This window comes from Carya illinoinensis, chromosome 7, assembly GCF_018687715.1.
Source record: "Carya illinoinensis cultivar Pawnee chromosome 7, C.illinoinensisPawnee_v1, whole genome shotgun sequence".
Classification (NCBI taxonomy): domain Eukaryota; kingdom Viridiplantae; phylum Streptophyta; class Magnoliopsida; order Fagales; family Juglandaceae; genus Carya; species Carya illinoinensis.
The window spans coordinates 31616678-31744544 of NC_056758.1; the positions used below are offsets into that span (position 1 = coordinate 31616678).

A 127867-nucleotide genomic window follows, 5' to 3' on the forward strand; every position below is an offset into this window, starting at 1 on the left:
ATTTATAACAATCAGTGATCATATTAATTCCCTTCCAGGTGCGGTCAGATTACATATTATAATAATAATAATTCTATGTCGGTGATTCATGCGCTCGGATCGGTCAGTCTCCCCTTTTGTGTTTGCCTCAATGGTATTATTACTATTGACTCATCTATATCTCTGTTGATGATGTTGTGGAAGAGGCGGCTAAGCTCACGAAGACCGAACGTGGAAAACACAACAGTAGCAGCGAAAGAGATGAGCAACAACGGCTTGATGGGATTGTTCCGTGTAAGGACCCCAAAAATGGAATGAAAGAAAAAGACTTGACGAGAAATTTTGTTGCAGCAGAGACTAGGTTCAGTGGCACCTCGAGTCAGGCCCACACGCCCTAACTATTCTCTTGTTTTTCTGTGTTTACTTTCTTGCTCTTATGTCATCCAACTTAGGGGTCAACGTGTCTTTATGAATGTACGGACTATAAATATAGAAATGATATTTACCGTCGAAATTATGCAAGTGCATTTAATTATTTAAAAAAAAATAAATTAATATAAAATTTATATAAAAAAATTAATTTTTTTATCGTGAACTTTATTTTTTTCAAAATAATTATACAATATTTATAATTTTACGATTGTACGTAATATTATTTATATATATATATTTATACGTATATTATACATCAAAAAACTGTTATTTTTAACTTTCTTTCTGGCAACTCTTTTAAAGATTTTAGCTAGCTTGAGTCTTATCTTTCTTGAGAAAAAATGGACGTGCAACAGATCATCTCCCAAATGCCATGTGTACGTATATTGTCTATTTCATCAAAATTATGCAGGCTCCTCTTTTTGAAGCAGCTTCTCTCTCCGCATTTCACTGCTCTATTTCTCTGTTGCTGAAAAATCGATCACAATTTAGAAATATCATTCGCAGAAAGAACATAAAGTTCAAGCAAAGTTCATGAGTTACGTGACGTACGTAGAGCCTTTTATATCGACTATCATAAAAACGGTGGCACTATAACCACAGTTGGAAGTCACAGCTAGTTATTTTGATTTGTTATTTTGACTTTTTTTACCTGTATTTTTTAACATTTTTAAATATATTTTTTTAAAAAAATTACAACATTATTAAAAAAAAACATTTGCTTAATCATGAAATAAAATAAAAAAAATTGCCAACGGTACGTAGCTCCAGCTAGGAGTGGTGGGTTTAGCATTATTCTTATAAAAATATCTATTATTATTTTAATTATTTTATTCTTTTAATAGATTTTACAATAAATATTAAGAAATATTAAGAATTATTAAAAGTTATTCTTCTCATCAGTTCTTAATTTATTTTACACCCTACATCTTACATGGCAATCAGACCCAACCATTGACAAAAAATTAAAGGAAAGATCGATCTATAATTTGAGGAGGAAGGAGATGGAGGAGAGGAGAGAGATATTAAGTACAATAATTTTGAACGAGAGGGATGTCGAAGAGAGAGAGCTTGAGGAGAGCGACAGGAGTTCAAAAGGAGTTTCCCCTTCCTACTATTGATTAGGTGAGTTTCCTATTATAAATTTTATCAATTATTATTTTAATATAGGATGTACTCTTTCATCTTTCATCTTGATTGCTTTCTAGGCCGACTTGGAAAAACTCCCTTTAGTTTTGATTACTAAACAAAGCAATGGTACAAGATTCTTGTAGCAATATGGCTTTCATAATTGTTTATTAATGTTAGTATTATATTATTATATACTACTTTTATTCTTAAAAAATACCTATATTTCTGCATATTTTCGTATAAAAAAAATACTCTATTAAAATAACTATTCAATATTGCCTAATCAGTTTGACAAAGCTCCATAGAATATACATTTTAAATTCAATTACACAAAGTCCTTAAAATCTATTTTAAAAGGTTGTGAAAAATCCAAACATGCCCTTGCAGAGAAAGAGGGAAAAAAAACACGTAAATACTAAAAAGCAGTAGACCCTCTTAGAATTTTGTGGCTTTGTTTGGACTGGAAGGACGTACTCTTCCAAGTAGTTGCCTACTTTTTCCACTTCAAACACGGATTTAAAAACGCAATTGTGCGTTGAAGCAAGTCCATGACGCCGTACGTGATCCTTTCATACGCACGCATCTTTCTAGCTGACGACTGAATAAATTTCCAAGTCAGAGTGGAAGCTTCTCCCACTACATAATTTTCTATCATCTGCCCTTATTTATAATTTAATCACCCTTTTTTCAAGTTGATCACAGAATAAAAAATGGGATGTTGTTTATATTAATGTTGTTAATTTTGACACTAGAGTTAGTCGCACGATTCTCAGCTAGCTTTTTTTTTTATACCATGGTGCAGCTAGCATATCAAATGTTGTAGACAACTCCACCCAAAAGCATGCCTGCCAGCCATATGATATGATGCCCCACAGACAAGAATCAGCTCTGCATATATATCTTTATGCAAAAAGTGATCGAAATAAAGAATTAAACTAAAGGTTAAAGCAGGATAGATGACAAAGTCAACTTGCATGCAAGGATTTACATTTTTGTAAAGAATGCAGCTGGGTTCGGATTATCATGAAGTAAAAGGCTGGGGCATTCTAGAAACTATTCAAAATGGATTCAGAATGGAACATGGAATATTATTATTCACTCTCTTTCTTGCCGACTTTGCACATAATGGAACTCCGAATTACATGTAGAAGAAGGGGAGCTAGACGTACAGCTACTTTTTTATTTTTTATGCTATAGAAATTTCAAGTTGGTTTCCTACCCCCACATCACATGCACAGCCAAAAGTAATGACAACGCCATTTAAGGTCTCATTTTAATAAATAGTTTAGATAAGGTGAGATAAGATATTTTTAATAATAATAAAATTTTTGAGTTAAAATAAAATGAAATAATTTGTTAAAAAAAATATGTATTTGAATAATGAGAAGAGATGAAATAATTTTTAATTTTTAAAATTTGAAAAAGATGTGAGTCTTACTATTTAAATTTTCAAACAAATTGTGCACTATTTTTTGTCAGATTTCACTGTTCACAAACTATTTATGCATTGTTAACATACTGTTTGCTATCAGATTTTACCATTTACATACTGTTCATAACTATTTATTTAAGTGAATATTTTGAAAATTTAAAGACAAAATATAGTTTATTTGAATAGAGAAAATTAATGTATGGTACAGATAAGATGACAATTATCTGTACCGTGTATCCAAACCGGGTCTAAAAGTTTACCATGAAATGGTGATTAACTTTCATTACAGTTCGGATGATATTTTTATAGTAATTTAGAGGTTCATGCAACTCGTTCACTTCTTGATTAAGTCTGGCTCTGTTCTTAACGGACTACTTATACCACACTAAATGCGGACTGCATGAGCAATCTAGCTCGATGTTAGGACATCTGAATCTACTAATTGGCATCTGAAAGTAGAAAAAAAAGCAATCACAAAGACCACAAGAAGATAAACAAGTTATGGTGAAGCTAGAATATTAATGGCGAAGAAAAATATGAATTAATTGCATTTTCATATACTAAAGAATGGTTCAGATATTTAGAGTTTCGATAATTAAAATCGAGAGTGAGACAAAAATAGACATGTGATACGGATCTTACAATATTTATGATATATACTTGATTAATTTCTCAATACTCAATAATAAATGTTTTAGGGCTTACTTTATATGTTTATATCTCTACTATAACCTCTACTAACTATAAGAAATTTAAATTCATTAATAACCATATAAAATGAGGGAAATATGTCCTTTTATATTTTCAAACTAACTAGAAACAAGTTATAGTGAGAAATAAACTCTTTTGTACGTATACTTAATAGTGTTATACTGTTATTGTTTTATTGATAATGGGTTTTTTTAACCTTGGTTTTGGGCTTAGATGTAGCTTAATTGTAGCCTCGATGGAAGGTTGGTTTTGGGCTTTCAATCCACGGGTTACCTATCTTTTTATTTTTTATTTTTCAAAAAAGGCAGCTATGCCAAGACATGCATGTTTTCTCTGGGAGGAACCAGGCTGAGTTAAAATTGGCCAACAATTGTAATATACATATATATATATATATATATTCAGTTTGGATTAAGAAATCTCTAAACTCATTTTAATTAATTATTATAATTTTTTTAAAATTTTTACATAAAATATAATAAATAATTCAATATTTTCAAATCTTAAAATAATAATAATATTAAAAAGTAATATTTTTAAAAATATTTTATTCAACTCATCTCATCTTAACTCACCATCCAAACCTAATTAACACCTCTCCCTCACATTTTTCCTTTTCTTTTAAACGGGAAAACACATGGAAGTAACAACACAGGGTTACAAAGATATTGTAAGGGAGGCACTAAAAAATTCCAGTCTCCCCGTGGCCTACTCTTTTTTTTTTTTTTTTTTCTCTCCTTTTTATTGACAGCGGGCATCTAGGAACAACGTTCAGATTAATCTCATGGATACACAAGCCTTTAGCAAAAAGTTTTTCTCAAGTACATCTTGAGTAATTTTAGAAAAAAATCATTCAATCCGATAACTTATGGAGATTATTTGCCCTCAATAAAATTTAAACCTTAGACTTGAAGGGCCATACCAAGTCTATTAGGTTTAGATAGTAAGTTAAGATGAAAGTTAAAAATTAAATAAAATATTATTTTTTACTATTATTATTATTTTAAAATTTGAAAATGTGGAATTATTTATTAAATTTTATATGAAAATTTGTAAAAATTATAATAATGAGATAAGATGAATTGAGATAGTTTTAGACTGTACAACAAGAAGCATGCAAAGATATGTTGAAAAAATAGTTTTATCTTTTAAATTAAATTATGTTATCATATGAGTGAAACATGACAATAAAAAATTTAAAATAGCTAATTTGATATTGAAATGTGAATGGAGAGGTAAGATGTATCGATCGGATAGCTATCATGATGTGAAGTTGTCTCTCTTATGTATTATTGATTCATGTTATTTTGGCACCGATCATTACAATTTGTGTGGAGTTTTGATCAAATTAATTACTTCATTATTGATCGATCCCCACGGCAAGCCGTGATTCCATTTTTTTTCCTTCACACCAAAGGAAGTAATTAAGAATAAATCCTTCCAAATTAACAACAAATATAAATAGTCAAGAGCCTAATGATCTCATAACATATGATCCAGTTCTTTAAATTGAAAACTTATGTTCGAAATCACTACCTTGTAAAATAAAAAATAAAAAATAATAATAATAATTAATTAAATGATGATAGACTTACTAGATATTGGCAGTGTGGGTAGAACTGTAGAAGAGAGGGAATTTGTAAGTTAAAAAACACGTATTCATTTCTAAGCACGCATTATAAACAGACCCAACAGCTAACTGATGCCCACTTACAATTACTTGGAAAGGACTTCTACGCCAACCCAAAATTATATTTAAAAAAAAAAAAAAAAAAAAAAAAAAAAAGGACAAAAAACTCTCGAAAGCTTGTTCCCCTTTCCCAAACAGCAACCCATCTTCTTCACATGATGCATCCTTAATTTTGGACAAAGGAATATGGTCATGATGTTGATTCTCGCTTCCACGTCTCTCATGACTTCAGGTTGATTCTCGCTTCCAAATGATCATCTCTTGACTCTCAGTTGATTATACAACGTACGTACGTACACACTTCATCCCCAGAAACATGCAGGATCTAAGCCGCTGATGGTGCTGTCATAAACTGAACAGCGCTGGCCTCCGAAAGAGCAGCCAAGAACGGCTGCATGTTGACTGCCTCTGCCTCACCACCCGTAGCTGTAGCTGCCGCTGGAGGCGTCGGCGGCTTCTTGTAGTCCAATGATTCATCATTGTATACATCCCACCACTTCTTCACTAGCACCTTAATGTCCTCTCTCTGCATGTTATCTTCTTTCCCTGTATACCTCCACGGCTTTGATCCCTGTCAATATATTTTCCCACAAATCAGGCTACAATTAATAACCAATCCAGATAACTAAAAATATCCATTAATCAGTGAGAAACACACACCGCTGCACAGTAGTGAACAACTTTCACTTTGTCAAGCTCCACATTTTCCGGGTGTCTCCACAACATAGCAAGTACGAGATTGTATACGAGTGGGATAGGCTTGTAAATATCTCTGAAGTATATGTTTAAGAAGTCCTGTAGAATATCAGTACCCATCAAATATGAGAACTAGCTAATTAAAGGACCATTAATAATCAAACCCAGAAATTATTATATAAGTTACTTAAAAAATAAATAAATCTGCTAGGCACAAGCAAATTTGAATACCAATTTAAGTACAACTAAATTTGAGTATCAATTTACCTAAAAAATAAATTTGAGTATCAATCTGCGTGCTTGATATCTTTATATTCAAAATTTAAATTCATATTAATTTTAATAAAATTTATTTTTTATCAATCAGATAGGTGCCCGTATTGGGATACAGAAACTCTTACAACTAAATTTTTTTTTTTAAAAAAAATAGTCAAATATTCCTCGAACCTGTTCAGCAAATGGAGTGGAGGGTGTGATTTTTAGGGTCTTCAAGAGGTCCTCGTAGATGGATAAACTGGGTTCGTAAACGAACATGCCGGCGTTGAAGTAGAGCGACGGTGGCCGGCCGAATCCGGCTGGCCACTTGACCTTTTCAGGGCACTGCTGGCAGTACCCGATCTTGTATTGCGGGGTGTGACTCCATGTTTTCTCGCAAAAGCAGTCCATCACCGCGTACAAATACCCATCCGGCAAATCAAAGAGGTGGTCGATGTTCTCAAACACCTGGATGTCCCCGTCCAAGTATATCATTTTACTGTATTCCACAAACTGCACCCAGATCAAAATATTCAGCATCCATAACGACCCAAAGAAAATTTATTTAAATTAATAAAAAATCATCATAAAAAAAAATAAAGCTGTTAATTTACTAATCGGGCACAAGTCATCAGAAGCCGAATGAAGTCAGCGTATGACATGACGAAAATAGTTGAATACAGAGGCCAGATCAGAATATTTTAATCATTTATAAAATATTAATTAATCTGTAATTATGTATATATATTATAAAGTTTGAACTTTAGAGTGAATATTACTCTGATATAAAAGATATTTACAATCTTAAAATTGTGCAACCATTCTTTTTAAAAAATAAAAATAAAATATGAGATTTATATAATTAAAAATTAATTAATTTTTTAATAATAAATTTTAATTTTTTTAAAATACTTACACAACATTTATCTACATGATTATGAGTAAAATAACTCATTAAATTGATAATATCATTTCTCATATATATATATATACAAATTAAATTACTGTAAATATATTAAGTAAAATTACTCATTAAATTACTGTAAATATATTCTCGTATATATATATATTCGTGTAACCAAAACTACGTAGTCATAAAACAAGAAGCCCGTCAAGATCCGCGCACAAAAGTGTCCATGACAGATAGCCACGTGTAAGCACGGGAGCATCAACCAAAACACCACGCGTAAAAGAGACAGCTGAAACAGCACCACATTATTGTATTCTAGTATTTTAGGTACCTCCCAGATACGGAGCTTGGAGTAGTTGATGACGTAGTAGGCCATGGCGAACTGGGTCTGGTTATCCGGCGGGTAAACGGGGTCGATCTCGCGGACTATGCAGCCCTGGGAGAGCAGGATCCGACGGTGCTCCTCCGGCACGTCTGGAAGCACCGCGACGACCAAAGGATACGGTGTTTTGACCTTCCTCAGCCCTTTGGCAAGCCCCACGACTCCCTTCACGTAGTCTCCGTTACCGGCCAGGAAAGTCACGTAGGCCCTGCTCGGCACAGTCACGGGTCTCGTGCAGTACCCGGCGGGTTTCATAGCCGACAGAACGAGCTCAGGAGCCATGTCAATATTATATTATAGTAGAAAAAATGAGGCCGGAGAGGCTCGAGATTAATGCTAACAATATAGGGATGGCTGGCTGTGGGCTTTCTGGGTTTTGGGGCGGTGCTTAATCTATACTAATATAGACATACATATAGCGGCGAAATGAAACGGAGATGAGGCCGAAATTCGGGTAAATTGGTCATACAATTCGAGATGGAGACACGTGTCTCTATCAGAGACCCGACGGTTGTTGAGTGGTTGCGGGAAAGTTCTGGACAAACTGTAGCTATCGGAAGAGACCCGAAGCTCTTTTTACTTATAAATAATGTTACGAAATGTCTAACTATCGTACAGTGGTTAAAAAATATATATATTTTATTAAAAAATTAATATTTTGAATAAATTTTATAATTATTTATTTTTATCAAAATAATTACGTTATGCTTAGATATTTACAACTGTAGCCCAACAGTCATGTTAAATATCCATTTTTTAATTTTCTTCTTTTTTCTTTTTCATATTTTTTAAACATATTTGAAAAATTTTAAAAAATAAAAAAAATACACTAATATACTAATTCTTACTTTCTTAACTATTAAAATAATAATAAAAAATTAAAATTCATGAAAAATTAAAATAAATAAATAAATACATGAGACATAATTTGGTAATATTTTTGGCGTTACTTTTATGTTCAATGTTTTCTGAAATTTCGGGCCCCAAAGTAAGCAAAACGTCTTGAAACTTGTTCAAGTTTTTGGCGTTACTTTTATGTTCCACGTATTTTTTTGGAGTTACATTTATGTTTGATATTCTATTTATTATTCATACATTACATTTTTATTATAAAAAAATAAAATAAACATAATGGGTAATATATAAAAATAATAAATAAAATTATTCATCAATTATATAAAACGTGATTTAATGTGTTATTATAAAATAAATTTAATAAAATCACGGGAAATTACTTTTCTGCAAGATCCGGCAATGCTATGATGCAGATGCCGTTTATAGACTTGTATATTTAGGACGCGTGGATTCTAACAGGTTCCACACATCAAATTCGTGGCTGAGTCTTGCCATGTCACGGAATCAAATTCAAGCACCAGAGGTTTCAGTCTAAGATCACGACACTTGTCCGTCATAACTGGACCCATGCCAGTGCCAGCTGGAACTTAACTGTTGTCCATCATCAACTTGAATTTTTTTTCTTATAAATGGGGTGGGTTTGCGGATTAAAATTTTTTATTTAGAGAATTAGATTTTACGTTATAAGATTATCAATTCTTAATAATTTTGAAGAATTATTTTAATTTTAAAAATTTTAATAAAAATAAATATATAATTTTATTATAATATAAAGTATTATATGAAATAAATTTATAAATTTATTTTTATAAAATATTTCTATAACTATAACACTGATCTTCTATAAATATTAGATCGGATCAAGTAGTGTCCTCATAGAATTAAACAAAAAAAGTTGATGGGTTTATTAATGAAATTTTTGTCAATGCATTATTATGAATATAATTTTGATCAGTTTCACGTGTGTTTATCTACTTTTGAGATCGAATGAGTGAGTGATATCGTGGCTCGAATTTGGCCAATCATAAGATAAATGAAAGCAACGATAAACTGTTAAAATGTCTTAGAGTTAAGAAGAATCAGAAGTCGATCGTCTGCAGCCTGCAAGGCCAAACTGTTAGGTCTAAGACCAACATATATACTCTTATGCTAATTTTAATTCGGACATATAAGACTTGTTTGATTATATAGTTAAGATGAAATGAAATGTGATTTTTGTTAAAATTTAAATAACATATTATTATAATATAATTTTTTTAATATTAATTTTGTTTTAAAATTTAAAAAAATTATAATGATTAGATGAGATAATTTAGTATTTAGTAATCAAATTAGGCCTTAAAGATCAAGTATGATGGTTGGCACGAGATACTGGACTTTAGCCACGTTCTTAATAAAATTAAATTAATTAATCTTTCTTAGCCCAACGAAAAAATTAATCATGGTTCTCAACAATCATGTGTCAATCTGCCTCAATTTAAAAACCTACACAATTCTTAGCACATTTTATATGTTACATGTGGGTACAGTGAGGAAAAGAGTGCTTTTAACTTTTAGTTGTGGAGTGCCGTCGATGGAGCAGTGCGACCAACCTTAACTATCTCAAGAAACCTTCTTCCTAATTTCTTATAATAATAATAATAATAATAATAATAATAATAATAATCATAATAATAATAATAAGAGAAGTATTATTTATATCTGTGAATGTCTGGGCCAACTTGCGCGCACCTTAACTAATTTCACGATATCCTGAAGTTAACAGTCAGGTAAACTTTTAGTGGTCTTGAAGGGACTCGAACTGGTGATCATTAATTTTATATGATTATATAAGCAAACTCGATATTTAACCAACTGAGCTACCCCTCAAAGTTATAAGAACAGTGTTATAACCACAAAAAGATTCTTCAAAAGTAAATTTATAATAAACTTACATGATTTTATATGAGACATTAGTTCTAATTTACAATAAAAATAACTTTACAATCTATCATACCAAATCAAGCAATGTTAATTTGTAAATTTATTTTTATAAATTTTTTTATGATGAAAACATTTCTCTAATAATAAAGAAAGACGTCTTTCCTCACACATTTCCTTTATATATATATATATATATATATATAATATATATATATATATATTAAAAATGGAAGACTTGCGATAAAATATGATGGTGGAGGTCAGGGTCGATGACTAGTACTTGGTGGCCTATGAGTATCACAAAAATTTAAGCTTATGATTGTTTAATTGTAGGTCGTATAAATATATATATATATATATATATTATATTGGCGTGACTTTGTACATTCCAAATTGACTGCTAAAAATACTGTTCAATTTTGTTTCCTCATACAATAATCGTGTTCAAAGTTTCAAATTGGAGTCGTGGGACGTGGGGGATGGCTATTTCTATTAATTATTGAGCTCATAGTTTTTGAAGCGTATATTTGCGGCCACAATACCCATGTGACTCGCATTTTATAAGCCTCTGTGAAATTATCAACGCGTTGGACTCACTTTATTGAAGGAGAGTGAAGTAAGTTTTAAAGGATATAAATAATTAAATTTATTTTTATCAATTTAAAATTTTGAGATAAATAGTAATTTTATGTATCCATAATATTTTTCTCAATTTGTGAATTTATTGTAACTACTTAATAGAATAAAATAAAAATATAACAATAAATATTATAAAACTCATCTTAGATGCGTATTCTTTTTTAATAATATAGGTCTTAGAGTTCCCATACTTCTTCTGTAGCATGGCGTGTTTACTGGCTTAGGAATTTTGCAAATATGGATCTTAATTCTCTAAATGAAAAATAATATTTACAGTTATTGGATTCATAAGTACCGTATAATTTTTTAAAAAATTAAGTAAATACAAGATTCAAATTAAAAAAAAAAAAAAACTAAATTTTTAATAATAAACTTTATTTTTTTTCAAAATAATTATGTGACGCTTGTACGCTTCACGACTATATATAATATTACTCATTTTAAATATATATCCCAAAGACAAGAATTAGATGGCAAGAGAAAATATATCATGACATAAAACTTGAATATAGAATAATATTAGATACAAACTCTAAATAGGAAAGTTTGACATAAATCTTTTTATAAAAAAAACAAAGGATCTTATTAAAAAAGAAAGATTTTTTTTTTTTTTTTTTTACATTTTTTACAATGAATTTGCCCCTTTTCATAAAAAAATTGTGCAGAATTGATCTATATAAAACTTTAATGATGAATCTTCTAATATATAGAGAGTGCTGCAAAACTGTCAACCAAAAGCTACCTTTTAGGCTTTGATTACGTAGTATCAACCACAATTAGGTGTGTTGTTTCTATGGGATGTGGATTTTCCATCACGAATGCAAATTCCAAGATATCAACACTGCAACTCCTAATAGTTGTTGACTTTGCCGCTGTAAAATCTTGCAACAGCTTTGACTTTCTACTTCCTTTCAACGATACCATCCTAACAAATATCTATTTTTGGGGTTAGGTGGCAGAATGAAATGAAGGAGGAGGCCGGGGGAGTTTTAGGGGTTTGCTCTAACGGGGTAAAAGCCTTAAGGCTCAGTTTGGATACTGCACCGTGCACATCTTATGTAGGAGGCCGTAGGTACTGCCTTGCTGTAGAGACGGTCGTGCTGTCGATGATGTTGGTTGTATCGCAGGTTGAGCTTTGACGAGTAGTACTTCAGTTTAGACCTTATATAGATAAGAGTTTTGTTACATATAAGTACAGTCGTACACTAATCTGCGTACTAATATTGATTTATTTATATTTAAAATTTAAATTAATACTGTTTTCACTAAAATCTATTTTTTGACCAATCACATTATATTAATGTACAGATTAGTACACAATTTACTTACAATTATACTTTCCCTATAGATAACGTTATACGTTGATGATGCGGTTGGTGGTGTTGAAATATATAAAATATTGATGGAGAATTTCCGTTTTGTATATAATTTGGAATATTTTGATAATTGTTTCTAAAGATAATTAAATTGATAAAAGAAATAATTAAAAGTTAGAAAAATAAATTAAAAAACTGACATGTAATTTTTATGTATTATAATCAATCATGCTACTTTAAACCATATCAATTTATTAAATAAATTTTATATTAACCTTAAATTGAGAAAACACTATTTTCGAAGTGGTATAAATGTATTTTTAACAATTATTTTTAACTACTTGTGTTGATAACGTAAAAAAGGCTCAACGGGCTGGAGGGAAAGAAAAAGTCATTCTCGACTCAGTAATGCTATCCAAGCCTCTATCGATATTGTTTGGAGCCCCCAACGATGTTCCGACGGGGTCATACAATGTCTGCGCGTACGTCCATGATAGTGAATAGAAGATTAGTGCAAGGGAGATAAAGAGAGATGAGCAACACATATTTATGTGATTCAGAATTGCATTTACGTCCACGGGTATTTGAGAAATTTATTATAATATTCTTATTTATAATGTCTCATGACCTCTCATTTCTCATTATATAATAGTGGTCTCAGATGTGTTCACTGGAGATGGAGACTTGCGTTGGAGCTCTCTTTCTGAGGATTCGATGAGGAGATGAAGCGAAAATTGGGAAAGAAGTGGAAACTGAGAAAAAAGAAGAAGTCGAGGCCCCCGTTTTCCTTCTGGCTGGAAGCTTTTTATATATCCTCTTATTACATGCATTGACCTGTAGTGATGAAACCCTATCCCTTAGCGTGCGCCAGTTTTATTTCTTTTCTCACTTTCTCTCTCATTTATTTTGAGACCTTCTACCATTTGCTCCCTATCCCATATTTTTCATTGTCATCCTTTGTCCTCTAGCACCCAAATAGGTTGAGTAGGCCTAGGATTTTACTCCCCTCCCAACTTGTTTATGTTTGTCAACTATTCATTTCAAATATATCTCCTCTCTCTCTCTCTCTCTAATGTAGTTTGAAGATTAGGGATAATTACGAAAAGGTAACATCATTAAAAAAAAATCTTAATTTTATATAATTACGTGGAATTGTAAAATAGTTATAAAAAAATTTATATTTTCAGACCCAAAAAATATATAAAAATATTTTATTTTTTAAAAAATATTTAAATGTATTTAAAAAAGTATGAAAAGAAAATTAAAAAAAAAAAAAGTTGAACTGGACGTCACGGCCACAGTAAGGCCTAGTGGTACAGTAACCCGGTCCTTATAAAAGTATCTAGCCCTTGGCCCAACTTCAGGGTGATGCATAAAACGCCGTCGTTAGATAGAGGTGCCTGGGCCCCAAACTTACTCCCAAACCTAGGTCCAACGGTACCTTTCTGATCAGTGCGAGCGAGCGAGCGTGCAAGTCTGGCGTCTGCGTCTTGCTCACCGTGAATCGAGCTTCTGAGTGAGTTTTGCTTAGTTCGCGAAATCCACTTCTGGGCCTCTCTTATTTGTACGGAATCCCTCTTATATCTCACCCAAATCAGAGAATAATACAAAGAAAAGGAAAGCAAATTTATTTATTGGCACAGCTGAGGATGATAATGATTATTCCTAGGTGCCTCTCCTTTCAACTGCAATTCAGGTATGCTCCCACACACCCATTACTCTCTCGGCTGTTTTGCTCCGAAAACCAATCCCTTAACGACGACGTTGAGAGGGTCTTTCGTGTGATCAATAGCTCTACCTCTTCAAAAAACTTGCAGCAGTCGTTGAAATCTTGTGGGGTTTTCCTCTCTAACGATTTGATTGATAAGGTCCTGAAAAGGGTCAGGTTCAGCCATGGAAGCCCAATCCATGCCTTGGAATTTTTCAATTATACTGGTAATAGAAGAGGGTTTTATCACAGTGCTTTTTCGTTGGATACAATGCTTTATATACTGGGTAGAAGCCGAATGTTTGATAAAATTTGGGATGTTTTAATTGAAATGCGGCAAAAGGATCGATCTTTGATATCCCCGCGTACTGTCATGGTGGTTTTAGCCAGAGTTGCTAAGGTATGTTCCGTTAGGCAGACTGTGGAGTCTTTTAGAAGGTTCAAGAAGCTCGTACCCGAATTTGATACTGGTTGCTTTAATGCGCTTTTAAGGACTTTGTGTCAAGAGAAGAGTATGGCGGATGCGAGGAATGTTTATCATAGTTTGAAGCACGAGTTTAGACCAAATGTGCAGACTTTTAATATATTGTTGTCAGGGTGGAAGTCCACGGAGGAGGCGGAAGGGTTCTTTGGAGAGATGAGGGAAATTGGTGTGATACCAGATGTTGTTTCGTATAATTGTTTGGTTGATGTGTATTGCAAGGGGAGAGAAGTGGACAAGGCTTATAATGTGGTTGAGAAGATGCGAAGTGAGGATATAACACCGGATGTGATCACATACACAAGTCTTATTGGAGGATTGGGGTTGATTGGTCAGCCCGATAAGGCTAAAGAGGTTTTGAAGGAAATGAAGGAATATGGGTGTTACCCGGATGTTGCAGCCTATAATGCTGCTATAAGGAATTATTGTATTGCAAAGAGGCTTGGCGAAGCCTATAAATTAATGGATGAGATGATATATAAGGGTTTAAATCCAAATTCAACTACATACAATTTGTTCTTCAGAGTTTTCTACTGGTCAAATGATTTGCCAAGTTCATGGAAATTGTACCAGAGGATGATGGATACCGGATGTTTGCCAAATACGCAGTCTTGCATGTTCCTAATTAGGTTGTTTAAGAGGCAGGAAAAGGTCGAGATGGCACTACGGTTGTGGGATGACATGGTGGAGAAGGGTTTTGGGTCATATATCTTGGTATCTGATGTATTGTTTGATTTGCTATGTGATATGGGAAAGTTGGTGGAAGCAGAAAGGTGTTTTATGCAGATGGTAGAGAAGGGGCACAAGCCAAGCCTGGTTTCTTTCAAAAGGATCAAGGTGCTCATGGAACTTGCAAACAAGCATGAAGCCCTGCAGAATTTGTCAGAGAAAATGGCCATTTTTGGGCGTTTGATCCATGTTCCTAAATGTGTAGACAGCGCAACAGAGACATTAGATTCGGACTTACTTCCAGTGAACCGTATACTTAAAAACTGACGCAGCAGAAGTTGTTGTCCTGAGCCCTATTAACCATTTTGAATTCTGAATTATGCAAAACCAAATGTAAAGTTTCTGCAATTTATCTGACTTTGGGATCGTGGACCTCTTCTGTGTCTCTTTGGATCACTGACTCGAAGCATTCCCATGCAGAGGTAGTTTTTGACATGATCGTGTAACTTAAAAACTGATTTATTTGTTTGTACTTGTATTCTTTGTTCATTCTCTAAATAAATTCTTTATTCCAACAGAACAAAGCACATGCCAAAAGGCAGCAAACATCCCTTAAACTTATCAGATTCAGAAAACAGGGATCCTGGCCTGAGATTAACTCGTAATATTTTCATGAGTAGGGTTTAAACACAGGACACTTCACCGGAGGCAAGGGAGTTTCATGTGGAGACCATGTTTGGGGAGTTGGCTTGTAAAAATCCGTGTCAAGAAGTGCGCAGCTCTACAACCTTCAGCGTATACCTGATTTAATGGGAGACCTGCCTCTCGCGTATGAGTAATCTACAAATGGGAGTAGACATCAAGGAATTTTCTGGTTTAAGCGTTCAGCTGTTGAAAGCTTGTCCTAATTTCTATTCAAAACAGCAGTTTTCTTAAGTGAGATGATCACCTTACCTCGTTTGTATATTTTTGATGCCGAAGCTCCCATTAGTCTGTTAAATGTATTGCTGTGTTTTCTATTATCATGAACTTAGAAGGTGTAGTAGTGCCCAATTTTCTTCCTATCTGCGCGCACACATGTTCTTGACGAGATTTCAGAACTGGTTGTAAATTTGTAACCCATGATAGATATCCAACTTTGCAAATGAATTCTCCCCTATGTCTAATAAAGACACGAGGAATAATTGTTCAGGCAAAGAAAATTAGGGAGGGGAAGCTATAACAATTAGGTAGTTATGATCTATCCCTAAAACAACTGAAAGCTCATCTGTGGGGAAATAGCTTGGATAATGTAGGTTCAGAATGACCCGATGGAAGAGTTCGAAAGTGACTTTGAGAAAATGAATGCCACCAGAATTTTGTCAGCCCTCATTCTGATGCAGATTCTACGCTCCTGATAAATTCTTCCAAAGCTTATGTTGGGTTCTAGTATCGTTTTCTTCTACTAGTTTGACATCAAACACAGCAGAGATGATTGCTCTTCAGTTTCCAACAAAAGGTAAATGCCATTACATTCACATGACAACTGTAAATACAATCCTGTCCAGAATGTCGAGGTGATAATATCGAGAAAATTTTTAAGAATTCTTCTGAAACTACAAGCAATAAAGATGTGTCTGCAAGGGTAACTATAATCCGGTAGAAAAGGTCACTAAACAGGATAGCGAGTCCAGAACATTAAAGAAAGAAATGCAACTTATATTCCAGCAGTCGTTGCAACCTAAAACTTAGAATCATGCCATCTATGCCTGCAATTACGTAGATAAACAAATAAAATTAACCAAGAAGGAAGAAAAACAAAATCCAGGTATTTACAAAAGCTGAAAAGTGCCAAGGTAAATGTAATATTATAAGAGCATGACTAACCTTATTTGCAATATTGTTCGAGAGCCAGTCAAGTCCCTCATAGAGCCCTTCACCAGAAGTGGCACATGTGCTCTGGATATACCTGCAATGAATTTTGGACATGGTTACAGAAGGGCTGAAGAGAGAGAGAGAGAGAGAAGCCAAAATTTTTCTCACCAGTGACGTTGACGGAGGGAGTGAAGGCCAAGCTTATCAGTTATCTCAGCAGCATTCATGGCATTAGGGAGATCTTGCTTGTTTGCAAACACTAGCAGCACTGCATCCCTCAACTCATCCTGACAAAGCAACAAACAATAACAATATCAGACATATGAAGCAACATTTGAAGTCTTCTAAATGGTGCAGCTTCTTGTACCTCATTTAACATTCTGTGCAGCTCATCCCTAGCTTCAACTACACGGTCTCGGTCGTTGCTATCAACCACAAATATAAGTCCTTGGGTGTTTTGGAAGTAATGTCTCCACAAAGGACGGATCTAGAAGGAAAAGATTCAAAATCACCCACTAATGTCATTGAGAAGCACAAGATTGTACAGTACCTTAATCCATTATGACAGATAATATGCCATCTGAATATTCAGGTGATGTGATCTAGAGAGGTCTGATTTCAATTATTGTGCCTCGGCATTATGATTAATAATATCGGATGAATAAAAAAATATAAGGAAAGCAAACACCCTGCATCTTATCGGATGGCTTGCAAAGATGCATTTGGGCGTAAGCCAAATCAAGAGAATACGCCTAGTTGTAGGTTTTGCATAATTCCACGTGCAAAAGTGTAACAAATAGTAAGAAACTTTTTATACATACCTTGTCCTGACCACCAACATCCCAAACGGTGAAGCTGATGTTCTTATATTCCACAGTCTCCACATTAAATCCTGATCAAATAACATTTGTGTTTGATACATAACAAAATTTCAGTAAAAAGCACAAAAGGCACAGACCATTGTACTGTCAAGACAAGCAAATTGTTTCCACATAATAAAATTAATTTTTCGGACAAACACAAGATCTCTTAAGCAGACAAAAAAAAAAAAAAAATCATCTTGAATCTTGATTGCTAAATCTACTTCAGCAAGAGTTAATTGTTAATATGGATATGCTAACATCATTCACAAAAACGATTTCCACCTCAAATGGCTTTTTGAAAATCCTATAACCAATATCACTTTTTAAAAAACTCGCCATAAACAGTTTAAACAAAGAAAAAGAAGCAGAAATAAGTTTATCTACATTAATCAATAAAACCCATTTATTTATCGACGTTGGACTTACCAATGGTAGGAATGGTGGTGACAATTTCTCCCAGCTTGAGCTTATAGAGAATGGTGGTCTTACCAGCGGCATCAAGACCCACCATGAGTATACGCATCTCCCTCTTAGCAAACAGACGACTGAAAAGCTTTGTGAAAGACAGCCCCATCTTTTTCCCTTAATGGTATTCTATATCCAGACATCCCAATTTCATGTCATTAACTTCGCCCAGACCCCCAGAAGTACATTTCTTAGAAAATGCAATAGCTACCACAACTCTTAAACAAACAGTGAACAAGTTGAAATATACACGTGAAGTACAGATTATAAAACGCATATTAAGCAACATAGAATATAATATAACTAGAATTAGCATTAGAATTTAGATCCAATATTAAGTTTTCGGTTAAGCTGATGTCTCAGATCTCCCTAACAGTTTCAGAGTATCTGGTCGTGTGCGCTCCCCTTGCAGTCGGAGCAGGAAGGCCTCGTAATAGAAACACGATCACGAGTGGGGCCACACGACCCAAAAAACGTCACCAAACCGGTTCCAGGCTTCATCTAGTCAGTATCAGAACAGGAAGGAAAGGCCAAATTTATTCGGGAAAGAACCCTGATCCAACGGGACCCGATCCAACAGCGGAGAACCTGAATTCTGAGGTAAACGAAATCTAGAACCTAGATCAAAGCTAATGATTTCAAAATAAAAAGAAAAGCATAAAAGGATTATATAAATAGAAGCATACGGCAAGAGATCCAAAGGGAATTCGAAAGTTAATAGAGGAATTAACGATGTAGATCGAAAATTTATTTTGACCAAAATAATAATCACAGAATGATATATATATCGCAAGGCAGTCACACCACATGAATAGGAAGATATGAAAAGTGGTCAGGTAAACTAATCGAGGGAGAGATAGAAAGGAAAGGACTTGCCTGAGACCTGAGAATGAAAACAGAGGGAGATCTACCCCTCTCGCTCCCTCGCAATCCCTCCAATGAAAATAGAGAGAGATGTTCTTCGCAAATCGCAACGATGCTTTCCACTTTCTACGGCAAATGAGGGACGTCTTTATTTATACAGCAGAAGTCACGGCGATACAGATATTTAAATTTTTTTTCACGCTTTCCTTTTTTAATTTTTATTAAGAGTAATTTTATTCATAATCTCAATTTTTATTAATTTCTATTATTCTTATTAGATAATTAGAAATTATTTATTCTATTTTATTTATAAATCCATTAATTATCTATAAAAAAAATAATAAAATGTCATGATTTTATCTCTTTATTTTGATCGCTCATATATTTATTTATTTATTTAAATTTTTTTATTTAATAGTTAAAAAAGTGAATATTAATATATATACAAAATACTAAACATGTTATTCTGCATTCTCAAAGTTGTCATCCCAGTCAATTATTAACGTAGAACATTTAAAATTATTATCAAGTTTAAGCAGTAAACAGTTTAAGCAGTAAACATAAAAAGCCATGTAAACTATGATATATCAGTAAATGTGATTAAAGATCTCTAAATCTAAGATGACAAGTAACATTGCTCATAAAACAATAGGATAAAATAACGAATTATTAATATGGTCTCACAATCATGAAATTATATGATTTGAGTAGTGTTATTTGTACTTATAATTTTACGTACAAACTCATTTTATTAATTTTCTCTTTAAATTTAAATTTAAATTTCAAATTTTATAATTTTAAGCATATTAATAATTGACACATCAATATGTATTATTACGTAAGAAGTAAGTACAAATAACATTTTCCTATGATTTAAGTAGGTTTCTTCAATATCAACTACAGAAAAATAATAGGAGGATTGGTGACAATGCTAATTGTCCCATCTGCAATTTAGAAAGTGAAACTATAATGCATACTCTTTAGCAATGTCCAGCTGTGAATGATGTGTGGACTGAGAATGGAACTGCAGTGCACAAATGGCCAGCTGTTGGGGAGGACTTCGTGGATCTGTGGGACAAACTGAGTGCAAATCTTAGGATTGTAAAAGTAGAGGAAATGGCAGTTATTCTAGGGGGAATTTGGCACAGAAGAAATAAAGTAGTTTTTGATAACCTGTTTGATAGTACATCTCAGGTAATCAACATTTCTTTAGCAATACATAAAGAGTATAAAGAGGAACAGGAGAAGAAAGATGATATGATGAGAAGAGAGGTACAAATAACAGAACTTGGAAGAAACCTGTAGCAGATTGGGTTAAGGTCAATTTTGATGCTGCAATCGATGGGGAGCAGCAGAGAGTGGGACTAGTAGTCATAATCAGAAATTGTGAAGGGGAGATAATGGCTTCTTGTTGTGAGCTTCTTAATATGGTGTCTCAGTCAGTGGAAGCTGAAGCTTTAGCCTTGAGGAAAGCTGTCGAACTGTGCATAGATATGGGTTTTAGCAAAGTTATATTTGAAGGGGATGTTCAAGTGGTAATAAAAGCAGTGGAAAGTGCAGAAGAAAATTAGACCTGGTGTGGACAGATAATAGAAGATGTGAAGAAGACTTTGCAGGGCATATACAGCTGGAAGATTAATTTCTTAATGAGAGAGGGCAATGAGGTAGCACATCATTGGGCCAAACTGACTTTGTCATTGGAAGAGATGCAGATTTGGGTAGAAGAGGGACCTGAAGTAATAGTCAACTTGATTAGTGATGAAAAGCAATGTAGTGACTGATTATTTATGAATGAAATTTATCATTTTATCCCAAAAAAAAAAAAAAAAAAAAAACTAAAACTAAAGAAAAATACACATTCGCTAAAATTATTCCTTTTTTCCCTTCTTGGTTTTGTTTTTTTTTTTAAGTTTTCATTTATAATACGTTCTAGTAATCATAAGATCATAGTTAGTATATCTAAAAAAAATAAAAAAAGGATCATAATTGGGTAGCTTTAAATCAGTAGAACCCTCCATAGAGTGCTCAACGATTCAAGGAGCATTATGCTGTTCTCTTTCATTATGCTGTTCTCTTTTCTGGCATTCATCACAGAATCATGTTATTCTCTGATGCTGGAGAGATATCCCGAATCAACTTATAACAAAGAGAGAGAAATTGACGATGCAAGGCTGCTAGATTCGATACTGATATACTTTTGTGTATGGAGAATGTCAAAATTGTGCACAAGACCCTAATTTCAATCAACTATTTCCCCACTTTGAATAATCGATTTAAATTTTTGTTTATTGGGTCATCTAGAGCATTTTCTGCTCCATTCATAATTTTCTTTTCTTGCATGCATTTCCTTTATAGGTTTCAATTTCATAAGTTTTCTGTTCTTAACAGCCGCTAGAATAATTCCATCTCTACAAGGCGTTAGAAATAGCTTATGTATTATGGTTCTTCAGGTCTCATTGGGCTTTCGGTTCTCAAATGCTACTGTTGTTTAGAGAGAAGACTGGTCTTTCCTTTTATTTCCATTATTCGCAAGAGAACTCTAGGAAAACAAAGTAGCACGAGCTTCTAAGCTCTAAAGGAGGAGCAGGGAACTGAGCTGGGGTTGTCTAGACCAGGTTGCAGAAAAGAAAAGGAACAGTCTTTAGATGCTAATCTCGACTGCTCAATTCAACCCTTCAACAGGTCGTGCAGTAGCAGACATGTCAGCTCGCCCTCCTGTCATTCTCTCTGCCTTCTCCCCGCGCTCCCCTGGAAATCAAACATTGAAGATAAGTTTGGAACATTTTGAGGCGGTAATTCAGACAAGGAAATGAAATATCACAATTATGAGCATTCAAAAGTGCAACGAGTTACCCGTGCGAATTCTTATCACGTCTGACACAGGCACCACTGCACAATCAATGAAAACACATTCCAAGTCTTTTATTAGAATAACTTAAGCCATCAAGATAAACAAATAACTCAATTATAATGGGAAACCCCATTACAAGTACATGGGTTTCTCTCTGTAATACTGGCCAGCCTGAAACAACTTGGCTCACCTACCATCCCACACTTCAAATACTAGTCACTTCGGTTGGACTTTGACTAAGTAATTTGATGCAAAATGTTTCACATGTTGAGATGGTACTAATGCAGCCATACAATCTGATAAGTAGGAATGTTAAAGTTGGAATTATCTTTCAATAAATGTATGATCAAATCACTTCTGTTCTTTTTTTGCCAGGCAATTTTTGTAGGGGCATAGAGCCCCGGCTGTGGGTTGCATCCCATATCAGAAAACCTTACCTTAAAGGACAGAGGGATTTATCCCCCCCACCCACGCCCCGCCCCACCCCAAAAAAAACAAAGCACCTATCACTGTTTATTTTAAAAGCATATCTATCCAAGTTTTCCCTCATTGAGAGGAAAAAAGAACTGTTTCCCTGAGTATCATATTAAAGTAGGTTATGCAACTACCATGAGTATGTTCTCAATGGTACTTTTCCCATATTCACTCCTACTTTCTCTGTGGCTAGTGTAAGCAGCATCATTTCAGATTTCTGAACAAAGATGTCTTCCAAAGAACTGCAGAAATTTCATCAACCAATAGAGCAAGGAAAAGAAGAACAATTGAGCTTTTACTTGTGTTTGTCGGTCTGACATTTCTTTCCCCAAATGACCTTACCTGGGCTTCAAATTCAGTAAAAATGAGAGGTGTCTCTAAGAAATGCAACTTTAATTCATTTCAAAATTAGTGCCCGAAATATAACAAACTCTCGGAAGCTGCAAACATGATCTAACATAATGCATTTGGTTATTACTAAAACCAAAGAGAAGGCAATGGATAACTCCATGAAAACATAGTAAAAAATACAATAGATATAGAAACAAGCAAATCACTCAGATAACTTTACATAAGTAGCCTACCAAGAAAGAAAAAATAAAATTAAAGCTGCTAATAGAACAAAAGTTCAAACATTAGCTTTAAGGTTGAAAAAAAAAAAGGAAATTTAAGGCTTCCAAGTCTACTCATCAAAACTAACAAAGAAACTTACCAAAAATTTTGCCATCACCAATCTCACCAGTCCTTGCCTCCTTAATTATCTCTTCCATTACTGCCTCAACCTAAGAGAGGACGGCATGTAGGTATCAATTAGTAATAGTATAGTGACAAAATATATCACAATTTTTTTCCTTAGCAGAAATGTGATGAATAGTCAACTTAGTTGCTAGGGAATTAAAGGTTTAGTTTCTAGTCCATAGAACAAAGTTAGAGTCTTAATACCTGATCTTTGCTCACTACAATTTCCATTTTAACTTTAGCAACAAAGTTGTCTTCAGAAAATTCAGACCCTACAGAATACAGATTAATAAACAAAACATTTTAAAAAAGAGCTTAGTGATGATATAAGAAAGAGCAGAAATAAAAGTAAGTGAGACCAAACAAAAGAATTCTTTGTTTAGTACCAAAATAGACGAACAAGCAAACAAAACAACCAACAAAAGTGATATTCAAAGTGAATGAAAAATGCGAGTATAAGTCACCAGTTAATGAAACACTTGATCATTTCAGATCTAACAGATTGGATTCATGCAGTGTGAATACAGGAGAGGGTGCAAAATTGAGAAAATGAATTATCTTCATTAGAGATAAGTCAAAATTCACCAATCTAATCAGTAAATCTCCAACCATAATCAGTCAAGTTAACACCTATAAAAGATAGACTTACCACCCTGCCTTTCTGGTGAACCACCTTGAGCACCAAAGCCCCGAACATCAGATACCGTAACACCGCGAATGCCCATTTTCAGCAGAGCCTTTATTTTTCAGAAAAGAAACACAAGTTACTTGCACATCAACCAATTAAGTAGATTAGTCAAAATCATGGTAGAAAGAAAGTCAATAATTAAAGAAGAAATGTGAAGCCAAATATTGCCTAATACTATGGTGTACAAGGATAAAGGTGTGTTGCTATTTGACTTTAGCACTGTGTCTATACAAAAGTTTGAAGAAGTTCAAAAATCTATGAAAAAAGCATATGGCCAAATGGTGACCAAAGGCATCGTTATGTAGCAGTAGGGTTAAGTTATGGTTTTGTTGATAAATATGACATGTATATAGACATATGGTGGAAAGTCACTAATAGTTTCCTTTAATACTATTATAATAATTGCCATGTGCGGATGTTATAGTTGACTACCAAATAATTCTTGTCTAGTAGTAACCACCCCACCATTTAACCTCTTCCACAGATAGAGGTTACGTGTTACAATCTCAGGACAAGTTTCTGGAGTGTCATGTGCGGTTACTGGTCTGAAACTTTTAAGGAACTTCTAGAAATGATCAACTAATTCTGTTACAAGAAAGCAATCATTTATATGTGTGGAAAATGGGATCAGATAGAGCTTGTCGTGACGCATATTGGCATTCTACTTTGTTCAGTTGACCCAGAACATTTGGCAAGATCCAGATTTCTGCTCGGTAAAGTATTACACAGTTCCCATAAACAGTTAAGAAATCCAAGGAAAGCAATCTGTGGCCCAAAAGCTTAAATGATTTTGTCGCTTCACCAGGTGGTGGTAATTACTTAAGTGAACTAACCGAATTTGCATGGAATATTTAAGAGCCACCTTCCAGCTGCTACAGATTGCAATGCCAAATAATGGCACTAAACCAACCCCCCCCCCCGGCGGCAAAAGAGTACCTGGGCTGATCCTTGACCTAACTAGGATCTTGCCCCCAGTCTAAAGCAGTGGTCACCAGAGGAAGGACATAACTTAATCTAGAACTTCATATGGGACTTAGGTAACAGCCTATATTTGGTTCTTTTGACAAGCTGGTACACGACCTCAAAATTCAGAGCGCCAAGAAAATGAGGGCTCTGCTTGATATGAAACATGTCTTGATTAACAAAGTTATCTAAATGTTATTTTATCTGATTTGGCATCCTTCATCTTATCATCTCAAACTGAAAACCTCAACTTTGCAGCACTCCATTCACCGCTTATCACATAGCGTCATGTGATAGTACCATTCTGTGTCCTGTGAAACCTCCCATCACCATCTACATGTAATTTGTGTAGCTTGCAAACTACTTTTCCAAAGTATCTTTACCACGAAGTACCACTGACCTTCACAGCATGAGATTTTGGAGCCTTTAAAGGTTATAACGCATGGAAAATGCATCCATGAAAACATTGAGGGATATCGACTGATTTGATCGTGACAGGAATGCATGTAAGAAATTGAAGGCATATTGAGAAAAGAGTGCTTGAAATTACTAGTAATCAGTTAAACATATCTCAGCTATGAATTTATCGAATACCTTAATTGCATCATTTTATAAATTTTGCAACAGAAAACCAAAAAGTCAACTTAAAGGCCATTGATGCTTACCGAAGAGACCAACGGGACTCGCCAGGACCTATTTCGTCCCAAATTCAGCAGCAAGACAAAAAAAAAAAAAAAAAAAACGAAAACAAAGTTAGACATGGCCAACTCAATAAGATCATTCAACGACAAATATAAAATATCATAACCACGAATTCAGAAAAATAGCTACAAATGCATGCACGCTTCACAAGTCATAAACGCCCCCAAAAAGGAACATAATACATCACATGCACGAAACGGAAAACAAATCGGGTTTCCGAGAAACAGAAAGCACCTCACAATAGCTTCCACTTTGTAAAACTTCGAGTCTGGGACATAATCTAAAAGCAAAGCAAAAAAGTAAGTATCAATACTTTGACAACCAAGAAATGATCTGCAACATTGATCCGAAACCCATGAATATATTATATCATAGTATTGCTAGATTGTGTGTGCTAGACAAACCAGGAGAGCTCTGGGCTCTGATTATGGGCATAATTGAGGTATTCCTCGAGAGTTTCAGAGTCACATTGAGCCGAGAAGGAAGGCCGGAGTCTCCGAACTTGGGGCGCAGGAGCGAGGAGGAAAAGTCCATGAGTGGGAGTTCCTTGACGTGGGAATGGAGGAGGCCAATCGCGCCCGGTTTTGCCATCGTAGCCATGGCTGACTTCTGACTGGCTGTTGTTGGAGCTGGAGCAGAGAGTCGGGGGCACTGTCCCTATTGTCTCGCAGTTAACGCTGAAGGCCCTTCGGAGGAAATTAGAGTTAAATAAATGCTTTGGGTTCGGCTTTGAACTAACGCATGGACTAGAAGTTGACGCTATTTGTCTTTGTCGTTCTCACGGATTCTGATCGTACTTTTAATTTTAGCAATTCTTACTTCAATGTTCGAGGAAACCATACAAGTTAAATTCTACACGCTGGATTCGCATTCCACTTTTATCTCAGGTGAGTTTGTACATTGATTACATAAATTGACATAAAAGTTATAAATTAAATAAAATATTATTATATTATTATTTTTTAATATTATTATTATTTTGAAATTTAAAAAAATTAAATTATTTATTATATTTTATATATAAATTTAGAAAAAATATAATAATTAGATAAAACGAGATAAGTTGAGATTAATTCTAAGGACAGGTTTGGATAATGATATGAAAATTTTTTAGTTTTAGGTGAAAGTTTAAAAATGTTATTTTTTTAGATTATTATTGTTTTGAGATTTGAAAAAATTGAATTGAAATTTAAAAAAGTTGAATTGTTTATTATATTTTATGTGAAAATTAGAAAAATAGTATTTCTATAGTTACCGAACAATTCATCCAAAAAGTGTTCTGAATAGTCTATTTCATTTTTTTTATTTTTTTTCTTTTTTATGCATTTTTTTAATCATTGTAAATATTTAAAAAAATAAAAAACCCATAACATTATTTAAAAACACTTTCTTTATCATTAAATAAAACAAAAAAAATATATATTCGAGCCACTGATTCAGGACAAATAGCATTTTTATTTAAAAAAAATTATAATAATAAAATAAAATAAAAATTTTATATCTCATTCCATTTACTATACCTGACCTCTATAGGGAGCCTTATTATTATTTTGTGTTCTTATCGTTCACAATCTTTATATATCTATTGTATTTTATTTTAATTTTATTATTATATTGAGGTGATTATCAATCTTCGTATACTTACTATTTGAATAAATAATTATGTAAAACATATTATATCAAATGCTGTAATATTTTTATAATCTTTCTTATTATTTATTTAATTTTCTTGAAAAGTATTAAATATTGTTCCATCTTTCCTCCGTTATATACTAGAATTCGGATAACTATTTTTAAAAAATATTTGGCCCATAGCATTTTTTTAAAATTTCTAACGTTAATTTGGCACAGCATTATTATGGGCAGTTTAGAGTTGTGTTATGAGTCTTAAAAATGATTTAAATATTAAAATTTTTTAATAAAAAAATTAAATTATTTAGATATTACGTATTAAAGTATTTTTTAATTTCAAATAAAGACCTATTTAGGATTATGGTAGGTGTCTTAAAAAATGCTTAAATAATCTTAAATGTTCTTTAATGATAAAATTATATCGTTTAGGTGTTACATATTAGAGTATTAGTAGTGGGCTAGCTAAAGTTGAATTTTAGTTAAATAATAACTAAAGTGTCAAATAAAGTGCAATAATTGGCTCAATAAATGAATAATATTTTTAACTTCAAATCATATGGGTGGCCAAATTTGTTGAACTAAAGGGACTGGTAAAATATTATTTTTAGACTAAAAAATGATCTTCCCAAACACCAGGATTCAGTTTGATTCTTCTCTATTTGATTCTTCTATGCTTAGATGAGGCAATTTTATTTTCTTTTACTACTTCTTTGTTTGGTTGCTGGGTAAGATATCGGTGTGATTTTTTTTTTTTAAGTGGGCTGCGATTTTTTTTCTTTCTATGGGTTGCGATTTTTTTTCTTGATTCAGAGTGATTTTGTTTACAATTTGTTTATTGGTATTTTTCCTATTAGATATCATTTGATTTTGTCATTTTCTAATTTGAAAGTTAAAACTCAATATGTTAATATAATATTGAAATATTTGTTGAGTCTATTATTTAGTATAATAAAAAGTGACTAGTTAAAATTTATAAAAGTAAATTTTCTAATCAAATTTTAGATAAAGTTTATTAAGGCAACTACTAGCGATTTTAAAGCACTTTTAACTTCAAATAAACTAAAAAATACATTTGAAGAAAACTCTGGATAATGCAGAAAGTAATTCAAATTTTTAAAAAAATTATCAATAGACGAAAATACCCATACAATTTTAAGATAATTATAACTTTTAAACTTTTAATAATATGATCATAATTTTTAAAATTCAAATAATTGTAATTTCTATCTCAGAAAACATTTTTTTTTAATTTTTTTTTCTAAACAAACGTAATATATTTGAAAGTGTTTTAAATATATAATTACTAAACGGTAAATAAATTTTTAATAGTAAAACTTATTACTTAAGTTATAAGTTATAAGTTCTACAATTATAAACTATATTTCCTACTGTAATACCAAATATGTAGTAAGTTAAAAAATACATTTGAAGTAAATATTTATTTTAATATTTTTTCAAATGTATTTTTTTAATAATGCGAAACATAATTCAAATTTTAAAAAAATTATCAAACAAAAATACTTATACAACTTTTATACTTTTAAAAATATAATCACAATGTTTAAAAAATAAATATTGGTCGTTTCTATATTATAAAATATTTTTTTAATTTATTTTCAAACAAATATAATATTTTTAAAGTGTTTTAAATACATGATAAGAATTTCTAATTTTCTAAGCAGTGTGAGCCTGACAATTTCTCCCGGCCTTCCGAAACCCAATCGGCAATCGTATGCACAGTAAAAAACATGGCCTCGAAGGATGGAGTGAGTGAAGCGGAAGAGTTTGTGTACAGGATTAGCACCATTAAGGAATGGGAAGAGTTGCAGAAAACTGGTTCTCTGTACGGCGGAGAACTTGACAAGTCTTCTGGTTTCATCCATCTCAGCAAACGCCATCAGGTACTCAATTTTGATGCCAGATTTTCTCTTTGAGAAGTCGCCTTTTCTCAAACTATACTTTTCCTATTAAAGTGTTGAATAAAAGTAGATGATAAACATTTCATGAAATGAGTTTGAATTTTACTTTTGTTAATAATCTTCCCATTTAAACCAAAACGCTTATTTTGAATCAGAGGAAAATACATATTCTTTTCCTAGGAGAAGGGCTTCACGCTGTCTATATATCTGTACCCTAGTCTCACGGTTTGGCTATGAAAGATCAGAGGAAAATGAAAGAAAATTCTTTAATTAGTCCGTGGCTGGTTTATTTGTAATGTGCAGGTACAGTCAACATTGCAGAATTTTTTCTTGAACACTAAGGAGGAGTTGTACTTGCTTCAAATTGATGCTAAGACGGTACGTGCATAAACTTCAGTGTATACAAATGGAAATGAACCATAGAGGCAATATAGAGTCCTTGTTTTCTTTGAGTGATGCATAGTCTGTGTGCTCATGTTATGCGGATGTCATGCCATCGGAAGTGTAGAAAGTAAAGAAGCTATTATTAACCAGTTTGGTTTTAGAAATGTGAGACTGTAATTACACACATCAGATCAGATTGTAGTCACAAGATGGATAGTTAATAATAACATTATCGGGTCCAAAACCCCTTTTGCGATTTAAGATGATGTCCCAACAGGTTATATGTCCGACTTAGACACCCTCTGGGTATACCTCTCCCCAACACCCAATCATGAGAGGTAGTGGCAAACCAAATGGTTTGCCCATAGGCCCAAATGAGGGTTTTAATTTAACCTGTTGGGCTAGTTGGTTTGTTTTTCATTTAGCCTCTGCATTGTTGAATGCAGATAATTTAAATAGTTAGATGGTTTGGAGTGTGCTTTGAAGGCACGAGCTGGAAGGGATTGGGTCTAGGTTCCTTTCTCAATAAATTTTCAATTTCAAATTTTGATCAACTATGTGTCATCAGTTTATGGAATCTCTAAGTAATCTGAGCTATGGTCATGTTATTGTATGCTTGAAGTGGAACGTGTAATTAGGCTATCGGAGGACATTTTTATGTCCCTGGAAGTATGTATCCTACCTGTAGTAGACCTTAAAAAGAGGAAGACATAACATGGAATTTGAAGAATTGGATAATGATCAAGATTTGTGGAACTCAACGACTCTATGGTGGAGACCATAAATGTTCTATGGAAGCTAATTTTATCCTTTGTTGGGATTGGTTTGGATTTTGTAATTGGTTAGATTTTTTTTTCTTTCTTCTGAAAGCCTAATCCCAATGTCTGACGATCTATGGCGGCCTTTTTTATGTGCACATTGTTGTAGCTTGGTGATGGATTGGTATATGAAGTTGTGGATGGTTCCAATAGCTTCCCTCATTTTTATGGCCCATCCCGAAGTTTCAGTCCTCTCCCCTCACATGCGGTCATGAAAGCAGAGAAGCTGTCTCTGTCAGGTGGCCAGTTCATATGTAGTTTGCTGGAGTAAGCAGTTCTGCTAACTTCCTACCATCATTTATTTATGTTTTGTGCCGAGTATAGAGGCTTCGAGTTCAGGGATTCATGTTAAAACTGTTGTGTATTTCTGCGACTGGTTACCGAATGTAATAGTTGGTGAGACTTCAAGTAGCAGTTGAACTCGAAGTTCCACTATTGTGCCACATCGTGTAACGACTCTTGATACACTATTATTTAACAAGGATAAATTAATATGTATTAAATTTCTTCCCTATTTCTTTCCATCTTCCTATCATAATTTGAATCTCTCTCTTTCAGTTTTCTTCCTTTGATGGTTTTTGCTTTAATTACTCTATAGGTGGCTGAACCATTTATTGTGTGGACCTTACAATTAAACTTCCAAATTTGCTTAATCTCTTTCTGAATTCCATCAGGGAATATCCGACAGAATCCTTCACAAATTTCTGTGCTGCTCGCACAATTTATCCCATGATAGAATAGTTCTTACTCATTATGTAAATTATTCTCATTAGAGACTGATAAAAAGAGATGTCAATTACCAGTTTGTGACTGATATCGAAAACTCCCTTAAATGATACCTTGCAGGAAAGAGATCTCTCTCTTCCAAGATCTACACCAATAACTTTACTTGGATTTAAGAAATTGGACCGTTTATAAACTCAAAGAACAGTCATTTATTTACCCAGATGGCTGCGTTTTCACTCTCTGCAACAAGATGTAGGTTCAATCTTCTGCATAAAGCAAGTGCCTTGGAATGATTTGAAGTAACCGAGTTGTATCTGCTTCTCTCAGTTAGTGATGAGTGTTATTATTTGAAACAATTATCGATAGCATGATTTTGGATAATCATCTTCTCATTGGTCTTGTACTGTGCTTGCTTTGTTTTAATTTGTCACCGGGAGATAGCGGTTTGAAATGGTTTAAATGTCTACGAGATGTAATGGGGCCAGCATGTCTGCTCTTGCATATTTGTGCAACTCGTTGACAAAATGAGAGGGAGATGCAATGGGTGGTTGAGAATGGTTATCGGGTCTGTGAATTTGGTGAGGGGTTTTATCAGAAACAGAGACATAAATGTGGACAGCATGTCTGCTCTTGCATTATTGTTATTGGATATGTGAACTCTTGTTGACTGCCGAGTGCTGAGAACAATCTACACACAATTTGTGAAAGTTGCTTTGCTAGCCCTTTCAATGAAATTTTACCACGTCGAGAAGATTCAAAATTTCATTTTTCTTTTTTAGCTAGCTTCTGTTGAAAGTAGTGGGGGTCTGTTGATTAGCCTATACTGTCAGGCAAATGTGTATGGCCACCCGATGTCTAATTCATCTTGTAGCGTGAAGCCTCCTAGGGAAAGCTTTCGTCTTTTGATTATCTGGCTTACAAACAGTGGAAATCTGAGGCCAGACCAACTTGATTTGAATAGTAGATTGAGTTGAGATGAAAATTTAAAATATTATTTTTTAATATTATAATTATTTTGAGATTTAAAAAAATTAAATTGAGATTTGAAAAAATTGAATTGTTTATTATATTTTATGTTAAAAGTTGAGAAAGTTGTAATGAGTAGATGAGATGAATTGAATTGAATTGAGTTGAATTGAGTTGACTTAACTTGACTAAAAACAGCCTAAAGCTAGGACCAAGGGGCATGAAAAAAACAAGAGAGGGGAACAAAGTGAGAGTATCGCTCTAAAGTATCAACTCTCACTTTTTGTCCTCCTGGCAATTATTGTTAAATATAAAACAATTTTTAAAAAGATCTTTAATAATCTATACTCTACAATATTGAATCTGATAAAGTTAGATAAAATAAGTTATTGTAGGGCTATACACAATTATATTGTAGGTAAGAACTTTTAATCCTTTCAATACTCAAATAGATTTATTAGATATTATAAAAATTAGAGATATTCGTGTCACATTATAACTCATTAATTAATTTAATTTAGACAGTATGAACCCATAAGAAGTATGAGTGTGTGAGACATTTCATGGAATTAAATTCTTACATTTATTACTTGAGGCGATGTAAATCTCGATCATTCCTATCTTTTTGATAAAACACTTGCATGTTTGGCCACTACAAGAATTCTCGAAACTTTAAATTTTTATATTTTTCAGCTAATTATTATAATTTTTACAAACTCTAAAATAAGACATGAAAATTAATATAACTTTTATAAATTTCAAAATAAAAATTATATTCTAATAATTTTTTATTTTATAATATTTTTACTCAATTTTTTCTCTTTAAATCACGAGACATTTCAAGTGTCTAAACATGACCTTAGCATCCAGATAATCAACAGCCAAGCCAAGCTGTCCAGCCATGTCAATCTTTCAAGCATCCTAGTTTTGAAACTGTAGCACTAGCTTCATCTTCAAATTCGTAAACATACCGATCTTTAATGACATTTCTATCTACTAGTAAGGGCGCTAAGTGCAAGGCACGTATACCCAGTTGGAAGAATAAAAATGCCCTACTAGAATATAAAACCCTTCATTGAATTTGCTGAAGCCAACAACAAGAGCAATTCGTCCAAAACAGTGCCAAAAGTAATTAAAATCTTCTAAACGGAAGAATACATTGTCGTCCCATAACAACATGCATGAAAACTCGGGGAAGATCTACACTTCTCCAGTGTAACATTAGCGTATTCAAGCTCTGCTCCAGTGTAAAGTTTTGTTCTCGCAGGGAAATTGCCTTTCATAGAGATGCTTCTTCTCCATTTTTTCTCAGTTCTGGTATGATAAACAGGAGGTATCTGCCTTGGACGATGGGGGGAGAGCTCAAAATTACAAGATTATGTTGGTTGATTAGATTTATTTTCTTTTAGATTATGCAAAAATATCATGATATTTTTAATCTAGATTTCAAGAGCAAAAAGAAAAAAAAAATAACTGAATAGTAAAACAATAATAGAGGAAGTGTAAGACTATCATTACCCATCGCGATATAAGAGCATCCACGTCCGGTTCCTTATCCTCATTCCTATAATTTAACTCAAAATCATATTTCTTTAAATTTATCTCTAAATTTCATTCATCTTCTAAAAACCTCATACATCCCATTCCGTATCCCTATCTCTATTCTATTAAATAATATTTCTCTATTTTTTTATTACTTTTTTCTCTCTTCCATTTACAATCTTAACTATGAACTCTTTTGTCTTATTATCTTTTTTTCAAATATCACTTTCTACTAAATATTTATATGATTTTGACTATCCAATACAGTATTTTTTTTTCAAACTAAAATTCGTATTATAAAAATAGTAATTTTTTATTTTTAGTTAGTGCATTTTCTAACGTGATGGGCCATTTTTTTTTATTTAGTACTCTTTTTTATTTAATACAAATCACAATATTATAAACATTGAAAATTCCCATCCGGATTCTAAAATTCCATGGACTAGAGTTGACATAAAATAAGATATTAGAGTTAACATAGGATAGATCTAGATAAAATATCAAAGAAATACAACTGAAAGTCGAAAATGCATAAAAGGAATCAATCAATGAATTATGAATACTACAAGTTGAAACACTCGGAGTACTTGCTAAGATTATGAAGTTCAATGAACTTCATCAAGTTTATTAAAAATAAAGTATCTATAGCACATACCAAAACACATATGCCTAAAAAAGAAGATGTAAATATTGAGATTCACAACAGATGTCTCATGGCCTCAAAAATCATCATGGAAATCATAACATTTCCATCTCTCCAAATAACAAATAACCAACTGAACCAGAATGGCTTTTCGAGCAAACGAACAATAGAAACTAGAAATACTCAGATCCGGGAGAGGCTGAGGGTTGAAAGAAAAAACTAGCAAACTGGACCGTTTGGTCTAGCACTGATTTCAAAATTTTAAAAACTGGTCAAAATGGGACCGTTTCGGTTTTTGGTTTTTTGGCACCGATTGCTTTGTTAATATGTATATAGTTATTTCTTAATATTTATATAAAATACTTTTTTATATATATTGAACCTTAATATAACATTTTAATATAAAAATTATAATTTTATATTTTAAAATTTTAATCTTAACATGAACATTTGTTTGATCATATGTTATTAATATAAACTATATATAATTACATTTTATGGCCTAATATATTATAATATATATTCCTTTTGATCAATACATTACTATACATTTGATCATATATACTTGTATAAAAACGTGTATGTACCATCATATAATATTATATGATTATACTAATAGTATATCACTATATGATATATTTTCTATTAGTAGTGTTTTTTTTATATGATTTTATTAGCATATCACTATTAGTAATCCACTATATAAATAACCATATATAGTATTAAAACTTAGTATAGTATAGTATTTAATATTAGTATTATTGTTACTATTGGTATAGTCTATAGTTATTTAGTATTATAATATATATATATATATGGTATCATATCCAGTCACATAAAAAAGTGTGTCTAACCATCATATAATATATTATTAGTAGCATATAGTATTAGTAATTATACTATATTATCACTAACATATAGTATTAGTATAGTTGTATTTAGTAAACTATATGTATAAAAAAAAAAAAAATGGCCCAACAGGCCCAAAACCGAGCAGGCCAGAAAGCACTGTAGATTTAAAAAGCTCAGTTGCTCAAGACACTCAAATGACATCATTTTAGTGAACACCCAATAAAATAGAGACCAACTAATTGGAACGACGTTGTTTTTAAGGTAATAAACAACACTATTTCAACTCTAAAGAGGATGCGGTTTCAATGTTGTAAGGGTAAAAGTCAATAGAAATTCTACAATTGAATTTCTATCGGGCTGTTACACTATTAGCTTTTATATTAGTAAAAAAGTATGTATAACTCTTGTACGTGTAGAAATTGTTCTACACAGGGAATAGTTAAATCACCACGTGTAAGGTAATTACAAGTGTAGAGGGTGTTCTACACGGATCTTTTATAGCGGTGTTGTTCAAAGGTGTAATAGATTTCTATCTCCACCTGAAGGAGGTTGAATAGTAAATTTGGAAATTCTCAAGAGGTAACTTGAGGTGAGGACGTAGGCAGTGGGGTCGAACCTCGTTAACATACTGAGTTTGCTTCTCTCTTATTCTTACTCTTTATATTTATTACTGTTTCGTATTTTATTTATATTTTATATTGTATATTTGATTTATAATTATTATTATTTTTAAATATAACTCAATTCACCCCTTTTTGTGTTAGTCATTTGGGTAACAAATATAATTATTATAGTATTTTTAATTATCTTGTATTTATTTTATTGTACCATTTTTTATTAGATCCTCTATTTTCGGATTAGGCTTATTTTAGCCATTTAAATGTGTTTTTTTCTCAGTTTTGGGCCCATCCCAGTTTGAGAACTCCACTTACGTATACGGTGCGTTTTGTGAAAATTAGGTTTATAGAGGTTTTTTTTTTTTTTCCTTCTCTCCTCATTCAATCCCGTGCCTCTCCCTTCCCTCATCCCTGCTGCCCTGCGCCGATTCCCAGTCTCCTCTCTCTAGTCTCTTCTTCTTCTTCTTGAATCTTCACTCTTTAGACTTCGGTTTCTTCCTCACAGTCACTTCCGTGCCTCATTGCCCTGGTGCATCTTGGTGGGTCTTCCACGCACAGCCCTCGCCGACGCCGTGAACCTCCCCTCATGCAGCCCCTCTCACAGACCCACAGTAATTTTTCTCCATTTTCTCTTTCATTTCACTTATCTAAGTTATTTGAAATTATTTTGAAATAATGAAACTTGCTAGTATTATGAATTCAAAATTTAGGATTTTTGTGTTATTAGGGTTGTTGTCTGTTGAATCCGAAATTTAGGATTTGTGTTATTAGGATTGTTGAATCCAAAATTTAGGATTTTTGTAATTGTGTTTGTATAAAATGGTTTTGATCATTTAAAAAAAATTAATAATAATTATAAATAATGTGGATGCTAGTATTGATAATATTAATATTTTTTATAATATTAATATGTGCGGCTTGAATAATATTAATATGTTTTATAAATTGCTTGGTCTATTATTTTATAAAGTGTGTGATTGCTTTGTCTATTAATATGTTTTTACATAGCAGATTTTTTTTTTATAAAGCAGATTTTTGATAGCAGAATTTTTTTACGTAGCAGTTTTTTTTTTTTTTTTTTTGTAGAATAGATTTTTGTAAATAGTAATAGATTTTTAATAAAACAGAATTTTTAAATCAATTTTTTTTTAAACAGAATTATTTATGACAAATTTGTATGTTAATAAAATCGGAATACCATACCAATCCGGACCGGAAACCGGTAAAACCGGAATACCGGTTTATGAAGGAAATTGGTGCGTAATCGATTTTTAAAAATCAAAATTGGTATCTACCGGTTTGGTCTTAGATTTTATCCAAAACGAGACCGAACCGGACTAGTTACACCCTAACTAAGGTCCCCAACAAATCGATTGAAGGACAAGGTTCCTCACTTCGGCTTGAGGAGAGCGAGAGAAAGGGGGATCGAAAATTAGACCTTCGGATGAGAGAGAGAGAGAGAGAGAGAGAGAGAGAGAGAGAGAGAGAGAGAGAGAGAGAGAGAGAGAGAGAGAGAGAGAGAGAGAGAGAGAGAGAGAGAGAGAGAGAGAGAGAGAGAGAGAGAGAGAGAGAGAGAGAGAGAGAGAGAGAGAGAGAGAAATTCTTGTAATTCGATTTTTTTGCTACAATGAATTCTAGTTTACATTCTATAAAATTCATTTGTGTCAAGCAATGGTTGTGTGGTGTAAAATCTTTATTTACACCGCATCCAATTCCTAGTGGACCCCTTTGTAAATTATTTCGTTACTCTCGGAGTTTCAGGATTGTCCAGTTCAAATTCTAGACAGATAGGATGTTTCGGCCGCTTTTTGGTATTTTGGCCGGCCGAAATTAATGCCTCTGGTACGAGTAAAAGGGTATTATTTGTAAATTTTTTGAACAGCTTTGCTACATGCAACCGAGACGCGAAACCATGGGGAATCGGCTGACACATCAGCCGATGTATTTAAAAAAAACAAACATAACACAGATGAAAATATTAGAAGCTAGATCGCGTTTGGGTTTGGGGAGATGAAAAACACTGTGATTTTGGGTCTGGAAGAAAGATCGCGTATGGGTCTGGGGGGAAAGATTCAGATTTCAGAAATGTTTTTGGACATGTGATTATCATGTCGCATCTGGGGGGAAGAAAAACACTGTGATTTTGGATTTGGAAGAAAGAATAGATCACTGCCGTCATTGTCGGCTTTCCGATCTGGAAGAGCTCTTCGACGTCGTCTTCGTGTGGGTTAATGCCTGCCAGAAGATAGAGTGCATCATCACGCGGGGGTCCTTCAAGGTTGAGAGAAAATGGGGATGAGTATGGGTAACCTGAAAGGCCTAGGAGAACAAGCAACAAAGCTGCAAAGTATTTGATGGGTTTTGCTTGTATTGACATTTGGGTTTCTGGGGGTTTGAGTTTTGGTGGGTGTGTTTGGTTTTTTGGATCTGACATATGGGTTTTGCTGATATTGAGGGAAATTTAATTAATTTTTCTAGTATATCAGTGATAAGAATATATGATCTAAAAGGGTTCGCACAAACGAACATGAAGAAATTACTTGTCCTTCATCTTCATAGCTTAGGGTTCGCGGCTTCTTCTTCTCATCTTCTTCTTCGCATCTTCCAAACAGAGTCCTAAATAGTAATTAATTCTTTTGTTCTCAATTCTAATGTTTTTTTTCCACCTCAAAATCAATCGGAAAATCAGCCCTTTCTTTCACCTGAAGAATGCAAAGTTAAAAAAGTTTGTTTAAAAAAAAAAAAAAAAAACTTAATACTTGCCCGAATTTCATTAATCCAAATTTGGAAACTCAACTTTAAGATGGGAAATGCTATTTCCCAACCAATAATTTTTAAGTTTCACACATAGGAATAGATCTAGATTGAGAATGGTTTATTGGAGTAGCGCAGTGGTATCACATTGATTGGGAGTTCACCTGAAAGAAAGAAAATAGAGTCATTATAAAGCAGCAATCGCATCTACCGCTCACACCTCATGAAGCAACACCTGATCAAAGAGCCAAACTTCTGAAAATCCACGAACCAACTAGTTTAGAGAGGGAAGATGGAAGGGAGGTCTGGAAATGGGGGAAATGGGGCTTTCGAGTGGCAAGGTGGTAGATGGAGGGAAGATGGAGAAAAAAATCTGAAAAGAAATGAAAATGGGAAGGCAGTGAAAAGATTAAACAAGATGGAAAAAAACTTTGAAATAAAATGAAAAGATGAACACGGAGGAAAGAAGAAACAAAAACTCTATTTGCACCCGGCGTGGGGAACCCCCTGCGTACCCGGCCCTCCACGTGGACAAATTGAAAACGGCGCGTTTTATATTTAATGAGTGGGTCTCCTTCTTTATTTGTAAGCTTTCATTTTCACAAGCGGGTCTTCTTCTCATCTTCTTCGAGCAAGACGAACACGGGTACTTCTCATCTCCTTCTTCTCATCTTCTTCTCATATCCTAAAGAGCAGTATGTGGTTGCATGCCCTAAAGAGCAGATTCGGTGATGTTGGGTCTTCTTCTCATCTTCTCAGTGTCCTTTTTCTCATACACAAATTTTGAAGAAAAATGATTAAGTTGGGCTTTGATGATAAAGCAAACTGCAAATGTATCGAAATCACTTCAACCCATTTGAAGAAGCATGTTTGTCATGGCAGCTAAATCCTGTTTAAGATATCATTCCTAATCTGATCGGTTTAGCATGCACAAGAAACTAAATCCAAAAGGAAAATTCTAGTGAGCCTAACAACCAGATTAGATGGAAGATTTGGGGATAGTTGAGGAAAAAAAGAAAGGAGCTTTTAAATTAGTCTGAGAACGGCTGTATTGGTAGAACTAGACAAGTTTCCTCCCATTTTTTCTACACATCCAAACAAGAGAAATAAAGTTGACTTCCCCAACCCTATCCTGTCGTCTCTACTCTTCAACTCCCAATCATAGTGTGAATTGAAAGAGAGAAAACAGGAAGCAAGGTTTCAGAGATTGGATTCGTGTTTTGCGAGCCACAGATCTCTCTTACCGATTTTGAGATTTTGCAAGCGACGATCTCTCTCAAAAGCAAGGTTTTTGACTTCGGTTTTCTCTCATTTGTGTTTTTGTATTTTTTTTTAATATATCGACATGACGTCAGCCAATTCTTCCAAAGGTACCCAACCCCGTGTACCTGTAGCAATTTCCAAGAAGAAAACGGTGTCATTTACATTTTGCCACGTGAGAAGTGGTTTCCCCACGGTTCCCATGGCCGGTTTCCTATAGACTTTTTCTTTTTTAAAACCATCCCAACGTTTTGGAATTTCCCGTCCATCTTTGAAACCCTTCGTTCTTCCTTTTTTTCACACAGCCGCCGCTCCTCGCCAATCACTCTCTTCTCTCTCTCCCTCTCTCCCTCGGTCTCTCGGTCTCTCTTCTTCGTGATCTTTTTTTTTTTTTTTTTCGTTGGACGTCTCACCCTGACGCCCTTAGTCCCCGGTTTCCGTAGCTGACGCCGGTAAGTCTCTCTCTTTCTGTGTCTCCGCCAGTTCCTCTCATTCTCTCTCTTCACTGTGTCCCTCTCTCTCTCTCTCTCTCTCTCTCTCTCTCTCTCTCTCTCTCTCTTTTATATATATATATATCTCATTCAATCTCACTCTCTCTCCCTCTTCGTGTTCTGGCCGCCCCCTCTCCACGTCGCCCAGAACCTTCGCCACTCACGAAGTCGCATGAAGCCGCAGGTAAGCCCCTTAATCCTCGTATCTCTGTCTCGGTCTCCCTCTTTGCGTATACGGTTCTGACTGTCTATCTTTCAATAACTCTTTCGCTCTCTCCGTTCTAAGCCAGCCACCGTGACTAGTGGAGGCCGCTGCACCTTGTCCAGCCACATTGCCTCGCTCCGTCGAACCCTCTTTGCAGCCCCACCTTGCCCCTGAAATCCAGCCGACCATCACTTCGAGTTGGGTAAGATACTCTCTTGGTTTACCCATGTAATTGTCCTTTATTTTCATGGCTCAAAGGGTCATTGTTCTTCTAGAACCGGGGTTGTCTATGATTGTGTTTTTGTTTTGGAGTCGGGTGACTTAATGGCTTGGTTGAGGTATATGAAAATTTTTTAAGGTTGATTATAATGTCATGGTCGGAAGAGGGAATGTGTGTATTCAGTGGGTTGGTGTATTAAAAATGCCGGGATTTGTGAGATTTTTATAATGCTGAATTTGTAATGGGTTTTTATGAAATTCATATGTATGTAAAGATATGTGAGTCAAGGAGATAAAAAGAATCTGTTTGAGGTTATTGGGAATTAATATGAATTTGATATGGTATGTAAAGGAACCAAAGGTCAGAATTTTTCAGATTGTGCTTTTCTGCATAAATTTCCAGAACTTGAGTTGCGATCTGCACATGCTTAGATGAGTCAAATGGCATCAAAATGTTATGACTTTTGGATATAATTTAGTCTTAGATGTTAGGAGTATATCAATATAGATTTCGATATACTAAGGGCTTGTTTGGAAACACAAACCATCTCATAGCAGAATTTATCATATTTCCTTCCCAAACATCCAATCACACAAACACTTTTCAATTTCAAATCTTTAACTTTTTTCATATAATTTTTTTTTTTTTGATGTCGGGGAACCTCTTCAAGGCAAGGCCCTTTGGACCCACTTCTACAGAGTAAACTCTGGTCCCATGCACCGCACCTTCGGAAGTTTCCCTATACGGAACTGGTTTAATCGCTAGCTTTTCACCAGGGGGTGTGGCCCCAAAGGATTGTTTGCACCCATGAGGAGTTGAACCTTGGACCTTGAAGGGAGTGATACCCCAAGACCAAGGCTTTCACCACTTGGGCCAACCCCTTGGGGTTTTTTTATATAGTTATTACCTATTTATTACAAATTTTCCAAAATTTTAAACAAAACATAAAAAATAATACAACTTTTTTAAATTCTAAAAAAAAAAAAAATAATTATATTTTAATTTTATAATATTTTTATTAAACTTTCTTTCTTTTTTCCCAAAACCCAATAAAACATCTTAATTCAAATCATTTCACTACTATTCACAAACCATTTCACATTCACAAAATTCTCATCTCATCTTTTTCCACAAACATCCCCTAAGTATAAAGGGACAAAACTTTGGGAGCGAAGCTGGACAGTAATGTAACTCCAGAACTTGTTAAAAGGGATTATCATATGCTGCCCTTAAGAACTCTTTAAAAGATGAATATGGGACTATTTTTGTGGGAAAGAAGAGTATGACTTCTTCTTCTTTTTTTTTTTTTTTTCCTTTTGTGGAAAAGAAGAATATAGGACTAAATGATGATAAATTAAAGAATTGAGGGCAGATACTTCATATGAGGGTTTCGCTCTTTCTGTAACATGGTAGTGCTATGCTCAGATTATAAGGAGGCTAAGTGAACACTTGAGAACAACTGATGTAAGTGGTTTTGGTTAATCTGGGTGAAAACCTGATTTCATGAAAGTTTTTATATTAGTGTTCTGTGATTGTATTTACTCCATGGCATGTATGTTACTAAATGATGAACTAAGTTACTTTAATGCACATGAAATGTGCGACATGAGCCATTTTACAGAATGATGTTTACATGAATTGATGGTCGATGAATAAATGGATGTAATTGTTACAATAATGAAAACATATGCCATCATGATGAATGAATAAGACACATGCATTTGAATGTTTAAAATGATGAAATGATGAATAAAATGTCAACAAATACGTAAGGGCCTTAATGAATGGATGAATGTGCACCCATAGTGAAGGGTGTTTACATGAAGGTGTGATATTTTAATGAAATGTTGCCTCAATGGTAGTCGGTTGAAGGACATTTACGCGAAGCCATAGTTACTTTAGGAAGTTGAGGTTGCACAGGAGGACATTAATATGATGGTGTGATTAATATATGAATTAAATGATTTGGTTTACTTGGAAGAAGGACGTAATTCCTTTTTAAATGATTACTTGTTAACCCCTAGGGGTTGGCTCAAGTGGAAAACACTTTGGTCTTGGTTGTATGCTCCCTTCAAGGTCCAAGGTTCAAGGTTTGAATCTCACCGAGGGCAAAATAATCTCTAGGGTCCATTGGACTGGGAGATTTATCCCTCGAATTACCCTAGGTGCATTTGCGGGAAACTCCGTGTTAAGGGCCTGTTTCGGATGCTGTTTCGGGCACTTGGTGCCAATAAAAAACATCAAATGATTACTTGTTATTTGAAGTGCAAAAGTATCACCTTTGGCTTTATGAGATCGGGGTGTTACATTTAAATAATTCAATTGAGATTGAGAGAATAAAAAATTATTTTATCTTTTTAGTTGGAACTTTAGGCGGTTCCTTTAAAAGATAGCAAAAAAGATATTCCTAAAGTCAAGACCAGGAGGAATGTTTAAACCAATGCTTCCAAAGATTCAACGGTGGTTTACAATTATAGCTTCCATACCTTTGGTTTGCAATATTTTGCATCATCTCCCTGATAACTATTTAGTGAGAACTGAGAACCCAAATGACCTGCATATCTCTTTTTCATTATTATTCATTTAACTATATTGTTAGGCCAAGTAATGTTCACCTAAAATGAAATACACAATATTATAAATTCAAAGTTTTATTTTAAGTATATAATTTCATGAGGCTTTACTGGTTTTTGCTCTCTCATTATACATGTATGTTACAGGTTGAAAACATGCACTTTTTCCCTTTTCTGCTTAGTAGCTCTGTGATGTACCGAGAATGGTAATTGTAATTTACCTATCAAAATAGATTAAGTGTAATTTATTGTCGCTTCTTTATGTGCATGTCTTTTTTTATATGTACATGAAAAACATTAAATTGTTATACTTTACCAATCATGATATCTGTTTGATCTAGGTTTGATTTTGTTGCACTCTTTTAATTGTTATGATTTTTTTTGGTTTTTTACATGGAGACAGATTTTTTTGGGCTGATATAGTTACTGGGAATGGCAGAAGACAAGTTAGTCGATACATTTAAGGATTTGGGAGTATGTGACCAGTTGGTGGAGGCTTGTGAAAATCTGGGATGGAAAATACCATCGAAGATACAGGCTGAAGCAATTCCTCAGGCGCTTGATGGTTTATTTTCTTACTTTATTAATCATTTTCTATCTTGCTGTGTTTTAATTTCATTGTTACTTTTTTTGACAATAAATATAAAAAAAAACCTTAGTTATGTTGTTTAGGGGCTGGGGAAATTTACGTGAAATACCAAGTATGTGGCGGGTGATGGATTTAGGACAAGATTCTGATACAATGTTTGGTGTGGGCATCAAAGTCTTGAGGTGGCCTTCCCAGAATTATTTAACTCTGCTTGTTATAAGGAAGCTTACTTAAGTTGCATATCATTTGTAGTGTTTGTATGATGCTCTCTTGTGGGATGTGGATTTTATTATAACAACACAACCAGGAGCTGGAGTTACTTACCTTGTTTCTGGATCATTTGAATTTGGTTCACCTTAGAAAGGGTATCGAGGATAAGATCTACTGTGCGCCCTCAAAGCATGGGTTGTTTGATGTAAAATCAATCTACATGACATTAATCCATTCCCTTAGAAGACCATCTGTTGGATCAAGGCATTGGGGAATTTATAGGTCATCTATTTTTGTATTGGGAGGTAGTGGTCTCTGGATTGTTGTTCGTTTTGTTTCAATTAGATTGGGTTATGCCTTGCCTTGTGCAATTTTTGGTGTATTGGAAAGGGAGGTTGTTTGTTATGGTGTATATAGAGAGCAAGAAACCACTAGAGCTTGAAGGACAGGGAGAACATGGGAGGGCATTAAGGATTTATACTTTAGAACCCTTTATCACTAAACGTGTGCTAATTTCAATTTTCATTTTTCAAGCTATCATGACTTCTTTGCTTTATTTCTCGTTTCCTTTCTTCCTTGTTTGGTAAGTAAAAAATCATGGGGATGCCTTGATTGGTGTTTCTCATCAATCTCATATCTTAACCCCAAGGGGTGGTGTAGTGGTCTTGGAGCGAGCCATATAAACTGGGCATCCTAGGTTCGAAACTCCGCATTCACACTCTTGGGGCCATCAAACTGGTAGAATTTTCCCTCGAAATATATGAGATGCACTAGCGAGAAACTCACTGTCGAAGGTTTGTTCAAACCTGGGATTAGTCCGAATTTTGTCCCGGGCACCCGGTGCCAATAAAATCTTATCAAAAACAGATGTTGAATGCTCCTTATGATCATTAATGAAGTTTAATCCATTTAAAACAATAAAGTTGAAGGTTTTTTTTGTTTGTTTCAAATGAGTATGTTTCTTTCTGCCTTGCCAATGAGTTGTTGATTTCATTTTATTCTTTTATACACAACTTATTTATTTCTTGACTTTTTGTACATTTCTTGGCAACCAAGCAGAATAAATTGTACTGTTTGCTTTAATTTTATTTGTGAGTCAGATTTAATTTTCTCTACTATCTTAAAATACTCATTTCTCTCGGAACTTCTCTATTTTAGGAAAAGATTTGATTGGACTTGCTCAAACGGGTTCGGGTAAGACAGGAGCTTTTGCTCTTCCCATTTTGCAAGCACTTTTAAACTCTCCAAAAGCATTCTTTGCTTGTGTGCTATCCCCTACAAGGTTTGATATGTGACCCTTGGTTAATTCTTGTAGGATAGCTTTTTTTTTTTTTTCTCAAAAAAAAATTCTTGTAGGATAGCTTTTTATTTCTAATTCTAGGAAGTGCGTCTGAATTGATAAGAGATTTGGTTTCTATGTTTTGCTATCACTCATACTATGCGATTTCTAGGGAGCTTGCAATTCAGATTCATGAGCAGTTTGAAGCTTTAGGATCAGGCATCGGTGTTAAGTGTGCTGTGGTGAGATTTTGGCCAAAATTGGTATCTAATTACACTGTTACTTTTGATGATTTTATTATTCACATTATATTTCAACTACATGATGGTATGCAAGATGTATTTCCTTCACATAAGTAACTTTTGGCTTCGGGAATATGTAACGTAGTTCCTGCATTGTACAATCAATTTGTACTCTCGTTTTTACACTTTTACAACACGAGTGTTTTTCTGGTAATAAGCATGCAATGATCAATGTTCTATGTTATTTGATGTTATCTTCTATCATGATTAATTAATCAATTAAATATTTATTTATTTTTATATTGTGCTTATATTGAGTTTCTCACTAGTTCATGAAAATTTACTATAAGCCGATTTGGGAATAGGTATCCTTAGTAAGAACTGTCATTCTCAAAAATATAAAATCTTGCCTCATTCTATACTTTTAATACTTAAATATGTGAATTATACACGCCTAAGAAGAGAGTGTGAAATTCTCATGGGATTCCAACAATACCAATGCTTAGTATGATAGTTTGGTGAGTGAGATTCTACATTGTTTGGGAATGAGAAGTTCTTGGCCTTTATAATTAATGAAGTTCCAATTGCAATCTTGATTAGTAATTTTGGAGTATGGGCATAGATGTGACTTGGGTCGTCATTGGGTTGTTGCAAATTGTATAAGAGCCAAACCCAACCAGATTTGTTGGACTTGAGGCATGCTCCTTTGTTAGAATGGTTCGATGAGGACATTGTCGATTTGGGGAGGGGGGGAGGGAGATGCAATAATCTAAGTTTAGTATTGAGGGTGGTGAATGAGATTTTGCATTGCTTGGGAAAGAGGATTGGTTTCTCTCTTCTTTTTTCAAATTCGTCTTGCTTGTCATAGGTTTGGAACCTTATGTTGAGCACGAATTGATTTTTATACGTTATAATGATTTCAAGGAGCTCCAATTGCAACATTGACTAGTCCTTTTAGAACAGGGTCTAGATGTAGTTTGATCATTTGTTGAGTTTGTTACACCTAAATTTAACTTTGTGGAAGAAAGCATTAGTCTTAAACTCAAATGGTGGTGGAAGCAACAATGCTTGAAATGGAGCAACCTCAATATGTGCAGGAGCAATGGTTCTCGCAATGGGACTAGCAGGGTGAGTATCAAAAGACCTATTGTAGGGGGAGACCCCATATTATACTAGCATCTCTTTTAAGTAGCTGAAGGCAGGTTTCTGTCCCTTCACTCCACACTGGGTTAAGGGTTGCACTTCCTATTAGCTGGATGTAAAATCAAAACAACTAGAACCCCCAGGGGTTGCCTTAAGTGGTAAAGGCTGTGGGCTCCTGAAGGTTATCCAACACTGGATATCCTTTTGGCGACCTGGGTTTTTTGCTTTGCCTTTGCCCATCTTTCGCACCAGCGTTCTTGGTGGAGCCATTGGCATCTTTGAGTCTACGTTACCTCATAGAAAAGTGCGACAAGTCCCGATGACTGCTTCCCTGGCCTCCAACGTTGGCCTATCTTTGGCGATTGGCTTTTTTGGGTTGGGCTTCTTTTTTTGAGATCTGTCAGGAACGGTGACCTTGTTGGCTTCCACAAAACTTATCGACAGACACCGGCGACCTCTTGAAGGGCATTTCGTAGTTACTGTTTGTATCTCACAGTCATTGTTTCCTTCTGGTGACTGGTTTGTATATTGCAGTCACTGTTCTCGAAGCCGTTTTCGACGTAATGAAGCCATTCATCTTGGAAAGCCCTTGCATTTGAAGTTGAATCAGTATGGGTCAAATGATGTGTTTTTGGGTGGAATCAAAGGCTTTTGAGTTTTTGCCAGAAACTTGGAGGTCTTCATTAAAAATAGTGGAGGGGCATAAGGGTTTGGAGATTTGTAGTCATGGTTTGGAGTGGTATAGAATGGTTGGTAGCTATGGTGGGAGCAACATTAAAGGCGGGGAGAAATTCAGATTTTACAAAACACTTGCGCGAAGGTAACAGAGAATTCATGGCTCAACGATGCTCCAACAAGCATGGTTGGTATCTAACTGTCACCGAATATGGTGGAGGCCAGCAGAGTGTTGTAGTAATTCTTGAAGGGCATCAAGTATAGGGTTGGGAGAAGTTTGCTGCGGAATTACGCAGAGCCACGGATTTGCTCTTTGATGAGGGGTCAAGGAAGGAAAACTAAAAGAAGAATGAGAACATCAATTTGGAGGTGAATCATAAAGACCCAAGCACATCCATGGTGGCGAGGCGGATCATATGCGGCAGCTTTGAAGATGGGTCATGCTTATGTGGCTCAGAATGAGAGGAATGGTGAAAGTGGTCTGCAGATTACACAAGCTCATAACCAGTTTGAAGCGATGCAAAAGTCTATAAAGGATATGGAAACCCAACTTGTCGAGTTGAAGGCAGCGATAGCTTTCTTGTCTACGAAAATACACACGCTTTCAGCTTGAGGCAATAGGGTTGATAGAAACAAGACTAAGATAGGCCTCAATCCTTTAAATTTAGATAAATGAAAATGGAAGATCAGATTCGACCCTGTCCCTATTACCAGATCCAGGAGAGCGTGGCGGGTCAAAAGGAAATCTAGGTTATTTGAAGTGGGGTCTACGTCGGGTGTTGGTGTAGAGAATGCAATAATGGAATGCCATTCGCCTCAGGTAACATAGGATAAACTGTTAGGAGGTGTTACACCCTTGCTCGAAGAAACTGTGGCTCCCAGGTCTGAGTTAAAGGAAAATGGTAAAAGGAGATGTAGGATCTGTTGAAGTTGCACGTGTAGGGTCGCCAGAGGTGAAGGGACTTGTTGTCACCCCAGAAGCTCCAATAGGGATGGAAAGAAACAATGGAGTTGATGAGGAGGTACGGGACTTCTTGTTGATGCCTTGCATGGAGGAAAGTCTAGAATTGGGAATGGAGTTGGATAATGTGTCTAAGAATAATGTTGCTCCCCTGGTCTCTCTTCCTTCGATAGTGGATTGGATTCTGCCTAAAGTTAACGATATTCTACCTAAAGTTAACGAGATTCTGCATTTCGTGGGGATTTCACATGGAGGATGCAAAGACCAGTTCAATGAACTAATCAATGTGATCGAGACAAGCCACGAGCTTGAAACCAAAAGTTTCAAGAAAAATAGGGAGGTAGCTCAAGTAGAGGGAAGTCTAAAGGGAGGGCAATGTGAAGATGGGAAACACAAGGGATTGGGGTTTGGCTTGGGTATTAGTTCTACGTGAAACAAGGGGTTGAGGTTCAATGTAATTTTTTGGGTATTTTGGGTTGTTTTGGGATTAGTGTATTTTGGGTTGTTTTTCACGGGCTTTTTTGGGTCATTAGGCGCTCTTTAATACGGGCTAGGTGTTTTTTTGTATAGGTTCAATGTACTTGGTTACTCCTTTTGATATATATAATATTTATACTTACAAAAAAAAAAAAAGTATGTAGTTACAAATAATTCAACCAAATAGGAATGTGGCTTCATATAATACCAAGCAGCAAAACTTCAATCATTTCAATTTGTTTGAAAGGACAAAGGGAGATTTGGGATAAGGGGTGCCTCTTTACAATAGGAATTGTAGTGACCAGGCTTGAGCAACTGTTTACCAAAACCCAAGTCTTTACAAATTTGTACGACCATGTGTGGAGGTTGACACCTACCCAGTGTTGAGTGGGCAAGGAAGTTCGTGACTTGATGACATGAGAGTCAACGATCAAAGTCGTGGTGAACAGTAGTTGTAACTATAATGATCCCAAGGGAGCAAAATTGCTTGTTGAGTATGTTCCGACCTGCATGAAAGGAACTTAATTTAGTGCTTACACCCCAAGGGCGTGGTGGTCTTGGGGTGAGCTGTATAAACTGGATGTCTTGGGTTCGAATCTTCGCATTTACTCTTGGGGCTTTTAGACTAAGGTCTTGTTTGGAAAATGTTTCCATCACAAAATTCTCATTTCATCTCTGCCCATCTCATTCCCAAACATTATTCAAACACAAATATTTTCAAACTAATCATTACAACTTTTCTAAACTTTCAAACAATAAATACAAAAAATTTAACCTTTTCAGATCTCTAAACAAAAAGAATATTAAAAAAATAATATTCTAAGTATATTTTAACTTTATAATATTTTTTATTTAACTTTTTATCTCATTTTCCAAAACCCAATAAAGCATTAATTCAAACTATCTTATTATTATTCACAAACTATCTTACTACTATTCACAAAATTCTTATCTCGTCTTACTCTCCGAGCACTTGTGGGAAACTTTTTGCTGAGGGCTTGTGCACCATCGAGATTAGATGAGACTTTATTCCCAAATACTTGGTGCCAATAAAAAAATAGTTTTTGATTAATAACTGCTTATTTTATTTTGATACCTAGTGCCAACAAAAAATGTGCTTATTTTATTCTTTTTATAAGTAATAAGCATTCAAGGAATCGTCAAGAAACTTGATCTCTTTGGAACGAAAAGAATGGCTTTTGATAATAGGGAACGTTGATGGAAGGGTTCAAGGACTTTTTCTTTCATACATTGTTACTCTGGGCTTCTGCTATTGTATTGAATGGGATTAGTTTTAATGACTTTTGTACTGCTTTTCACAGTGCTTAGCTTGTAATTAGGTTCATCTTTTGTATACATCTTGTTTACCTGGGTCATGCCTAATTATGTGGATATATAAATTCTTCTTGTAAAAAAGAAAAGAAACTTGATCTGGTGCCAAGTTTACTAGAAATCCTATATCAAGGAGTCTTTATTTTACTAATAGGGTATATTTATGGTCTTGATGTGGGAGAGAAGTCCTTAACCCATCTTTATATGAATCATAATTTCTTTTTGAGAAGTATGAATCATAAATGGAGTTGGGAGTCTTTACTTTTTTTGTCAGTAAGGTCTAAGCATATAGCCGGGAATGATGTTGCAGTGAAAATATGTTTCATTATATATAAGAGTATTGCAATGACAAGAAAACTCTAGGAAAGGATCTGCTTTTGGTTGCTGAAGGTTTTGATGCTATGATTGTTAGGTTCAATTTGGACGATATTGGGGTTGGATAGAAGTTTCTTTTTATATTTGCATTTTTTTAATAATGATGATTTTTTTTAATATTTAATTAATTAATTAATTTTTTTTATAATTTTTGGGTGAGTAATGTCATCGAATCCTTTTAATAAGCATCTCCATGAATTCTCTGTAGCTTGTTGGGGGAGTGAACATGAAGGAACAGATTAAGAACCTTGAAGCGCAGCCACACATTATTGTAAGTGCTTATATTTTTCTGTTGACAATTTCGATAACTTTTTGCATTATTGATAATATGTGAATTTTTTATATCTTTTTTCTGTATTGTCTATGTTGGATTGCAAAACTGCATGGGAGTCCATTTTGAAAGTATTTTAGAATTTGTGCGCGGTTATAATAGTTTTTTTTATGATGAAAACAAATAATTTTGCATTTGTTGTAATTATAATACTGATTTGTATGATTTACAAAAGGTCGTTGATTATATTATAATTTTTCATCTTTTGGATGAAGATATGGGAGCTTCTCTTAAAGTGATGACCTCCCTTTAGGTGAAACTCAAAAACTTGAAATGTTATTCCAATAAAAAAGATTGTTGCTTCTCAGCCCCATCATTTTGCCCCCTCAAAGTTACCACTAGTTCAAATTGGTTTTTTTTGTTTTTTTTATTTTTATTTTTTTAAATGTTAAAGAAAAAAAATACACAAATGCACTAGTGGTAACATTTTTAACCATTTTTTTAAAAAAAATTCAAATACACTAGTGGTAACTTTGAGGGGGCAAAAAGATGGGGCTAACTAGCATTATTCAATGAACAAAGTCCTCCTATTGAAGGGGTGCTATAGTTATTTCATAAAACGAAGTCACTCTATTGAAGGGTTGTTCTCTTTGCATATAATTACTAGATGATGATTGTTGATGTACATAAGTCGACATGGCTAGAAATTCGGAGTTCAGTGGTTCCAGGAAGGTGATATCATGTTGTTCCACAAAAATTCTGTTGGTCATGCATTGCTTGACTTGGTCTAAGGTTTGTAGGCAAGTTTTGAACTTGAATTGGATTGTTGTGGGTTGTAGTGTGGTGTGCTTTATCTTATTCGAACATCCTTATGGCTGATGTTGATAGGCTTTGTCAAACCCAAATATAATCTCTTACTTAACGTACAAATTATTAACAAGGTCCAATAAAAGGTAAATTACCGAGGATGTTTAGCTTGCTGATAGTTTCCTTGCGTTAGTTTAGGTGGTTAGCGACGGTCCTCACGACGGTTGTACTGGTTTTCTGTAATGGTCATGCATTTGTGTAGGGAGTTAGTTATAGGTTCTAAATGTTTCACTTTGCTTAAGGAGGGGGGCAGGGTGGTTATCACGGAAAGGACGTGGAAGATGGTGGCTAGTGTAGTCCTGGGACCTTCAGCAGTAACATGGCTCGCTAAGGCCATGGATGGGTGCTAAGGAAGAAAAAATTGATTTTTACACCACAATAAGGGAAGGCAGCAGTAACTTTATTGCTCAACGGTGTTCAAATGCGAGAGGACGATATTTGGCAGTGGTGGAATATGGTGTTGGAGGGAGGAGGAAGTTCATCTTCGTCCCTGAGGAAGAGGGTTATGGTTGGAGTAAAATGGGGGAGGTGTTGTGGGAGCTTTCAGATGTAAAGAGACAGAATGTAAGTCTGATGAAGAAGGCTATCAAGGCGAATCCTCAGTCTTACAGGGAGGCACTGATGGTGGTGTAGCCGTAGGTGGCTTAGTCTGAATGTGCAAGTAGGCTCGTACATGATGCGGCTATGGGATAGATCCCTGACAGAGAGGCATGCCTTGTACAGGGGCAGGTTGGCAGCAGACATGTAGGAGGCGTGACTGACGGGGAGACGCTGAACTGCAAATGAAGATAGACCATCTAATAAGGAAAGAGTGGGGGTGGGCACATAATGGATCGAGAGTGGGCCTGGATGGGGGGGCTGGAGTGGCCTTCAAAGAGAGGCCTTCCCATGGGCTGGGACCTTCCCATGAAAATAAGGACCTTCCCCATGGGCCGGGACCTTCCGTTTCAACTCATATTGAAGCCTTACCCAATAAAAATAAGGACCCGAGACCTTCCCATGGGCCGAAAGCCACAAAGGATTGGAAGATCTGGAATATGTGACCCGACCCTTCTACGTTGGAACCAAAGAAGCCGATGATGACCCAGGTCCAGGTTGAACAGATAACGACGGCGAAGCCTTTCCCGGTGTTACAGACAACGCCAGCATCTGTAGAGGAGCAGATTCTGCCGTCGCAGGTGGATGAAAACACTGTGATACAGCCCCCGATGTCTTTTTTTCCGCAGTTTCTCGCACAAAATCAACCGAAATTAAACGTGGTGATGTTATCACCCCAAGTTGAGGTCCCTGGTGCATATTGCGAACATCTGGAATCTTTTTCAGAGTTTGGAACGGAAAGGATTCAGGACCTCGTGATGCTCAATGAAGAAAACAAGCTATCAGGATCATCCGTACCTGTTGTAAGCACACAGAACCCATCCACCACACAAGTAGAGGTAGTGGGGATTGATAGCACTGATTTGTTGTTCGCTCCTGACACTCCAGAGGAAAACCAACCTTCGGATGGGATGGAGATTGTGGAGACAGTGCTAGAATGGGAGGGTCCTAATCTGTCTGAGGCGTATGGGGAGAGGAATCCGTTTCCTCTAGACTGTTTGTTACCCAATGAAGGTGAGATGTCGGATTGGGTGTTTAAAAAGGTAAAGGATATTCAACATATAGTGGGTATGGAGTGTGTGGGTTATGAAGAACAATTTATGGTGCTCCTCACAGCTATTGAGGTGGGTCATTCGCATTTTAAAAATAAGGGTGCTAACAAAAGTAGGGAGCTTAAGAGACTGGATTAGTCTTTGAATGAGGGAAGTTCAAGCCGTGAAAGGGTCAAAGGGAAGGGTACTTGTATTTCTTTATGAAGTCAAAAATCGTGTCTTGGAATGTTCGGGGGTTGAACGAGAGTAATAAGCGAGCTCGAATAAAAAACTTGCTGCGAGATTGGCGGGTGGATATTATTTGTTTACAGGAAACCAAATTGAAATTGGTGACTAGAAATATAGTGAGAAGTGTATGGCATTGTCATTATGTAGATTGGGTCTATCTGGCTTCGAATGGGGCTTCGGGGGGTATCCTTGTGATGTGGGATAAAAGGGTAGTGGTAAAGATGGAGGAGTTCATAGGGGATTATACGGTGGCCTGTTCTTTTAAGATGGTAGAGGATAATTTTTTGTGGGCTTTTGCAGGAATTTATGGACCGAATGTAGACAACAACATGCATCTCCTATGGGAAGAACTTGCTGGTGTACACAGCTGGTGGGACCTTCCTATGTGCATAGGAGGGGATTTTAATGTTATAAGATTCCCCAGTGAAAGATCTGGTGTCAGTCGACTACGACCAGCTATGATAGAGTTTTCCGACTGCATATTTGACTTGAATATGTTGGACCTTCCACTCATGGGTGGTCTTTTTACTTGGTCTAATAGTCAGACGTGGTCTCGACTGGATAGATTTTTAATATCGCCGGAATGGGAATGTCATTATTCGAAGGTATGTCAGAGGCGATTACCGCGCCTATGCTCAGATCATTTTCCAATTTTACTGGATAGAGGAGGCATTCATTGCGGGCGTCGTTATTTCAAGTTTGAAAACATGTGGCTGAAAAGCGAGGGCTTTGTGGACAGGGTAAGGAATTGGTGGTCTTCTTATCAGTTTAATGGTACTCCCTCTCATATTCTCGCAGGCAAATTGAAGGCTCTTAAGGAGGATCTAAAACTTTGGAACACCCAAAGTTTTGGAGATGTAGGGGAACAAAAGAAAAACAAGATGGAGGAATTACAGGTTCTAGAAAGGCTCAATGAAGATAGATCGCTTACCGCAAAGGAAATTTCTAGAAGGGCAGTGTTGATTGCCAAGCTTGAAGGGGTATTATCTCTTGAAGAGATCTCATGGAGGTAGAAGTCAAGAGCATTGTGGCTGAAGGAAGGGGATCGAAATACAAAATTCTTCCACAGAGTGGCAAACTCTCATAGGAGGAATAATACCATCGAGATGCTGAAAATCAATGGTAATGAATGTACGGAGGTTCCTGTGATCTGTGAGAACATGTGCTGAATTTTTTTGAACAGCTATTTATAGAAAGAGAGGGATGGAGGCCAAAATTGGATGGACTTGAATTTGATTCAATTGAGCCACAGACAGCATCGTGGTTGGAAAGAGCTTTCGAGGAAGAGGAGGTTTATGAAGTGATCAGACGAATGGGAAAAGATAAAGCACCAGGACTAGACGGTTTCTCGATGGGTTTCTTCCAATCTTGCTGGGAGGTGGTAAAAGAGGATATTATGAATGTCTTTCAGGAACTTTTCTTGTTTGGGAAATTTAAGAAAAGCTTGAATGCGACTTTTATTGCCTTAATCCCGAAGAAGACCGAGGCTTCGAAAGTGAAGGACTTTAGGCCCATTAGTCTCGTTAATGGGATTTATAAAATCATCTCAAAGGTATTAGCAAACAGGTTGGGTGAAGCCATTGGTAAGATAATTTCAAAACCACAAAATGCTTTTGTTAGAGGTCGTCAAATTCTAGATTCGGTCTTAATAGCCAATGAATGCTTGGATAGTAGATTAAAGTCTGGTATTGCAGGGATCATCTGTAAGCTAGACATGGAAAAGGCATATGACCACATAAATTGGGAATTCCTAATTTATCTAATGAAGAGGTGTGGTTTTGGGGAAAAATGGTGTAGGTGGATTAGATGGTGCACTCAACGACAAGATTTTTAGTGTTGATCAATGGCAGTCCAGAAGGTTTTTTTAATAGTTTGAGGGGGTTAAGACAAGGGGATCCACTATCCCCATTACTCTTTGTCATCGTCATGGAGGCTCTGAGTAGGATGTTAACGGCGTTAGTTACCAATGGTCTGCTGGCTGGATTTTTAGTGGGTGATCTGAAGAGGGGTCTAATCTCGATATCCCACTTACTTTTTGCAGATGACACTTTAGTCTTCTGTGAGGCTGAACAAGAACAACTTAGGACTCTGAAAGCACTTTTGTTATGCTTCGAAGCAGCGTCAGGTTTGAGAGTGAACTTTGATAAATCAGAGCTAGTTCCTGTTGGGAATGTCAGTAGCACTCGGCAGTTGGCTAGTATTTTGGGATGTAAGGTTGCTACTCTCCCTATAACTATCTAGGACTACCGTTGGGGGCTGTTTCACGATTTGTTGCTATCTGGGATCCAGTGATTGAGAAGATAGAACGAAAATTGGCTGGGTGGAAGAGATTGTATTTGTCAAAAGGAGGCCGTGTGACCTTGGTTAAGAGTACTCTTTCTAACTTACCTACATATTTCCTATCTTTATTCCCTATTCCAGCGTCCGTGGCAGCTCAGATAGAAAGGTTGTACCGTGAGTTCCTGTGGAGTGGGATGGGAGATGAATTCAAGTTTCACTTAATCAGTTGGGATAAGGTTTGCAGACCTATTTCCTTAGGTGGGTTGGGAATAAAGAACATAAGAACTTTCAATTGGGCATTGCTCGGGAAATGGTTATGGAGATACAATATCGAACCGGAAGCATTCTGGAAATTAGTTGTTGAGAGCAAACATGGCAACCTATGGGGGGATGGTGCACTAGAGAGGGGACTGGGCCTTGTGGGGTGGGGATTTGGAAGCATATAAGAAGAGGGTGGGGGGTTTTTGCCAACCATACGAAACTTTTGATGGGGGAGGGCACACGTATAAAATTTTGGAGAGATATATGGTGCGGGGAGGAGGCTTTGAAGGATTCTTTTCCGTCGGTATTCCGAGTGGCGTTTGACCTAGAAGCTTCGATGGCGGATCTTCTGGTTCGTTCTGGGGACCAAGTCCATTGGAATATCATTTTCTGTAGAACAACATAGGATTGGGAAGTAAACAGCTTTGCGGATTTTTTCAATCTAGTGTACTCTATGAAGATGAACGGAAGGCATGAAGATAAGCTGTGGTGGAAACCTGTTGGTAAGGGTACTTACTCGGTTCACTCTTTTTATAAGGCCCTTACAACTATACCAAATCCTCTTTTCCCATGGAAAGGCTTGTGGAGGAATAAGGCGCCTCCCAAAGCTCTTTTCTTCACCTGGACAGCAGCATTAGGAAAGATTTTGACTACCAAGAACTTGCATAAGCGTCGGATTATCATTACCGATTGGTGTTGTATGTGTAAGAAATTTGGTGAGTCAGTGAACCATCTCCTGTTACATTGTGAGACAGCGAGAGCTTTGTGGTATGAAGTTTTCAGTCGAGTAGGGCTAAGTTGGGTAATGCCGGAGTCAGTGGTTGAGTTATTGGCCAGTTGGGCGATGCCGGGCAGAGATTCACAAATCAAAGCGGTGTGGAAGATGATCCCTATTTGCATTATGTGGTGCATTTGGCAAGAGCGCAATGAGAGAACGTTCGAAGATAAGGAGCGGACATCAGAGGACCTTCGTTGCTATTTTTTCAGTACTTTATTTTTGTGGACTTTAGCTATAGACTTTAATGGATTAAATGTACATGATTTCCTTGCGACTTCTATAGCGACTTAGATAGGTCTTATCTCTTGTATACCATCTTGTGTACTTGGGCTATGCCTATTATTATTAATACTACCGTTTACTTATCAAAAAAAAGGTAAATTACATTTTGCACCTTTGAACTACCTACCTTTTTCTATATGCACACTAAACTAGGAAACATGGTAATGGGCACTAGTCTTAGTTAAAGTACTAGGCAAACTTAAGCGCATGCGCTGTCCAGAGCTTAGGCGCAGATATGGCGTTTGTGCGAGTGGCACTTATTGAAGTAGAGCTCACATTTTGAACAATGATGTATGATAACAAAAAGAAAAGGAAGGTTTAAAATGAAAGATGGTAATGTATTTAGCCTATGAACTCAATTTATTATAGTATTATACATCATATATATCACATATGACAACTTTTGCTGTCGTGATACATTAATGATAGTCAATTCGATTAAATATTTAAGAATATTTGTTCACATCCGTTTCTAGGTCTTGAATTGATATTTTAGTATTTTGATTTTAAAAAAAATTACAAAGCTTGCTTTTCTGCTATAAGCTTACATAAAAAGTGCCAAAAGTGTGCTTTTTTAAATTCGCTTTGCCTTTGGTAAGTAAAAAGTTTCAACCTTGGTGCTTAAGCACACTTTTATCTACACTGATGCGCTCCCTAAAGTACCAATAGGTTTCAATGTGCACTAGCCATTAAGATACAACTGTTGGGACTTTGTCATATGGCCTACTGTTTTGTTCAACTTGATGAGAAGAACCTAGTTAAAGGTGCACAATAAAACATATTAGCAGTTGGGGTGCACATTGCAACTTTTTGTTGTCGTAGATTGCATATTGCTAATTGGGTGGTAGTTCAGGATGTGATAATATTTCTTATAATTTATTTTGGTGACTCCTGTCTCATGTTAGGTTTTTGCCTTTTGTGCTTCCCTTAGTATGGGGCTGAATGCTCCTGCACATTTGGTTGCACTTCTTCCAGGCACTCATTTAGTTACGTATTATACGTACTGAAGATAATATTATTTGTCCTTTTGCTTTTGCTTTTTACTCCAGAATTTGAGACGTGTTTGCTTGGCCCTTTTACCATATGAACTACAAAGCTTTCATTTCTTAACGTGACAAAAGATTGGATGGTACTAGTTTTGAACTTAATTATGATGACAATTAATAGAAAAGATTATATTTGGTATTTTTTTTTTTTTGTTGCTAATTTAAAGAAACATGATATTTACTTGTGGAATGTAACTTTGTCACTAAAATTGTGTATGCCCACAAATTCCTTCATATTCAAGCGGTGTAATTCTCAATTGCCAAGAGCTCCTTTGAATTTGTCTGGTTTAAATCCGGAAACCAATTTTTCTGCCTATTTTAATTTGATTTTTAATCCACTTCTAATGTTAGTTATATGTCATTCCTTTGTAGGTTGCAACACCTGGTCGCCTTGTGGATCATCTTTGCAATACAAAAGGTTTCTCCCTTCGTACATTGAAGTATTTGGTATGGTTCCTTATTCCATGTCGGCTATTTACTTTTCAGTTACTTTTTAGGAGTTTGGAAACAATTTGATAGGAGATTGATGAATTAATTTATGGATTTGAAATTACGAGATGAATTAGTCTTTACATGAATATTAAGTGCAGACTGCAGTACTTCAGCACTTGAGTTTCAAATGCTTGTATACAAAAATGAAACGAGTACCTGATAGTCTGATAAAATATTCCCAATCATAACCAGGAGTTGCTTGAACAAAATCTTTGAAAAATAAATTACCTTAACAACAAATGAGAAATCAGAATTTGTGTTAAGTAATGCATTTTTATACCATTCAACTGTCCAATTTTGGGGTAAAATTTTACGTTTGTGGTCTCTGTAATGAGTTCGTTTGTTGGTTTTGGTAGTTTTTCCATCCCATATTTTGTGGAGTCTGTTGATTAAATCTAAATTCTGTGGTAATCTAATATGTTTTCCAAAGTATGAGCTTTCCTCTCTGTTTTTAATAACTTTTTATACTTAATGCAAAATAAAAAAGAAAAATCACCTTGCAACAAATTTTTTCCCCTTGAAGAAGAAATTAAAAGCATCTCTATTATGGAACACATGTTTGCTAAGATAAAGATATGATGATACCACAGTACATTTTTTATTTTTTGGATTAGTGATGTAACAACACATTGAAAATCTTCAGATCTCGTTTGTTTCATCTTTTTTAGTTTGCAATAAATGTTAAATATATTTTTTGTCAACTTTTATCTTTTTGAGAGGCACATGTGAAGTATTGAAATATAAACCCATAGGGGTTGACTCAAATGGTAAAGGCTTTGGTCTTGGTGGTATGCTCCCTCCGAGGTCTAAGGTTTGAATCCTCTTGGGTGCATACAATCTCTAGGTGCCATTGGATTGGAGGATTTTCCCCAAGGTGCACTTGTGGGAAATTCCTTGCTGAGGGCCTGTGCACCCCTAAGATTAGTTGGGATGCAGTTCTCGGTGCCAATAAAAAAAAAGTATTGAAATATATTTTGCTCATTTCATGATTTGTTTTGATATATTTTTTTAGTGTGTATGACTTATGGTATATCTAATTGTAACTGTTGATTTATGGTATAGCGTGGGTAAGACATGCTATTGGAAAATGGCAATTAATGCTTTGCATGATGTGAGATTTGCCAGCCTTGGAGTGTGCATTCTCAGATTATATTGTTTTATATGATATTAACAACATAAAAATAAACATTGTTGAGCAAAATAAAGTATCTATTCTTCCTACCCACTTTGCAATCCACAAACTTCACCACTCTATTATGTTTTGATCTTGTCAGCAATTGATGCTTTACTCATTTAATTTATTGTATCTTTTTCGTGTCTTTTGGTTATGGTAACCTCGGTACTCTTATCTTATTCCTGAATGTAATGGGGATAGTTACATTAGTTCCTTCTCTGTCAGGTTTTAGATGAGGCTGATAAATTATTGAACGAGGAATTTGAGAAATCGATCGATGAAATTTTAAATGTTGTTCCTCGTGAGCGGAGCACATATTTATTTTCCGCTACAATGACAAAAAAGGTATGTTTAAAAGGGTATTGTTGATTTGTGTATGTCTTTCGCATTATATCAGCATAACTATTAGTTTTTTCCTGTGATGTTTGGACGAGAGGATGGGAAGCACAGTGGGTGTTGAGATGAAAAACAACATTTATATGTTGCTCCATATAATTTTTTTTTCCCCACTCACTGATGATTTAGGTTAAGAAGCTCCAAAGGGCTTGTTTAAGAAGTAATGCTGTGAAGGTAATAAGAATTATTATTCCGTACTTATTTCAATTTTTGATGTTGATTGTCCCAACTTTTACAATTTTCAGTTTCTGGATTATTTCAGATTGAAGTAGCATCAAAATATTCAACTGTTGACACACTAAAGCAGCATTATTGCTTTTTGCCAGCTAAGTACAAGGTTTTTCCTTTACCCACCCGGTTTTAACTCCTCAAGGTGTCATATGAAAGAATGGATATGTATGCCAAATATAATGGTTGGTGATGGGTATTATTAGGGAAATTATCTTGGTCTATCTTTAGCAAATCATTCCCAAGTGTTAACACAATTATTATTATTATTATTTATTTATTTATTTTTATTTTTATTTTTTTTAATGATGGGGGAACCATCCCATGGCGGAGCCCTTACGACTCATTCGTGGAACCTAAACCCTTGGGGAGACTAGCACAACAACCCACCGCCATGGCCTCTCACTTTAAATCGCAGTTTGATCCCAAGGGAAATCGAACCTGTGACATGGGGCTCATGCACACAAGTTCTCCCTTACTACTTGGGCTACCACTGGTGGGTCTCAAGTCTTAGCACAAATAAACTAAGAAAAAATCTATTTATCATCCTAATTCTCATCATCTTCTCATCATTTAATGCCACATCATAGGATGATGGGAGGATGATGAGAATTAGGATGATGAGTAGCATTACTCAGACAGCCATATTCTGTAGAGCATGTGGGTCAATCACATTTGTTTTACCTTAAATTTAGTATATACCCTAATCTTATATTTGTGTATATACCCATATATTGATCATGAAGCATGACTTATGAGGTGCCACCAGAAGGGCATGCTTTCTTGGTGAAAGTGTTGCATTTTGGAGTGAAGTGTTAACCGAAAGTGTGATAATTTCATGCCTCTTGAAGGCGTGATCTTGCCATGCATTTTAGTTTCTTTGCTTAATTGTTAATTGTTGGTGTATGTTGTTGGTCTTTTACTTTGGCTGATTGTATTCATCATAAATGTCTTTACAGGATTGCTATCTTGTATATTTTTTGATTGAGAAGAGTGGATTCTCATCAATGGTTTTTGTGCGTACCTGCGATTCAACATCTTTTGTTGCCCTGTTTCTTCGAAATCTTGGATTGAGGGCCATTCCAATTAATGGCAAAATGACCCAGGTACTATGAGTTAATTTAGCAAAACCGCACAGATTTTTAGCTATAGAATCTTTAAGGGAGTTGGATTTTCTTTTTCATCTTCAATTTTTCTTTATTTTTTGAATTTATCCTTTGTTTTTTGATGTTAAGTCGATGTTGCAATAACATTTTTTATGGACTCCTCTTTTACAGTCGAAGAGACTTGGAGCCTTGAGAAGGTTCAAAGCAGGAGAATGCAATATTCTTGTCTGCACTGATGTGGCAAGTAGAGGACTTGACATTCCATCAGTTGATATGGTTATCAATTATGATATACCTGAAAACCCCAAGGTTTGGCTTTTCTTCCATATTTATTTTCATGATTTTTCATTTTTCACAAATCCATCACTTCTATGTTTAGTGAGGGGCCATAATTCATATCTCTGCTGTTTTACAACCTGTTTGGTGGGCTTTTCTGTTGATTTTTGTTTAAGTGGCTCCTGTTATTGTGGAAACTTTTTGAGTGGTATATGGTTGCTTTCTGTTTTCAATCGGTAAACAAGATTTTACTCATCATAAAAATAGGAAAGAGCCCAAGTCAATGGGACATATTCAAGGGTGCCACCTATGCGTGATGTTCTAGTGATGCAAGGAATTCATGAATGTTCATGCCATTTTAAGTAAGAATAAAGTTGTATTGATTGAAAACAGGCATAGTCCAAATACGCAGGAAGTATGCACGAATTACACCCAGCAGCAGCTAGGAGCTATACAAGCAAATTATGGAAACTAGCCCCATCACAATCAATGACCGAAGCCCAAGAAAATAGAATGTTGAATAGGAATCTCTTTAGCTCGTCCAAGGAATGCCGCTGGTCTTTGAAACACCTACCATTTCTCTCCATCTAGAGGCACCACATGATACAATGAGGAATCATTTTTCACACCGCAGCAATTTGAACATTACCCTAAAGACCCCTCTACACTTAAATATATTCGAGATAACCCATGTCACTCCAGTCCGGTTGGAAGTATCATTCCACAAAAACCTGGTCATCTCACAATGTAACAATAAATGATCCACAGTTTCCCTATTTTTCTTATATAAATAACACCAGCCAATAACTATAAGACTAAATTCCCTCTAGTTGTAAATGGGGAGGATTTTCCCAAGGGAAGCAGTCCATCCAAAGAAAGCTATCTTGGGAGGAGCCTTCATCTCCAAATGCTCTTCAAAGGAAAATGGTTACTATGATGACCCAAGAGAGCCTTGTAAAAAGATCTAATCTAGGGTCTCCTACTCTCAACGAAAATCCTGTCCTCCCCAACATTTCCAATATTTATCGCATGCGATATACTGAAAAATTCAGCAAAGATACCAAAGTTCCCAATCATAAGCTGCTTTAATGAAGCAAGCGCCCACTTTGTGGAGTGATTGGAGCTATCCATCGAATCAGCCACCATAGCCTCCTCATCTCTTGCTAACTGAGAGGGTGGGGAAAACACTCTTAAGGTCCCTAGAACCACACCACGCATCATACCAAAAACAATCACTAGAGCCCTTGCTACCTCAAAATTGAAGAACGTGGTGGACCCCCACCCCAGCCCCCCCCCCCCCCCCCCCCCCCCCCCCCCACCCCCAAAACACCACACACGCACACGCACCCCGGGGTTTAGTCTAGCCCAATTATTTTGTTTCATCTTTTTTTTAGCAAATAAATTAATAAACAAATATTTAAATTACTAAAATTAAAATTAAAATTAAAAAAAAATTAATGTGGATTATATAACTAACTTAACAAATATTGAACTATAATTGTATTTATGATGTTGATATTCACTACTTACTTAGACTTACTCTTTAGTATGCATAATTATTAATAATGTCATACATTTTGTATATGGTTAATGAATATCAAATAATTTCATTGTACATAGGTTTTGCTTGTTTGCAACTTAGGTATTTAAAAAAAATACCTAATTACTTTAATTAAGTGTAAACAGTAGAGTATGCATGAATATATGATGTATTAACTATTTACATATAATGACATAAATTATCACATGATTTATGATTTTATATGGTAGCATATATTATTTAATATTTTATATGGTCAATGATGATAAACTAGATGAAAATTACATCATTAACTTATAAAATTACTATATAAAAATAATATATTAAATTATTAAAAATATTTTAAATATATATAGTTTGGTCTGGTCCGGTCCAAAATTTGTGGACCTTGGGACAGGACCGAATTTCTTTGGTCCACAATTTGTGGGATCGAAACTGACTGGTATAGTTTTCGGTCCGGACCGAAAAAACTGTACACCCCTGCTAAAAGCATACATCACACCTACCCCTTTTAAACTTGACTTAAAATCTTGTTTGCCTGCTACTTTTTTTTTTCAAAAGAAAAAGAAAAAGTCTTGCTTGCCTGTTGTAGGGTCAGTTCTACTTAATCTATTCTACCACGCAAGATCAAGCATGTGCAACTTCTTTTGATGCTAATACCAAATTTTCTCGACTAATTGTTCATTTATTCTTAGGTATTGCTTGGTAAAATAATTTTCATCTCCTGTCACAGCATTGATGAATTTCGAGCTTTCTCCCCACCCCCACTCTTGGGAGATTTTCCTATACCTTTGTAGAGGTCGTGTGTTAGCACTGCTGTCCTCTTTTTATGGTGCTTTTCATTATTTTCTGAAATTTTGGCTTGTCACACTGCTACTTGGAATTATGCATCCACATACTCTTTTGTAACTGGGTTTGATTTTATTTGGACTGTAAATTATATATTGAATTGTGTTAGTATAATTCGTTTCTTTTTATTCTATATGCCCTCGTTTTCTAATCACAAGTGCCCCATAGGATTATATCCATCGAGTGGGAAGAACTGCTCGTGCAGGAAGGTCGGGTGTTGCTATCTCTTTAGTGAGTCAGTATCAGCTGCAATTCTTTTTACAGATTGAGAAACTTCTTGGTAGGCAAAACATATTATTTTTCAGTAGAGAGGCATTGTAAAGAGTGTCTCAAAATTTAATGTTTTTTTTTTTTTCTTTTTTTTTTTTTAAGGCAAGAAGTTACCAGACATTCCTATTCAGGAAGAGGAAGTCTTGCTATTGATGGAGCGGGTCACAGAGGCCAAAAGAATATCTCTATTGGTAATATATTTAAGGAATTTTTTTTTTTTTACACAATTTATGTGCGCCAAGGTTAAGAGTACTTGTGCCTACAGTTGGGGTGGATGCGGTGGTGTCCATATCCATCCTTAATCGACTGGTGGCCTTATTTCACTAGCTCTGATTTAATGCTAGTCACTCTTAGTAGGCTCTGAATAATTCCAGAGAGAGTTTATAAATATAGCCTTTGTCTTTACAAGTTGTCTCAGTTATCTTATTGTATTAGCTGGGGTTTCTACTTGTTAAAAAAAGTATTATAATGGCCTCGTGGTAAACTTCTTGTGTCTCATCATATGGTTATTTGTTTATCTAATTATCAGAGACATTAGATTCAATTATTAAGATATATGTTTCACTAATTATCAAACATTAGTCTAATATTGTTGGCTGATTGTTAATTGGTTCTTAAGAACTTTTCTGAATACAAATTGGAGAAGAAAAATTTTTTATATTCAGAAAAGTTAGACATAGTCATCATTATGCCATGCGTCAGTTATAGTTAATAACAATGTCACTACCTTTCTTGGTTTGGGAGCATGTTACCACGTTACAGAAGTTTCTCATTTATGTATCCTTCTATGTTATCTATAAGATGCTAAAGATGATAACCGCCTTTAGCATGTACCATCGTTCAATTGATTAGTTCTCTTCATAAAACTAAATTTATGAAAGTGAGTCAATTCAGGGAGGAAATATGGAACATGACTTGGCTATGAGTACAACTAGAAGCTAACCCTGCTTGGAAGCCTAGCCATCCAGGCCTAGCAACATACTGAACTAGTCTTAAGCAGAAAGTGTTCAATCTTGAATCTAGTTCATGAAGTAAACAGTTTCCCAAATAGGATTTCACAACATACTATGCCTCCTTGAAATCTTGCAGCTATAACATCTCTTTTGATGCAAGCCCCTATCGTGATCCCTTTCCTTTTCAATTCCATCATTAGTTCTGTAAAACTGGAACTAATAAGCTTATATATAAGTGATCTTGATGTATGATTTTTATTTTTATATATTTTTTCATCAGTAACAACAACATTTTCTATTAAAAGAAGTGTTAGGGGTGCAACCCAAGTACACTGAGGGTGTAAAAAGGGGACTCCTGGATTATGGAAGGTTAGGAAACAAGGGCGGTAAAGTGTAAAAAAGATAAAAAACGGGAATTATGCATGTGATGTGAAAGGAGGTAGGCGTGCCACACCCTATAAAAGAAAGAGTTGAACATCTGAACTAGGTAACAAAACTTTCCTCAGCCTTAACAATTTTCTAACCTAAACTTCAAAGACCCTCCTCTCCTTGAGGAATTCCCTGGGTAACATGTTTCTTTCTCTTGCAGTCGCATTAGCAAAGCAATGCCCCAAAACCGGTTTGGACATTAAACCTTGAGACAAGACAGATGACACTAGGGACTACCCGTTCCTAGCTCGCACAGCCCTGGATCTTCTGATCCTACAGGCCCCACCTTAGCCCTAGGAAACAAATTGGTGAAGATCCCTGGCTTGATTCCACACATCTAATGAACCTGGGTCAATGGAATTACTCACTTTGTAGTAACCATGTGGAAAGTAATGATAAAGGACCCAACACCTTCTAGCTATTGTATTTGCATGATTCTTTGTTCTGGCTGCTTTAGTACTTATGTTGTTTTTGCTGTGAATATTTTCTGGACTTAATTATTATAATTGTTATCGTTCTACCTTTTCCATCCTTGGTATAGTTCCCAGCTCATGAAAGTTTAGGTAAAAAGTTGTTGCCATATATGGGGTCCACCTTGGAAGAACATTATTTTGCTGTTGTGTGAACTTATTTATTATTAATTAATTTATTGTTTTGTATTCTATGTTTGGTTTCTACAGAAAATCAAAGAATCCGAAGGCAAGAACTCGAAGAGGCGAGGAAGAGATGACGATGATGACGAGGGTATGGACAAATACTTGGGTATGAAGAATGTCAAGTCGCATAAGAAGATGAGGAAATGAGTTTAACAGCTCTTTTTCTTGGTTGGAAAGGTTAGGCCTTCAAGTATATGAGCCTTGAACAAATTGCCATTATAACGTCCGTCCGCTTTTCTGGAGGATTGGAACCAGTCAATGCGGGCAAATGGTATTTTTTTTCACGGAATGTTACAACAAAACAATTATTTTGTCCTTCAATTTTGTCTTGGTAGTTAGTTATAAATGTAATATCAGTATTGGTTACGTACATTTTATATAGAAGAACATTCTACGTTTAAACTTTATGCAAAAATGAATAATGCCATATTAATACAAGAGATTTTGTTTTGGTGATCTCAAATTTTCGTGCTTGTAATTCTTGCAAGCTGCAAGTTGGGTCGGAAAAACACAACCCCATCCTGAGATCCACAAGAGTTGTTTGCGGATCCCTTGTCCAATGATCCGTCTGTTACAAATGGGAAGGTGTGTTAAGTTGACAGGCTTTGAGAATGCCAAGTGTAAACTTCTATTGCTAGTAGGCAGGCCAAGTTGTCTCTCCAAATTGGGTCTGAAAGATCTTTCAAGCTCTCCCTTAATGGTGAATTGCCCCTAGAAGCAACTGGAAGTTCTTGATTTGAGCCATAACAATTTTCAAGGCCAGTTTCAATGGCTCCTTCCATGGAGAATATAATTTTTTTCTTGTTTTATTTTAAATTTCAAACAAATGCCTATCTTGAACCTTTGAAAAATGTAAGAAACTTCAATTGATCAGCAACGCTCTTAAGTTTTAAATCAAGTTTTCAATTAATGGCACAAGAAGTACCGATAATATTTTTAGAAATCAGTTCTGTATTCGCATATATGTTTATTTTCTGTGTAGCATATACCACATCGATTCTAACTAAAATGAAGAATTACTTACAATTTTAACAATTGAGAATGTTGTCTTGTAAATTTACGTGCTTTTATTATAAAAAATAATGCACCGTACATCGGACAAAATGATATAGCTGGTTCCTTCGTTTCTCTTTTTCCATCCTTTTCCTTCCTCACCCAAGTTAAAAATGCCATGTTTGTATAATATTTCATTAAAAGATCCATACTGAACTCCAAATTTCATTTTTCTCACAACGATTAATGGTCCATTTTGGAGGGTTCGAGAATCCGTAAATGGCATGTTGTGTCCAACTTATTTCAATCTCTGCATTGAAGAATTAAAATAGACAAGCTGGGATGGAGTTCTGCCACTTACATCATAAAGATCCAATGCAAGAGTCTCGAGCACATGCAAATTAAGTTGCATTTATCCATTGCCTGGAAAGGTTGCTTCCAAGATCTGCAATTTACATGTTTGAGTCCTACTATTATAACTAGACAGAAAGTCAACGCCAGCAGATTGGTTGTGTCAAAGTCTTTGTATAGCAGCATGTATCCTGGATCATGTGAATCTCAGATTCTTAAAATACGGACAGAGTAAAGTGTTTGAACTCCAAGTTGGCTAAGTCGATCAATCTTGCTAATTTAGCTAGTTCAAAGACTGGAAGAGATGGGCTACGTGAGATTTTCTAAACATCCTATTTTGCTGGTTTTGGTGTGCGTCTTCCTTGGAATGTTTGCTAACTCCAAGTGCAGCAGCAACATCAGGCCTATTCTAATCAACTTTGGTGATTCCAATTCGGATACTGGAGGTGTCCTGGCAGGCACTGGACTCCCAATTGGCCTTCCCCATGGCATTACTTTTTTCCACAGAGGCACCGGCCGGCTAGGCGATGGACGGCTTATGATTGATTTCTTCTGTGAGTCCAACTTTTCTGTTCACCTTAATTTCTATGTGTACTACAGCAGCATATTAAACACCATGAGCACAAACCTCTCAAGTTAGGTGAAGTAATTCTGTGTTCAAATCTTTTAACTGTTCCAATTTGTTACCCTTTCTGTTGAAGAAGTCCTACACAAGCTAGAAAGTCTTATCTCCTGTAATTTCAACTTCAGTGGGTATAAACAAATGTTCTTGTCTCATTATTGTTGCAAAGGATGAGAAGCATATCTTATCACTTGCCTCCTCTTCTATGTTTTGGCTGGAGTGTTGTATACTGTCATCACATCCTGAAAGTCTCTTACAAGATTTGACCAGTAACTTGTCATATATTTGTGCTTGTTACTAAAAGTCTTGTCGTGGCAAGTGTTATTTATATCTGTATTATGGGAGGGGCCAGCATTTGGTTCATAGGTATGATCAGTTTACTTAAACTTCCACATCAGTAATGTCAAACATAAAGAACAGAGAAGGAAAGCCAACAAACTAAGTTCAAGTTTCATGTTATTATAAATCTTCTATACAATCTATCTCAACTTAACATCAAAAGATAATGCATATCTCATCTATTGCACTGAATTCCATAGGCGAACACTTGAACCTGAGTTATTTGAGCCCATATTTGGACTCATTGGCACCAAATTTCACAAGTGGAGTGAACTTCGCAGTAAGTGGAGCAACCTTGCTGCCACAGTTTGTGCCTTTTGCACTAGATGTTCAAGTTCGCCAATTCATTCGCTTCAGAAATCGTTCTCTTGAACTCCTATCACTGGGTACGCTCATTTCTTTCCAGTTTTATGCTTATCTACCCTCAAAGAGACTCGAGAAGTATGTACCCAATTTTCTAGCTCTTTATTAGTGCAAAAACTGTTGTGCAGGTTCCAGAAACTTAATTGATGAAGATGGAATCCGTAATGCACTTTATATGATCGATATTGGAGAGAATGATCTCTTGCTAGCCCTGTATGCATCAAACTTAACATATGCACCAGTTATTGAAAAAGTCCCTTCGTTTCTTGCAGAAATCAAACTAGCTATTCAAGTGAGTCTATATTTCCGTGCGGGTCATTAATTTGGATTGATATTTTGATAGTACTATTCAAGTGGGACATCATTAAATTTACTTTTCAGTAACATAGTCTTATATGCTGCAACTGTAGAATATATATCAATATGGTGGCAGAAAATTTTGGATACACAACACTGGGCCATTAGGCTGTGCCCCTAAAGAACTTGCATTACATCCACATAACAGCACAGATCTTGATCGAATTGGATGCCTTCGCATCCATAATGATGTTGCAAAGGCTTTTAATGAAGGGGTTAACAATGTCTGCAAAGAACTAAGATCAGTATTCAAGGATGCAACTATTGTTTACGTGGACATATACACGATCAAGTACAAGCTCTTTGCCAAGTACAAAAAATATGGTAAGCATAATAGTTTTTTTTGTGATGTTAAGTGGAATAGAAAAGTTATTCTTTAGGATATTCTCTCTTTATAATGACCTTCGTTGGTGCATATGTTTATTCATATAGGTTTTGAAGATCCATTCATGGCTTGTTGTGGTTATGGGGGGCCTCCAAACAATTACAATGTAAAAGCAACATGCGGCCAACCTGGTTACAGCATCTGCAGAAATGTATCAAGATCCATAGTCTGGGATGGAGTTCATTATACCGAAGCTGCCAATCGTGTGATTGCAACAAGTATTTTATCTACATGTTATACTACACCTCGAGTAAAGCTTGACCAATTTTGGCCAGACAACTAAGTGGCCTAGCTGCTGCTGCTGCTGCTGCTGCCTCCATGAGTTCTTTTTGATGTGGCTACATTTCTAAATGCTGCCTCCATAAATAGATCCAAATGCTTGTCTAAATCCATGATCAAATCAGAAATACTTTGGGTTTTTTGTTTTTGTGTGAAAACGCTTCTTTGCCCTCTTACTAGATATATAGACATTGGTGGGACATAAAGGGGAAAAAAAGGGGGAAATGGTGTCTGAATTGCTTCAGGATCATATATAAGGCCAAATCCACCATCAATCTAGCTCTGATATTGCTTCAATAATTACTGGGAATGGGAAACTACATTTATTGAGGATTGGTTGGATCTTCCAATACAAAAAGAAAAAGACTACACCCATCATCAATGGACCTACCACTTGGTCAATGGCTGAGATTGAATATGTAACAATCTACTTTTCTTGACAGATGGTTTAGTCTTTGCCTCACAATTCCTGGAGAATAAGTAAGAATAAAGTTTTGTGCCAGACAAAATCATTTGAATGCAACCCCAATAAGTGAAAAGAAAAAAAGAAAAAGGAAAAGATTTTGCTTCAAGGGTTGAGTTTCTGGTAGCATGTGAAGCTTCTCCCATTCTCCCATTCTGTCAATTTCTTATGAGACGGGGGCATTGCAAATGTTAGTAGTTTTCTGTAATCATAAATATAATGAGCTTGAAAATGTTGATCAAAGCTTCGAATGCTTGGAAATAAGTAAAGAACTAAAGCAAAATAGCATGTATCCATTCTTCTGGTTGTGGAGGTCCCTTGTCAAGAATATCAAATTCCAAAGCCAATAATTCATCAAGGAAAGAAAGGCATCTGATTGAATATCAAGTAATTGGTGTGTACAACCCCATTTATAAACTAAAATAGTCTACTTTTGTTTTGTTTTCATTGAAATCATCCTCCAAATTTGTATGATTGCGTCTACAGTGTTAGGCTGATTGCCATCTCTCTCCACTCGCGTTAGTAAGAAAACTCTATTCAAACTCAAAAGACATTTGAAGTGACAAAGCCAGCCTAGTACAGCCATTATAGCTATAATAGGAACACTACATAGACATACTAATATTAAATAGAAAGTGCACATTTTATTAAACCATATAGTAATTAGAGACCAGCTTGCTTTCCTAGATTTATAAGATCATCATCAATCAATGCACTCCATAATGATACTCCCCATTCTACCCGAAAATGGGAATATTCCAATACAAAGTGTAGTAGTAAATTGATTTTGAAATTATAAAGAGTAATACTTCAAACCACACTTATCATATTTTACTTCCATCTCACTACGTAACATCATCATTAGATTATTTTTTATATTTTTAAAAGAAATATTAAAAAATTGATAGTCTATGTCATCTCATCGTAACGAATAGGATGAAATTGTAGTTTTTAAAATTTTTCCATGATAAATAAGGTCATGCTAATAAGCTTATAATTTTATTGCAGGATGACAAATGTGTTGCCAAAAGGATTGATCATGTTTTCTAAATTTTAATCATTAATTAACACATTGTGATCACTTGATCATTTTTAAAATATAATAATTATTAATAGTCTATAATGAGCTTAAAGAATTCTAAAAGCCAGAACCATAGTTATTTATGTCCTTTAAATAGGCATGGGAATGGGATATTAATTAAATGGAATAGTTGTTGGCCAGTATATAGTTTTATAATATAAAGAGATGCACTTTTGCCAATGCTTATTCTAAGTTCAGTGTCAAATGCTTTTTTGAAGCTAATGATAACAAATGTGAATAACATTACACTATATGTAACACCCACCCACCCAACCCCCCCACCCCCCCCAAAAAAAAAAAAAAAAACCAAAAAAAGAAAAGAAAGTGACATTCTATAGACCATAGGATGAATGATAGTAAATAAAATTGAACGGCCAGCAATTTAGCAAAATAAAATAAAAACAAAAACTAGAAATCAATTGAAAGAAAGATGGCCAATATATATGCCCAAACATTTATGGTGAAACGCTTTATTCAAGTTTATGATATAAAAATTTAAGAAAAATGTTTTAGTCACAAATAAATAAATTTATAAACTATCATGATTCCATATGATACGTTATATTTATTTTATAAATAAAGTAATTTTGTATTACATTAAACTACGTCAATTTATTAATTTATTTTTGTGAAATCTCATTATTGTTATAAAACTTCTCAAAACTTAATCGTTTTCTTTATAACTTTCATCATATAATTCATTTTCTTTGCCCTCTTCGATATTCTTAACCACATATTGGTTGCTGGAAATGATGGTGATTTCAAAAGTAGGAGAAAGAAAGCTCGAAAAGAAATTGCTTAAAACGTCTCACATTTGAAAACAAGTACTAAAGAAATACCCAAAATTAAATAGATTCCCTTATGAATTAAAATAGGGTATTAATGTATAATTTGGTCCACAGATAATGTTAGAGTGATCGGAAGCCGCAAAGGTAGGTAGTATGAGTCAGCTAAACGCTAAAGGCCTGTGACTTGATTGACATAACCTCTAATCTCTAAAATGGAGGTCAACTTGTATTAGATACAGTTTAATAATGCCATTTAATTTTATTGTGCATTGTGTAATAATGGCATCCATGCATTAACAATCAACATGATAAGGCCCTTAATATATATTTATTTGGGAAGTAATATCCCCCAATATTGTATTCCATTAAAAAACAAAAAGATAATATTTTTATCTTTAATATAAAGCAACCAAATATATATAATATATAAGGGGTTAAAAGTTGTTACTTTAATAGGAAAATAAATTTAAAAAAATAAAAATTAACAACCTACTCAACGTTGTGTCACATCGAAGAAAGGTTAAAATTACAAGTTATCCTCCACCACGTCTTAATGTTTAACAGATTAAGCTTCAATTCTCAATTTGATAATTACAATCATGTGACAGAAGAGAATTATAAAAGAATAAACATGATAAAAGTCGGTTGGCCCCACATGAATAGAGTTTATTACACATAAGTAAACTTAGATATCGTAGTTTGATGTGATACATTATGTTAATAAAATCGTAAGATAGATCTAATATATCACATAAAAGTCTATTAATTTACGAGTTTATTTTTATATAATTCATTTGTATTTATAAGACTTCCGGAAGATGCTTCTAAATCAAGCAGATAACACGCCCTTCTGACCTTCTGTGAGTTCAAGAAATGTTAAATTATGAAGTTAAAGAGGATAGTCGACAGAGCAGTTGGTTGTTTTTTTTTTTTTTTTGGGGGGGGGGGGGGTGGGGTGGGGGTGTGGGTTGGAGGGGGGTTGTGATGTTGGAGTTTTGAAGCCAGCAGCTAAAATGAGTTGTTCAAAGCACATGGACAACAATTCAATATCACTAAAAAAATTCACATAACTCTCTAATCTCCGCCAAGATTTGAGCGAGAACAGTTCCCAAAGGGGTATAGCCCAATTGGTTGGATGATGAAATGCTATAGGTATTTTTTATTGCACGAAAGTTGACATGCAGCTGCAAATAAATTGAAAAATGAATCATTTGGATGCATGGAACAATTTGGTCAACTTGTTTTGTTGTCATTTACCGAAGCTGGTTTCGATCTAAAGAGAGAGGGAAAGATCCCAAAAGAAGGTCTGCAAAAGATGCTTTGAATTCATCTCCCTTTTAGGTTCACTTATTGAAGGTGCATCAATATTCAATGGTATTATGCAAGTGGAGGAAGACACCCATTTGAGCAGTGTACTTCTCCTTTCAATTTGCTCTGCAATTAATAGTATACAAAAAGATTTTTTTTTTAAAAAAAAGAAAAGAAAAACACTACGAGTAAACATTCTAACAGGAAGTCACAGTATCAAGTGGGTCCAGCTCATTATGCGATGCAGATGTGGGAAAGCTTTGGGATTTTGATTTGTATTTCCTGGCGGTGACAGTGAGATTCACTAAATTCCCTTGTGACCCGCATTGCTGTCTGCCCCAAAAAAATTGCTTCTCCTTTCATTCAACACCCTTTGAAGCTTATATATTTGGACCTTCCCTCTCATCTCTGTGCTCAAACATTGATACCAAGAAGCACCTCAGAAGGTTGGGGTTGCTCTAGTTGGTGATCAACCTCTCAAGTGGGTTGAGTCATGCACCTTGGCTTGTCTTTTAAATTTTCTTGAACGTGTTTTCCTAAGCTCACATGCGGTTTTGACCATCTGGGTGATTGACTCTTTTTTTTTTTTTTAGTGTTTCTTCCTGAATCAAAAGCCACCCTCATTACTTGCAGCAAAACTGGCTATTGTTGACCCTCTTTAGCGTTTTTAGTCCTTGAGCTACTATTTGCCCCAGGGTGATATTAGTCGTTGGGGTTATTCTTTCTCTTAAAAGCCATTGAAGAAGGAAGAACACACTCTGACTGAATCCTACAGAGACAGGACCATGGAAGAGACATTTGTACCATTTCGAGGAATCAAGAATGACCTTAAAGGAAGACTAATGTGTTACAAACAAGATTGGAGCGGTGGCTTTAGGGCAGGCTTCAGGTAAAATTCATACTCTCTCAATCGGGTATTCATATTATAAACTTCCTTGTGTATGTACTATGTTGTTCAATTGCAATGCTAATATCTGTGTTGTAGTTTTCTTTTGTTGGAAAACTCTAACTCGTCTTGTTGACGAAATTTTATGGCTTTCAGGATTCTGGCTCCCACCACATATATATTTTTTGCTTCTGCAATACCGGTCATTTCATTTGGAGAACAATTGGAGCGAAATACTGGTACTGGACATAAACTTCATGAAAAGCCACTTTAGATCGACAGAAGAATATTATTTAAACTTTTAAAGATACAGAACAATCCTCCAAACTCACGCTTCTCTTTTGAACTTCTAGCCATTCGAGCTTAGCACTTGATCTTGATTATAAATTTATACGAAATAGGACATGATATAATAGTATTAAGGCCAAACAAAAATCTGTTTGAAGTAATATTCATGATGCTCTCCACTCCCGACTTGCAGAGGGAGTTCTGACAGCCGTTCAAACCTTAGCATCCACTGCCCTTTGCGGGATTATACACTCGATCATTGGAGGTCAACCTTTGTTGATTTTAGGTGTTGCGGAACCCACTGTGATTATGTACACATTCTTGTTTAATTTTGCTAAAGAGAGACCAGACTTGGGCCGGAATCTGTTTCTCGCATGGTCTGGATGGTGAGCAATTTCCACTTTATTTTTTGGAAGTAATTATACCGTTCATGTCTTTGACATGGATTCCGAGATATAGCTATGAATTATCTGCTTTAAATTGTCTTCCTCTAATTGACAGAACTTGCCTGGTCTTTTGGTATTGTAGGATATGCGTCTGGACAGCATTATTGCTGTTCTTACTAGCCATCTTAGGAGCTTGCTCCATTATCAATAGGTTTACCCGTGTGGCAGGAGAATTATTTGGTCTGCTAATAGCAATGCTCTTCATGCAGCAAGCTATAAAAGTAAGAATTCTGTAACTTGAATCTTGTTTTTCTACACCTTGTTCAATGCTTTACGGAATTTACAAAATGTTAGTGTTATAAATCGTTTCTTTGCAGTGTTATAAACTATTTTAATTTGTTTGCATTAAGACCCATACCCTTGACTTGAAAAGAATGGATTTATTTATTTGTGAACTCATTTTTTTTTTTTTTGTTGATTTGATTTTTTTTTTTAGGGACTTGTAGAAGAGTTTCGAATCCCACAGAGAGAAAATAAAAATTTAACTGAGTTCATACCTTCATGGAGATTTGCAAATGGCATGTTTGCTTTGGTTCTGTCATTTGGCCTTCTTATAACTGCATTAAGAAGCCGGAAGGCTAGGTCATGGCGATATGGTTCTGGTAAGCATGAGTCTTTGAACTGAAACTAAATAAAGGGTTCTGTGCGCGCATTTCTTGAACATTAGACTCGATAACTTTTGCAAAATACAGTATATTCTTCCACCTAAAAGATTTATGACTTGATTTAACAGGTTGGCTTCGAAGCCTAATAGCAGATTATGGTGTACCGCTTATGGTGCTAGTTTGGACAGCTGTTTCTTACATACCAACCAGCAGTGTTCCCAAAGGGATCCCACGGCGCCTCTTCAGCCCAAATCCATGGTCACCTGGTGCATATGATAACTGGACCGTCATTAAGGCATGTTTCCCAAGTTTTGAGATTAAAACCTAGTTTTTTGTATCAAACATAGTTTCTTGTATCCTGTCTTGGTGTCGAACATTGAATTGACAGTTTTCACTTGAAACTGATAGGATATGCTGGATGTTCCTGTTCTCTACATAATTGGAGCTCTCATTCCTGCAACAATGATTGCTGTGCTTTACTATTTTGACCATAGTGTAGCATCTCAACTTGCTCAGCAGCAGGAGTTCAACCTGAGAAAGCCGTCTTCTTACCATTATGACTTGCTTCTGTTGGGATTTCTGGTATGCAATGTCCTCTTGCTCCCTTTCTCCCTCCTACGTCATCCTCATTCTTACATATTTGATATTCTTGATGGCAGACCTTGTTGTGTGGTCTTATTGGAATCCCTCCAGCAAATGGAGTTATCCCACAATCTCCAATGCATACAAAGAGTTTGGCTACTCTCAAACACCAGGTAGTCTACCCATCAAGTACAGGGTGTTCAGTATATTTAGCTGTAGATATTCCCCCCCTTTTTTTTCTTTTTTTGTCTCTTTTTTTAATTATTTATGCTTTTTATTCGGAAATATTTGCTTGCTATGCAGTTGCTTCGCAATAGACTGGTTACAACAGCCCGCAGAAGTATGAGACAAAATGCTAGCTTGGGACAGCTGTACGGGAATATGCAAGAAGCCTATCGACAAATGCAGACCCCTTTGATCTACCAGGAGCCCTCAACTCGGGTTGGGTTTCTAGTTTCTACACATGTTGGTTCTATGTTTTAGGATAAATTGCTCCCCTGATTTCTTTTAAAGATTACAAAATCATATTTTAGATACCCTGAGGACAAAATCCAGGGAACTGGTTACCAGCCTCATAGGCCACTAACATCTTAGCACGCCCTTTACATCAGCATACCCATGTGAAGGTGTTGGCATCTTCAAGCTAGGGATTTGCTCTCCCACAGAGTGTTTCCAGTCAAATTTCAGCTGGTAGAAGGAACATCAGGAGCAAACATAAAAGACTCTCTTTTTCAGAAGTATTTTGAGTTTTTACAAGAACTTTTGCAGCCATCCCTTGGCCTGAGCAGCCAGCACGCTGCCCATGTCCCCACTCACATGGGCATGCCTAGGGATGCACACGTGCCATGCTCCCATGCCCAGGGCAGGGGTGATACTTTCACCGCCCCTGTAGTGGTTGTGGCAATGGTGGCTAGTGGCCACCGCCTGTCCCTACAATTAATTTTCTGGGGCTCAACTTTGTGAGGGGCTCACAGTGGCTTTGATAGCAATATATATGTACACGGCTGATCGTGTTGTGTTACCTAGTGCTAGCATGCATGGGCTTGCCGAGAATTTTTAAGCAGGCTAGGCTTCACGGTATGCGAACATCCTTCTGACCAAGCAGGGACGGAAGCAGGACCATGCCTCCCCTAGCCATGGGCTCCTCGGACCCAAACTAGGGGGCACCCCCTAGTTCCAGACAACCCGGGTGCCCCTGGGTCCGTCTCTGTGACCAAGCATCTCAGATAACGAAAGAATTGACTTCAATGCAAAGAGACTTATAGGCCCAAGTAGTTCTGACTACATGATTTTTTTCATGTTATAATCAAGCGTACACTGATATTTGTAAGATGGAACTAAGGAAATTTTTTAGCAGGAACTAAAGGAATTAAAAGAATCGACCATTCAAGCGGCGACTAGTATGGGACACATGGATGCCCCAGTTGATGAGACAGTATTTGATATCGAAAAGGAAATTGATGATCTGCTACCTGTTGAGGTTAAGGAACAGCGCGTCAGTAACTTGCTTCAAGCTATAATGGTGGGAGGATGTGTTGCAGCCATGCCTTTCCTCAAAATGATCCCAACCTCAGTTCTATGGGGCTACTTTGCATTCATGGCAATTGAAAGTTTACCAGGGAACCAATTCTGGGAAAGAATCTTATTGCTCTTCACGGCACCTAGCCGAAGATACAAGTAACAGCTTCAATTCTATTTCTTTGTTCTGATAATGTTTCCTTTTCCTATTATGTCTAAGAGAAATGGCTATCTTTCTTGCAGAGTTCTTGAGGAGTACCATGCTACTTTTGTGGAAACAGTGCCTTTCAAGACAATAGCAACGTTCACCATTTTCCAAACAACTTATCTGCTCATATGTTTTGGACTAACATGGGTTCCAATTGCTGGACTTATGTTCCCTCTAATGATCATGCTTTTGGTTCCTGTTAGGCAGTACTTTCTGCCCAAATTTTTCAAAGGACCCCACCTTCAAGACTTGGATGCGGCAGAGTATGAAGAAGCACCAGCTTTACCATTTAACCTTGCAACAGTACGTGTTCTTCCCACCCCTTTGTGTTCATTTATAATTTCATGAGTTCTTGTGATCCCCATGTTTAAACTGCTTCTAATATTCCTTGCCCATTTGGTGTCCCCAAACAGGAGGGACAGCTGGGTGCTGGAGCATCCTATATAGATGGAGGAGAGATTCTAGACGAAGTTATCACAAGAAGCCGAGGTGAGTTCAGGCATGTTAGTAGTCCTAAGGTCACAAGCACCACACCAACGCCAACAAATGGCCCTAAAAGCCTTCAGAGCCCGAACTCTACATACAGTCCTCGTGTCGGTGAGCTTAAAGGGGAGCAAAGTCCCCGTTCTAGTGGTAGAGGACATAGTCCAGGGACTGGAGAAGTGAGATTATCTAATCTTGGAAAGAGTCCTAACACCCCATCAAAATAGGGGGAAGAAATAGACAAGACTACTGTTATCTATTCCCTTTGTAAGAAGTTTTCAATTGCTTGTTCATTTCCATATTGCCGTCTGTTTTGCTTTTTTTGGCTGGGGCATTGTAAAGTCTGCCTTCTTTGTACTCCCCTGCTTCAATAAGAGATATATATACATACATATATATATTTAACGGTATAGTTGTGCCATGTATATGAGTGTATTTTTTCAGTTGTCTGTTACATGACTGGCATGAGTCTCAAAGTTAACCAATGAAGGATTTCCTCAAAACAATTCTAGATAAAATTGCAAATACAGTATAGATCTTGGCTATGCAACTTGTTTAAGGAAATACTTTTCTGGCTGAGATTCGCCCTCTTCATGTGACATCCACAAGAGTCCAACAGCAGAATCAATAAGAAACTGCACTGTGTGAATGCAATTGAGGAAAAAAAAAAATATTAATAAAAGGTGCCTTTGGAACAGTTGGGAAATAAAAGCAACGGACACGATTTTTCCCAGAAAGCACTTCAAGTGAATTGAACCGGAGACGAGGGGTCCTACATCCTCAATTGCATTGTTGTATTCATGGCATTGACTAGGTGGTATTCATTCATTCTTCATGCCTCTCCATTACCGAAGTCAGGTCCCTTTCGAATGATTTCCTGATGTCCGTCTTTATGTCCGATTCAAATGTTGGAGAATGGCAAGAACAAAATGTTCTGTTTGTGTGCAAAAAGAATGTAGCTTGACATCATCCATGAGAAGAAACCAGAATTTCATGATTTTTGCTGAGATGGGACATCCTAGTTGACCATAAAAAGCTGTGGTCTTTGCGTGATCAGTTCAACTTGCAACTGAACCTTCAATCTGATATCACAGAAATTAAAGTACCAAGAGTTGCATCGAGTACTGCTGGTAGTGCATTCCCATGCTATGAACGTCCATAAAGATCGTAGCTTTATTAAAATCGATCTGCAGGGATGATGCTGACAACTGCCCAATCTATATATATTTGCCTCTCTTACTAAAAAGGTTGTCCTAAACCTACATCATAATCTCATACGTGTGTGTATACGATTAATGCAGAAAGATGAAAAGATGGCCTATGGATGGAAGTTTTAAAGATGCATTTTCCATATTTAATGAAGCATTATATTATAAATAAATGAAGCTACCTAAACTCCCGTATGATCTAAAAGGCATGCACGACAAAACCATAGAAAATGATCGAGTTCCACTTTGGAGCGGTCCATCCGAAGCTATGGGTTTAACAGCCATCACTAATATTCTGCCACGTCAGCAATTTTACATAAATTATAATAGTCTCATCATACTGTAGTAAACTATCAGAAGCAGAAAATAATTCGAAGAGAAGCTTTATCTCGGCCAAAAGCCCCCTTCAGTATTTCAGATTGCCGATTCACACCATCTCCGTGTGATGAGGAGAGAAACTCCAGACAAAGAGAATAATAGAGACGTAAAAAGGAGAGTAACATAGACTGAAAATCACAAACCAATGCAAAGAAATTAACCCATTAAGAGAAATGAAAAACTGGGAAAATGAAATGAAGGAAAGCCGTGCGAGAGGGGGGTGAAGGGGTAGCCGTCGCACCAAATCCAGATTACCATTACACCAAACCAGGTTCGTCGCCTCCACAATAGGAAAAAGTTGTCGCACCCACGAAACTCTTTCTCCCCCACGAAGCTCCGTTGCCCACCAAACCGAAACCCATTTGAGAAAAAAGAAAAAAAAAAAAAACCCATGAGCTCTTTCTCCTTCACGAAAGTTCCGTCATGCTTTAAGTTGAGATCAACCATTTTCAAAGACAGAGGCATGCGAAGAATCGGTGTCGGCCTGATTGGCGTCGGGAATTCACCAAGATTACGGCTTAGATGTGGCTTGGGTTCTTCGTCGATTAAGGTACCCGGAAACTGTCCAAACAATAAAAATGTTGAAAAATTATTCATTGGGATTCATTATTTGGGTGATCCTAGTATAATAACTACAATAATTAATGCTATCCTTCTGTGACTGAGAGCAATCCCAACAAGAAAGATGCCATGAATCACAGCAGTTTCTATTTTTCTGCAATTTCAAGTTTTTTTTTTCTTTCTTTTTTTTTTTTTAATGAAATCCTAATGGTGAAATCCTCTCATACCCAAGCTTTGAATCCATCTTATGTCGCGAACCGCAAGCCTACTGTGATCACTAAAGAGGGGAAGGAGATTTTTGCACGGGAGGGGAGGGCAGAGCAGAGAAACGAGGTAGTTCTTTTCGCATCACGATCAGCTGTAGACAGGCACATAAAATGTGAAGTAGAAGCATCTACGTGGTAAATATTTATTGGAGGGCTGTTAATAAAGGCATAGCAGACCGACCGTTTTGAAGATATTCTCAAAATGATCTTCTCTTGAACAACTTCAAACCCCAGTACAGCAGTACTATGAATATATATAAATTATAACTCCGCATGATCAAAGGCAGGGAAAGACAGATCTAATTCTCTAGATCTTTTTCTTGATCAGTTTGGCAGTGTGATCTTAATTCTTGGAAAAAGACAAGGAGGCATTAAAGAATGAATATTTGTTGCTCGATCAATTGCACATCCCCAGGCAAGGCCACGAAGTTTCCTGTATGAATGATATATGCATGCAAGGCATGGGGTCCATGCCAGGATGATATTATTATCTCTTTCGTTTTCTTGGCGCATTAATGGCAATAATTACCTCCTCTTGATCTTCTTCTTCATTAATGGCTGCCCGGCTCTCTCTCTCTCTCGCTCGCTCGCTCTCTCTCTTTTTCTCAGCATCATATTCATCATGATCAGATCATCTTAATTATTCCAAGTACAACATTAATAATTAAGAATAAAACATTAATAAATATGATTCTATGCTCTGACCAGAACAACCTCTCAACAACCATGCATGTATGCTACTGGTGTCGGTTTGTACTTTACGCAGCAAGTTGGCAAAAATTTGCGTCTGAAAAATGAGAATCGTATGCAGAAGAAACTAATAATTAATAATATCACGTACGTACAATACGTCAACACCACTACAAACTCTCTCAACGCTTCAAATCCCTCGTACCTGCTTTTTAAATGCTTTATTAATCCGATGTGCTAACTATTTCTTAATTATTGCTTTTTGAAAACTAAAAAACCAATTGCAAAAATAAAACAACATATATAATTAGGCTTCTCTCAAATCCTGACTGGAACTCAATTTTTTCAGCTTTTTCTTGTCCTAAAATTTTAAACTATAGAGAAATATAGGTTTAATTATTTGTATTATATTTTAATTAACGCTCTTGTGTGTAAGACTTTTTCTCTCGATAAATACGTTTAATACATATAATATTTAAGGATAATGTTAATATGTCCTCTCATTTTGACCGCTCATGTATTTAATTTTTTATTTAAAAGAAATTTGTTTACTGATTAAAGAAGTAATTATTACTGTATTGGTATTTTTTTTTATTTTTAAAAAAACTTTATACGTGTTTAATAAATGTTTTAAAAAAGTACAATTTGTACTAGGGGTACACCAAGTGAACATATTGAGGGAGTATAGTAGCACTACCCAATATTTAATTAAATTGAATAATATGTAGAATCAAAGTTCAAATGTAGATTGAATCTAATCTATTCAAATACTATGTGAAGTTATTATTTATCTTAAAAATTTAAACGATGAAAAAAAAATTAATTATTTATATTAAAAATTTAATTAAATAAAGTTGCTAAAAGTTAATTTGAGATTAGAAAATGCAAATATTCATCGAAATGACAAGCTAGAAGAAGATTCTTCTCGTCTTTAATCTCGTAATATATTATTTCAAGTCGTTTACGTACCCCCTTTCTCGTGGCATTGTTACGTGGACTGAACATGCTAAACCCAGCACAACTGGGCCGAAGCACGTTAGAAGTGGGCCAGTGGTTCTATTTTTTATTTTTTTAAACTTTAAAAGATAACTTCTGTAAAAGAGGATTAACCTAATTAAATAGCAATACATTATTTTTTTTAAATTGTTTATTTCTTCATAGTTACTCTACTGAACATGTGAATTAAATCATTTTGTATGTATAAAAAATAAGATTAATTTCTCAACCATGTGTAGGTCATAGAAAAAAGGAACATACTTCTAAATTTAAGGAAAAAAAAAAAAACTCAGATCTAATTAAATACTCTTTTATTATAGAGACATTCGCTCAGGAAAAAGAATAAAAGAAAGGAGAGAGACAGAGAGAATCAATCATTAGCTTTGTTTATTTATTTTAAACTTTTGTAACAAACATGTCTTAGGAAATAATGAAACAACGACATTAAAAAAAAAAAAAAAGTATTATTTTCCTTTTATAGCTATGGACCGACAGACCGACTATAAGAGGGTGATTAAGTAATAATAAAATAAAAACCTTTTCATTTTGATCAAACTCTTCTACACCTGAAAAGAGAGTTTATTGCAAAGGAAATGACTACCAAAGCTAGCTGATATTTTCACAAAATTTCATATTATTTTCAAATTCGAGATGGTACTAGAGATCTTGTATTTATTTATCTTATATACTTATGTCGGGCTTGGATCTAGAATGATCAAAATCCAACCCAAAACATATAATTATATGCTTCGGATTTCATGATCTTGATATTAAGTGGTCCCAAAAAAGGTTCAATATGATTATATATAATCGTATAGAGGTTCAATCAAAATTGATTTTATTCAACCCTAATTAGTGAATCCGAGAAAATATTCAACGAGGGTATGATTCTTATTTTTTTATTCAATATTTTAGAATATTATTGAAAATAGTTGATAAGAAGTCGATCCACTGAACGTATTAAAACAAATCATGATTAAACTAGATAGTGGTCTTATTAGATAAAAGTGCTCATTTTTTCACTAACGGTAGACATTATATTTCAAATTAAAAATAACTTGGTCCAATTAATATATATCTAATACAGATAATTACATTTTGGGTTTCGAAATTATCATCGGTTTTACAATTAATAATTAGGATCTAAATATTACGATCATTATGACATGTAACCTATTTTTCCTCATTTTTCAAGAGTAATAAAATCTTAAAGTCAAGAGTTTTGCTATGTACAAGTAAAGTCGCGTACTAATTTACGTATTAATATTGATTTCTTTATATTCAAAATTTAAATTAGTAATGTTTTTAATAAAATTTACTTTTTGACCAACCACATTAGATTAGTGTACATATTAATATGTAATTATACTTGTAATTAATTTTTTTAAAAGTCAATTAGGAAACCTTTATATAGTTTACATTGCATGTTATAATATCAATTAATTTGAGATGTAACATTAAAAAGAAAAAAAAAACTACCCAAATCGAGTTATTAAAAAAACGTAAACAAAACAATTAACACAAAAAATCTCATTTTTAAGTGAAGCAGAGCTAACAAATGCAGTGAACCCACGTTGTTATTGTAAGACCGCATAAATTTTAAATAAATAATAGATAACTTATTTTATGTGATCATAAAAAAATCTATTTATTATTTCTATACTATAGATTAACGATTTATTATTTTTATTATTTTATTAAAAATACATCTATTATTATCCGTGCAAGGAAAAGCTACCCCGTGGGATTCTATAACGTGTTAGGAGGACCCTACAATTACAGACGTCTACGGATTTGAACCAGAATCAAATCATGAAATATCTCGTGGTTGCGTTGGCTAGGATTTTCCAAGCGCATCCTAGCTACTACTTTACTTTTCCTACTTTTAATGAGCAATTACAATATATTATTTATCTTTATTTTTATTTTTAAATTTAAAAAATATACCTTTAAAATAATCTACATTAATTATTCATATTTATAATTATAAATAATTATATATAATTTTTATTTAAAAATAAAGATCTTATTTTTCTTTTTTAAATTATATTTTATTATTTTTTCTCTCTCCTCTCACCTCTCTTTTCTTTTTTTTTTCTTTTTTCTCTTCTCTCTTTATTATTTTATTATTATTTAATCAAAAAATACATAATCTAATATAAAAATTTTTCTTCATATTCAAAATTAATTTTTAAAAAATATAATTTTACATATGAAGATAAAAGAATCCATTTCTAATACTCTAGTCTCTCTAACCAGCTACTACTCTACAGCGTCTGGCCTCCCAATTTTTATTTATTTTTTCTTCTTCATTGATTTTGTCTTGGCATATCCTATTTTATTAATTTTCTATTCAATGATTGATATTAAATAGAGAAATTATAACATTCCTACCTTTTACTGAATCTTCTTCTCTGCGACAGAGACAGAGTTACAGATTCAAACGCATGGATGTGATCCCCCTGCTGTTACCTAACCCGTTCTTGGTTTCTGTTTTTTCTTTAGAAAACAAAAAATAAGGGAATTTGTGGCTTTCACACACCATCTTTCTCATGCATTTCAATAGAAAAGGGTCGCTTAATTTACGTTCCATCGGTCCATAATTACCAGAAAGCAATTAAAAAAAAAAAAAAAACCAAACCTTAAACTACACGAACGAACGAACGAACGAACGATTAGAGTGAAGAAGGAAAACAGTAAAGACAGTACAGTATGCTAAAGGGTGAGTCTGAGATCTAGGCCACCATCATCTTCTCCTTCTTTCTTGTTTTTCTCTTCGTTGTGTGGACGAGGAAAGAATAGAAGAGGAGTCCTTCTGAACTCGACAACCTCTCTCGCAAAATCCTCTTGCTCAAACTTTGGGACCCAATTACAGCTCGATTGTTCTCCGCCCACCCTCTTTGCCTTCTTGTGGCTCCTGTTGTTCTTCTCCAAATCGCTCATCTCCTTTCTTTTGTAATAATCTCTGGCCTCTCTGAAGTTCCGAATAAGCGCAAAAAACTTCTCCATCTTCACGTCTTCTTCTTCTTCTTCCTCTTCCCGTTTATCCTCCCTGATTCTCGAGCTCTTGCTGTTATCCGCCATGGACGGCCACAAGGAAAGAACAAAACAAACGAACGAACAAAACCAATTTAAGCACGGAAACGACAGCAAACCAGCTTCGACAATTCAAACAAGGCTGGTTTTTACCTTTTTTCCATTTTCCAAATTCTTCAGCGCCGTGAATGGAGTTAATATAGAGTGGTGGGTGAACCAAAAGTCAGAAGTACCCCCTACGGAATCCGATCGGTCCAATCGGAAGAGGGTGTCGGGACACGACGAAAGGTAAATTAGGTGGTGACGTGGGTCCCGTGGCGTCATCAGTCATACGCGGGTGGGACCGGTGGAGATTACGTAGAAAAGGTTCATAAGGTTGTTGATGTGACGTTGGTGGTGACGTCAGGGAAATGTCTGGCTGGCGGGACTCACTGGTCCCAACGCGCTGGTTCGTCATGATTTTGACGTTTGGTTTTTTAGACGCTTTTCTTTTTCTTTTTTCTCGTCACAAATTAAATAGGAAGACAGTGCTTGGCTTGCTTCTTCTTGGGGCTACTCGAACAAAACATCCTGTGCGCTCGTGACTTTGGTACCATTTCTTCTCATTTTGTTTGTGGGGGTCGTTAAATAAATTTGTTTTGATTAAAGAAAGAAAAATAATATTTATAATTATAATTATACAAGTGTTATGCAGTCTTTTTAAAAAAAATAAATTAATACGAGATTTACATAAAAAAATTAATTTTTTAATCGTAAATTTTATCATTTTTTAAAATAATTACGTGGTCTTTACACATTCTACAACTATATGTAATATTAACCTTAAGGAAAAAGTCATATGCAAGCAGTTTGGCGCACCCCCTACGCATGAAATCTAACATGGTAAATGTAAACGTTGTGTTTTGACCTTCTTCTCTTCCTTCCATGTTTTCATTTTCCCATTCTTCTCCTCAAATCGACCCTGATCAGAGAGATCATCTCTTCGAAAGTTGCCGTGTCTCTCATTAGATGCTTGGAATTTGCCATCCAAAAAAGACTACCTCCAAATCTATCCCATTTTTGCCCCTACGAAAACTGAAACCAACCTTCAAATCTGTCCCTTCTTCTCCCATTTTCTTCTTATCTAGATCTCCCATTCTTCTCTTTGAACTATGCTCTCTCCCTTAAATTTGCTTAAATTTACCATAACTTTGGTGTCATTGATATGGTAAGGTCTAGTGTAGTGATTAGGACTAGCAAGAGAGCAGCAAAATTCAAGTCTCAATCATTTAAAAAGTTATGTCAATATGCTAGTGAATTATTCAAATTAAACCACTGAATAATCCAGGAATTTTGGATGTAGAAAATATGAGCCGACCAGGAGATTGGATTTGCAGGTCATGCTAGCACCTCAACTTCAAGAGGAGCGACTCGTGCCAATGTTGTGGGGATCCTAAGTCTAGTGATAGAGGTGACTTTGGGGGGTTTGGTGGGTGAGGTGGGTCTTCCTTTGGGTTCAGCACAGGCTCGGATGTCAGGCCAGGTGACTGGTATTGCACAACCGGCAACTGTGGTGCAAGGGTGTGGTGTTAGGATTGCCTCAAAACTGGATGAATCCTGTAGATTTGGCTGTTTCTCAAAAATCTCAACCTCGAACCAGCACGAATCAAAGAGTTTTATGACCTCCTATGCGTCCATCGATGGCTGCTAACCATGAAGCAAAGATTGTGGAGGGGAATGCATGTCTAAAAGTGAGATTTTAAAGCTGATCTACGAAGCAAAATGGCGTCCATTGATGGCTGCCGACTATGAAGCAAAGGTAATGCAAATGAAACTCTGCTTCTTCTTCATCGAGTTTTTCTTTCTATCTCTTATTAATTAAACAGAGTTGATGTGACGAAAGGGCCCGGTGTGCACAATTTCGTGCACAAACACGCCTGTACGTAGTAGTGCTGTTTGATTAATTAATGATTACTATGTCATAAATTATGAAATTTGGTCTACTTCCTAATTAATTATACTTTGAGATTTCTATGGCTTCAAGACGTTTACTGTGGTTTGAAAATTACTGCAAAAAAATGTATGATACAAATTCAAGCCACGTTTAGATCCACTAAACTCTTTTCTTTAGTGGAAGCATCACTCTCTTGATCAAAATCTTCTTCATCCTTAGCTCATTTTGAAGATAACTCCCTTTTTTCTTTTATTATCTTTCAACTTTTTATCCTTTCTTCTAAAATAATTTTTTTTAATCATTGAAAATCTTATTTGTTATTGTCCGCTAAATAAATATGATTTTCAACAATTAAAGTTATTATAATTTTATTTAATAGTAATTGTACTTGCATTTCAACATTATCTTTTTATTCTTTTACTCGTCACCTATTAATTATTCATGTCATTAAATATATATATATATATATATATATATAAATCTATTATTTATGCTAACAATATCTAAATTATTATCTTTCTTAATTACTGTGGAAATGGTTTTTTTATTTTTCTAAGGAAAGAAGTATGTTCATTTACTCGTGGACGTGAAAGAAATTTCTAGGTCGGCCAACTCGAGTCATGACAAGACATTTTCCGAGCTCATTCTCAGAAAATTTTCCCTTTTTATCTCTTGGAGTCACGAGGTGCATAAAGCAAATTCGTATACAATTTTTTTTTTTTTTAAAAAAGCTTATAACTCCACAAAAAGCCGCAAGATGTATTTAATTCCGGAAATTTCGAATCTTTTAAATCAAACGCAGATTACTTGAACTGACATCCGTGATTTAAAGCTCGAATATAATTTAAATAAAAGATAATATTAAATATATTTAAAAATAATTATAAAAAATTTACTTCATATGTAAATTATTGATATATAAAAAATTATAATATTTAAAATTTAAATTTAAAAAATAAACTAACAAAATAAATATTATAAATAAAATTATAATAACTTTAATATCAAGGGTCCGGGCTCGACAGATTCGAGATGCTCACCTCGTGATCGTGTCGTCAGCGGAATGACAAAGTAAACGTCACAACTCACGAGACTTTTAAGAGATTGTCCATAAAACAACTCGAAAATAAATAAAGAGAAGCGCTACGGCTACTGCTGGTAGTACCAGAGGCCTGGTAACTAGTTATAATGTATGTTTTTACTTTTAGCCTCTCTTTTTTTATATGTATTTTTTTGATATTTTTAAATATTTTTTTAAAAAATTTATAATATAATTAAAAAAATACTTACTTAATTATTAATTTTAAAAAATAAAAACAACAACAACCCCAGGAACTACCAGCGGTCAACTAAATATTTTCCATAAATAAAATTTACAAGCAAGTTCGCAACACCTTGTACGATAATACCTTAAATTAATAAAATATTATTATAAAATATATTATAAAATTTGAGGTGTGTACAATTATTTAAAAAATAAACACTTTTTTCTTTCGTGTCTGTTGAGGTAGTAGTTGGACAATATGGACGAGGGATGGCAATGCCTAACTACTGTTTACCTGTTTTTATCCTCAATGGATTAGTTAAAATTGAAAGGCACTTTTAATAAATATGAGATAAATTTTAATTTTTAGCTATTTTATTCAAATAAATATCTACATTAAAATAATTATTTTTTCATTATATAATAAAATAATATAAGATGAATTTTATTTATATCAAATTTTAATATTAAATTATCTATTTATTCATTATATAGCAGTAAAATAATTAATAATTAAAAAATATTTAATTATATATTAATTTATTTTTACTTATCATTTTTTACCATTTTATAATTTATTTTATTTGAGTTATATGCGGTGAATTTTCCTTAAAAAAAGTAGTTGAAGTTGAGTAGAATGATAAAAGGAACGATGAAAAGAGAAAAATAATGGATAAAATAATGGATAAAATAAACATTTGGTGAAGCGACAGTAACAGCAAATTTGAAAATAGTTTTGATATTTACTGTAGCTAAAGTCTAGATATTTGAATTTTGACTAATCCATTCATGTGATGGTATTTTGGAGTCTAGTAGCTAAATAGAAGATGGATTTAACATTTGACTAATCCATTGAGGATCATCTTAACTTACTTTTAAATATTATCCATTACATATTGAAATTGTTGGTTATAATTATGTTTAATAAGCTGTTACAGTTAATGGTCACTTGAAGCTCACATGAGAGAGCGCGGTTAAAGAATCAAACTACATCAAACGCACTCCAATTTCAATAAATCCTCTAATATTGAACTCAGCACGTGAAGATAAATCCTATAAGAGTGTAACTAATAAGAAAAACTAATCAATCGTACCCGACGAGATACACATCTACAAAGATAAATCCAAGTGAAATATTCGTGTCGGATGGACAATATCAATGACCTAATTGTGCTTTCTAAGGTAACTTACCAAATTGGGTGTCGAGAATCATACTTATGAAAAGTCCTGCCATATTAGGTCACCTCAACTAGGCCTGTGTAGAAAATTCTACAACTCGATCCGTTCGTGAGATCTTACCCAACCCGTCCAAATAAGCAATTTAAAGCATCTTGTGGGTCAAACTTGCTGAAACCAACTACGTGTTTTTACTTGCGGTTTGCGAATTGATATTGTTGCGGTAGAGGAAAAGGGTAGAGCAAAAGGCCATATAGAAGATGATTTCCAGCCAAAAAGCAGCCATGGCAGCATTAATCCTAAAATTAAAATGATTTCTTTACATAAGAAACCAAGCCATGGACGCCACCTTCAACTTGTGTTGTTCCTGTGCGAACCTGCACAAACCACAAGAAAAGCCAACATCAGAGCATGTGATCATGCATTCTTAGGTCGCCTTAACCACAAAGGTTCTTAAGTCATTATCACACTTGCAGAATAGCCAGTCAAGCCAATGTTCAAGGAAAATTCGACATGAAGTCCGGGATTTCACTGGATAGGAGGTTACCTTGGAAGTAAAGGGTGCGAAGCTTCACGTAGGAAGCAAAATTATAGAGGAGTTGATCAGTGAGAGCATTGAGACACAGACTGAGAGTGTGCAGATGGGTCAGGTTGCCAATAATGCCAGAGGGGAGTTCACCTGAGAGGGCCACTCCAGGAGAAGCACAGTGACACGGTTGTCCTCACATAAGACTCCAGCCCAAGAGCACGGGTAGGACTGAACAAAAAATCTGAAATTTCTGGCTGATCCATTTTCTGAAATAACCCGACTTGAAAACCTGGCACGTTTGCAGTTAAAATTGGAAACAGGTATTACTCGTTACCCGATTTAAACCTATTTCTATCCCATTTCGGCGCCATTCATGTCTTAAGAACCACCTTCCCCCCCCTCTCTCTCTCTCTCTCTCTCTCTCTCTCTCTCTCTCTCTCTCTCTCTCTCAACACAGCCGTGGATGCGCAATTTATTAGTTTTGTTCCTCTCTGGTTCTATGTGCATTTTGGGAAGGAAAGTTTCAAGAACCAAACAAAGCACTCTGATCTCCCAGCCATGTATGCGCAGTCTGTTAGATACTTTATCTTCCGCCCAAGAAACCATCGTCCAGGAAATCAAGCCCAAGAACAGGAGAATCATCATACAATAACATCTTCCCCGTTTCTTTGATTTTGTATTAGTCTTTCTTATTTTGTATTTTTGGGTTTCTTTGATTTGGTATCAGTCTTTCTTATTTTGTATTTCTGGGTTGCTGGTTTCTTTGGGAGGGGGGGTGTGGAGGGTGTGAAGCGAGATGCGAAGGGTATTTAAGAAAGATGGTTTTGGGTTTGAAGAGAATGAAGAAGTGAGGGTGGTGGCCATGGCTGCCATTGAAGTGTTTGATATGGTTCTAGCTAACTAGGGGATGTCTTGAGGAAAATGGAGTGAACGCTGAGAGTGATAAGCGTGGGAAGAGTATTTTGGTTTGGCTAGAATGTACCCAAAAAAAAAAAATGTGGTAATCAATTAACGGGTAATCGATATGCTACATTTTCGGTTTGGGTCAGAATTTGAGTTTTTCGGATCGGGTCGGGTCGGTGACCACCCCTAAGCACGGGTCTAACTCGGTGATCTTCTAGAGAAAGTTCCAACCACCAACTGCCTACTGGAGGGCCAAGAATGCAGATCGACTCGAACCTAGATCTGGTCTTGACAAGGGGAACACAATGAGATACAGTGTGGTTAGCTTCACGGACAAATAAATGGGATGGTTTTCATAAACTCCGTTCGGGTCGAGTTGGATTAGTTTTGTTGGTCCGTGTGGCGGGTCGGGTCAGATCAGCACAGGCCTGTTTGGTCGGATTCCAGGCCTAACCTCAACCTTTATAAGTAGTCAACCATCTACGTATCATTGATTCATATATTCTTTGGTTACCGTAAGAGTTTAACTTTTTACTTACTTAACTATCGGATACACTACCACTGGATTCTCCGTTAGGATATGTTGCAGACATACTGAATTGCATCAACAGAATAATATCTATAATTTTATTTTTGGGTAGATTAATAGTTCTAGAATGCTCAACTCCTGGAGTGATGTACTAAATAAAAGAGAAATGATTTGTACAAGTTCCAATAGACAAGTCTCTCGTAGCCCTTTGTAAAAAAGTGGACATCACCATGCAAAAAAAAAAAAAAAAAAAAATGTAAAACAACCTTTTCTTTTTTAGTGGGACCCACATTTTTATAAAAGGCTTGTATGAGACTTATCTATTCGGAACTTGTATCTAGCATTACTTTTGTTTTGTACATTTTTTCTGTGTTTAAATCATGATTGTTTATAATTTTAATTTAGCTTAAATTTCTGTTTTTAAAATGATGCACTAAAAAGACTAGCACCTTCAAAAACCAAACAAATAGGGCAGATCCCAAGATTCTCGTTGCATGCAATAACAAGGAACCTAACCGGCACAAAGTCACAAGCATTAAGGAGTAGGAGCAGCACACATAAGAGGCATGGGCCAACTAGCGGGCGAGTGTGCGAATAGACCCACACCCATCCGAAGCCATCATAAGTAAAAAGGGCAGAGCAAATCCCGAGATCCCCACGTGCCATTATGAGGGCTACCAACCTTTGTGGGGTTTTAGGCATTTTTTTTTAAGAATGAGGATGGCACTTCTAAACTTTATTGAAAAAACTTTCACTTATGACAGAGGAAAACCTTATAAACAAATGAATAAAATATTTCAATCCAAACTTGAATGTACACCAATACTAAACGAATATAAAAATTCAAAGAAACCAAACGTGACCCTTCCAGCCTAATTATGCAAATAGGGCAAACCCAATCTCTCCAAACACATGATTCCCTTCAACTCCTTATGAAGCATTTCATATGCCCCATACCTCCTACTACACCCTCCCTCTCCACTCTGTGCCAAAAAATTGGCTCCCATATTCGCTTCTCTCCACTTATTGCGGGGTTTTAGGCACGCGGGAGAGGATGTCACGCGAGTGAACAACACGAACCAACCCCTGCCCGAGTCCATCATAATGGCACAATAAATACCAGATTGGACACATCGGGACCGATTCCTCTATTTTAAAAACCGGTTAAAATCGGTCCAATCCATGTTTTAGGTTTACTGATACAGAATCAGACCATTTTGTGTGCATATATATATTTAATTAATTTTTAATATTATATAAAATAATTTTTTAATATATAATATATATTCATTTGGATAAATACATAATATATTAGTAAAAGTATTATAAATTAGTATACTAATGATCTTTCACTTTAATTAATTAGTATATTAATTAATTTTTATGATCTAATCCTAATACTATTAGTAATCCACTTTAAGTCTATATATAAATAACTATATAAATAATTTTTTATGACACATTGATACTTGATTAATATTAAAAAACCAAATCGAATAAGTAAAACCAGATATATTGATTTAGGAGAGTAACCGGTACAATATCGATTCTTGAAAATGTAAAACTAGTATATATCAGTTCAGTTTTAAAATTTGTCCAAAATCAAACTGAACCAGACCGATTACACCTCTAATTCCACTAATCCTATTGCCACTTCTCTTTTCGACTAAAACATCCTGCTTCAGCTTTTCCCTTACACGCCATGTGGATTCGTGTGCAAAGGGTACGCCAAATCGACTGCCTATAGAGTTTTCCATAGGGTAATTGATGTGCAAAGGCAATCTTTTTTTTTTTTTTTTTTTATAACTTTTTTTTTCAAATATTTTTTAGACCTCTCAAACATTTGAAAATAAAATAAAAATTAGAAATTTTTTTAAAAATACTTTAAGTAAAAAAAAAGGCAAATAGGTAGAAATCTCAGGACATTATATCGGTGACTACAACATTTTTCAAGACACAGTATTTAACCATAATTTTAATAAGAAATAATATTATTCACTGAGCCATGATATGGCTGCTCATATCATGGACCCTAACTTCTCGGGGAATAAAGCAATTCAAAAAGCATAAACTTTTCATTTCTTTTAAAATCAAGCCAAACCTAAACATGTTTCTTTCTGTAATCTGCTTTGTATATAACCTTTTTTCACAGAAAAGAACTATAATAGTTCTTAAATCTATGAATTACCTAAATTTTGGTAACAATAATTAGGAAATGAATGCAGTAGAGGTCTCTGTTTCAAGAATTATAGCTTGCTTGAATTTGTGTATGGTGGAAATTGAAACTCCATCCCCCACCACCTAAGGGTGTAAGAATGCCATCATGCTACATCATGGATAGGTTAGAAAAGGGAATCATATGGTACACTTAATCAATTACTTCGATGAAATAATTAAGGGGGCAAGATAGACATGTGGGGACGGTAGCCACTTGGAAAGAACATCTTAACCAATTTTATGATGGCAATCCAATAGGAAGACGTTGTGCAAACCTAATTCACAACTAGAAAATAATAATATATAAATAATTATTTTATAATTTATAAAATAATAATAATATAAAATGATAATATTTTGTCAAAACACTAAGCGAAATTTGTAAAAAATGATAATGTACATACGATTTAAAAAATATATAATTTTTGATTTTTGTTATCTAAAAACTCTTTATGGGGAGGTATGGATAGTGAGTTGAGATGAAAGTTGAAAGTTGATTAAAACATTATTAGAATATTATTTTTTAATATTATTATTATTTTAGGAATTGAAAATGTTGAATTGTTTTTTGTATTTTGTATGAAAATTTAGAAAATTTGTAATGATTAGATGGGATGAGATGAAATATATTTTGTATCCAAACAAAAATAAAAAATTATAAAAAGAATTGTGCTTGTATGTTGTGAAGGAAAATGATAGTATACCCTATAAGTTTATCTCTTATTTTGACAGCTCATGCATACATACATATATATATATATATATATATGGAAAAACTATTTTGCTGCTAAGGCAGTATCGCTCAATTTTACAGCTTAATATGTATTTTTACTTAGTGATTAAGGAATTGATTTTAAGTGTATTGATGTATTTTTTTTACTTAGTGATTAAGAAAGTGATAAAAAAAAATTAAAAAAAAAAGTAACTAGATGGCATGCCCAGTGGTAAGACTTAAGCGGCACAACAGTCGTGTCCATATATATATATATTGCTTAATGGTTAAGAAAGTAATTTTTTTTTTTTTTTTAATAAAAATGGTAGGAGGGGACAACTAGAAATGGCTTCCCTACAAGGACGTGATTGTAGTAGCACCCATTCCACCAGGGAGCCAGACAGGCGGGGCCTAGACGACGAGAACTGCAGGTGCTCCCTACAAATCAGACTTGAGCCATAGCTTAACCCTAGCCTCACGACAGTATCAATGGTCCATGAGTCAATGAGTCACCGACTCACTAATAATCTTAAGTATTTCCTATTGTAGGATTCACTACCATCGATGATGTTATGGAAGTGATTTTTAATATATTGGTACATTTTTTTATTTTTAAAAAATATTTAAAGATATTTTAAAAATATGAAAAAAATTAAAACATATAATTTATACTAATGGGCACGCCTATTAGTCAAAGCTGGATGAGATACTAACAGCGCAGTTTTGAAAAAATCTTAAAATATGATGCTTGACAAACTTAAATTTACACCCCTGCATGAGGAGGGGACACATAAGGTGTCTATTTTATTCACGGTAGAACCTATTTTAGCCGATAAATCTGTAGTAGGAAGCTCTCTCACCCCGGCCCCGCACCCCCGTCAAGCTTAGAACATTGATATTGGTATTGGTATTGGTATTATATTGGTATTGGTATTGGGTATCATTAAAATCATATTTAAAATTTAGTTAAAATATATATTTTGCATAAAATCAAAACCATTCAATGTAATATTAATTTTTTAATAATAATATTTTTAATTTTTTCATATTTTGTAATGCGCTAATCATATTTTAATTAATAATTTAATAACTCAATATTTTATTCAACATCTCAATGTAAAAGACCGAACCAAGTAGTAAGAAAATGAGCAATATCCTAATGTGCAGTTGGTGTATATTTCTAGTATAAAATAATTCTTTTGAAGATGAATAATATATCTCCAAATATGAAGAAAATTTTGATAATACTGTAATTCATATATAGAGTTTTCTCATTTTGGCTTCTCTAATATCGACTATTTTGTTAATATTTTACCAAATTTTAGAGTTGCACTAGCATGCTTCGTTACAATTTGTTTAGAAGCAAGAGACGATAATAGAAGAGTGCATTTTTTCGAAGATTACGCTGCAAATTCTGAAAGATTGAGCAGTCTTAAAGATGCAAGTCCAACAAAATGAGTGTGGACGATAAAGTGGCTTGGTCCTCGTTAGATGATGTAAAATAAGGTTTTGTGGCTTGTTGCATAATTGAGATTGGGGTAAGAAATGTAATTTATAATTTTAGAAATTATTTTTTCTAATTTAATTAATAAGTTTGTCTATTAAAAAATTATTTATTATTTGGTAATTATATATTTTAAAACACTTTCAAGCATTTTCTGTTTGTTTAGAAATAAATTAAAGAAGTATTTTTTGATGTAAAAATTACGATTATTTGTAGTTTAAAATATCATAACCAAATCTTTTAAATTTTAAAAGTTATAATTATTTAAAAATTGTACTAGTATTCTCGTCAATTAACCTTATTATTGAAATTTGAATTACGTTTCTCATTATCAAGGCTGGCTCAATAGGAATGGGGGCATAAGGCTAAAAATTTTATTGGGGCTTTTTTTTTTTTTAAAAAAAAAGAAGTAAAATTAAATAAAATTATTTTAATTTTTACATTATATTTTTATTTATAAATAATTCCAATAGTTTGTCAAGTAAAATTACTATTTAAGATTTTATACTACCTTTTCAACTAATAACGGATTTAGATTCTTAGGGACTGTTTGGAAACACAACTGCTTTTAAGTATTCTCAAATATTCTCAAATTCAAATTTTTCTCTCTTATTTCTCAAAACTAAACAAAACATCTTAACTCAAATTATTTCACTGCTATTCACATATATTCTTAGTATATAAACAAGTCTCAAAAGTAATTATAATTATAATTGTCAATAAAGTTCTATAAATAACCTGCACATTTGGAAAAAAGTAGACCCTTGGATTATCAAAGATCATACTAAATTTTTTATCAGCACTCAAAAATTAGATTTTACTATTTATAATTTTTACATTATATATTAAACTAATAATGACAAAAGAGAAGTGTATTCTTAGAAGAAGAATACTTGAAACAATTATTATGTGGGATACTTTTAAAACTAATAATGACATAACATCTATTTAATATTTTTGATGTTATCTTATTGAATTAATTAAATATTTTTTCTTTTAAAAAAATTCTATTTTAGACTTTTTTGAAAGGGTGCCTCTTTTTCCCCTTGGCCTTAGGCAATTGCCTAATTCGCCTTAGGAAAGAGCCGGCTCTGCTCACTATCCGGAAAAGAACGTTTGAAGAAAAATATCAAACTTACTTTTTAACTTATTTGCGATTAAAAATGATTTAATATGTAACACACAAAAACCTAATTTTTCTATTAAGATCTTTTAAAATTATTTAAGCACTTGTTAAAACTTTTACTGCAACTCTAAAGAGGCCCTTAGTAAATGTTAGAGATTGCGATGGGATATAACTTATAATTTTATTGCTTATATCTTATAACTTAAGTAATAAGTTCTACTATTAAAAAGTTATTTGATGTTTAGTAATCATATGTTTAAAATAATTTCAAACATGTTACGTTTGTTGGATAACAAATTAAAAAAATACTTTATAAGATAAAAATGAAAATTATTTAAATTTTTAAAAATTATGATTATATTCTTAAAAGTTTGAAAGTTACAATTATCTTAAAGTTATATGGATATTTTTATCCATTAACAATTTTTTTAAAATTCGAATTATATTCCGTATTATTCGAAAAAGTATATTTGAGAAAAAATATCAATTTCTTTTTTATACTTTTAATCAAACTTACTTTTTAATTTACTTGAAATTAAAAGTGCTTTAAAACCCAAACAACATAATTTTTCTATTAAATAACTTTTAAGCTATTTAAGTATTTTTTAAGATTCTTACTGTAACTCCAAAGAGGTTTTAAGAAATATTAGATACAGTTATATTGTGTAAACGTCATATATTTATTTAGAAAAACATAAAATTTATCATTAAAAAAATAATTTTTTATATAAATTTTATAATTATTTATTTTTTTTAAAAAGAATTCTGATGTTATGACTACAAAATTCATTTATTTATATGTATTATTTTTTAAATAATATTAAATACAATCCTGACTTATAAAAGTGTCATGTAATTTTTTTAAAAAAGTGAATTTTTGTGACATGAATGCATACTTGTAGTCGAAGTTTAGGAAAGAAAAGGCTGGCGGCCTTGGACTTTCCCCATCGACGAAGGTATCTATGTATCTGTCTAAAGAAAGATTCTCGATGAGTAATGATATCACACCACGCTGGTGGTTCCCCCATAGTTTAGAAAAAGCAACGTACGACACTTCTTTGCATTAAATTAGGCAAGCGCTTGTTGGAAAAATGTTGACAGCAACAGTTTCACAGGTCTACCACGACTTACCTTACTTCTCACAACAGTACTATGCCTTAGCTATTTTCATAATATATATTTTTATTTCAAATCATATAAAAAATATATATATATATATCTACTACACTAACTTCTCAATATAATTTTTCCATTATATCCACTATTATTGGCATGTGACAATCACGGACCATTATTATTTTATACAAGAAATATTTGGCTTTGCATATAAAATTTATATAAATAAATTTATAAATTGACAAGATTTAATATAAATTTCAAAATTTTAAAATTATAAATTTAACATATTATATTAAAATGTCAGTTTTAACCTTTCCCCTTGGAACCAAGAGACTGATGCTATATATTATATTTAAGAAAAAAATATATTAATGAGACGACTTCGTTCCTTGGTTAACCTTGGAAAAGTTTTTCCACGCGTTTACATTAATTAGGATCATTGAATTACGAATGTTTGATCTAAGTAGACATCTTACAAAAATATCTTATACATTAATATAGTTTGATATTGTATGTTAATGTGTTACTTTAAGTCACTGTTGAAGCTAGTATTGGAAAAGAATTTAAAGAAAATATAACTGTCATAACAAGAAAAATGAGTATTTATGATAAGTTATTTATGACGAAAATGACTAATATTTCTGTCGATAATAGACTCATTTTAACAAAAAAATAATCATTTTAATAAGAAATAACTAAAAGTCAACAAACAATTTTTTTGTAGTGTGTTCAAGAAAATCTTACTCAATTCGGGGGGTGGGTGTTGGTTTGGAGTACTAGCAATAATAATGGGAATTTCAATTAAAAAGTAATTTACTCATCCTGCACTAATTTTATCATCATCATTGTAAGGGGATTTTTTTCTAGGGCTGAAGGCCTAGAAGACAAGCCTAAATACAGGAAGTTCGGCTTGTCTGGACGGCTTCTTAGCCTATAAGGGCCCCCGACCTCAAAGCTAAAGTCAACACATGACCATAATCACGCGAAAAATTCCAAAATGCAAGGAAGGAAGGGACACGTCACCCCCTACGACGCTTAGTCTTAGAGAACTTGTGCAGATAGGTGAGTGGAAAACGTAAAGAGCCCTCGATCTTATGACAGTAAGTGAGAAGGAGCCTGACGGTGTGCACCTGCAGGCTAAAAGGGACACGAAGCCACACCGTATTAAATGATTCTGACTAATGGAATAGTTGAGGGGGTATACATATACCCCTGGCACAGGGTATGAGCGTTCCCCCTCCTAGAAACCTAGTATAAAAGCCGATCTCCATGTTTGAAGAGCTCTCTTTGATTCCTCTACATTCTAGCACCAACTATTATGGAGACACTAACTTAAGCATCGGAGACTCTCCGACCTCTACCAAGGCTCTCGACTCTTTGTGTTTTATCTAAGTGTGTAGATGAAAGACCGAAGACCCGAGTCATTGGAACTCGGCTAAATGGCATGCAAAACATGACTTTAATAGTAGCGCCATCTGTGGGATCCCTATAAACTTCAAGTATCCTTCGTATGTCTGCAACAACTCGTTCTCAAACAACTCGAGAACAAGAAGAGTCGACATCAACAAACATGAAAGCAAGGCTCACGACAATGGAACAACTGGTAGGGAAGCTAAGTATCTAGATGGAGACCTTCTAGAAGGAGAACAAGACACTCAAAGGAGACACTAACGAACTAAGAACAATGTAGAGTAGAGCAACAACTATTACGTAGGTTTCGAAAACATCAAAGGGGGAGGCGACGTGGAGGAAGAAAGGAAGGATATGCAAAATGAGCTACGTAACCTTAAAGGGAAGTATGAAGAAATGGCAAAAATATGGGCACGTTGTCGATGGGCATGTTGTCGTTAGTAGACCAACAGCTCATTAGCATGGGCCTGCTCTACAGTGAAGAAATGATGGTTGTACCCCTACTGCTGAAGTTTTGACTTCCCCTCATGGAAATGTATGATGGTACAGAGACCTCCTCAAGCACCTGGAAACCTTCAGGGCTCACATGACCCTGCAAGGCTTCCCAGGGGAGGTGGCTTATAGTGCTTTCCCACTAACCTTTAAGGGGTCGGCAAGGGTATGATTTAGGTCCTTGGTGCCCGAGTCTATAGACAGTTTCGGGGAACTAGCCCGACTGTTCCAAACGCAGCTTATGGCAAGCAGGAGAAGTAGACACCTCATGACGTATCTCCTCACCATCAAACAAGGGGAAGAAGAGAGCTTGAAAGCATACTCATGCCATAATCAGCAGACCCACCCTCAATAGTCTAAGGGTGGTGATGTCAACCTACCACTTGAAGATAAAGTTCCCGACCTCTCAGGGAGTGGGAGAAATTTGAGGAAAATAGGTCTTGGCATGAGAGTGCTACATGCTAGAACTGAGGCCCAACGTATGCATGGTCCGCCCCTCGGCCGCTTAAGAAAGTGAAGCCGAACGATCCACTAGAGGTGATCCTTTCAAGCCTGAGATGGCAGAAAGGGCTCAAATATGTACCTCACATGAAGCCTCAGAAATTTTTTGTCGGTGACGCCTTTTGCTGAGCTGAAGGGGGAGTGGGGGTGCATGTCATTACAAACGAAGGGAGGCTAGGCCCTTAATGAGAAGGCCCCTATGTGATCACTACTAACAACCGCCTAAGCTCCTATTGACTTTGAGACTTCCAAGGGAACAAGCCGCACTTCCAAAGGGGCGCATAAAGTTTTATGATTTGTAATTTACAATTCCATGTCGATAGCACAAATTTTATTAATCAAAGTTTGACTTTTTAGGAATAAAATGTGTAAACTCTCTATTGCCATCAATGCAATCTCTACAACATAAATCTCCATCAGCGAAATCTCCAACAACTACTTACCTCTTTATGAGGCACCGAAGGGATGAGTTATGCCACAGGCTGCTTTATCTCTTTCACGATGAAGTGCGAGTCAACCCTCAGTTGCATGACATCAATGTAATCTCCATCAGCGAGATCTCTAACAACTTCTTACCTCTCCATGAGGCACCAAAAGGATGAGTTACGCCAAATGTTACTTTATCCCTTTCGCGACGGAGTGTAGGTCTGCTGCGGCTACCCAACATCAACGAAATCTCCATCAACGTAACCTTCATCAATGTCATATCCATCAACATAATCTCCATCAACGTAAATCTCCACCAGTGGAATCTCAAACAACTACTTACCTCCCCCACGGGGTATCAAAGGGATGAATTGTAATGTTTAAGGTTGCTTTAACCTCTCGTAGTGGAGTGTGGGGTGGCCCTCGGTTGCCTGACAACTTACCTTCCTCGTGAGTGTCAACAAGAGGAAGCGAGTCGATTCCAAACTGTCTGAACAACCTACCTCTCGCTAGGGTTAATAGGCAGGTCCAACCTCTGCAGTGGCCTGACCTTACTCACTGAGGAGGGAAGGTGCGGGTCCAGCCTCTCGGCTGTCCGAACAACTTACCCCAACCTCTACCATGATGAAGAGTGGGATTAGCACTAGTCTGACCCAACATTTACCTTCCTTGTGATGTCAATGGGTGGGAGGGGCTCCAATCGCAAACTACTCAAACAACTTACCTCCCTATAAGGGTCGATATGTAGGTGTAGCCCCTGTGGCAGCATGTCCTCCCTTACGGAAGAGAGAGGGTTCAGCCTTTTAGCTACCCAAACAACTTACCTCACCCCTATCAAGGCTATGTGCAGATTGGCTGATCAGCTGTCTGACATTTACCTTCCCCGTAGGGTATCAAAGGGATGAGTGTAATGCCTAAAGCTGTTTTATCTCTCCCACTATAAAATGCGGGCCAGCCCTTAGTTGCCCAACATTTACCTTCCCCCTAAGCATCAACAGGCGAGAGTGAGTCCAGTCACAAACCGCCCGATAACTTACCTCCACTTGAAGGGCGATAAGCAGACTTAACCCTTGCAACGACTAGGCCTCCCTCATGAAGGAGAGTGGGTCCAACCCCCTGGCTATCCAAACCCAAAAATTACCTTCCCAGTGGTGTAAACAGGTGGGAGCGAGTCTAATGACAAACTACCTGAACCACTTGCCTCCCTATGAGGGTTAATAGGTGGGTAGATGGCTCAACTTCCTCACGCGGGAGAGTGGGTCCATCTTTCCAACTGCCCGAACAACTTACCCTACCCCCATCACTCGAAATGCAGACCAGCTTCTTGGTTGTCCAACAAATTACCTCCCTAAATGGACCAAAGGTTTGGGTTTAACCTAAGGTATCCCTATCCCTCCCTCGACGGAGTGTAGGTTTAATACTTCGACTACCCGACACTAGTCTGGAACGCCATCTTTTGCAATAGAATGCCAAATGAATTATGCCTTAGACCTTCGCTACACTTCAGCATGATAGCTCAGGTTTGTGAATTTCAAAGATTGTTTAGACTAACTAGTTTGACTTTTGCAGCACGAACAAACATTTCCTATTTACCTTTTTGTTAAGGGTCAACAGGTTGGCCCAACCATAATGCGGCCCGGCCTGCCTCACGATGAAGTGTGGGTTCAGTCTCTTAACTACCTGACGTTACTCCAGGGATCGCATCTCCTTCAACAAACGCCGACCTCCTCTAAAGACCTAGGGTGAGTCTAGCTTTAACATGCTGCTCGGCCCCCTTTGTCAAGCGCAAGGGCCAATGAGGAGAGTCTAGCCTAGACGTGCTGCTTTACCTCCTCTAAAGACTTAAGGCGAGTCTAACCTTAACGTGCTGCTTAGCCCCCCCTTACCAAGCATAAGGGTCAATGATGTGAGTTCAACATGAATGCACTGCTCAACCACCTTTAAAGACTTAGGGTGAGTCCAGTCTTAACGCACTACTAGGCCCCCATTACCAAGTGCAAGGGTCAATGAGGCGAGTCCAGCCTGAACGCGCTGCTTGACCTCCTCTAAAGACTTAGGGTGAGTCTAACCTTAACGAGCTACTTGGCCCCCTTTGCCAAGAGAAAGGGTCAACGATGTGAGTCCAGCCTTAAGCGTTGCTAGACCTCTTATGAAGATTTAGGGCAAGTCTATCCTTAATGGGCTACTTGGCCCCCCTTGCCAAGTGTAAGGGCCAATGAGGCTAATCCAGCTTGAGCGCGCTGCTAGGCCTCCTTTAAAGACATAAGGCCAGTACAGTCTTACCAACTACTTAGCCTCCGTCACAACAAAGAAATGAGTTCAATCTTTCGACTGCCTGGCTTATCACCATTTTATAACAAGTCAATAGGCGGGAAAGGCCAAGGACGGCCCGACCCCCCAGGTGCTCGAATAGGCATGCAAGTAAGGAAAGGTCAAGAATCGCCCGACCCCCCAGGTGCCCAAGTCACTTGCCTGCCCATCCACCTTCTTACGCACTCTACTCGGTCGAGTCCACCTCCTGCCTATCTCCAGCAATTTTTTAAACTTCTCGGCTCCATGATAACTCGTTCCTCCCCTAGGGAGACCAAAGAGGAGGGAATAGCCCAAGGCATCCCAACCTCTCTCTATGGAATGTGGGCCCAGTCTCTTCACAATGCAGCTTAACTCCCTAAGAGGTCCACTAGATCGGGATTACTTGACTACGTTCAAGGGTCAATTTTGCTTACAGATTTTCCATAGTGCAAATAACGACATCCCTCACCAGATAAACTCTCCCAAAGCATGCAAAAAATATATATACAGAGTACAAACAAAGGAAGAGAAAGAGGCAAACTCAAAAAAGGAGAAGAGAAAAGAAAATGGAGAATTAAATTCCTCAACCCTTGTCTCCACGAACTAGAATGATGAGAAGATTAGGGAGTCAAGTATCGTGTCTCCTTAGACTTGTCTAAACCCTTTCCTCAATCTACAAGGTTGAAGAAGACTGGGGGAGCCAAGTATCGTGTCTCTATAGGCTTGACTTATCCCCCCCATCAGATCCATTAGGCTGACCAGTAAAAAAACAAAGGAAAAGAGTAGTGAGTAAATTAATGTGCACAGTAGGACAATGGAGAAAAAATGTATGTTTATTTATGATTGAAGCCTTTACAAAGAAAATAATTACATCTTTACAAGGAGTTTTACAGCACAAAAAACATAAACAAAAGCTAAGGCAAAGGGACGTGGGGAGCTGGCTCAAGAGCATCAAGGTCCTCCTTAGGCATATCAGGATTGGGCTCTAGATCATCAGAGTCAAGAGGGAAGGCGTTGGAAATCATGTCTTGCCTCAAGGTGCAGCCGTGCCCAAGGGCGTTAGGGTCTAGAGGGAGATCACGTACTTCGAGGACCCTTAAGTTTGCCTCAAAGGCCCTCGAGTCCACCTGAGGATTCTCTAGAACGTGATCCCGCATCCTCTTAAGGCCTTCGATGTATCCATATGACCAAATCTGGTTGCGGGAAAGTACATCAACCTTAACTGCTCCTTTGAGTGGGGAACGACCTCTTGGACCTAGGACATGTCGCTCTGCAGATCTTCAATGACTAAGTCCTAGGTGGCTACCATTTGTTTAGTTTTTTCCAACTCCTTAGATGCTTGTTAGACCCTCGTCTTCTACTGGTCGACAATAGCATGAGCAGCCGACAATGAGTCTTCCTATCCCTTTAGAGCATCTAAGAGGGATAGAAGTTCTTTTTCTAGCAACTCAAGCCATTGAGCCTCAAAGTCTTGGCCGCCCCTCAACTCAGCATCTCTTCCCCTAATTGGCTCAATGACTCTTCAAGGGCTGTAACTTTGGTAGTCAGTTTATCAACTCACTCCATTGCAAAGCTTGTCGCTGCCGAAGTGGTTAAGGTGTCATTGCGAGCCAACTCGGCTTGTCCTTTGTTGAGGCTAGTTCGATCTTCAAGGCCTTTCCCCATTGACGAAGACATTCAATCCGCTCTTGGCTTTGTGTATGAGCAAGCAGGGCCTTCACCAGCTCAACCTCAAGACGCTCTTTTTGTTCCTTTTCCCTGCGTGCACATCATAGGGCTTGCCTCGCCAAGGAGCGGAGGGCCAGGTTCTCCTCTCCGATTGCTTCTCAACCATCCATGATGAAAGCATCCAATCAAGATGCTCCTCCTCTATAAGGGCGATGGCAATCTAGGAATGAGAGTGACCCTAAGTGACTAAAGAATGTTCATTCCTGGAACTTGAGTTCTCCCTTCTCTAGCTAGGGGCATGCAGATTTCCTTCCTCGGCCTTTGTCTCCACAACCATCTACGTTCCAACAACTAGCGACAAATAGAGGGGAGATAGGGGAAACTTTCTTCTTGGTAGCAGGGTTAGGGAGCGCGACCAACTTTTCCTTTGCTTTCTCTTCCTTGGTGATTCTCTCAACCGAATTCTTGACAAAAGCCACCATAAGCTCAACGACGCCAGGAATGGTATAGGACCCTCCTTTGAGGGTTAGGTGCAATGGGGCTCAGGTGAAGGAGCTATCTTCACATTTGAAATGGGAAATTCTACATAATCTTTAGCAACATCCTCAAAGACTTGAGCTCCAACTATAGATTGTGTAGTAGATGGAGAAGAGAGGATCATCTTCACGTTCAGCTCGGGATGAGGATCTACCAAGGTCGACCAGAAGGGAGCCTACGCCAAGAAGCCCAATAAAAGTGCATTAAGAGTATATTGGCTCCTTGGGACATCTGGTGTGGACCCATCGATGTAACTGGTGTCGCAGGGACCGCAACCGCCATGGGCTCAATGTCTAAAGTAACAATAGACAGAGGAGTAGTTGGCGCTTTCGGAATGGAGGGGTTCTCCCCCTTTTACCTATGTGGAGGAATCGAAGGATGAACGGAGGAATTTGGTAGCAGGGTAGGCATCACAAGTGGTGGCCGACGCACCTCGACCACCTTTGATGACTCCCGAAGAGGAAATCGACAAGGGCACATTGGGATGTTGTCGGCCCTAGCCACCTCCCTGTGAGGCTTCTTCCCTTTACCTGAGGGAGAAGGCTTGGAGGAATGATTCTTGGCGGGAGTAGTACGGAGCCGCATAGGAATGTTGCAATTGTCGAAGACAGTATGACTAAGAGGAGGCAAAAACGCCCTAATATTTTCTTCCCCGAAAAGAGCCTTCGAGAGGACCACATTCGGGTGGTTCTTCACTCATTCTTTGAAAAGGGCAATATAGTGTAGCTTCTCAGGAGAGCCGTTAGTTTTACCACTTTGTCATCAGGAACCACCCCCTATATGGCCCTAACGGGAAGCACACTGTGATTCACCTGCCCAACCGGAAACTCCCACCCTTAGCTAGATACTAAGAAAAACGTTGTGGTCCAATCTTTGACTTTATGATATCGTTGTTCTAGTGAGGCCAAGGCTTGAATTGCCCAGAAATTGCAAAGGTTCCTTTCATGTTTTACAAGGTTGTGAGTTGGAAGAAATTTGCGACCGGTGAGGTCAGCGTGCTCAAGGTTAGTTCTCATAAAGCGCGCCACCATAGAATACACCATCGCATCAATATCCTGTAGGCATTTGGGTGAAGTGGGGAGGGAGCTAATCTGAGACAATCTAACATGTCACGAACAGGTTGAGGGAAGGGAAGCCTTAACCCACAAGAAAACATGCTAGGAAAAAGGGCAACCTTTGAAGACTAACCTTTGTCATCAATTGCACTTGCACATGGTCCAGGAGCCTCGAAAACCACCATCTTCGGGACTTGGTGAGTCGAAGCCAATGATGACAAGAACTCGGGGGTGGCTTCTGAGTGCCAGTGGTAACCAATAAAAGTTTGTTTCGTAGTGCGAACTCAGGTAGGTCTAACTCCCCAGGAATCTTTGGTTGAATGGCCTTCTAAGAAGCCATTGAGAATGAGGGTAAGAGAGATGACAAAAAGAAGAAGGAGTCAAGCTAGGAAGAATGACAAAGGTAGGCCATCGGAGGAATGTGAATGTGGTAAAGGGGAAAAAGGAGGACATAGCTATGCTTATAAAGGGAAGTGATGGTTGGCTTTTCCGCCCAATGTGTCAAACGTGGGATATGGGATGATTTGAATCCTGTGAAACGTGCAGCTCGACACATCGTGGAAAACTAAACAACACATTGTGGCAGGTCTAAGGAGCCTAGTCAAAAGATTAAGAATAGTAAAAACATAAAAGAAAGAAGGAAGGAAGAAGAGATAAAGCGGGCACCAATTGTGAAAAGGAAGGGGCCTAAATAGGCTCCAGGCGACGGTTGGCATCCTAGAGTCATGGGAACACACACGCCCCATGAAACTAGTGAACCCAGTGTGAATTCTGTGGCACGTACTTTAAGATGTGTTGTGGAGGGAGCCGCCTGACGCCGTCAATGCTTAAGGGATAGAACAGAAGCAATTCAGTGCCATAATTCAACTATCAGAAAATGTGCCAATAAAGTTGGGAGGGGAACTGTCACACATCGCATTAAATGATGAAAAAGACCAAGCAGCGGTGTCCAAGGACATGACACGTGGATGAGTTGAGAAGTAAAATGGTCCCCCCTTTCAAAAAGAGAGGATATCAAACGGTAACAACCACGGAAAAATGTGAAGACAAAGGCAAAAATAAATTGTCATCGGACTAGTTCGATAAAAATTGACGGTGTAACTGTAAGGGTATTTTTCTCTTGGCTCGAAAGCCCAGAAGACAAGTCTAAATATGGGGAGGCCAGCCTGACTGGACGACCCTTCGGCCCATTAAGGGCCTTCAACCTCAAAGTTGTGGTCGACCCATGGCCATAATCACACCGAAAATCCTAAAATGAAAAGAAGGAGGAGACACGTTGCCCTGTCACTCCCTTATAATGCCTGGCCTTAGAGAACCTGTACGAGTAGGTGGGCAAGACACACAAGGTGCCCTTGATCTTCTGACAGCAAGTGAGGAAGATCTTGACAAGGTGCACCTGCAGGATAAAAGGGACAGTAAGCGATGCCACATTAATGGTGCCAATCCCAGGACTCGAGCCGCATTAAGTGTGCCACCACATAAGCAACGCCGCATTAAAGGATTATGACTATAGGAACAGTTGAGGTGATATACCCCTGACATAGGGTATAAGTGTTCCCTCTGGCTAAAAACCTAGTATAAAAGCCAATCCCCAGGTACAAAGAACTCTCTCTTATTCCTATATACTCTAGCATCAACTATTAAGGAGATACTAACTTAAACATTGGGAGACTCCATGGCCTCCACCAAGGCCCCTAACTCTCTATGTTTTCTCTAAGTGTGCAAGTGAAAAATCGAAAATCCTAGTCACTAGAGCTCGGCTCAAAGGTGTGCAAAACACAATGTTAACAATCACTATTAGGGAAAATTCATGAAATCTAAATCATTGTATTTGATCAAATAAGATGCTTGTTATGATTTATAGAAGTGTCAATTTTATTGTGCATAAGATAACTATGTGAGTTTCTATTAGGGCTATGCTTGACAGACTCGAGTCGGAAGCAAAATTTAGCTTTGACTCCACTCGATTGAAGGTCGGAGTTTGGAATTCCAATCAGAGATCGGAACTCCAATTTTCGATCGAAATTTCGATATATTAATAGGATTGGCCCAATTCTGAGCCTTAAGATTTTTTAAAAAATAATAATATAATACATTATTCAAAAACTCCTATACAATAAGTTCAAAACATTGATAATAGTAAAAACAATCCATTTCAAATTGGCCATAAGGAAAAACATATTGAACAATTCATAAAAATAAAAACACCATCTACAACACCGTGCTTTTTCATTGGTGATACCTGAAATTAAGATAAAAAGTTACAACCAATAAAAGGAAAAATAATGATTTAAAAAATTGAATATGCTAAAAGTAAAATTTGATTATCATTTCTCTCCAATAAAATTTAAAGGAGGTTTATCAACTTATCCAAGCTCTAAATCCATAATCCATCAACTACATCCCAACGCTCAATGGTTGTCCATCTCAGACTATTAATCATCAGCAAATATGCTAGGGTTCACAATTATATATATGAAATCATAAAAAGTGGCAGTTTAATATATTTATGAAATCATAAAAAGAATTAAATAAATCAAATGAAATACTTGAATAAAATTACCTGATTCAAGCCTATAGCTCTCAGCATCAATGCCAATGGTATCTAGTCCAATAGGTGTATTACTTATCCAATTCTGTGTGCAAACGAGGACATCCACAGTAGACAGTGAAAATGAACTCCAGTAAAGATCCAATACTCAACCTCTAGTGCTAAATATCGACTCAGAGACAACCGTAGTGATAGGAATGACTAGCACAACCAGTAAGGATCACAACCACAAAGAGTAATCTATTTATTTTCTCAACATTCCCTCAATATTTTTCATATTTGGTCTACATCCTCATAGCCATACCAGATAATAGTTTGCCAGGATTAGTAAAACCTTCTTGCAATTGGTAGTGAAGTTTCGAGAGCTCGTTAAAGAATAAGTTCGCAATCGTATATGTGGATCCAGATATCCGCATACTCATGTCATAAAAAACTTGCAAAAATGTGACAAAGTGCCCCACACTAGTCTAATTATGTGTATCCAGCGCAGAAAACCTCTTTCCTGCAGGCTTCAGTAAAGCATACTTAAGACCCCCATCCTCAACCTCCATCCGCTTGAACGCTTTTTAGTACTTCTATGGCAATCTAACATAATGTATGTCAAGTTCCATCAAGTCAGAACATCCAAGCACAATGTCTTACGAACAAGAAGTCCTAAATTGTTCTGCTATTGCCTTAAACTTGGACGGCCTTTGAGGAGAAACCCTCACATATCACACAATGTTGTGGATTCTGGTAATGGAATCGTCAACCTCTTTCAACCCATCAACAACAATCAGGTTGATTATATGAGCACATCATCGAACATGAATAAACTCGGGGTGGTTGATGACTTCAGCTTTCACACTCGTATTCTTCTTGAACCATTTAATTGCAATGTCATTAGCATCAGCATTGTCAACTGCAATACGTATAACTTTTTGAATTCCCCAATCCTTTATACAATCATCCATCAGTACCCCAATGGATGCACCTTTATACTTAATAATTTATTTGAACCCAATAATCTGGTTTTTCAAATTCTACTCACTGTCAATATAGTGTGCTGTAATATATATAGGAAATGTTCTGTATCGAAATCTATATGTCAGTCGTAAATGACACTCTCTAGCTAGTGGTACTAAACATCTTCTTCATCTCCACATTCTCTTTTGCACACCTCTTCATATAATCATGCATCACTGTATATTGTGATGGCAATGGAAATCGTGGCTCATTAGTCTTTTGTCAACTGTGGTAAAAGGCATCCCATCTTCAATTATCATCTTTGCAAGCATATCTCTCAACAATTTCTCACTATATTGAGGGATGACCATTTTTTTAATTTTTGTACCATCAGTGGCCGTAGAAGTTTCGTAACTGAGGTTGGTCTAATCAGTGGCCGCCAATCCCTTTGCTATTTAATGCCGCTGGCAACCATTAAGATGGATTATCAAGATAGAGGTGCCTTACTTTTTTGAATGACATTTATAAAGTTATCCATAGTGGTGGCATCTCGCCTGTGGGTTTTCATGATTATCAAGAATTTTAGTAAAATGCTCCCATGTCTAAGACATTTTTTTAGCAGTTCGTGGCTGAGGTGGCCTTGCAGGTGGTGGTAGGGCTGTATAGAAACCAACCCCGCCTACCACCATTGACTCCAACCGATAGTCGCCGCACGGAACAGGCAGAAACTGGCAGGGAACCAGTCGATCGCCAATATAATTTATACAAAACCAACATTGGTCAGTTCGGCGGTAGTTCAACCCTCCTAAAAATCGCTAAACCAGCTGACTATTTATCTTTATATTTTTTTAAAAATATAATTATCTTAAACGGCACTGTTTCACTTATTTAAGTGAAATGGCACCATTTAAGGCCTATGTTTTAAAAACAAAACTTAATGAAACGATGGCGCCATTTCATTCTAGGGTTAAACACCCCGTGCTACACTTCCCCTTGTTCACTTTCAGCCGCTTCAACCTTCAAGCCTTCACAATTCCCTTGCTTCCTTTGCGCCTCCACTGAGTCCAGATTCCCCTCTCTAGCATCGCCGTCCACTGTCCAACCCTCCACCAGTCCAGCTCCAGTCCTCTCCAGCCACCACCTCCAAGCTCATCTCCGGTTCGGATAGCCCACTCCAATACTGCAATTTTGTCACCTTATGGAGTGCACCGCCGCACCTCATGCCCACGGCAAGATTAATTTTTCTATTCAAGTTTAATTTTAGTTTTTCTATTTTATAGTTTGTAGTTGAAGTGTAATGTCTCAGTTTTCACGACAATATTATTTTGTTTTTTAATTTTTAGTGTATTCGGTTTTTTTAATTTAGTGTATTTTTTTATCATCATATTATTTGACATATTTTTTTTCTAAATAATTAATTATGTATAGTGTATGGTCACTGGATAGGGATTGACAAATTTTGAACCAAATTGTTGCTCTGTGAAGCTTAATTCGAGACTTGATTCTCTGAATTCACTGTGAGTACTCCTGTTAGATCAAAATCAAATGGTTTGGTTGTGAATTAAAGTATTAATATTGTGGAATGTGACATTTGCTAAATTAATGTATTGTGGAATGTGGAATGTGGCATTTGCTGTTTTGTAACTTTGTTGTGAAACTATGAGGTTGCTGTTTTGAGTATTTTGTAACTTTTTTATAAAATTATTTTGATTCTTAAAATAATTTGTGAGGTTGATGAGTGATCCAAAATTTAGATTAGAGTCTTCAACTTGTCATGTTTGCCACGTTGCAAACTAGCTGCTGTGTAATTGACAAATTGTGTTGATTTTTTTTCTTTGCTTGTTTTAATTGTTGTGTAATGACATGATAATTTTTCGCATGCTAGATGGATTCTTCGTCAAGTCCAATTGATCTTGATTTGAACTCCCAAACAATTAATTCGGAAGAGACCCAAACACCAAGACCCCCAAGTGACCCTAATAGTAGTAATTGCCCACTTTTTAAGAAACAGAAGGAAAATGATTCGTCAATTGTTTGGGACCATTTTACAAAAATTGAGGGTTGTGCGGTAGATGATCCTAAAGCCAAATGTAATTATTGTGGCAAAATATATGCTTGCCACTCTAAGAGGAATAGAACTTTAACCATGCAAAATCATCTACTTTCATGTCCCAAAAATCCTCATAAACATGGGCCATTGGATAAACACAAAAAAATATTGGTAGGTGAGGCAACGTTGGAGGGGGTTGGGGGAGTGAGAGTGTCTTAAAGAATCTTGTTACCCATAAATATAGTGACGAGGCTGTGAGGTTGGCACTTGCGGATATGGTAATTATTGATGAATTGCCATTTATACTTGTTGAAGTGCAAGGATTTAAGATGATGGTTTGGTTGCTTGAACCTAGATTTAAAGTGTTATATTATGTCACAGTTGCAAGAGATTGTATGAAACTATTTTCATTTGAAAAGGCCAAGCTTAAAAAGTTGTTTAAGGATGGAGGAATAAGGATTTCGTTAACTACCCTTATATGGACGTCGGTACAAAATCTTAATTATATGTTCCTAACTGCACATTTTATTAATAGTGATTTAAATTGTAAAAAAAAATCATTAATTTTTGTTTAATCCCTAATCATCGAGGGGATACTATTGAAAAATATATTGAATCGTGCCTCCTTCATTGGGGGCATTGATAAGATATTTACTGTTATTGTTGATAATACTAGCTCAAATGATACTGCAATTTCATATTTGAGGCATTTTTTGACAGTAAATGTGTTAGGGGAGAGTATATGCACATGAGATTTTGTACTCATATTTTGAACCTTGTCGTGAATGAGAGTCTTAAGTAGTGTAATGACGTCATTACAATGGTTAGAAATGCGATTAGATATGTGTGCTTCTCCCGTGCAAGGTTAGGCAAGTTTAAGAGATGTGTAGAAAAAGAAAATTTTGATTCTAAAAAAATGTTGTCCCTTAATGTGCAAATCCGATGGAATTCAACTTACATAATGTTGGAGGTGGCTGAGAAATTTGAGAAGGCTTTCAGGCGGATGGAGGGTGAGGACCATAATTTTCTCTCTTACTTTAAGGATGAAAATATTGGGCCTCCTACAGCTGAGGAGTGGAAGACAGTGCGAGTATTTGTTAAATTTTTGAAGATGTTTTATGATGTCACTTGTCGATTTTATGGGTCTTTATATGTCAAGGCAAACACCAGTTTTTAGTAGATTTGTATGCTTCAAAAAGAGTTGGTTAGACAGAATAAGAGTGACAATAGTTATTTGATGAATATGGCCATAAGTATGAGAATTAAATGGATAAGTATTGGGGGTTCATTGGATAGGATGAACTTGATATTATTGATTGCAGTTGTGCTTGATCCACTTAGTAAGTTAGGGTTTCTTACTTTCCCCCTGAAAAAAATTCATGATGAGTGGTGGGTTGAAGAGTTGGTGTCGAGTGTGAGACAGTTATTATCAGACTTGTATGCAGAGTATAATGATGTGTTTGGTTCTAGCTCGGCTAGCTCGACTGAACATGTCCTGCCTTTGCCATCTACATCCACAAAAGTTAGTGAAAACAATCATGAGTCACAATTTTTTTATTGGTGGTTTCTAGTATCAAGTGCCTCTGGATCTACAACTACCAAAACAGAGATTGATCGGTATTTTTCAGATGGTTATGAAGCATTCAGCCAATCTTTTGATTTGTTGAACTGGTGGAAAGTTAATAAGCCTAACTACCCTATACTTGCGAGGATTGCACGAGACTTATTAGCCATGTTTGTTTCTACAGTTGTATCAGAGTTAGCATTTAGTATGAGAAATTGTGTACTCGATCCTTTTAGAGTTCATTTGTTTCAAGAACTGTTAAGACACTTATTTGTACTCAGAATTGGTTGCGACATCCATCAATGCCAATTGATATTCAAGAGGCCATGAATAATGTTGAGAGCTTTGTGATAGAATCTGATAATGTTTTTCTCATTCAATTTACATATTCATTTACTTTTATATTTAATTTAAATTCTTTTTCATTATCCTAATTTATTAATATTGATTATTTGATGTTTTTCTATATAGAGTTAGGAGTATTATACATCATAACTATTGATGACTGAACAGTTGAATACTACATTGGACATCCATATGGAATCTTGAAGACTTGAAGAATGAAGATTTGTGAAATTTTAAGACAATTTGGTTTTATTTGAAATCTATATTTGGAACAATTGTTACTTATTTGCTTAAGACAATTTGGTTTTATTTGTAATGTGTATTAAATATTTAGTGGAGCTTTTTTATTTATTTATTTTTAGTTTAGTAGTAATTAGTATATAAGACTATAAGTAGTATTAGTAGTTATTAGTTACTAGTAATATAAATGACATTAAAATTAAAATGAAATTGAATATTTAAAATTAATTTTAAAATTTCAGCTAAAAAAAAAAGGTCCAAAATGTTGATGATCTTAACTAATGAATTGAGCCCTAAAAGAGGTTGAATTGGGCTTTAAAAAGGCCCAAAAGGAATGGCCAAAACTGTATAGAACCAACCAACCAACCGTGAACCAGCCGGCAATCGGTCGGTTTCACCCTCCTTACACGGTCGATTTTGGCCGGTTTCCATGTCCAAAAAGAGTTGGCCGGTCGGTTTCGATTTTTGAACAAAACTGAATTGAGGGGTTGGTTTTTCAGCCCTAGGTGGAGGTGTTAGATCTGGATGATCCCTAATACCCATCTCCTCATCCTTATCTATATTTACAGGGAGTGGAAATTAATCTACTACTTGCATAAGAAGTAGCTGCTCTAGAAGTGGGTCTAGATCTCGGTGTCAATGTCGATGACAGAATTCTGGCATTTGGATTCCCTTCTGACCTTCTACTAGGTAAAACATCCATATCTATCAAAAATAAAATAAAATAAACATTTACTATAAATTGAAAAATAAAAAAAGAGTGAAGAAAGCTTAAGAATTGGTGATATTATTTAAAAATTGTACATAAAAATTGAGTATTATCTATAAAAAAAATTAAAATATAGAAGTTCGAGATGTCATTTTAAAGATAAGAAAGGATTCAAAGTCATGCAAATATTGCAAAGTAACGTATATAATTACATGTATATTTAAAGTAAGATGGCGATGCAATATAAATTAGAAATAATAATTAAATAAAGCTTTCCTTCTAGAATTTATCAAACATCAAACTAGAAAAAAATCATGAGAAAAAAAAAAAAGAAAGAGAAAAAGAAAAAAAGGGACAGCAACATGCATATATGGTGGATGAATAATTTAGAAGAAACCTAATCTTTCTTGGAGAAATTAATGGTGATTATCAATTACAACAAGATTGATCAAAACTGAGATCAGAGAATGTCGTGTTGAGCCTGTGGCAAACAAAAACTTGAAGATGAATATCATAGGTCCTGGAAGGTGAACTATATATATATACGAGGATAGAAAACTACAAGAATGAGAAGGTTGAAAATTTATAGGGGTTTCAAGGCCGGCCAAGTGGATCAATTGGGTAATCTCACTCACTTTGAGCTTGGATATTAATTTAATCACCGTCAACATAATGAAGAGAAAAGGTGGTCTTAAGAGTATTTCCTTCCAAGTTTCTTCTATTTTTCTTCATTTTCCTTAGCATAGATTAATTATTTTTTAAGGCATATGTTAATTGCATTCTTTTTTTTTTTTTTTTGGGGGGGGGGGGCTTTCGAGTAACATGACTTGCCACCTGGTGCATTTCTTACACCATCACAATTCCCCATTGCCTCCGGCTGCCATCACATGCCTAACCCATATGCATTGCCACCAAATCCCACCACTCAGACACAAAGCACCCTTCCTCATGTCAAGGGTAAGACATTAAGCTCAAGAAAAAAACATTGGAAAAGCACATTACACTTCAAACCTCTCTTCCTAAAAAACATTGGAAAAGCACATTACACTTCAAACCTCTCTTCCTAAAAAACATTGGAAAAGCACATTACACTTCAAACCTCTCTTCCTCCTCTCTATACTGAAACCCCTCTCTCTCATTTCCGGCCTATGCCTTCATTTCATATCTAAAATTCACACTTCCAGTAGCTAGTCGATCCTCTCTCAATCCCCTCTCTAAGTTTGCTTCACTTTTTTTGGCAAAATACAACAAAGGCCGATACTAGTGCTAAATAAAACTTGAAAAGAAATATCATTTTTCGTGTAAACATAGCATAGTATAAAACAGTATATAATTTCTCAATACAATTGTCTACAATCTACACAATCCAAACTCAATAACCAAAGTCAATAACATTATATAATTACATGTAACTAATCATGTAAATGTTATTAGAAATTATATGATAAATTATATGTAAATGTTAGGCATTAGAATACATATGGCCTTTGAGGCATTTATTCAAATGGTTTGCACTCATCTTCTATTTACACCTCAATAACATACCATCACCTACTACATTCATTCCTAAATACATCCAGCCATTTCCACCAGTGTTTCAAATATCGTACCGTACTGGCCAGTATATGCTGTATCGGTCCAAATATCGGCCGTACCGGCAGTATTTGGGCCTGTACCGGCTGATATTTCGGCCTTGACTTTATTTTTCATTTATTTAAATTACAAGCTCATTTTGACCCCCAATTCATATCAGACTATTTATAATTTATATATATGTATTTATGTATAATTTATTCATATATAGACTATTATTTTAGAATATAATTTATATATATTTATATATATAATTTATTCATATATCGACTATCCTGAAACGATACACAAAACGGTACCGGTACCGAAATATTTCGTTCCAGTGCCTTGGCCGGTACAACATCATGTACGGTATTCAAAACATTGATTTTCACACCTTTACAACTATATTCACAATTCCCATATTGAAAATGAAAACCCTAAAAATTACCAATTAAAATGGTGGTGCAGGCGGCACTGTGAAGACAACGATAAGGCAAATGGTGGACCGTAAGACACAGCTACGATGGCGGCACCAAAAAGAAAGGAAATGGGGATGAAACCAGAGGGGGGGGGGTCTTCTTTACGAAGAAGAAATGAAACGATAGTGAAATCACAAGACTTAAGACAATGAGAGACGAGAGTTGAGAATCTAACAAACTGAGATTCGAGAACCAAACAGGCTAGGGAAGAAGAAATGAAGAAGAAAGGGCCACAAGGGTCTTCTATACATAGCAAAAAGATGTCATTCCTATTTAAAGGAACGCCGCCGTTTAACTTAGGAATAAAAAAAAAAACACAAATGTTGTTTTGCATTTGTGTTTTTAAAAAAAAAAAAAAGTCAGTGTAGGAGTTCGGAGATCAGAGTCTGATCCATGGATTCCGAGCTTTGACTCCAACTCCATTTACATTTTCAGAGTCTCTCCGATTTTGACTCCAAATTACGACCACTCCGGAACGAAGTTAGGACGGAATTGGAATTCTTAAAAATTTACACAACCCTAGTTGCTATCAATGATTTAGCTGCATGGTTGCATTATCACAGAATCCATTCGCACCGAGTTTTGGCCGTCCACTCACCTAGGGTTGGGGGCCGGGTACTTACACCCGTGCCCTGCTTGAGGTGGGTGGGGGAGTAGTCCCCAGCATCAGGCAAGTGACAACCCCTGGGAAAATGGGGAGTGAGTGCCGGGTGGAACATTAGCCTGGATTTATATATATCTTACATATCATTTAAAAAATAATAATTAATGAAATTAACAACGTTATTTTATTTTAGATTAAAATAAAAGACCCTCCCGGCGTACACCTCTCTCCCGGAGGGCAGTTCCAATAATACATTCTTATCTACATACCCAGTTTTCTGATCCTATATATAATATCTTCTCAATTTGTATCCCCTCTTTGAAAGAACATTTAGGTAGTAATTATATTAAACAAGTCAACCTATCTATTCAAAGACTAAGGTTCTGCTTGACCACTGAGATAATATAAGAATTTTGAGAATTTTATGAATAGTGTTAAACTGATATCAGTAAAAAATTTTGAGTTGAGTGTAAAATTTCGTGTGGGTCCCATATAGACATGTTTGGAAATAAAGTTGAGATGAGAATTTTAGTTGTCTTGAAAATGAGAAAGTTGTGGGTCCCACGACTATTATATACCCAAAATATCTGTTCTGTACACAGGTTAGAAGGTACTCACCCACGTGATCCTTTGGTCTAGGAACTTCAAGCAAAACCTGAGAAGGAAGTGCTGCAGTCCCACGGAAGCTCCAACGGCGATCTTTCAAGTTGGAGCCGAACATGGTTTTGTGAAAATCTCCACCATACTCCGACCAACTCACTGCTTCGATCCCCCTCACCAGCGACCTTCTCCGGACCTCTACCCAACGAGCGAACTCATAGTGCAGCCAGAAAAATCCAACATCTCGCCCCCTGTGAGTCATCATAACTTAACACCCCTTAACTTTATTGTTGCAGCAACCCATTTGGATCAAGAATACAAACAAAATGTTGTTTGTATTTCTGATCCAAGTGGATCTTGCAGCAAAATCTTGCTGCAACTCTTTTTCAAATCCAAGTGGATCTGAAAATCTCCTTCGTATCTTCAGGCAGAGTTAGGTCTGGTTTTACAACTGAGGTTGCATAACACGTATATGTGGTCCTAGGAGTAACAGAACCGTATCTGGATGGATCACTCCTGTTGTTTTTGTTGATAGGCATGGCATTCATCTGTTTGTAGTAGCGCTCAATGTGAGTTGTTTCCCCTGATGAATATTCACTCATTGTCTGATTTAGGATTGTCCAATTTTTGTAGCCTTGAATATCATTATAGTCCATATGATTCAAATTGGGGTCGTGTTTACAAAACCGGCATATTCAAAAAAGTCCAACAACACTATGGACATGATCTGCGTAGACTATATTGTCTAGGATAAAATATTTTTGCCATAGCCTCAGTAACTATATGCCATGTTTTTGTTATTTTGCTTCCTACATGGTTCTTTGTGTTTGAATTTGTATTTGGTTTTTTAGAACTACAGTCATGCCATCGTCGCAATCATCATCTTTGCTTAATGACTTTGTACTTGAATCCCCAACATGTTGGTGTGGTTTGAAAACATACCAAAAGACGTCCCACACAAGCAAAAACCCTGGAAGGAGATTTTTTTCTTGCCCAAACTATAATACGGTAAAGCAAATTCCAGTTTCTAAAGTAAATTCTTTATTATTTGCTTCTTGTGGGTGGCTATTTATCATTTTAATTGGGAGTTCGTACTGGGTGCAGGGAAATGCGAAGTGTGAATTCTTCGTTTGGGCGGATATACTTCATTTGTTAGAGGAGAATTTTCGTGCAAGTGCGAATAAGACGCCGAAGACGTGGGATGATGTATTACATCATGAGTATAATGTTTGGAAAATGGAAGAAAACGTAAGACAGAAAGTGAAGAATCTCAAAATTCAAGAGCGAAAATTGTTATGTTTGTACTGGGTATTGACATTTGTAGTAGTTTTTGTTTGGTTTGGATAAAGTTCATTGTCAAATTTAGGTGTAGTGATTAGGTTGTGCATATCTGTATGGAAAATGCAGTTATTTGAATAGAATGTAGAATTTTCACTGGCAAGGGATTAGACTATGGATAGAAGGATCTTATTTGCCCAATATTATGAGCTAAGCAGGTCACCAGCATCGTCGAATTTGAACTAGTGCGTACAAATTATTCAGGCAATATTAATGTTATTAACTTTTTTATCTCATATTATGAGCTTGTTGAGGAAATGAGTTTTTCTGCATGTTCTTGTGAAAACCTGTGTCTATTTGTGTGAACTCAAGTGTTGAAACATGTTGGCTTGAAGTGTGCATGAATAATTCAGTTACCTGAAGTACCCGCTCGACTCTCGCTCAAATTTTCGCTCGAGCGAGGTCAATCAGAGTTGACCGCTCGATACTCGCTCGAAATGTAGCTCGAGCGAGTGTCAGGCAGATTGTCACGCTCGATCTCGCTCGATAGTTAGCTCGAGCGAGATCGAGCTAATTGGTGAGCTCGATATCGCTCGACACGTGGATCAATGCGATATCGAGAGAATCGTGTTGATCCACGTTCGCTCGATCCTCGCTCGAGGGTTTAAAGTCCGCTCGAGCGAGGATCGTTATAAATTCAAAACTGTGCGCCACTCGAGCTCATTTTGCACAGTTTCTCCCTTTTTGCATAGAGTGAACCATTTCTTTGATCGAATTCTTCCGGCAATGGAATCATCGTACAAGAAATTAATGAGCACATCCTCCATCCCATCATCCCACAATAGCCGATCACGTATCACTTCATTCGGGTCATCCATATGGTGCTAGCAGATGTTCAAAAAGTAAACCGAGTACTATAGTGCATTTGCATAGAATGACCCATAATAGGACTAATGTGCGTTATGATAACATCATAACCGACGTGGTAGATATAGATGTGTATATGAAAATAATACGGGTGAGTGTTCTATAAGAACTCTGTCATTTATAGTATGTACATAGGCATAGCATGGCCTTCCTATTATTTTAATACAAAGAAACACCATTATACATAAATAATAAATGAAAAATGTTACCTGTCGAGATGATGACGTAGATGATGAGCGCAAGTAGTAAGGCTACACAACATAAAACCATGTGAGAAGTTAGGAAAAAAATAAATTAAACACGGGTTAAACTGATATCTGTTATCTCAACAACTTTTTGGGTTTCATAACAATAAATTGAAGGTGATAAACAAGTTGGATACTTTGGTCTATCCAGGGAGTGTAGATACTTCAAAACTCTCTCCATTTTAGCTGACACAAAATTTCGTTTCTAGTAATAATACAATGCATCCCTCATGAAGAACTTGGCTACTCTGGTTTAAACAATGATTGCAGAAAAAAATAGAAAATATACCCAAAATCAGGTGAGTAGTTGATGTTTGGTGAGGGGCTTGTTTCTTTTCGAATTTTACATCTTTCCAACTCTTCACCAAGGGAGGTGATCTATAGCCTTGCCTATTGGCTGGGCATTACTTAGCCTTTAAGAGCATTGGATTGGCAATGATTCAAATTAGTATCAACACTAGTGATATGAGAAATTTCTTAGAAAATTTCTGTATTTTCTCATTAATTACTATAATATGTTTCTCTATTTTCTCAATAAACATTATTTTCTGGTCTAGGATCAGTTTTTAAAGATTATAGCATCCACCATACTCTGTCAGTATCATATATAGAAAAGGTCTCTAACGTAATGCCTAAGTAACATTAAACAACATAGGTAATTTATTTATCACTCCCTTTGGGTAGATTTCTGGTTACTCCTGAATGTTTTAGCATGTTGTTAAAACAGGATTTGTACAAGTAGCAATGAGTTTTATACAAGTATAGAAATCCAAGTCCATCATCTAAAGCTCCATATATGTACACATTTTGCTTCGTAATACATCATACTCGCACACTTGACAATGACCTGAAAGGGATAACCCAATAATAGTTAAATTTTACCACTTTTGTAGAACTTGATCTGTTATTTTAAGGTGCTACCAGTTGTGACCTAGACATGGGCATGAATCTCTACTTTATACTCAATCGGGAGGCTTATTCAGGAAAGTCCAATAACAACTACACCCCCAGGTTTTGAAGGAAAGGCAAGTTACGGATTCAGCCAAGCAAGCAAAACAGATTCTATTATACATGTTATGACAGTGATCAGCATAAGTGAACGAGAGACAGAGACAGAGACGAGACAAAGAGAGAAGAAAGTAGAGGACATTCAAGAAACAGCCTCATACAATATGTGATAATTGTATTCAATTATTCAGCCAACAAATTTCACCAACATTCCAAAATTACATCAATTAATGGGGGCCAAGAAGGTTACCTGGTAGGACCTTGTCCTACGACCTGTGGTGGTCCACAACTGACGGCGACGAAGGGGAGGTTTGTGAGCACCAGATTTTTTCTTGATGGAGTTCATGGGAATTTTTCCGGCCAGCTTGAGGTGAATACTTTTATACACCATTTGTTGTTTGAAAAATGAGAAAAGCCGCAGAAAATCGTACAAAGAATCCACGCGTTCGTACTGTGTACATAGAGGTCAGATCACTCACCCTCCAGGCTGATAAGAAACAGCCTTTACGGAGAGATTCCGCTCTAATATAAAGAGGAGATGGTGTCCTACACATGGGTTTTCTGTACTGATATTCGCACGGCTTCAACATTGACACCAATCAATCGAGCGAAAAATATCAGCCAGAGTTGGGTGTGTCAAATATTCGCACGGCCATGAAAACATTCCGAACAATGAAGGTACATAAAATAAGATGAATTTGGGCATGTTTTGTAAAAATCGAATCACATCATATTACACAGAAAAATCTACTGAAAAGCTACTGGGTCACTGGTAATCTCACCTTCAAGCCATCGATAGTCTCAAGCTTTCCTCACCTTCTTTCACCAGCACATGGGTATAGAGTGGAAACAAACTCAGCGGCGTGACCAACAAATGCTAAGGAAGGATTTCAGCAGTTGGGGATTTCTTCATTTTTGGAAAAAGGGAGTCGTGTGAGTATTGTTACAGCTGGGTTTCATTGTCTGCTTTCTTTTTGGAGTGACTTGAGAAAGAGTGCTACAGTGAGCAAGATGCTTTGGTAACCGGGAAAGTCCACAACGGTAGCCTACACTCAAGGACAGTACTCATAAAAACAACATTGTTCCTGTCAGACTTTCAACTCGAACTGAGACTCAAAATTTTCAGTTTTATCTTATCCTGCAGTGGCGTTTGGTAATGTGGTTTCAGCTGAGTTGAAAACTGAGATAAGAATTTCATATCTTATCTCAGTGGCCAAACAGTACCTAAAAGCTAAATTCATATATACCATATACTGCCAAAGATTTACCTGATCGAGGTCGTAGGTCAAGCTTCGGTGGAGTTACTATATTTTTACTTAATAATGAGTCATGACCATGGACGATGAAGGCAAAAGTAACTCCAAAATTCCTCTTCGCACCTGTGTCGTTCATCATCTTCACTTTCATTTATTGCCAACTCCACTAATCCAACTGCCGAAAGGTTCTCAGTATAGTAGTAAAGTTAATGTTATAGAGCGCTACAAAACTCACATAAAAGACAAGAGAAAACCAAAACTAAATCCTAGGACGTATATATGGAACTTAATGGTTTCTTAATTTCCACCTCCAAGCCAATCCTCTTTCGACCCGTAATAAAATCTTGGGACCCTCGGAGTACTTAGCATCACTTTTTATCATGAATAAGTGCTTAATTCTGGGTGTTCATTCAATCAATGAAAAATTAACTTTCAACACACAATCATTCCTACAAAATGTCATTCCATCCACACTAGAATATGATAAGACCAGAATATATATATATATGCTATATATATACATAGATATATATATATATATAGCATAACAAAGACCACCTAGCTAGTACTTGCATATATATAATATGCAGACATTGATATATGCTTTTGATTAAAGTACTTCACTCAAACGGTTGCGAACTCTGATGGTTTCCACGAACCATCTGTTCCTAAATGTTTGCTAACATAAGATATAGATCGACACTAATTAAGAAGGGACGGTTGGATTTGCTCGGGTTCTTCCGCAGTTGTTCTTGCAGTAAAACTCTAAAGAGAGAGCTTTAGGTCTAGCCTTTCTTCTTCTTCTTCTTCCTTATCTTTTTCTTTCCTAGCTCCTGCTTCTCTTTCAGAAGTAGTACCTGCATGAACAGTCTTGAACTGAGCTTCCCGGCGGCTTTCCTCCATGAAGTCTTCGCGTTCGAAGGACGGCGTCCAAACTTGGATATTGGTCTGCTCCTGATGATGATCTTCCTCAGCTTTCTTCTTGTTTTTCTTATTCTGTAATCCCTTGGTTGGAACAGAGCCATTCATCAAACGGTCACGAGCCTCTCGGATATTCCTGATGAGATCATAAAACTTCTCCATTTTCTGTTCGTCATCTTCCACCTCGTCGTCGTGATCGTGGCAAATTTTTCTCTTCCTGCTAGCAGCGGCAGCTGCCTCCATGTGATGTTTGAGTACCGAAGGAGACAACGGCGCATGCAGTTTCTAGGTTGCTTCCCCGCTTCTTCTCTAAGAAACCCTCCTCAATTATTATATAAGGTTACAGTCATGGTGTCGATCGAATCATTTTCTTTTTGTTTGTTTCTTTGTTTCTTTCTTCCTTTTTTTTTTTTTTTTTTTTTTACTACCCCTTAAATTATGGGATATGCAAATGACCAAACTGCCATATTCTTTTTCCCCTTTGGTACTTTCAGTAAAAACTTAATAGCCTATCTGGTGTAACTTCAACTAACTCCAAATTAGTTGACTGCTGAGTCTCTCATAAAAACTTAAAAAAAAGTAAAGAAAAGTTGACTGTAGAGTGACTGACTTAACCTAGACTCTGTGTCTACGTCATTCCACCAACAAGCTGACGCTCACACTTGTGACATCGGATCGGATGGACTATGCTTTTGACTCTTTCATTTTCATTTTTCATTGTTTTATTTTCGGAAAATAAAAAAAATAAAAAAAAATAAAAAAGGTGTAACATATAATATTTCAAAGAATTAATAAGTACTCTTATATGCTCGTTTCTGAAGATTTTTTATAAAAGGAAACTTTTACTCCATATCCATACACATTTATTAAGAAAAACAATAAAGCAAGTGTGTGTGGTCTACGAATATTGAAGAGAATAACTTTTTATAAAAAAATAAATCCAACTCAAAATCACTTGGAGGAATATATTTTTTTATAAAAAAATATTCACAAAACTTATATATTTAAGATTTATTCTTAATATTATTTTATTAATAAAAATTCTATAAATAATTGTTTTTACGTATTTTTTATGTTTTTTATTAATATAATTGATTGCTTTATTTTTATTTAATACAAAACTCTTCTGTTAAATATAAATATCATAGCTAGTTAGAATATAATTTTTATTTTATAATATGTGTAACTTATAAATTAGTCTTGAAAGACTGCAGCTGCAGCGGCAACTGCAACGTCGGGCAGGCTGACGGTACCGGATGATAAAAGTTAGGAAAATGTTAAGCATACGGCTCCCGCTCTAGGGCCACCACTGCTTAAAAGAAAGAAAAAAAAAATTATTATTATTATTATTATTCTTTTACTTTGTGATTAAGAAATATTTTTAAATGATGTTGTAAATTTTTTTAAAAATAAATATTTAATAGTGTTAAAAAATATATATATAAAAAAATTAAAAAAAAATTATTTTCACACTAACTGTAGCTTCCATCAGTTGCTGTATTGCTTCCCAGTTAAGTTATCGTTTCTCTTCCCAAGTTTCGTTACTTTATTCATTCAGTTCCTTGCCTTTTTTTTTTCACGCCGCACGTACGTCGGGTACGTGATGGAATAATTGGAATTGTTCATTCCGCGTACCAACTGTCGGTGAGATTCGTGAGAATAGAATTTTCTCTTTGTTAGTGTCAAATCATCCGTAAATTGGTGCCAAATATCTAGCAAAATTCTCAATACGCATCCTCCTATGATTACGATTTTCTATAGTTCTAATTTAAACGTTTTCTAGCATCAAAATGTAAAGATATAGACATAGTATATTCTATACCCCACTATATTAAATGTTGAGATCTAAATTATATATAAACAATATTTAATACAATTATTGATGTTATGTTTCTCAACCCGACCAGTTTGACAAGTTACATAGAAGCCCAACACTGTAATCTACAATTGAGAAAAAAATGAGAGATTTAGAGTGGTATGAGATACTTTCGATGCTGAAGTCAATGAATGATTCTCAGTGTTGCTATGGAGTAAGGGAGCAAAGTATCTAGAAGGAGAATCGAGAAAAGAAGTAGAAACCCCCCCCCGCCCTCTCTCAAGTGAGGATAGGGGTATTTATATCTAACTAAGGCTTGAACAATGAGAGTGATCGTGGGGTGTTAGTCCTCCATATTCGGGTCATACCTGTTGTCAGCCTCCCTACTAGGCAATAGTGTGTCAGGGCAGAGTTGTGGCAACCACTAGCTCCTCAGGAAGCACGTCATTGCATGATTACCCCTAGAGAGCATTGAATGTGGCGTGGTCCCTAGCTGTGGCATGCCCTCCTCCGTGTTTCATTTAATGCGACGTGTCCTCGATCAGGCACACCCCATTCCTAAGCATGTTCAACCGCTAGGGCTCTAGGGCTAAGATTGTTCATGTCTTTGCTTGTAGAGGCCTATCGACCAGTACGGATGTTAGGTGGTTTCTAATTGACACGTGCTCTCCAGTCACTCTTGCTGCCGAGCTTCCTAGGTTGGTTTGGCTTGGCATTTTCCTCGCCCTCGGGCCTAGGTCTTCTTGGGCTCTGTGGTCCGAGCTCGTTGGACCCGTCCTGGCTCTAGGTATAACCCCTCTTCATAGACTCCGTGGGCTGAGCCCATTGGACCTGTCCTGGCTCTAGGGATAGCCCCCCTCACAACAGTTATGAAATATTTTCCACTCTAAGTTTTAAAAAATAAATGGATTAAAAAATAAAAAATGATTTTTGCAGTTATAGAATGCACAAACGTTACATATTACTTAAAAAAAAAAAAAGTAAATATGATATCCATATAAAAAATTAATTTTTTAATAGTAATATTTCTCTTTTCGAAAATGATTGCATGATAGTTTGCACAACTCATAACTGATCTAACATTATTCTATTTTACAAATTTATATTAAATAAGGAGTAAGTAGTTTTGTAAAACTGAAATTCATTTTCAATGGAATAACATTCTTGTATTGATTGATTATAAAATATGCTCTAAAATAATTGTAAAAGATTTGTAGTTATATCATGATTACTTAATAATAATTTAGAATTTGACAATTATTAATTAAGAACTTGAACCATCATGTACCCCCAA

At 35.8% G+C, this 127867-nt stretch overlaps 9 protein-coding genes across 22 annotated transcripts; 5 read left to right on the forward strand and 4 right to left on the reverse strand.

The window, feature by feature from the left end:
* Positions 1-5321: 5321 nt before the first annotated feature.
* On the reverse strand, positions 5322-8016 carry LOC122315560 (galactinol synthase 1-like). Its single transcript, XM_043131538.1, has 4 exons — positions 7568-8016; positions 6519-6839; positions 6036-6170; positions 5322-5946 (listed from the first exon to the last, which is right to left on the reverse strand). The coding sequence occupies exons 1-4, from the start codon at positions 7898-7900 to the stop codon at positions 5701-5703; spliced, it is 1035 nt and encodes a 344-aa protein (XP_042987472.1). The 5' UTR covers positions 7901-8016; the 3' UTR covers positions 5322-5700.
* A 5753-nt stretch (positions 8017-13769) lies between these two features.
* On the forward strand, positions 13770-16273 carry LOC122315559 (putative pentatricopeptide repeat-containing protein At1g02420). Of its 2 annotated transcripts, none has more exons than XM_043131535.1 (2): positions 13770-15691; positions 15788-16273. In XM_043131535.1, the coding sequence occupies exon 1, from the start codon at positions 14001-14003 to the stop codon at positions 15534-15536; it is 1536 nt and encodes a 511-aa protein (XP_042987469.1). In that variant the 5' UTR covers positions 13770-14000; the 3' UTR covers positions 15537-15691; positions 15788-16273. The 2 variants fall into 2 exon arrangements, with proteins under 2 accessions (XP_042987469.1, XP_042987470.1); XM_043131536.1 differs by having other exon boundaries at positions 15890-16273.
* A 421-nt stretch (positions 16274-16694) lies between these two features.
* On the reverse strand, positions 16695-19420 carry LOC122315561 (ADP-ribosylation factor-like). Of its 2 annotated transcripts, none has more exons than XM_043131539.1 (7): positions 19268-19420; positions 18353-18520; positions 17885-17955; positions 17431-17550; positions 17232-17350; positions 17076-17157; positions 16695-16957 (listed from the first exon to the last, which is right to left on the reverse strand). In XM_043131539.1, exons 2-7 carry the CDS (start codon positions 18498-18500, stop codon positions 16952-16954), a joined length of 546 nt encoding a protein of 181 aa, XP_042987473.1. In that variant the 5' UTR covers positions 18501-18520; positions 19268-19420; the 3' UTR covers positions 16695-16951. The 2 variants fall into 2 exon arrangements, with proteins under 2 accessions (XP_042987473.1, XP_042987474.1); XM_043131540.1 differs by having other exon boundaries at positions 19275-19414.
* Positions 19421-21673: 2253 nt separating this feature from the next.
* On the reverse strand, positions 21674-26401 carry LOC122317072 (nitrogen regulatory protein P-II homolog). Its single transcript, XM_043133975.1, has 8 exons — positions 26076-26401; positions 25906-25951; positions 25635-25662; positions 23968-24055; positions 23523-23590; positions 23293-23362; positions 22109-22144; positions 21674-22003 (listed from the first exon to the last, which is right to left on the reverse strand). The coding sequence occupies exons 1-8, from the start codon at positions 26269-26271 to the stop codon at positions 21918-21920; spliced, it is 618 nt and encodes a 205-aa protein (XP_042989909.1). The 5' UTR covers positions 26272-26401; the 3' UTR covers positions 21674-21917.
* A 2566-nt stretch (positions 26402-28967) lies between these two features.
* On the forward strand, positions 28968-30938 carry LOC122314719. Its single transcript, XM_043130279.1, has 3 exons — positions 28968-29204; positions 29526-29600; positions 30534-30938. Exons 1-3 carry the CDS (start codon positions 29052-29054, stop codon positions 30693-30695), a joined length of 390 nt encoding a protein of 129 aa, XP_042986213.1. The 5' UTR covers positions 28968-29051; the 3' UTR covers positions 30696-30938.
* A 5192-nt stretch (positions 30939-36130) lies between these two features.
* On the forward strand, positions 36131-67050 carry LOC122314712 (DEAD-box ATP-dependent RNA helicase 10-like). Of its 11 annotated transcripts, XM_043130261.1 has the most exons (17): positions 37320-40236; positions 40424-40459; positions 40566-40682; positions 43421-43479; positions 43677-43838; positions 45231-45354; positions 45524-45614; positions 50765-50827; positions 58591-58665; positions 60110-60229; positions 60410-60454; positions 60543-60617; positions 61468-61614; positions 61786-61923; positions 64448-64559; positions 64652-64740; positions 66612-67050. In XM_043130261.1, exons 5-17 carry the CDS (start codon positions 43706-43708, stop codon positions 66732-66734), a joined length of 1335 nt encoding a protein of 444 aa, XP_042986195.1. In that variant the 5' UTR covers positions 37320-40236; positions 40424-40459; positions 40566-40682; positions 43421-43479; positions 43677-43705; the 3' UTR covers positions 66735-67050. The 11 variants fall into 11 exon arrangements, with proteins under 11 accessions (XP_042986199.1, XP_042986188.1, XP_042986192.1 ...); XM_043130258.1 differs by lacking the exons at positions 37320-40236; positions 43421-43479 and adding an exon at positions 36133-36381; XM_043130256.1 differs by lacking the exon at positions 43421-43479.
* A 146-nt stretch (positions 67051-67196) lies between these two features.
* Positions 67197-70606, forward strand: LOC122314714 (GDSL esterase/lipase At3g62280). The gene is made up of 5 exons (XM_043130266.1): positions 67197-68485; positions 69093-69278; positions 69384-69547; positions 69666-69936; positions 70045-70606. Exons 1-5 carry the CDS (start codon positions 68236-68238, stop codon positions 70278-70280), a joined length of 1107 nt encoding a protein of 368 aa, XP_042986200.1. The 5' UTR covers positions 67197-68235; the 3' UTR covers positions 70281-70606.
* A 3645-nt stretch (positions 70607-74251) lies between these two features.
* On the forward strand, positions 74252-79353 carry LOC122317521 (boron transporter 1-like). Of its 2 annotated transcripts, none has more exons than XM_043134648.1 (12): positions 74252-74805; positions 74959-75041; positions 75284-75476; positions 75619-75757; positions 75973-76138; positions 76270-76436; positions 76550-76723; positions 76801-76896; positions 77027-77164; positions 78078-78400; positions 78485-78752; positions 78863-79353. In XM_043134648.1, the coding sequence occupies exons 1-12, from the start codon at positions 74702-74704 to the stop codon at positions 79157-79159; spliced, it is 2148 nt and encodes a 715-aa protein (XP_042990582.1). In that variant the 5' UTR covers positions 74252-74701; the 3' UTR covers positions 79160-79353. The 2 variants fall into 2 exon arrangements, with proteins under 2 accessions (XP_042990582.1, XP_042990583.1); XM_043134649.1 differs by having other exon boundaries at positions 74255-74805; positions 78081-78400.
* A 6210-nt stretch (positions 79354-85563) lies between these two features.
* On the reverse strand, positions 85564-86251 carry LOC122316812 (protein NIM1-INTERACTING 1-like). Its single transcript, XM_043133608.1, has one exon. The coding sequence runs from the start codon at positions 86113-86115 to the stop codon at positions 85747-85749; it is 369 nt and encodes a 122-aa protein (XP_042989542.1). The 5' UTR covers positions 86116-86251; the 3' UTR covers positions 85564-85746.
* Positions 86252-127867: the final 41616 nt, after the last annotated feature.

Coding starts and splice junctions, on each gene's coding strand:
- LOC122315561 (XM_043131539.1), bottom strand. CDS start 18,500: ATGGGGCTGTCTTTCACAAAGCTTTTCAGTCGTCTGTTTGCTAAGAGG. Junction 17,956..18,352: donor CACCACCATTCCTACCATTG/GTAAGTCCAACG, acceptor TTATTTGATCAG/GATTTAATGTGGAGACTGTG. Junction 17,158..17,231: donor TCCCTCCGTCAACGTCACTG/GTGAGAAAAATT, acceptor AATTCATTGCAG/GTATATCCAGAGCACATGTG.
- LOC122315560 (XM_043131538.1), bottom strand. CDS start 7,900: ATGGCTCCTGAGCTCGTTCTGTCGGCTATGAAACCCGCCGGGTACTGC. Junction 6,840..7,567: donor CCAAGCTCCGTATCTGGGAG/GTACCTAAAATA, acceptor ATCTGGGTGCAG/TTTGTGGAATACAGTAAAAT. Junction 5,947..6,035: donor TTGTTCACTACTGTGCAGCG/GTGTGTGTTTCT, acceptor ATATATTGACAG/GGATCAAAGCCGTGGAGGTA.
- LOC122317521 (XM_043134648.1), top strand. CDS start 74,702: ATGGAAGAGACATTTGTACCATTTCGAGGAATCAAGAATGACCTTAAA. Junction 76,724..76,800: donor TGCTTCTGTTGGGATTTCTG/GTATGCAATGTC, acceptor TCTTGATGGCAG/ACCTTGTTGTGTGGTCTTAT. Junction 78,401..78,484: donor GCACCTAGCCGAAGATACAA/GTAACAGCTTCA, acceptor TCTTTCTTGCAG/AGTTCTTGAGGAGTACCATG.
- LOC122315559 (XM_043131535.1), top strand. CDS start 14,001: ATGATAATGATTATTCCTAGGTGCCTCTCCTTTCAACTGCAATTCAGG.
- LOC122317072 (XM_043133975.1), bottom strand. CDS start 26,271: ATGGCTACGATGGCAAAACCGGGCGCGATTGGCCTCCTCCATTCCCAC. Junction 25,663..25,905: donor AAAGTGGAAGCTATTGTGAG/GTGCTTTCTGTT, acceptor GGGACGAAATAG/GTCCTGGCGAGTCCCGTTGG. Junction 23,363..23,522: donor TTGTAGTGAGCAAAGATCAG/GTATTAAGACTC, acceptor GTCCTCTCTTAG/GTTGAGGCAGTAATGGAAGA.
- LOC122314714 (XM_043130266.1), top strand. CDS start 68,236: ATGGGCTACGTGAGATTTTCTAAACATCCTATTTTGCTGGTTTTGGTG. Junction 69,279..69,383: donor TCTTGAACTCCTATCACTGG/GTACGCTCATTT, acceptor ACTGTTGTGCAG/GTTCCAGAAACTTAATTGAT. Junction 69,548..69,665: donor AAATCAAACTAGCTATTCAA/GTGAGTCTATAT, acceptor CTGCAACTGTAG/AATATATATCAATATGGTGG.
- LOC122314712 (XM_043130254.1), top strand. CDS start 36,357: ATGCAGCCCCTCTCACAGACCCACA. Junction 58,666..60,109: donor TTCGTACATTGAAGTATTTG/GTATGGTTCCTT, acceptor CTTCTCTGTCAG/GTTTTAGATGAGGCTGATAA. Junction 61,615..61,785: donor TTAATGGCAAAATGACCCAG/GTACTATGAGTT, acceptor CCTCTTTTACAG/TCGAAGAGACTTGGAGCCTT.
- LOC122314719 (XM_043130279.1), top strand. CDS start 29,052: ATGGCCTCGAAGGATGGAGTGAGTGAAGCGGAAGAGTTTGTGTACAGG. Junction 29,205..29,525: donor ATCTCAGCAAACGCCATCAG/GTACTCAATTTT, acceptor TGTAATGTGCAG/GTACAGTCAACATTGCAGAA. Junction 29,601..30,533: donor TTCAAATTGATGCTAAGACG/GTACGTGCATAA, acceptor ACATTGTTGTAG/CTTGGTGATGGATTGGTATA.
- LOC122316812 (XM_043133608.1), bottom strand. CDS start 86,115: ATGGCGGATAACAGCAAGAGCTCGAGAATCAGGGAGGATAAACGGGAA.